Source organism: Hyalella azteca, unplaced genomic scaffold, assembly GCF_000764305.2.
Source record: "Hyalella azteca isolate HAZT.00-mixed unplaced genomic scaffold, Hazt_2.0.2 contig8774, whole genome shotgun sequence".
Classification (NCBI taxonomy): domain Eukaryota; kingdom Metazoa; phylum Arthropoda; class Malacostraca; order Amphipoda; family Hyalellidae; genus Hyalella; species Hyalella azteca.
Genome location: NW_025938859.1, coordinates 747,473 through 891,651, shown reverse-complemented (window position 1 = coordinate 891,651; position 144,179 = coordinate 747,473). Strand labels below are relative to the sequence as shown.

At 39.2% G+C, this 144,179-nt stretch overlaps 6 protein-coding genes across 14 annotated transcripts in view; 3 read left to right on the top strand and 3 right to left on the bottom strand.

Annotated features, from left to right (window-relative positions):
- The window catches only part of LOC108676680 (palmitoyltransferase ZDHHC8), a gene marked incomplete in the record, with an annotated part of 23,319 nt that extends 23,135 nt beyond the window's left edge, over positions 1-184 (top strand). Inside the window, 1 exon segment of the mRNA XM_018164799.2 lies at positions 1-184. This exon segment is cut by the window's left edge and continues 2,185 nt beyond it.
- A 4,300-nt stretch (positions 185-4,484) lies between these two features.
- LOC108676679 lies at positions 4,485-70,827 on the bottom strand. 2 transcript variants are annotated; one of them, XM_018164798.2, is made up of 10 exons: positions 70,653-70,827; positions 44,757-44,826; positions 37,357-37,462; positions 36,548-36,584; positions 35,375-35,544; positions 32,183-32,365; positions 10,659-10,829; positions 9,998-10,207; positions 9,365-9,579; positions 4,485-8,617 (listed from the first exon to the last, which is right to left on the bottom strand). In XM_018164798.2, exons 3-10 carry the CDS (start codon positions 37,459-37,461, stop codon positions 5,752-5,754), a joined length of 3,957 nt encoding a protein of 1,318 aa, XP_018020287.1. In that variant the 5' UTR covers position 37,462; positions 44,757-44,826; positions 70,653-70,827; the 3' UTR covers positions 4,485-5,751. The 2 variants fall into 2 exon arrangements, with proteins under 2 accessions (XP_018020287.1, XP_047737702.1); XM_047881746.1 differs by lacking the exon at positions 44,757-44,826.
- Positions 70,828-72,931: 2,104 nt separating this feature from the next.
- Positions 72,932-90,265, top strand: LOC108676686. The gene is made up of 4 exons (XM_018164804.2): positions 72,932-73,239; positions 83,533-83,605; positions 85,885-89,296; positions 89,769-90,265. Exons 1-4 carry the CDS (start codon positions 73,068-73,070, stop codon positions 89,982-89,984), a joined length of 3,873 nt encoding a protein of 1,290 aa, XP_018020293.1. The 5' UTR covers positions 72,932-73,067; the 3' UTR covers positions 89,985-90,265.
- Positions 90,266-91,091: 826 nt separating this feature from the next.
- LOC108676687 (cytoplasmic aconitate hydratase) lies at positions 91,092-102,893 on the bottom strand. Its single transcript, XM_018164805.2, has 20 exons — positions 102,792-102,893; positions 101,920-102,018; positions 101,656-101,720; positions 101,237-101,332; positions 100,694-100,839; positions 100,370-100,502; positions 99,901-100,042; positions 99,420-99,550; positions 98,789-98,960; positions 98,080-98,297; positions 97,563-97,722; positions 96,992-97,212; positions 96,616-96,772; positions 95,872-96,000; positions 95,451-95,557; positions 94,977-95,113; positions 94,455-94,602; positions 93,159-93,281; positions 92,655-92,840; positions 91,092-92,159 (listed from the first exon to the last, which is right to left on the bottom strand). The coding sequence occupies exons 1-20, from the start codon at positions 102,802-102,804 to the stop codon at positions 92,043-92,045; spliced, it is 2,700 nt and encodes an 899-aa protein (XP_018020294.1). The 5' UTR covers positions 102,805-102,893; the 3' UTR covers positions 91,092-92,042.
- Positions 102,894-106,760: 3,867 nt separating this feature from the next.
- LOC108676693 lies at positions 106,761-111,234 on the top strand. 4 transcript variants are annotated; one of them, XM_018164818.2, is made up of 3 exons: positions 106,761-106,786; positions 108,797-108,910; positions 109,382-111,234. In XM_018164818.2, exons 2-3 carry the CDS (start codon positions 108,838-108,840, stop codon positions 110,395-110,397), a joined length of 1,089 nt encoding a protein of 362 aa, XP_018020307.1. In that variant the 5' UTR covers positions 106,761-106,786; positions 108,797-108,837; the 3' UTR covers positions 110,398-111,234. The 4 variants fall into 4 exon arrangements, with proteins under 4 accessions (XP_018020307.1, XP_018020306.1, XP_047737714.1 ...); XM_018164817.2 differs by lacking the exon at positions 106,761-106,786 and adding an exon at positions 107,223-107,278; XM_047881758.1 differs by lacking the exon at positions 106,761-106,786 and adding an exon at positions 107,224-107,490.
- Positions 111,235-111,237: 3 nt separating this feature from the next.
- Positions 111,238-143,737, bottom strand: LOC108676692 (nuclear pore complex protein Nup155). 5 transcript variants are annotated; one of them, XM_047881756.1, is made up of 28 exons: positions 143,499-143,737; positions 131,696-131,846; positions 130,940-131,077; positions 130,536-130,632; positions 129,884-130,047; positions 129,525-129,673; positions 125,932-126,045; positions 125,453-125,598; positions 125,238-125,329; positions 124,978-125,139; positions 124,583-124,761; positions 123,631-123,759; positions 122,910-123,026; positions 122,508-122,598; positions 121,911-122,110; positions 121,620-121,741; positions 120,989-121,151; positions 119,226-119,320; positions 118,356-118,530; positions 117,774-117,970; positions 117,339-117,504; positions 116,723-116,955; positions 115,655-115,799; positions 115,162-115,335; positions 114,243-114,381; positions 112,418-112,550; positions 111,987-112,112; positions 111,238-111,786 (listed from the first exon to the last, which is right to left on the bottom strand). In XM_047881756.1, the coding sequence occupies exons 2-28, from the start codon at positions 131,844-131,846 to the stop codon at positions 111,648-111,650; spliced, it is 3,936 nt and encodes a 1,311-aa protein (XP_047737712.1). In that variant the 5' UTR covers positions 143,499-143,737; the 3' UTR covers positions 111,238-111,647. The 5 variants fall into 5 exon arrangements, with proteins under 5 accessions (XP_047737712.1, XP_018020303.1, XP_018020302.1 ...); XM_018164814.2 differs by lacking the exon at positions 143,499-143,737 and adding an exon at positions 142,964-143,455; XM_018164813.2 differs by lacking the exon at positions 143,499-143,737 and adding an exon at positions 133,090-133,269.
- Between the last annotated feature and the right edge of the window lie 442 nt (positions 143,738-144,179).

The window sequence follows — 144,179 nt, the reverse complement described above, 5'->3', positions numbered from 1 at the left end:
TCGTGCAATCATAGCGCTAAGGTATGAACAAGTTACTCATCTTCATCAGTGTCCAATAATTTATTTTTGAAATAGAAGGCGTCTGATGTAGCATCTGATACTGAAGCTGCTATCACACTGTATTAGGTGAAGCTAAGATGTAAAGGCCCTTGCAGTGTGTAATAATAATAATTCTATCTCAATATGGATCAATTTCTAAACCTGTAAGCTACCTGTAAGACGTGCGAGGCAAATGTTTTTTTGATTTCCTTATGGTCTCTCTGTCACTTTTGTGCTATTTTGGACACACATGACGATCGCTAGAACTTTGGCTGGAAAAATTCGCTTGGCACACTTTTTTAATTTGACGATGAGTTCATTCAATTTGATATTACTGATTATTGTTTTTACACAAAAGAAAATGCGAATAAGAATTCGAAATGCTTGGGCATTTATAGAGTATTTTCGCAGGAGAATCGGAATGGATGGCATCATGTTTATTTATCGATATTAGTTGCCCTGAAAACTCGCATGCAACGCGGCATTCGCTCTGGTTGATCGAAGTTTTTGTTGTTGACTCAATTAAGCTTGCTGTTGGGAAGTGGCAACATTTTGAGAACTTTAAATCGGCAGGGTTGTGAAATGTCTCAATTTAGTTTGCATTATGGTTTAAATCGAGTTGTGTAAAGAGATTATTTAACGGGATGAGGATGATGTATGAATGTACATGAACTGTGAGCTATTCGCTGTGAAGTCCTCGATAGTTCTTAGTACAAGCCTCTAGCGAGTTTTGAAATAGAAACACCCGTGTCCTCTGCATTGTATTTGTGTATTGAATCTGTCATTTAATCCTTATCTCAAGAGCTTTCATTATGGCTCAATATATTTTCCTTCCGAGTCGCAAGTGCGCTACGCTGGAATACTGCGATTCAAACAAATTGTGTTGCGATGCGCGAAAATATTTGTCTCCAAGCTCTACCATCGGAAGCAGATTTTTTTTCAAAAATTTCGTTGAGAATAGTAAAGCCCGCGTTTTCATTCTAGTTCCACGATATATAAAAAAGTTAATTAACCAGGTGAATATGCGTAATATTTTGTATTGAAATATATTTTGACCAAATTCACTTCACATGCTGAATTCACTGGATATCTGATGGTCTTAATTGAATCATTGTACGTTTTTTATGTTATAATGTGATGATAGTTTTTACTTTTTGACGATAATAAGTGAATGAAGTTCCTTCCTGCACTATTGCCCAAGGCACCAATGTATGCGTTAACGGCGGTCGAGCTTTACTTAGCATAACGAACTTTTCGTGTCTGTGTGGCTGCAGCAAATATTCATCTTCGACCCATACGGCCCTAAATACTTGGTAACGTAATTTATGCTCTTATAGTTTTCAAATGTTTACCTCTTGGATCTCAAATTGTTAATCCGGATGAGATTTCTGGCTTGATTATTTTACGCTGCAGTCTGCGATTTCTTTTGTACATTTCTCGAGATTTATTAAACCATGAAAATATTGCCGATTAAATGAAATTGTTGCATTACATCGCATGTAAAATTGTAAAAATTCAAACACTTTTTATTTATACGACGTAACCATTTTGTGGTGCTTTTACTATGTTTATTGACATTTCTGTTTGATTGCCTAATTTTCTTTGATCAAGTTTTCTTGGCTATCTCTTGATGAAATTCGACTCAGTAGAATGCCTGCTTTGTCCTTATTCTATTCCGACGGCTTCCAGTCACCTTCTTATCTAGAATTGTTATTGCGCTGAACTGCTACAAAATTCATAGAACTCGTGACAATACTAAAGTTAGTAGTTCATGATTACCCTCTAGTTCTGTGTACATTACGCAACGTGTAGTCATTATCATCCACTAAACCCGTTTAACGATAATCCCCTAACAGTTCCTACATTACGCTCAAATCTTTTAATAATTTGTACTTCATTCAAGAACATTCGAAACATTACTGGATATACCAGCAGAGTCTCCGAGGGGTCATCGTCGTTCTTAGTTCATTCTATTGGTACTCGGTGCCGCTTTGTGTTTTCTGTTGTATTATTCATCCTAAATAAGTTTTGTTTCGTAGAATTGAGGTTTGTTTAACCGAATTCTCTTTCAAGAAATGTACTACAATTTTTTCTAGAGCACGAGTTTATCAGAGTCAATATGGCCCGCCATATCAATAGGCAGTTAACCGAGACGTCCGTTTCGTTTCGGTAGTTTGAGGTGAAATTGAAAATTCATGAACAATCGAGGTTACTTGTTACAATATTATTCAATTGGACCGCAAATCTTTTGAATGAAAATTTAATGCTCCTATAACATTTTTTTTTATTTTAAATGCTCATGACGCTTTTTATTGCAGTTCTACTGACGATATTTTATTCGAGTATCGTGTGCATAGTATAAAGAGTTAAGCAAAAGGAGTGGTAAGGTGCAGCTAGACTAGTAGAGTATGAGTTAACCAGGTGGTTTTATTATACTTGCCAAGTATAACCTTCCCTTGTATCCGATATTCGGTCTTGTGCAGTTGTAGGACTATACCCACAGCTTCTGCTTATTCAAGAATTTCATGTTGATTTCGAGTTTACGTACCGCCGATCAAACGCTTCTATGCCATTCTTGTTTGTTGCTGGTGTTTTGATTTATTAATTGAGATTTCGATATTGACTAACGGGAGATTCTTAAGTGGAACAAGAATACCAAAATTTGTCTTCAGGTTTAAAAATTTTCCTGTACTTTTTCCGAGATTCCTGCAGGTAATTGATGCAATCTACGTTTTTGCGATCAAAATCGTTGCTGTAATGCTCGAAAATTAGTGACAGGGATTTAAAGGGCATAAATGTTTAAAAAATATTTTATCTAATTATTCCTTTTAGGTACTAGTTCATCTCGTGTGCATTTCACTTGTTGACGTCTCAGGCTTTTATGCCTGAATACCAAACTCTAACATGATTTGTTCCGTTGATGATAACAAATGATTTGTTCCGTTGCAATCCTTTTCTTGAATAATTTTTCGTCCTGGCTGCGTGAGGTTTGCCACATAATTGACTAACTCCCAGTTATTGGAAACTTCATTTTACTTTTGGTCTATCTGTATAATGAAAGTTTTGCTTTCATTTTGCGTCTAAATAAGTGAATAACGCTTAATTTGTTATTGCTGCTTGTTGATATTGTTGGCTTGCCATTGATCCCATAGCTTTAAGTTTAGTGACTATGACCATGTAAATTTGTACATTATAATAGAATCTTTATGCCTCACCACATGAACTCCCTCTCATAATATGTCAACTTTTTTTTATTGTTGAGTTTCTCACAGTCTATCATTATTTTAGAAGAATTATTTGCCTTCTTCAGTATGTAGATTGTGGGACCTGCTGCGCATCTGCCGACGTGTCATTGCTTTTCCTCCTTCTCTACACTCAGAGAAATGAGACGATGTTGTCCAAATAGCGATGCACTTCTTGTCCTTGTGTGGATCAAACTGATCCAGCTTTGCCCGGCAAAAGGGCGTATCAGTGCTACGGGGCAGAGCGTGGGTCACTATTCGGTCAATATAACCTTCATTTTTTTAAGTGTGTTGTGGTTCAGAGCGAAAGTTCTATTTTGAGCGCATTTCTGCGATCGTATTATTTGATATCCATGGGGGTTCATCACGAATATTTATTTGTTGTAGAATTACAGGCTTGTAAATCTGCGCTTGTTAGTAATTGCTATCCGTTGGATATGCAGGACTTAACTTTAGTTACTTACAATGGGACCTCGTCAGAGGAATCCAACCTTGTTATTGATTGTTGTTTCTGTTAACCCTGATGAGCTTTTCCCTAGTTTGTTGAATTTTGTTTTGATAGTCATTAATCTTTCGTAGTTCATGATAAATTTCAATTTTTCAATCACTTGCTTTGTTGAAAAAAAATTCATTGATGAAAATTTCCTCAAAGGTAATGAAAAGTGGCAACAAGAAAAACTTTGATCTTCTCTACTGCTAAAATTCCTTTAATTACTGCCGCCTGAATGTATTCTCGATTTGAGATAAATTTGGCCTACTATTTTCTATTTTGCGGTGTGAATTAATTATCGCTCCTGACATGCTTGAGTAAACGAATGCGTGTACATGCTGCGTGAATGTCGCGAGGAACGCGTCGCTTTGATAACTCCAGGAGTGTAGGTTCTTAGCCACCTTCCCTTTCGCCGTGTGCAAGCTTAGTTGGTAGCTTTTCTATTGTGAATAATGAGAGATATATATCGTGTATCTTCCAAAGTTTGGGACCCTTCCTCTAACCACTACATTAGTCATTTGTATAAACTTGAAATAAACTCGTGTACAGATCGTGAACTGAGAGTAAATTTCTCCCTTCGAACGCATAATAGTAGATATAATTTTGATATATAATAGATCCCCGTTATTCTATCATTAGAATCGTTGACAAATTGATAAAATTGCAACAAATGTGACACCGTTTTTTATGTTTTCTGAAGGAGTGGAAAGACATTCATAGTTAAGGAGTTTACTCCAAGATATTAAAGCATAAAGATGTTGGAGGAAAGTGCAGCACATTATGAATTTGATTGTGTACCATTAATTATGTTATTATTAGAAAAATGCTCGAGTTTATATGGTAGATGCAAGTAGATTCTAGGTTAGTAAAGGTTAACATTGGTAAAAACGTGGAACAGAAGACGTATAACTCAGCACAACCTTAGGTGATTTAATATTGATCTTTTATTCGAATGCTGAGAGCGATGAAGAGCAAAATTTATTGCCCGGGGTTCGATTCCCAAGGAAGATATCACGTACAAGTTATTGACGGGAGATAAGCATGAAATTGAGGGGAGTAACTTAATTTGTAGGGACGAAACATTAATAACTGAAGGTATCGATGCAAGTTTCAATGCCTGCTGAAACCTCGAGAATTCATATTGCCCAGTCCTAAACGGGGGAGAATTAGTGAAACTATCGTTGAGTGCAGCAACGCTGGGTTCGAGAAATGACATCCTGTCCTTGAATTTCAGGAGCATTGACATTATGTTCAGTTTGAAATCTTACATAATTTTAGTAATATCGGTCAAATCTTGAAAACTTATCAGCTACCTCATAATTTCTAGTTAATACATCATAAAACTCTGAATTTATACATCATTTATTACATACATGACATCATAATTCATTCATGAAGTACATCATTTCATCGAGAGAGACTTCGCAATGAAGCACATGCACGAAGCAATAATATTCTGGTGATTATGAGTCAAGATCACGCATATGGCAGCACAAGTTTATTTCTAATATTATTAAGTAAGGCTATTTTACAACATGGAACGAAATTTATATGTGCATGAACCCTCTGTAATGCTGGCTGTGACCCTTACTTGTATGGTGAAGCTAATGAAAGCTTAATTTAATTATGAACGCCATCGCAGAAGATGAATTAATTTGAAACTAAACATAATGACATCAAAAGTCTGTATGGCTTGAAAATTTCAATTTTCTGCTTTCTTTTCTTTCCTAAAAAATATTTAATAAAATTATCGTCACAGGAGACCCTAATCGAGCAAGTTCTCGGGGAACCGGCAAATTCTCAGTTGGGAACATTTGAGAAGCCGAAGCTGGTATCACTTATTTACAGCCACCTGCCACTAGCTTCAATATCAGCAGCATCTTCATCGGGCCTTTATGGTTATTTATTCAAAGAAAATCCGGTTTTCTGTATCAGATACATGGAAATCAGCAACTGCCATAATTTTTAGGTAGCGAAAACTTACCGGGAGCTCCAGTCCCGCACATTTATGAGTATAGGCGAGTGATCAGTTGACAAACCTGCTCTTTTACCCGCCATCTTGGCGTCTTCTTGCATTTGCAGCTTTTTCTGCATCATTTGCTGGGACCTCTCACGGAACGAAGGTGAATACAACAAAGAACCTCCTTCAGTCTTCATGTTGAAGGTAGACTGACGCCTCGAGCCGTCGAGGTTGTTCCTTGCTTTGATACCGTTAGTGGAATAAGTTCCCGAGTCATATCCACTGCTGTGTCTGCTGTTTCCAAACGTAGTTTTATTTAAGTTTGAAGTACTTGAGTTTAAATCGTTTCCAGATCCAGATGAGCCTCTCCTGAGCGTGTTCCCTCCTTCTCGGCCGAAAGTAAATACTTTAGGAGGATTTGGAGACAAAGGTGAAGGCGAGGAAGGATCTGGTCGCATCAGACGAGGTGGAGACGTTGTTCGCTTTTTGTTGTCTACGACATCCTCACCGTCTCCATGCATGAAATGGAATAATTCAGGAGCCGTGTTCAAAAGGCCCTCCATAAAACGAGATTTTCTTTCATCGGTTTGAGTGTTTACTTGAGACCGAGGGGCGAAAGGAGGTTCGGCCTCTTCCCGCTCGTAAGCCTCGCGCGACAAGAGGTTTTCAGTACTCATAGTTTCAGGTCGACGAGTTGAATTCGAACGAGCGATAGAAGCAATTAAGTTGGGGGAGCGAAGATTCGAAAGGTTAGTAACAGGCCGTACGTTCAAACTCTGACTTCTGAGGACATTTTTGTTCACAGATCCATTGTATAGTTCCCGAGATGGTTGGTGTTGATAATCTGCCGAAGTCACGTTAAGCAAGCTGCCTCCGTTGAAGTTTCGATTCACATTGTGCCCGTCGCCATGACCATAGACATAAGTCTTTGATGGTAGAGTATATGTGCTTTGATGAACTTTTCTCGGCAAAGTCGAGCTCATTCTGCTCTCATCTGCTGGCCTTCTTCGGGGCTCTAGGGTTTGTGTCCAAGAAGAGTTTCTGTCTGGCGATGTGTTTCGTTCCGAGTCATTCAGAAGGTCCATGCTGCGGTATTGTTTTGGCTGCTTGCTTTCCATCACGAAGACAGGAGTGATGGTTTTCGTTGTTTTGTAGCGACGTTCCAGAACGGGCGATCCCCTTTTTTCTTCTTTACTCGACTTCCGAGAAGCATACTTCTTCTCCTCATTCAGACGACGAGTGTACTTCTCGGGATGACGGCGACTTTCACTTGACTTGCGACCATTCGTATCGTATTCGTAGCGGTCAAATTCATACTGTTGGGTACCATAATTGTCTTGACGCTCACCATAGCCAGAATCGTATCGATCATTGGAATGATCGCGCACATTGGAAAGTCTAGAATCACTACGATGATTAAAGCTCTCATTCTTGCGGTTCATCTCAAAGTCAGAGTACTTGTTTTTTGGATGGGACTCACTGCGACTCCTGGATTGATTACTCTTGTTGTAATCATTATATTTATAATCGTTCTCAAACACCCTGCCGTTTGATGATGATCTATTCTGGTACGTAGAAAATTTGTTCGATTCCCTGTGACCGTCATCAAGTTTGTTTGAACTATCTCGGCTGTAGTTGACATTTGCATAAATCGAGTTGGGTCTCGGTTTATTTGAGGTTACCCTAATCTCGGGCTGCTGACCGAAGTAGTAGGAAGTTTGCGGACGCGGCCGACGCTTTGTACGGGGTGGCGGCACGGGGGTTTCAGTGCTAAGCGAGTCAGAGAAGCCATTGGTCGTAACTGGGTGCAAAAGTTTACTCGCCATCTTTGCCGAGAAATAGGTTGAGCCATTTTTACCGTTATCACGATAGCTCGTTTCCATAGCACTGAAGGGACGGTCATTTTCCTTTTCCCTATACTGTCGGGTCGTTTTCAGTTGGTCATCAGTGTTATCCAACGACTTCTTGCTCTTGCGACTCTTTGACTTTTCTTCCTTGTCGTTGTCGTTTTTGTGCATCCAACTGCTATCGAAAATTTTAGCGGCTCGATTAGCTTTCTTCTTAGACGAGCTCTGCAAAGTACTGAAAAGTCCAGCGAGCGGCCGGTTTTTAGTTTGTCTCGGAGGAGCAGCTGGTTCAGGCGATCGGGAACGATTGGCTTTCCACGTTTGGTCCTGGTTGTCGGTTCGAGCATCTCGCTCAACAGCCGAGGTGTGAAATGACTGGGATCTACCAACACGTTCTGTGTCTCTGTTGCATCTACTCTCTTCTGGTTTTCTTGCTGGCTTTGGTGGCGGTGCTTCATACCTATCATTAGATTCAAACGATTGGAAACGACTGCTAGACACAGCGGATTTGTGTCGGCTGTTGGACTCCCTTGGGTCATACTCACCATTAGACTGAGGCGAATCATATCGACCATTCGCAGTGGATGGTTGATAACGGCCGCTTGGCTCCATGGACTGATATCGATCGTTTGCATAAGTTGTATTGTAGGACTTTGGAGAAGTGGGCGACACTGGAGGAGTGAAAGCTGCAGAGCCAGAATTTTGTGAAAAGTTAAATGACTCTTGCCTGACTCGGCCTGCGTTGATATCGCGGCTGCTGTCAATTTCATCCAAGGTCCTTCCAGTGGACCGGAGTCGGGAACGAGCCTCGCTGATCTGATGCGGCATCGGCGGAGGAGGAGGTACAGAAAAGTTGCTAGTTTTCAGAGGCGAAGGAGCTTTTGGAGTTGAATCGTTCCGAACATTGTTCGGAGTTGAAGCCATTGGGCCCCATCGCCGCAACTGGCTTGGAGGAGGCGTGGGTGGGGGGGACGCTGGATGTGGCGACATCGTGATCAGGATGCGGTTGCCTCCTATTTCTTCTGCAGATTCGTGAGATCTGAAAAAAATGAATCAAAGTTGGCACGCTTTCAATGAATTTTAAATTTGATTTTTCAATTCAAATCTAAGGGCGCTAAAAAACTAACACATTGTCATGTACACGCTACATTAATTCTGTTTCGACTATTCTCACATTCACAACTTTCCACGAGTCATTTCATGTCAAGTGTACCAATTTTGACAGGTTACCAAACTAGTGGTTTTATTTTTTATTTTTTTCTGATCTTCGGCCAAGTTTGACCTTATTCCACGCAAAAATTATTAGCAACAAACTATTGAGACTAATATCTTTAGAAGCACCTCCTGAAGTCCTAAAAACACCTCTAATTTCAAATCAGTGGCTAGCATAAATATACTACAGCAGTGAACTGAAATTGAATATTTTGCGCGCCATCGGGGCCATTTTCACCAAATCTCCTTGGAGGGTCCTAATTAAAGAATATTTTCATATTTTGAGCTGAAATTTTGGCAAATTTTGTTTGAAATATGAAACAACCTTATTGCAAAATTTCGTTAAAATTGATGAGTGTCAGTAGGGACACATTGAATGACACTAATCAAAAATCCCAGAGTAAGAGCCCGTTGAACGAGTATTTATTGAATCTTACGTTTAGGATACATCATGATCTGGAATGAACATGTTTTTACCGTTCCTATTTACACTAGTTGACTTCTGTGAATCATCACTTCTTCTCTACGTACGCACAGAATTATTTTTAATTCTAGGTTATTGATAGTACGTTACCTGCCGGAGTCGCTGCCGAAGTGATGCTCTAACCAACGTGTCGTCTCGTCCTGACGCTGCTTCTCCTCCTTGACGTAGTCGAGGGGTTTCTTAGTGAGGGCGTCCTCACGAGGGGGCGGGCCGTGACGAAGGAGGCTTGCGCCGAGGGTTTCGAGATTGTCACCTTCACGGTCTTCTTGCACGTCTTCGCTCACGACGTGCATACCCTCGCCTAACTGTATGGCATGGAGGACATCTCAGTTAGTGCCAATAGCGACAGAGGTTTATTGAAGCTAATGGGGTCCCTCGTAACTAAATTAATTTAATAAAGGACAAATCAATAATTAATCTAATGGATAATCTGAAATTTAACAAAAAAACAGGTCAAATAATGCAATAACTTAAAACAAAGAGAGTTAAGTACACTGGACCACTTAAACATAAAAAGGCGATTTCGAATGTTGGGAATGGAATGTTTCATTAAACTTTGCAGAAATGATATACATATTACTTTAAAAAAAGTTTAAATCCAATAAGGATGACAAAGCTATAACTTATCTACGAGTATCAGGATAATAAAGCTACAAGAAAGTAAGCCATCAGTAAAAGGCTGATAATGCTACAGTATAAGAACCAATAGAGATATGGTCATGCCTTGACTCCCTGCGCGAGGGTGCCGCCTTTGGGCACGGCGTAGTACTCGAGGATGTCCTCGTCCTTGGTGTGGACGATGTGGTGCTGCGCCTTGTGGCCTTCCTCGTGCACGGAGCCGTCGCTGATGGAGGAGCTACTGTCGGGGGCAGAGCCGTGGTCGTACTGCTCCTGCTGTGTCGTGCGGTGCGTCTCCGTGATCACGTGTCCGTCCTAGCAAGAACATCGTCACGATTTACTCACGAGTTACGAGTCGTGATTGACTAGACACTTAATGAAAGATAACGGCATAACTCATAGCAAAAGAGCTTCCGTTTAATGAAGAAATTGCGATAATGACGACACGTGACTTAATTTAATGAAGTCCAGTAGTTGCTCAGTGAACGCAAGATTCTAAAAATACAGAGTTAACATAGAATATACAGCTGAACGAGTGAACGCAATTAAACATGATTATTCAGTTGTCAAGGGAGTGCAATAAAAAATTTAAAAACCGAGATGCTTCCTAACGCAAAAACATGTTTTGTTTAAGTTGAGTTTTGGACAAGTCCAATTTTTGAAGGAGTGTTGTAAAACCGATAATTTATAGCACCATGTGAATAGAAACAATCGTAAGTGAACATAATATAAAATCACGATAATAAAAATATCTAGAGACAGTTACCTTGACCCTGCTGGTCTCCCTGACGTCCTCGGTGTCGACTACCCCCCACTTTCTGCTGGTCTCGCTCACCAGACGAGGGTCTGACAGGGCGACCTCCTTACCCGCGGCCGCCTTCCGTTCACGCGCTGCTAGCGACAGCCGGCCGACGTTGCCCTTGTAGCGCTCAACCTCCTGCGCGGCATTCAGAAATTATTTAAACATCAGCGAATGAGTTATTTGAAATGCACAGCCTAAATCCTCTGATTTGTAATCATATGCTAGAATATATTTTGAAAAGAAGAATATTGTATGGCGAAATCCATAAACGAGAAATCATTACCAGAGACTATATTTGATCATTATCAATAAGTGGAACCAATTTGCATTACTTCGCATTTATTCGACTGATTCTAAATTTGATGGAAATGGCGTACTTAATACTTGGCTTAGGTTCAATTCACATGCAGGCAGCTTAATCTCAGCCACTCAAAAAAGATGTCGATATCGTTTTCTATTAAACAATGTATTTCCAGTTCAATAGCTAATCGGCTTGTCGTAATTTGGAAACATAAATTGACGGTCATCGTAGAGCTAAGAACAACCGAAGCGCTTTTAACAACTTGGCCTAGGATCTGGATGCACGAGATATAAAAGTCTGGACAACTTTAATGTAAGCGAATCTAGTTTTTATGGCCATCAGACACGCCCACAAAAAGCGCGTTCATAGGAAGCGCAGCTCATCACCGCTCACACTTTGCTGGGCAAGCGTGGCGTGGCGGCTCCATGCTAACACGACCGTGATTAAATGAGAAATGTAGTTTTGAAACACATTAAAAAAGGAAAAAATAACAATTTTCAGCGTGTGAATCGTGTAGAAATTGAGACATCAATCAATATGAAGATGAAAAATTTCTTACTGAGACAACCTTTGAAACATCATGTCATCTTATGAGTGCGTATAAATAAAAAAAACTCAATTTATCAATTGTGGTTCACAATTGAAGAATGCCGTAAATCATTATGTTGGATGTAATTAAATCGTATCAATCAACTCGATGGTAACTTAAATTTCAAGTTACACATATTTTTCATTTCATTCGTGCTTGATGCTTTGGTAATTGTTATAACTATAGATTGGACGTTTCTTCAGACAGTTGCGTAGATATAGGTTGGACATCATTGATACCTGTGATACTTGACCAATACAACAGGAGATAATTCAATAACTTACTTGCAATAAAATTTTTCCAAATAAATAATTGAAGCAGCAAATAATAATTTCTAGCCTGAATAAATAAGTAATCTCGTCTTAATAAAATGTCTCGCTTGACAAGCTACATCCCGTAAGTTACGTGTGCTTTAGCTAAACCAAGTTGATAGATTTGCGTGGATAGCAATACAGAGGCAGAGCACATGGTTCTATGATCGAGACACGTGCACGGATTATACTCGCACCTAAAAATTAAATACAGCATGTAAATTAAATACTCCTGCAATATAATAATTACTAATGTTACCAATTTACCGTTAAAACATAACCGTCAACACGCGAGCAATAAATAAAGTTGGGCTTCATTCATTGTGCCCAGGAACAGAATCGCATGCTAGGCGGAGATGCCTCTAGCGTTATAGCGTGCAACTCCTCAACCAGCATTCCTGACCTGCCCAGCCTCTGCTTGACTTACAAGGAGTAGAACGCGCCGTTAACTGCAGCAATTTAAGCTCATACGAGTAAAAAGTGGCTTCGTTTACAATGGGGTGCTGAATGAACTATACAAATTGACACACGAGTCAGCAGATCTGGAGGGCAACTGACCGACCTAAAGTTGTGAGGAACCAGCAGGTGTGACGCAAGTGCATCACAACAAACGTCAATATCGAATAATCTGGATCATGCAGTGAAGCAAACAGTAAGGTTACAATACGAACTATCCAAAAGCGAGAGGAAGAAAATTAATATCCATTCACATGTAACAGCTGGAGTTTTCACAAACTTATCTTGGAGGAATAAGAAGTAAAATTAGAAATAGCAAATATCATAGAACGAGGCAGCTAATTTGAATCGACAAATTTTCCGAAGGTGAACAAGTATGAGAAGTTGAATGAGTGACATATCATAGCAGTCATTCTTGTCTCCTACATTTACGTAAAATATTCTAAAACTCTCAATGCAAAACAGAAAACACTTAGCTATTGATGGCAAATCTAGGTTACCTATTGGAACCCCACCCTCTTCAATATCCCTCATTTTATTTAATCCGGCGCCTTCTGAAATATACTTCATTTAATTCTATTCTACACCATCTACTGAAGTTATTCTTCATTTAGTTTGCCACCGCACCCTCCCATGCAAACGATGGCTCATTAAGTAGGATTTGGTCGGTGGATAGCTCCTATAAGTGACCATGTGGTGCAACCAAATAGCTCAGCCATAAACGATCATGCAGGTAAAAACTAAAGAGAAGGCAACCCATGGCATGAATAGTCTTATGTCTTGCAGAGAGCTGCAATGATTCCTAGTTCCATCAAAGTAAAAAGAATAACGAATCGTTTTCTTTTCAGTTTAAACGATAGAATCCTTCAATTTGTCCATTATTGAATCGCAAACCATGCTGACCGCGTTATTTTGGCAAATCTCATACCGTATAAGTTTTTGTATCCTCTGAGAGCATCAGAAAAACTATGGGATAATAGCCATAATCAGCAGAATACGAAAATAAATAAAACAGAATTACCATAATTTGTCTGTTAGAGTAAATTGTTTAAAGCAACAATTACTGAAAAATGACCGGAGTGCCGGAGATGGTGCTCAATTCCTGGTTCGTTGTTTTGTGCAATATTATATCATCATACTTAATTAATACTTCGCCATAAGTTATTATGAGTAACAGCCTGAGTTTGTGAACAACAGGCAGGTATGAACGAGTGATTGTCCGTACGTCGAGACATAGAATTGATCGTCAATCGATCGTAGAAGAGATCGTTAGTATGTTGGTACGCATATGCGATCGCTGGTGCCTGGTAGGCCTGTATGTAGAAGTGATCGTCAGTGCGACTGTTGGCATGTACAAGCGATTGTCATTAGTCCTGTAATTAGAAGTGATCGCCAGTAGCTCAGTATGTATAAGCGATATTCAGTACGTCTGTTGTCAAAAGTGATCTGCGATGTATAGCCAGGCGAATCGATCAGTCGGTAAGTGCTACCCGCCTTAGGAAGAAAGATGATTTACGCACGCGTTACACGTCCGAATAAAGTGGAGGCGCTCCCACGCGCTCCATAGCGCCACTCCTACACACGCGTGGCATGCGCGTCTGCAGCTGCACCTGTGGCGACGCCCTTGTGCGTGCATCTATGGGTTCTAGAACCTCATTAATTAGAATAGATGATCAGGGCAAGTTAGGCTGCATCGATGTTGAGGAGCAACAAGTTCAGGTATTGCAGATTTGTTCAGCCTTTCATAAACAACATGTAACTAAAATAAAAAAAAGTAAATTTCAAATTATTTTTGTGCAAAAGTTTGAGCTATCGCAAAGACTATAGAACTGCTGTTGCACCTTGTTAAAAAAAATAATTATAAAACAGACGGTAATCATTCCATCATTACAAATTCCTTAAAATTCATTTTTATTGAGCAAGAAGACATAATGAGCTGAAAAAATGTGGGCTCGAATATTCATGAACGGCTTTTCGAAGCTGTTTATACACACTGCATAGCACAAACAATTATTAATATTTAAGATCAAAACATTCCGTCATTGATGCCTTGTCAACGGTATTCGCAAGCATATTGTAAGGGCCTCGGTTTTCGTAAATGGGATTCGCGAACATAATGTAAAGGTCCACGGTATTCGTATATGCATATATGGGATTTGCGAGCAAATTGTATGGTCAGGAGTATTCGTAATTATGACTCGCAAGTATATTTTGAGACGCTTTGGAAGAGTGCCACGTGCGGATAAAATTACGATCTATGCCTTTAACGAGCAGTACTGAAGCAACTTGAACTCCTTAACTTTACGCCCCAGCTTTCACTTTCGCTCGTGCTGCGTTAACCAACTACAAAGGAGGCCAGATGTGACAAAATATTATGTCGAAAAATTATTATATTCTTTCTCGCCGATGTGGGCAAACTATCCATAGCGCACTGTCTGATGTCAATCAATTCAATCAGTTCGAGCACATAACAAAAATTAGGAAAGAGTTACTCGCACCGGTTTTATTACTAAGCTGTTGGACTCTACTAAAAGAATGATATTATGATATAACTAACGGTATTGACGTTTAGCATTCAAGTTTTCTAGATATATAACAATAAATTATATTGTTGAAATGTTCAAAATGTTAAGTCGCTCAACAAAGTATTGGTGACTATTCGTCGGCTAATCATACCCTTAAATTTCACAACGTCAGAGAGCTAAGGAAGGCCAGGTTCAGACAATATTGTCCACCCATGATCGTATGATAATGTGCGATTAGACATGACAGGCGTCGACGATGGAGTTGGGAGGTCGAAGCAAGAGGCCCAACACGGCTGCTGGTTAGGCGCGCGCTCGGTCAAGGTTACGGAGAAGCAGCCAAGTCAACACAGATGGCTAAACTAAACGATGAATTTTCAATCGATCCTAATTTATTCAGGCTCGTTAATGCATTATTGGGCGATGGCAAAAGATCGTCTGATTCCTGAATGCGCCTACGAATAATAGGATAAAGACTTTATTCGACCTTCCAGAGATAGGGAGTTGGAAGCGGACAGGTGTGAGCATGGCCGAGGGCGCATAAAATTTTACGTCAGAGTTCATTCATCAATTTAGGAGCTCCGATTCTGGACCTATTCAGCTTCGATGATCGCGACTTGCCCAAGTTATCGGGAATATAATGAGCAAAAGTTGTAGAATAATGTTAATGTACCAATAGCAGGTCGTCTCATGGCGCAAAATCGACACGATATAATGCATTGGGTACAGTATATGATCAAATCTCAGCCAATTTCCGGAGACTACAACATCGTAAAACGCAAGAGGAAAGTTGAATATAAACAGGAAAACGTTACATCTATTTTTTATTCAATTTCACCCAGCGAGAGCTTTTCTTTAGATAGCGGTTGGAGCATGACGCCAGCAGGGTAGAAACTTGTCATAAAATTAAGACGACTCGGCGTACAATTTGCGTAACGTAAACAATGTTTAATTCTTGCTGATTACAAAAGCGGTATGAAAGTTTAAAAAATCACTAGGTAGATATCGTAAGGATATATATATTATGTATATACCAGAACGGGCACAAACGGCGGTGGAATTGAGTAACTTGAACAGGATCGTTACGTTGGAATCACTGCATATCGCACACGAGGTCAATTGCAGCGCATGCGTAAGAAGAGTTATAATAAAGAGTAAAGTGATAAGGAGACGCGACATGGCCACTTGTTTATGGTTTGGGGCATCCCTGAAAGAACTTGATTGTGAGTTATCCCGAACGCTAAATTTTGAACGTAGAAAGGTCACCGGTTTGCCCAATGAACTAACTAACACGAGTTAACTATTTCGCAACAACGATGGCAATATTGCATAAGGTTGCGACGAATTAGTATGTACTCATATTCATGAATATAAGAATGGAAAGCAGTGTTTAGTGATTTAGTTAACATTTTTAAGCATTGAAACCAGTAAGATGCTGGGCCCTGATTTAACGAGCACAACTAATCAGGTGCATGTCCTATTATGAAATACTGAAGGTTCGATCACGACACAATATAACAACAGTGAAATGAAATTGAGAAAAATTGTGAGCCCACGATATAAAATTCCAATTAAAATTTGAATGTTGGGTTTTAGGTTTCATTTATAAATTCACATAATCCCGACAATTTGTTGATCACACACTAAAATAGGATGCATTGACGAATGACGATACATATACGAGCATAATTCAGTATTATTGCAAAAACAAAATAATATTCTAAGGTAAGTCGACATCAAGAATGAATAATACTCGTGCTAGTAAGATGTTTCGTCTCCATATGCGGTTCGTTAAGAAAATACGAAAAAAAGATCCGAAAGCTACCAAGTGGGCTCATAAAAAACTATCGCGTTTGTATAAACATGTGAGGGCGGAGTGTTACGCAGCAGAATAATGATGAGCCGCAGTTGCGCTGTGCCTAAAAAATAGCAAGAGGGCGTTGCATCTTAGCGCAAAGTCCGTTTGTTGCACGCACCGAAGATCGAAGTAAAGTGTCGACCGCTTACTTAACTCTCGTCTTAGTCCTTAACGCTTAACTCTCGTCTTAGCCCTTAACGCTTAACTCTCGTCTTAGTCCTTAACGCTTAACTCTCGTCATAGTCCTTAACGCTTTACTCTCGTCTTAGTCCTTAACGCTTAACTCTCGTCTTAGTCCTTAACGCTTAACTCTCGTCTTATTAGCCCTCAACAGAACTTGGTGCACAAACACAAGAATTCGGAGGTGCAACTGGAGAGCGTGTGCAACTACATGTTAATATCGGAAGTGGAGCGCATATATCGACATTAAATTCGATCAAATTGATGGAATTATATAATTTTAAATTATAAGTTAAAATTCGATGCGCATCGTTAGGAAATTATGATGTTATGACCGGGTAATTACACATAAATAAAACTTAAATATTATGGCATGCTTCTACATGGGAGAAAAACAAACAATAAGACGCACGACGAAAATCATAACCCACTAGCAATAAAGACCATCAATAAATAAAAATCGTCAAATATTATTATTAACCGATTATATAGGCCACCCGTGGAAATCTTTATTATCCGATTTTTCATTAGAACCTTTGGTCTCATATATTTGAAATATATGAGCTTTGAAGCTCATATATTTGAATATAGCTTGTAATTCCCGTTCCCGGTGGGCTATGACCAATTCTGCTGAATACAAACAAAGGAAATCGAGAAAGACATTACAGAAGTCCATGGTGAATACAAACATTTCAGGAGTCCATATTGAGGAATATTTCTAATGTTTTTAGAAGCAACGACTGATATTGGTAGAGACTGGTAGTCGTTGACGTTATTTTAGTTCAAACTTTTATGTCGGTGAACATGCGATTTTATTGTTAGTATCACCATTGTAATTGCGCAAGTAGCGCCGGCCTCGCATTATTCGTACCACAGAAAACGGCAGGGACTTGGATAGCAGCCAGATGGTCGGACAAGGCAAGATGTCGCGCCGTGCACTAAGAAACGTCATGTCAAGAGAAGGTTTATAATACAAATCTCAAGGTTGACATCACGCTAAGTTGCACTTCTGGCATCTCCAAGGTTCATGAGGTAGAAAACAGGAAACGATATCAAAGACAATTGACTTGCGGTCTGTTATGTCATTGCACATTGTACGTGCGGTGAAGCGAGCCTGGTTGAAAAATTGATGAAAATACCTCTAGTTGTGCTTACCTTCTTCTTAAATAAACTATTTGGAAAAGATGTTTAGTCAAAAATTAAAATTCTTTATAAATTAATGCCCTCAAAATTGCTACAGTATACAATAATTTATCAACCAGTGTTCCTATATCTAAGAAAGGTTTTGTTAGAAGTACCCTATATAAATATGATACAGATGTCATCAGCCCCTCCCCCCCCCCAAAAAAAAAAACATGCACAACACGCATGCACCTTGTGAGTGGCCCCAACTGACCGCGTTTTAGTCAAGTACAGTCGGAACCATATATGGAAATGCGTAACACCTAATCTTAGCGACTTTTTGGGCAGTAAACATTACCGTACATTATAATAATATTTTAACTCCCACAAGTACGACTCTAGTCAAATATTAATTGTAGTTGAAGGTAAGAATTACTTTGTTGAATCACAAATAATTGCGTTGATTACAAATGCAATCAGTATTGCCGTTGCCATATTTCAGGAGGCAGAAGCAAACCGTTATGCGATATCGTTACCTTTATGCCATTCAAGAACAACTCAAACAACAGGATTAGATATAAATAAGATAGGGAAAGGTCTTCATAAGAGATGCTTAATAAATTTGTTTTCGCCTAAACGTTTGGAGCCGTAAATTATAAATAAAACTCTAAAAATGGTTTCAAGTTATGTGGGACATGGTAAAAAAACGGTGCATGGTTAACTTGGAACGATTAATAATTTTGAATTTCAGGGAAATAATTTGCTCGACGCGACGAATATAAAACGGAAGTACTGTAGATACTCAATAATTTTTAAAGTGATTTTCGTTGAGAAATTGAGATAGTTTCAACCTGAACCAACCTCAAAAATTTTACAACCAAATTTTGAAATAATTTTAATTCAATAGAACAGAATTAATTCCAAACAGAAACTAAACGTTTTATCAAGATTTGTAAATTAATAATTCACTTCTTACATGAAATTTTGTATCGTGACCTCAAAAAGACGCTCATGCAGTGACAAGGGACCGAATTACAAGAACCAACATGATGCAAAAAGATGAATGTGAAGGAAGTGCCCCAAACACCTGTCCCCTCGGGCCTGGGCACTCGAGGGAAGCGGAGGGGAAAATGAACGAGGAAACCCGAGCAAGGAAGTATCGGACGATCGCTCAACCGCGACGGCGACTAAACGATAATTGGGCGACTCTCGGGATCATCTTTTGAACATCAGAAAAGTTTGAACTTTTTCTATTGCATAAAAGTACTGCTTTTAAATCCCGCAAGAAAATAAAACCAATTAAGCAAAGTGTTATTGGCCCTAATTTATTACCTTGTTAGGTGTCGGTGAACAAATACGAATTATAGTAGAAGAATAAAGAAGAACGATAATAGTCATACATCAAACCAATACCTGGATGATAGTCATCATACAACTCTTCATTGTAAAGTAGTTCGAACATTCATGATAAACATATATGAGGAACTTTCATTGTTTAGAGACACTGGATATGCAAATATCGGATCTTGAAAATGAAAATTGTAATTCGTACTTCCGAAATAGAGCAGCTCGATAGCCCCCGGCGCGGGCTGGCTTCAGGGTCGTTACAGACGCATGGGGAGTGAAAGATTTACCGTCGCACCACGTCACTTCCGCACTTAGCGCACCAACAAATTAGCGTGTAGTGCGTCATCATAGCAAACTAGTGCGTCACGCGCCATCATAGCAAAATATCTTGTCACGCGCCTTCATAACGAACTTGCGTGCAAAGCGACATCAGAACAAATTAGCGGTGTACGCGCTATCACATCTAAGGCTCTCATTAAAAAACTAGTGTTTGCCGCGCTCTCACCTGAAAACACAGATAGCGTGTGCCATGCGCTCACATGACAATAAACTATCGTCTTTCTCGCTCTCACACCACAAAAAGATAGCGCGTGTCTTGAAAGCCTTTGAATTGCCTTTACTTTGACACAAGGCATACGTACGCTTTCAAATGGTATACTCTTGCACTGCACAATCCAGATTAAATAAATTAGGCAACTTTTTCGGTGAATAACACTTTTTTTTAATGTATCGGGCTCCTTAATTGTATTGATCATTAGATTGGTGACAAAAAAAATTCTAACGGAACCTCGTGTAAAGAATATAAATTATAAATCATACAATCATACACACAAATTTGTTCGGGCTAATTTTATAAACGAAAAAAATTATTCACTACAATATTGAAAAAATGGTTGAGTGAACTGTACTGTGAGAAAAGAGCAGAGGCAAATAATTTTATTCGTATAAACAAACATGTCAGCCTCGATATGACATTTACAATATCAATATCATAGTCAATAATGATATTATGTTATTTCAATAACTCGATTTTAGCTTCACGGCTGCACGAAGCGTTTTTAGTTGAAAATTTGATCATATTTGTTATTTTATTGCCAAGAAAACTAATAGCTTTTATGATCTGTAAATCTGCAGACAGTCCTGGGGAGTGGCGGAGTTGCGTACACGCAAGGGGCACAGCAGCTACGCAAGGGGTACAGCAGCTACGCAAGGGGTACAGCAGCTACGCAAGTGGTACAGCAGCTACGCAAGGGGTACAGCAGCTACGCAAGGGGTACAGCAGCTACGCCTGGCAAGTAAAAGTACAACCTGAAGGTCGGTCTCCAGCTCGACGTGGAGTGACCATCCAGGCCACGACCTGCGCAAGCCTGCGCGGCTGCTACTAACAAACAAAATTAATTACAAAAACTTGCTTTCAACGACGAGCATTCGGTTCGTTCACTGATGATAAATACTCAAATATGAGAGTGGTGAGGCAACAAACCAATTTTGAAATCCACAAAACAAATCGATTACTCTCTTGTAAGCTCTATGACTGCGTGCTAAAAATTCTGTTTCTTTATTCTGAGATCGCGAAAACCCCATTGGAAAATTCAGAACCCTAAAAAAATTAAATAGAAGCATTAATTCAGATTTAGCCCCGAAATCGATATTAAATATATAATATTAAATCGATATGAGAGACGAAATACAACCCCTTGACAGAATGAATTTTTTAAAAAATGCATGAATAACTCAGTATTACCTCATTACGACCAGAAGAAATGTCATCAAAAATCGTGATCACGTATTACTGATGAACTGATGGCATTATTCGGATTGCATCAAGCTTTCACCTCGCGGGCTCTGTCCGTCACTTAATTGGATTGACATCGATCATCATGAAGTCCTGAATCTTATTACATTAAATCGCTATCATTCTCCATAATTTAACATCATATTAACAACAACATAACATCATATTCTCTCCATAATTTAAGAAGATGCAACAACTTGAATGAATACACGTTTTTTACTGCGTTATTTATAATTGAGGAGAAATTCACTTGAACTCTCAACAAAATTGTGCTGGTAAAAAATTGTTTAATTCTATTTAATGCAACAAAGATTTATAAATAATTCATTGCCACCACAAACTCACTTCTAGGCATATTGTCACATTATATTCCCGGCACATGTCGCGTACGAGGCATGATACACCAAACATCTCGTGAAAATGTGACACTAATTCCAGCCGAAGTGCAAACTCACTTCTAGGCATATTGTCACATTACAATATTCGCGGCACATGTCGCGTACGAGGCATGATACACCAAACATCTCGTGGAAATTTGACACTAATTCCAGCAGAAGTGGCTTCGTGTATTTACGATCAAGTGCCAGCGGTATCAGGAATAAATACTTGATTATAGCGAAGGTCAGCCTGGCGAGCTGCGCAAACGCAATTATGGATCGCTACTTGTGCGGCGTTGCAATTTCTTTATCAAAGCTTCATCATAAACGCAAATTAATATCCTATCATTAAATAAAAATACATGTATTTGTCAAATTCAGTAGTCCCTTGTGAGGAGAACAAAATTTAGGCTGTAGGCAATCTATTGAGATTTTCAATATAAATTTATATTAAAATCATAGATTTTACTATAAGTTTCAAAACCTTCAAGGATTTCAAACAGCGTTCGAGAAAAATACAACAAACGTAAAAAAATTAAATTAAAAAATTAGATTCTGGCATGAATATACGCCAAACAAAGTAGATTCCTCTGTCTGTTGCGAGACTTGTTTGCGCTACTAATAAACAGGCAAATGTTCACAAAAATGCAAAACTAAAGCAACTGCAAGTTACTATCTTCTTTTGTAGGACATCAACAGTGTGGGTGGTGAGAGTTCTATATGGCAGGGTACAGACTACACATCACCCTTATGTCATCTCTTTCAGGCGAGAGTTAACTTATACAAGATTACCGATGATAGTGTGGGTAAACAACTTCCCAGCGCAACTAACTGGCCTTCATCAAATGACAAAATTCTGACTACACACGATTCCTACACTCGTTGGGGTATAACTTCTGTGCACAGAATCCCAAAACACCAATCTGTTGGCAACACTCCGCTTGCACAGGATCTCTTCAAACCAATGTGGTGGCCACCCATAAATGTGGCGGTTTCATAAAACTACACATCGTTGCCGGCATCAGTTCAGCCAACACAGCGCGCCAGCAAAACCTGAAACAAGGCAACACTCGATCCTTGCCGATCGAGGAGCACAATGATCAGGAGGACATATCAACAGAAAGGCAGGATTCGGTTCAACATCGACCTTATTAAGGATCGAAGTGTAGGCGACCGGCCTTGAGCTGCATTCACCTTGTAGAATTTGCGCAGTGCATTAAAGACTTGCAGCTCTTTCTCCTCTTCTTCCAAACTGCACTGCATGACTATATCTGCAGCAGGTATGCCACTGAATAACAAACATATTGGGTTAGAGAAGCCAGGTATGGCCATCGGCAAATTGTGTACCACAAATCATATAGTATACCACATATAGTGTACCACAAATCATATAGTAACTAAAGAACAATTATAATTAACTGGTCACCAAGGCAGTAAGATTCCAGTTTTTCTGGCCATCTTGAAAAATATTCAGGAAGTTTATCATTAATTAACCAGGATACTTAAACGTTTATCATATCATTCTTAACTTCACAAATACTTTCAGTTCCAGCTTTGTAAATGAAATATATAATTTATTCTACAACATGAACTGAATTTTATTAAAAAAAGTCTTTCAAAAGGTGGCATTCACGCATGGTCATTAATTCGCTACAGACGAAGAGCATTGCTCGCAGAAAACCACAAACGACTGCGCTGATGCTGGCAAAGATACCACATTATTTCGATAGTTTCGGAGGAGTGATGGGGTGATCAGCAACAGAAATGAAAATGAGATGATGAAAAACAGGAAAGTAACAGAAAAAGAATGTCCTTTCTATCAACCAACCGTTCTACCACGCATTATGAACTCACAAACATAGCAGATCAACTCCCAATAAGAGATCCTCAGTTACGTGCTAGTGTGAAACAATGTCCCTGTAACGAGAAAATGGTACGGGTTTTGACCAGCTTAGACGCGCGCCAAAATACCTTTTGTAGACGTAATACTATTCACTTTGCTCATCATTCAATCAGGAAAACTTGAGAAGCATTATTCGAAATTAAATTGAGCCACTGTTTTAGCGCGATTTCAATATAACCTCATTAGTGTTGCTTTATCGTTGTTATTATTAGCCTCAGTCGCCATCATCAGGATATATTTTCTTCAAATGGCTCTAGATTTCCATTGCACGGCCTTTGGCCTCCTCAAAGCTGCTGTTACGACCATTTTCGGTGCTGTTCTATGCCTCATTAAAGGAGGACTGACGTCAGAGAAACGGCGTACAATCGATCACCATGACGAGGTAAACGTCACACGTTTCCAGTTAAATGACGTCAGCTAGAGTCGACGCACTTCAGCCATCCATCATCAAGAAATGAAGTAGCTTTCTCGACAGCCACTTTTTAGCGTTCGCAATGGAAGATACAAGATAACTATAACTAGATAGGCAAGCAAGAAATACAATTTGATAGGGGCTAAGTCTGGCTAGGAGAAACTGTTAGTTAATTTATACAGAGACAAGATCAAGTCAATAATTAATACCGAACGTTGTGGCTGGAAATGAAACTTTTCAAATGGGTGGGTTTCTTAAAAAAAAATATTATGTGAAAAGAGAATTATTAACATAACATAACATAGTGATGTCGGCGCTGAAGAGTAGGCCTGATGTCAGTGATGTGACCTGTCGCCGATTCTTACTTTTCGTGACTTGTTCATAGATCTAAAATCGTGTCATTTGACCGGATCTTTTCAGGACTGACGATAGTTTGAAATAGCTACTAGACTTCGACCGGGTTCGATATTGTGGGATATCAAGAGTAAAATGCGTCAATTGAACCTTGAGAACAGGATAGATGCCAAACCGTTCATATTGCGGTCAATTTGCAACTGCACGATTACAGAGTAAATCAGTAACGGAACAGCACACACAATCGACTTCTCTACTATAACACAGTTCCGTCAATGTACGTGTGAAAGGTTACAATTGCCATTCGATACACAACGGATTTCATTCGTGAATAACGAACTACAAACTAAGCAGGCATTTATTTGGAATGACTGATATGAACCTACATATAAAAGATGCTCAGCTCATTTCATCCCTAGTCTTACAAGGACGCTTAAAGGGACAAAGCCCCGACGTATTTCTATGGGCACGCAGGAGGAAGCAGCGAGTGGCAGAACATTCGGTGGTCGATAAATTTAATTTGGAAACTGTGTTGAATTAATGGACTAGAATTAAAATTCACACATATATTATCTTACCTTATCCCCCTAGAAGCAATCTCTGTATTTGATTTCAGTAAAACTTTGAGCTTCGAGTGAATAAAATGAAACAAATCTAACTTATATCCACTGATTAAACAACGCCTAGACGACGCAAATATTTACTCTTAGCGGGATAATAAAAAAAAAAAACACATAATAAACCTATCATAAAAAAAATCAGCTTCACTCTCAATAAAGCGAACATCAAGCAACTAACCTCATTTGAGTAATAAAATCAAAAAACCTGCCAAGAGCACTATTTTATTTATGTTCCAAACTTACCTTTAAACGGAGATGCCGATCTTCCCATCATTTTTGCATTCTATTAAACTTTGAAGCATCTTTTAGTTCATAGCGTAGCAATCATCAGGCGGTAATTTAACGGTCAATGCAAGCGAGGTATCCTAACCTAACTGATGCGCACGCGCCAACCGAGTTTCTTGCTAGCGAGACACACTACCAACAACCTTCGTCAGCTGCAGCGCAGCAGCTACTAAGCGGCGAGTAAGCGCAGAGCGGCCGGGCAGCGCTGGCCCGATTTGGCTGGCATGCACTGGAGTTGTTTTTTGTTCATATAACAGGCTATTTTTCGTTGTTAGCGGGTATTTTAGTGGCTGTGTATATTTGAGTGCACATAATTTTTTATGAGAATTTGAGTGCACATAATTTTTTTATGAGATATTCGTGAACGCGATCAACAGGGAAGAGGTTACTGCAGGAACATGCTTGTCATTTTATCGGTATGGAGGTGAAACATTCAGCAACAGTTTATCACAAAAAAAAAAAAACATTTTTTTCCGCTCGTGTTCTTTTATGTTGAATGAAATACCCTTCTTTAATCATGAACAGGATGATTACAAAAATTCAAAACATTCAAATTTAATAAAAGCGATCAGAGTTTTTAACACAAACATAAGAACTGGAAAATTTGGTTATTGAAATACGGATTTTGCGTGCTGTTTTCAAAGAATGTATCAATGCCAGCCCCTTCCTAATAACAATCTTGATAATCGAGGTCAAACGAACAAAACATGGCACACCTGCGCTAAAGCAATAGTCAATTTAACCAGGCATCTAAGTGGTTGAGGACAATATCGTGTGTGTAAAAATATATCATATCGTGACGAAGCTTTTAAGATCCCAGGCTCGTTATAAGTTCATGTTAATTAAGAGAGCACGCAAACTCATCCCAGCCTTGTATTAATAATTGTATTCAAATTAGACGACATCAATTAAAATGCTGAAACAAGAACTTATAAATTGTTGTAATAATAAAAACAATACTTGCAGTAAAAATTAAATGAATTGTAGTCGCGAGTGAAGATTTATTTTGAACAAAACGAACAAGTAATTTATTAAGGAGATTATTTTAATATTCCTCAGCGTAATACCGTCAATGAGAAGTCAATTCAATAGGTAATGAATGAGGTTGGAGGTCAGCCTGGGAGCAAAGGTCTGCACAACCAACAATATCCTTAGAGATTACATCTACTATGAGATTCTAGTTTCATTAAATTTATATTGTTGATTTAACACAACTCGAAAAAGTAGGAGTATGAATACTCGAATGTCGGCGTATGAAATCAGTTCACAATAATTTGAAGGACAAGTGACTGATAAAAGCGTATTGAAGAAAAGATGGGGCGAGTGCTGGGTGTTCAAAGGCTGCGAGATGGGTCTCATAATTTGAGAACAAAACAGATAAGTGCCCATAATTTTAAAGGATGAGGCACCCGTGAGCTTGCACTGAAGAGCGAGCAGAGTACGGAATAGAGTAGTACGGTACAGCGTAAAACGGAGCAGCGTAGTACGGAGCAGCGTAGTACGGTACAGCGTAGTACGGAGCAGCGTGGTACGGGGCAGCGTAGTACGGTACAGCGTAGTACGGAGCAGCGTAGTACAATACAGCGTAGTACGGATCAGCGTAGTACAGTACAGCGTAGTACGGGGCAGCGTAGTACAGTACAGCGTAGTACAGTACAGCGTAGTACGGATCAGCGTAGTACAGTACAGCGTAGTACAGTACAGCATAGTACAGTACAGCGTAGTACAGTACAGCGTAGTACAGTACAGAGTAGTACAGTACAGCATAGTACAGTACAGCGTAGTACAGTACAGCGTAGTACAGCACAGCGTAGTACAGTACAGCGTAGTACTGTACAGCGTAGTGCGGAGCAGCAGGCAGCGACCGGCTGGAGCCAGGAGAGCTGCAGGCTTCATGCGGCGGATGAGTCAGAGCGCTGGAGTTGGCCGAGCTGGCGACCCACAAGGCAGGACAAGGCTGCACGTAACTCGCCGCCGCGGCCCCTGCTTCCATAACTCGTGCTACGGCGGCCTGCTGGACAACTGGGGGCACCAGTAACACGGCCACACCAGCAAAATGATTTGCTGGTGTCAGGCACTAGCGACAAGTGCCTGACACCAGCAAAACATATAGTCGCTAGTGATGGCACTAGCGAGTTACTGGTTTTCTGAATATCCAGAAATATTTTGCTTTCGCCTGCAGCATGTTTATGACACCAGACACCAGTAAAGTTTTGGTATTACATTCGGCATTTTAGTATTACTAGCAATATTTGAAGTCACCAGCAGCATGCAGATATCCTCAGCAACATGTTGATACAATTAGAAGTAATTGGTTGATAACGCAGGGCATCATATAGCAACATCAGAAACAGGTTTATACACTAGATGGATGTCGATGACACTAACAACATGTGTTAGTACATGTGACACATTGTACTAACACTATGTTGAGGTCACCAACACCATATCAATGTACTATAAGCAACATGCCAATTTTAAAGCATGACCGAAATGCCAAGCACTGAGAATGCATATCAAACAACAGGCCAAACAGCTACCAGAAATAAACCAATTGTAACATACCAGCCTCACCAACGCATTTCTCAGCTTTGTTTCAAGGCGTTAATTATGGCGGGCGTTCGCCTTCGGCACTACGAACACGAGACGCAATATCACGAGCCTGGCTGCCCAAAACCTAAATAATTCTTGGCATTTCCTTAGGATGACGTGCATAAAATTTAATGGCTTCTTTAAGAATGCAAGACCGACTCCGCTGCTCCCATTTTTTTCGTTGAATGAACGATGAGCAAGCCATGCGACGTGTCAACTGCATTCGATCCATGCGAACGGCATGACAAACACAAACTTCCTTATTCATTAATGCCACGGAATATCGTTATCATTCGTCATTGAAAAAACGATTTCAATAAGCATTATCACTCATTTGCGTAACTAAATACGTTGTAATGGTATAGACTCCAGTTCTAAAGAATATTTAGTAATCGAAATTGTTAAAAAAATATATATATATATTATTATTTTTTGTAATACTCAATTATTCAGATTTTTATTCATAGCAAATTAGTTAATTCATAATTAGTAGGTTCCTATTTATGTGTAATCGGTAATTTTATGGTGTTCTGCACCGGTGTGCGATGATTATCGTGTCACTTATAGGTTTGTGAAAGAGGAGGGATACGAGCGGGAGAAGCCAGATAGCACCGGACAAGAGACGAATGAGGCAAGCGTCATTTCACCTGAATTTCTACCAATTCCTTGGTCACTTTTCTTCTGGATGACTAGATCAACCGTAAAGGCCTAGGATCAGTTATAACGCCGTGTTCCTGAAATGATCAATCATAAGAATTGCCTTACTACGAACCAAAAATGCAACTCGTGTAAAGACAGACGGTGCTGAAGTGTCCTTTGATGACGTGAATTATTTCTTAGTAAATCTTCGTGCTGAAAAACGAATCGAATCAACTCTATGTAAGATTGCACATCTTTGAATATTAAGAGAGCTTAATGGACGTAATTGGCCGCGGTGCTGATTCCGTTGAATCCCCATCACCCGTAACGGTCCCGGCTCATCAAATGAAATCATCGCGATTGTGGGAAGAGTGGAATATTTACTTGAAAATTTGTCATTGAAAGAAAACCGCATCTATACCTATTTGTCATTGTATGATTTAACGGCTAGTATCTGATCAACTCTGGAGACGTCAAGATAACCCCTGTAAGTTAAATATAGCATTTGAGACAATTGCTGTATTATAAAGACAATTGCTGCAGGGTGTGGATCTTCCGTGTGATTGAATAGAACGATTATTGTTATTTATTATATTGAAATAATTATCTTTTATTGCAATAAATGTTTATTTACTGAGGCCTTACAATAACCTTTGGTTTCAGCGTATTTTGTTCATGATTATGACTTCATAACTTGCACCATGATCACCTGCAGCCAGGCTGGTGTCAGATTATCTCGCCAACGCAATGTATAGTAGGCTAACGATCATGGTCAGTACATGCTAGTGGTTCCCCGCTACAACGTTGCTGGTAACCCCACAATAAACCAAGTGCATTATAGGTCATGCGAAGCCAGCACAACGAAAATAACGCATTTGCTGTGTCCCCCAATAACCAGGCGTGTATAGACATTAATTACGAGTGCATGTCCAGAGGTCATCAACATTACGTATATTTAAATCAATAGCGATCGACCTTTTACCAAGTGCTTCCTAAAAACATGTTGCATGAATCTACGAAACAAGGCGGTTGTGAATATTATAATCACTAATAATAGTTAGCAAAATGTCAATTTGGTTCAGTTATTAAAGTATGACGCTGCGATTCATGCTAAATGCGACTTCCTTTTTCGAACGCGCGTGCTAGCCATGACAATGAAGCCATTACGGAGGCGGCATTGCAGTGACAGTAATGAGTCATGGTTCCATGTAGGGGGACGGGCTATCAAAAAGCAACACGAGCGATCGTTGTGATAATTGTAACCTTGACGTGACGATTCGACGTCGCGGCATGCTTATCGCCATCATGCTCGCTGCATGCAGTGGTGAGGGATGCATGGCATCGCAGTCTACGACCTGAATAATTATCTTCATTAATTACAGTAATCAATTAACAACGATATATTAGCGCAAGGAACGTAAACATTGCAGTCTATGAACTGAATGATTAACTCCATTAATTAAAGTAATATATTTCCAGGAATATAACAACAATAAAGTAATGTATTAACAACGGTGTATTAATTATGGTGCGCAATGAGCGATAAGTGACAACTACGTCCAGCAAGTTCAAAGTACAAAAAAATATAACTCAGTACTCACTGAAGTGAGTGACAGAGAGCGCATTTTCTCGTCGACGAAAACTTGAGGTCACGGACGGACAAACGGACGGACGGACGGACGGACAGACAGACAGACGGACATGGCGAGCACAATAGTGCATTTTTTCCATAAATGAAAAAATGCGCTAAAAAGGGGATTGATGTCTTGGTTTTCACGACACGATAAACTCTAATCTGTAAATGATGGCCAAGCCGCCTCGACCAGGAATGCCCTACAGTTCGCGGCTTGAAATCGAATGTGTATTGGTGATGATTGATGAATATGGTTGAACTCAATGATGAATTTGAGTTGCTCCATGATTCAACAACCTTGCTTTAACAACAGTAGAAGTTCAAACCCATGCACCCCATCCCGATACGGGGCCTCCATCTAACGATATCAAATTAAGCACTTATACACGTAATATTTTATATCGAAATAAAAAGGAATGTATAATATTTATTGCGCGACAAGACAGCGGTGTCTCGTATGCAATTCCGAAAAGGAATAGAAAGAAAAATATGTATATAGATTACAAGACAGAGAGCAGCTTTTTCTTGCACCTAAGAACAAGACAATCCCTAACAACACTAACAGGAAAAACATCTTCAAAACACCGATTGTATGGGAATGCAGTTTGGGGATGGAAGACTGCACCAAGAATCCTTGCACAACAATATACAATATGATTGCGGTACTCAGAATAAAATAGGTAAATCAGGGTTGCTTTTTATTATTGCTGATGATTTTCATATTTAATGGCTCGAGTCAAAGTTTTGCAGAATTTATTTGGGAGTCCGCAGGGGGCCATGAGTGCCTTTTGCAGGATAAAAACCGACTCGTGAGAAAAATTGCCGATTCCATGGTGAATATTATTACGTTAAATCTATCACCATATAATTTAAATGTTTGTTAGACTTATCGATCATTTTTAGTTTTCCTAAATTGATGTGTATTAACAAACTTAATATGACTTTTATTATCTTTATATGAATGTACACATTTTTTGATGGAATAATTTCTCGAAAGAACAGAAACAATGTATTGTTGTTAAAATCCATAGAGATGACTGAACTTAAGTCACCAGCAGGGAATGCGACAACGTCTCTTATCGAGCGGTAAAAATGCAAGAAGTTACCAAAAGTTAATGTGAAGAACTGAACTTGACACCGGGAGTTGAGAGGAGAGGAGGTCTCGGTGGGCGAAGATATAAACAGAGACATTTTCAAAATACATGAAAATTAGTGCCAGTTAGGCTTTAAAAATTCGATCACTTTTCATCTATAAATTACTGTGAAAAAAGTAATACGATGAAGTAATACGATTTAGCTGAAAATTAGAAAACATTTCGATAAATTTCATGATTGCAGTGGCTTTTTGGTTGAAATTTTGAAGATAAGCTTAATTTATTTGTTAGCTGATCAAAATTCGAAACAATTGTAGAACGTTGAACCGTTGTTGGTAAAAATAAGATTAGCATCGTTATCATTAAAACAGAAAAAATCGGAATCTGTTTCGACATAGCAAGACATGAATCGCGGAATTTCAAATGCTCATTTCAATTTAGAGTTATGCTGCATTTTTTCCATGACGTTTCCATAAAACCTATATGGATTTAAGGCTCCGTTTAGGTCAAGACTTTATGTGATTCTAAATTCTATGAGATTATTCAACTGTCAAGATTATTTATTATTCAAGGTTTTGCGCTTCCATTCAGGCACATGGCGGCAACTTATTCGTCACCACGGAGCTAAGTGTTTGTGAATAACATCACCTCCTAGACTTATACGTACTATAGCACTAACGTCGTTGGTGACGTATATACCTATACCTAAACGTGTACTGTAGCACTAACGTCGTTGGTGACGTATACTATAGCACTAACGTCGTTGGTGACGTATATACCTATACCTAAACGTGTACTGTAGCACTAACGTCGTTGGTGACGTATACTATACCTATACCTAAACGTATACTATAGCACTAACGTCGTTGGTGACGTACACTATACCTATACCTAAACGTATACTATAGCACTAACGTCGTTGGTGACGTATACTATACCTATACCTAAACGTATACTATAGCACTAACGTCGTTGGTGACGTATATACCTATACCTAAACGTGTACTGTAGCACTAACGTCGTTGGTGACGTATACTATAGCACTAACGTCGTTGGTGACGTATATACCTATACCTAAACGTTTACTATAGCACTAACGTCGTTGGTGACGTCGCCGTAGTGGGCGTGCTGCTCCGTCTCCCTGGAGTGCTGGTGCTCCTGCCTGCTGTTGACGTAGCGCTCCACCTTCTCTGAGGTGACCAGACTGCCTGGCACCGCCACCCACCCCTCGCCGGGGGGCAGCAACGCGACAGCGTCGGTCTGACCCTCAGGCTTCAGGTTCTGAGGGACGAAGGCAGACGAAATTTAGTTTTTGGCTGATGCCAATGTCACTAAGAAGAGAATTATTAATGAGGGTGAGAAGAAATCCAATGAGGGTGAGAAGAAACACAGTTCAGTGAAAGCAATCGTGGTACAGTTAGAGGAATATAGTCATTTTGATGGAGGGAAGGAAAAATTTTGAGTGATGGAGAGAACTTTGCAGGAGCGGATCCAATTTTAGAAAGAGAAATGCTTTCTGACGAAGGAAAAGTTATAAAACTCAGCCCCATTCCAGAGTTGAAAACTATAACTGAGGTAATACCGCAATATAACTATGACAACCTATATAAATCTTATAAAAATGAGCCCTTGAGAGACACACTATTTCTGACACATGGAGTCAATAAAAGGTATTAACTATCATAAAAACTATGACTACAAAGAGGGAATATTATAACAGTAGAAGAAGGACAATATGTAACGAAAAACAACATCGCCTGGTAATTGGTCAAGTTCAATTGCAGAAATAACTCGATAGGCTCAATGGAAACATGGAAACTTGAGGAAAGCGGCTTGCGAATATACTCAGAAGAGAAGATTATCCAGGGCTGGAAAATAAATTTCCTTGAGTAATCAGTCATTTTTCATCTCATTCAACGATTACAATAAGATGTAATATCATAAGTTACATTTTAACATTTTTTTGCAATGATAAAACCATACAAAGGTTGTCGATTTTGTGATTCTAGTATTGCTTGGCATCATTAACGCCTGCAACTTCTTGCAATGAACAATAAAAAGCAACAAGGAAGTGACATCAAGGTTGAGTTTTAACAGACGAGGCAGTTATCATGGTTTCCAGTTGGTGAAATTTTGGAAAATGCTTCGATCAGCTACAAAGACTTATTAATTGTACACCGAAATTCTCAAGAGCAAGGGATAAAGAAACATGAGCGTAAGCGAGGACACGATTCCCCCAAATGTGTTAGGGGGAGCATGAATTTAAAAACTAAAAAATTTAGACTTTTCATGTTTTTTGGCTCACTTTAAAAGTCCAAAAATTGCGCATCTAAAGAGCACAGAGCCATGTTTAATTGTGCGTTCATTTGTTCGTTAACGACAGTCGTCGAAAAGTGGATAAAAGCTATACATTAAATGACCACAAATTTCAGTTTTTTGGCTCTCCTGAAAACTTGAAATTTTCATCTTAGAAATCGATCTCCTATGATTTTCAAGCTACAGCGTTGAGAGACAAACCATTCGATTCTTAAAGACCATATCTAGCAATCATCCGGTCACTTTTTCTGATTTCTTTTTTGTTTTGATTAAATGTTGAAAAAATATAACTCAGTACTTACTGCAGTGAGTGACAGAGAGCGCATTTTCTCGTCGACGAAAACTTGAGGTCACGGACAGACGGACGGACAGACGGACAGACAGACAGACGGACGGACGGACATGGCGATCACAATAGTGCATTTTTTCCATAAATGAGAAAATGCGCTAAAAACATGAGGGCGAGAAAAAATAAATAAACCATGAATTTAAAGTTTTCTTTCTGCTTTTGGAAAAATTTACATGAACAAAAAAGTCTAAGATTTCTATTTTACATATATGTACCCAGTTTCAACATGATCCGTCCATAAATGATTTTTTTGCTATACATGCTTCCCTTAAGTTAGTTTCGTGCAGTATATATAGATGTTTTGAGACAGATAACGGATTCTCAAATTTTGTGATACGTAATTCGCCTTCCGATTAACATAGAATTTCGCCTTCGGTATTATATGCAAGTTCAACTAAATTTAGACGAAATGAATAAGGTAAAAGGAAAGATAGAAAACCCAGGGCATTTTAATACATCAAGCCTACACTTCAGCGCCGAGATCAATATGTTATGTTATGTTATTCGATGCCTATTTTGTATTTTGTGGGTCATCCTAACCTATTTGGGCTGGGCAAAAAGGTGTATCAGTGCTACGTCCGCTTTCTACTCGTGCTCCGGTTGAGAGAGGGCGTCAGTATTCGGCAAATATGATCCAATCATTTTTTTAGAATGAGTTTGAAAGTTAATAAATAGAAAAAATCACCCGCGGCTATTCGCAGTTAGTACGACCTTATTGTTTCACTAAAGTCATTTTACATCAAAGTCATTTGACAATGCATTATATTTATTTACCGTATTTATTGGTAACTTAACCAACGTTTAGATTTCTTACTTCATGGTTACCTCATATAAGCAGAGCTGGGCAGCGCTACTTTGAAATGTAGCGGCCTCTACCGCTACCGCTACATGCTCTAGGTAAATGTAGCGGGCGCTAACGCTACCGCTACCGCTACACCCCCTAGATTGTAGCGCCGCTCCCGCTACCGCTACTAACAATGTAGCGGCCGCTACATGTAGCGCACTACTGCCCACCTCTGGTAGCAACTAACATGTTGACACTAGTAACAGGCTGGGGTTGACAACATTACACCGAAATCTTTCGTACAGTTTTATTCTGTAATTTTTATTATGTATGTATCATGCTGGCTTTTAAATAATATTTAATACTATTAAGTAAAATCTAAAGGCTTTATTCCGATTAACAAAGAATTTGTATAAATTTAGCGGTAGCGCTGTAGCGGCAAAACCTCGTATTGCTACTTAAATATGTAGCGGGCGCTACCGCTACCGCTACAATTGCTTAAATTTAGCGCCGCTACCGCTACTGAAAGTAGCGGCCGCTATACATGTAGCGCGCTACTGCCCACCTCTGCATATAAGTGACCTTGACTTTCTCCATCGACGTAGTTATTTCTACCTTTTAGATTCCGACATCGTCCACTCGTGTTATTTTATCAAGTAAATGTTTCCATTTCACTTCTGACATCATCATCCCCAAGTCTTACTAAACCGATGTCAATATCTCCTCATATTCATTACGTCATCTTCGCCTTGTCTCGCTATACTTGTCTGAATGTTTGGCACACTCACATAGTCTCGTGACTTACACAACATAGAACTGCTGCCACGGGGCGACTCCTCACCTCGTCAGCGAAGGTCTCCTTGACTTGCGTGTCCTCCGTGACGTCCTCGGTGACGGTCGGGCCAGAGTCGCCCACCACTCGGCCGTCCTCCAGCAGCAGGTCGCGCTGCGTCCTGCGCTCGATGTTCTTGGTGGTGGTGGTGGCCTTGCGTCTCTTGTGGACCACCTCCTCTGCAACGCATACGGTACGAGTAGGTGTTGATGGTACGAGTAAGTGATGATGGTACTAGTAGGTGCTGATGGTACGAGTAGGTGCTGATGGTACGAGTAGGTGCTGATGGTAAGGCTAGGTGCTGATGGTACGAGTAGGTGCTGATGGTACGAGTAGGTGATGATGGTACGAGTATGTGCTGATGGTACGAGTGGTGATGATGGTACGAGTACTGATGATGGTACGAGTAAGTGATGATGGTACGAGTATGTGCTGATAGCACGAGTAGGTGATAATGGTACGAGTAGGTGCTGATGGTACGAGTAGGTGCTGATGGTACGAGTAGGTGCTGATGGTAAGGCTAGGTGCTGATTGTACGAGTAGGTGCTGATGGTACGAGTAGGTGCTGATGGTACGAGTAGGTGATGATGGTACGAGTAGGTGTTGATGGTACGAGTAGGTGATGATGGTACGAGTAGGTGATGATGGTACGAGTAGGTGTTGATGGTACGAGTAGGTGCTGATAAAAATAAGAATGCTAGCTAAATGCACGTGAATTGATGATTGGGTAAGGGCAACCTCCGTGCGAGGAACATTCAGTCATGAGCAACTGGTCAATAACAAAATTCACAGAGCAATAAATCCTGGCAGTGTAAACTTAAACAGTGCATCTCACACAATATATGCAGATGGAGTAAAATAATTGAGATCCCAACGAATTTTTACTAACTGTAACGCAGCAATAAAAATTTAATTAAACACTGATAACCAAAGAACAGTATTAATTAAATAACTGTTGGCAGTGAGAAAAACAAATTTCGCAGGCACCTCCCGAGTAACACATGCAATCAATGGAACTACCATGTGAACAATGGTAGTGATGGCTTAATAAGAGTGGTAATTACAGACCTGTGATAGGAACAGGGCAATTACAATTACAAACTTATCACTCCTTCCGCGCCACAATGTCATAAGTAACCGCATTTGACATTCCAGAGATGGACGAAGCCAACAGAAGCTCACCTTCTTTAACAGTTTCGAACACTTCCCCGTCGTCGTCCTGAGGAAGGATAATGAACATTAGCCTCCAATAAAAGGTTAGAATCGCCTTTAAAAAATACATCAACTTCCCATAGAAGAAAATGATTATTGTGATAATTATTCTAGTTATTATTATAATGTATATTATAGATCAATGCGGCCAAAATTTACCAAAAATTCTTGAACGTTAAAATCGATATTATTTCTATGCAACGATAAGTAGTAAAGAAGAGCAAGAGGTTTCAGGGTTCGTGCGCAGCAATTCAGAATTTAGGTTACCCAATACTCGTAGTTTCATATCCGGTTATTCATTGGGTGGCCGTTTAAAAGAACTTGCATACAACATTGAGTTTCATGCTGCCCAAAAATTTATGCATAAAAACTTCATTTTAGCAAAAATGGAGCATTTAATCTCGAATAAAAATAGCCTCGTGAGGATTTTTCTATTTTAATTTCACGTTAAAAAATTTATAAAATTAAATAGGGCACATAAGATTACCTCGCTTATTAAAACAGATAAGATAATTACTGGAAATGATCCCGGCTCTAGAAATTTCTCTATTCATGAATGTAGCTTCTATATTTACCTTAGAATAAGCTTGACTCATGGGGGTTGCCTCGCTCATGAATAGTGGCAATATTTTTCTACGAAATGATCTTGGCTTTCGAAATTTCCCTACTTAATTTTCCCCAGCCTTTATATTTACCGAGAAATAAGCTTGGTTAGTCTCTTTTCCACACAAATTATTGTAAAAAATAAAAAGAATGAGAATAAATAAGGAGCTACTGACGGTGAGCAGCGCGGCTGGAGGGCCCGACTGGTAGTATCGCGTGGCGATGACGCCGGACGGTGCGGGGCCCAGGGGGCCTCCTGCCCCCCTCCCAGTCACTGGCATCCTGGAGACAAACGTTGCATCTTAATTCCTATATCATAAAAGTGGTGTAATACAAGTAATACGGCACTGCAGGCTATATTATATACTTACTCAACTTAATTCTCTCTGCGCCTGAAGGCGCAATAAGGCTTGGACGTCATTCCTTCACTGGGTCCGGTTTGAAGCTGCCTGCCGTGCTATGTTCCACGAGTTTTAGCCTGCACTGTTTATCTCTTCCACCATTCGCCTCCAAGTTGTTTTTGGGCGGCCTCTCTTCCTTCTTTCTCCCTTCAGGTGCCCACCCGAGAGCCACAGCACAGTCGCTTGCACTGTCCTTCCACAACACATGTCCCACCCAGTTCCACCTCCGTCTCCTCACCACATTACTGATTTTCTCCACCTCTGTCATATCAAGAACTGACTTGTTTGAGATGAGTTGCTGCTATCGGATCTTGCAAAACTTCCATAAGCATTTGGTTTAGAAGATATCCAGCTTCTTCTCATCTCCCACGGTTAGATTCCATGTCTCGCATCCGTATAACAGAAATTAATGACCCAAGATGTAGAATAGGGAGGTTTTGGTCTTCCTGCTGATGTTGCTGGACTGCCAGATGTTTGATAGCCTTTTGAACTGCGCGCTTGCCATTGCCGCGCTTGCCATAATAAAATACGATAGCAGCGGACTATATTATATACACTAAACATATAATACAATACGGTACCAGCAGATCATATTATATACACTAAACATATTAGGCAATGCGGTACAGCAGGCTATATTATCTATCTCAAGCATATAATGCAATACAAACTTTAGTAATTAAAAGATTGTGAAAGAAGTTCAAAATATATTGAAAGATCTAATAGCGGTTCTCGTGTTCAGGGAGGAATCATGTGGATAAGGAGCTTCAAAAGTTAAACGCAATAACAAATGAAAACATATAGATATAGAGCGAGACGATGAAGAAATTTTCAGATCATTTCAAGGACTTAAAATATCCTCGGCATAGACGTAGATCATTTATTAAACAAATTATGAAACTACGCATTGGAAAGCCAGTAATTATCTTATTACTTGGCAAGAGACCAACTAAACCAATTCTTCAGTGACATTCTTAAATTGAAAAGGAAATAGTTATATAAAACAATCATATTATGGCAATTTTGCATTTTTTACTGTTTGTATATCGGAGCCACCAAAAACCAATTATAAAAATATCCAAGGCGCCAGCTGCCTGCTTTACACGAGTACTATACAACAGGATCATGCTACCGCTTTCCTGATCTTAGTACATTAAAATATACATGTGCATTAAACCATAATTTACGTTATAAAAATCTAAAGCTCATAGCGTGACGACTTCCTACGTCTGCGGCCCTACAATGGCTCAAGAGGCGTCGCTCGCTCGTCCAGGTGTCGCTGCTCAAGGCAATCCAGCAGCTCATCCCTCTAAGGAGGTAAGCAAGGGCAAAGTTGTTGTACAATGGCTACAAAACTATATTTAAACAGCTAGGAAGTAAACAGTCACCTCTCTAAAAACAATCATATGGAATGCTCAGCTTCTAGGAACGCATTAAATGTTACTTTGCCTTGAGTTCAGAGTTTGATAAGATTCGTTGGAAGGATATTACGCAAAGCAAGGCCGGCTCCTCTGAATGCGACCTCGCGCTATCGACGGTCGTAAATTTGAATGAGGAGCGTGTTATGAGAACACCCGTTAAAAGGAGATGTGAATCATTTTCAATTATGGCTTGGTAGCACACTGATTATTCCAAGAACTATACCGTTCAAGTTCAGAATAATATAGCGCAAGATCTTAAGAATATTGGCCATATCTGAACCGAAAACTTCTCAGAAGAAACATTCTAGTTAATTTGTCAGCCCAGAATTATTTTGCAGACAGTAACGCAAAGGACAGATTCGTACTTTTACGGGCAGGTGAACAAGCTCGAACAATGTTACGTACAGCGAGGGCTGTCTGAGCATTCCCATATAATCCATTGACTGGATCGTTAACCTGCCATGCAAATGTCGCGTAACGGACTTCGTGACTTGCACTGAGCAGTCTTCTACGGTGCGCCGATCGACTGCAAATCTTGGTTGGCCCTCCTCTTCTATATGTGTTCCATGGAATGTTGTTTACGCGGTGACACGGGCGATGCAAGTGTGAGGCGAGGCAATAACACGGGCGATCATGTGTGTGGAGGGCGGATAGCCTGCGATGCCGATGCAAAACGCAAGATGGGCTCATCAGATGCGAGCCCACAACAGAATAGGGCAGTGAAGAATATATCTGGTACTTCCATACTTTTCTTGTAGTAAAATGATCATAGCTATTATTGGAAGATAAGTCGAAATTGATCCTCAACCATGGTTATGTGAGAAGATGACGATGATGAATGAATTGTAAACGTAATGATAAAACCCAATACATTTTCACTGTGACTGATCCTTGAATAAATTTCCACGCATTTAAAACTTTTTGCAGAAATTTCTTCATATATTTACATGGGAGAAATACTTTCTCCGTTAAGGCGTAGAGTCTGGACTTATGAGATCGCAGCAAACGAGAGATTAAAAATTACTAGAAAACACGGCAGGGAAAGTCGAATTAAAACGCGTATGTAAGAATGGTTGGAAGTGGCAGATGGCACAATGTAAGCATGACATTTACCGTGCTTGTGGTCATGCGCACTCCAGTCAACGTCATTGCAATCAATCGAATGCAAAAGTGAGAGTCAGTTTATAAACTTCACTAGCATAAGGATTCATTGCATGTGACGTAATTCGCGCAATTTTATTTCATAACCAAGTTTTTTTATGTTACTTTTTGAAACATATTGAGGGGATACCATAACGGATTTCCGAAAAAGATCGACAGAAACATGTATTTATAATAAAATATCTTCAATTTATCAATATTTACGACGTCATTCATAACACCGAACTGAACTTTCGATAATCAAAGAATTTACAAGCATTCGAGACTACTTGACAATCTAAAATCAAATAAAAGTATAATATCCATAAAAATGGCGAAAATTTTCAATATATTCTTTACTGCATTTGTGATAAACTTTTTTTGCCATTTTTTGTTACTAAATTCCAATAAGTTACGATTGTCGGAATAATTCTGAAAACAATTGTTCACGGTCGCCACGCAGATCTTTGTGTTGTTGAGAGCTCGGAGTCTTCATGCGTTGGCTGAGAGTAGGTCTGCGTGGGACGGTGAGTATGGCGGTGGTGTGGATCATCACTTGCAGCGCGTCGAAGTTCATCATGTGGGAAAATTCTAATATTTTCATTCATAAAATGAATGATCACATTCAGTATTTACCAAGCATTTAATTAGTTGTACGAGACTGACATTTAAAGCTGTATCGTTTCACATCACTTCAGTTGGTTATATAACAAAATATCCGATTCTTGCCAACTTTTTGTGCTCATAATCATCGCAGGATTGTGCGAACATCAATACAAAAAATAACATATTCCTTTGCAGAGGTATACACGTACTGAGAAGGGTTGAAGCTGTGAAGGCTAATAGTATTCGAAGGTCTTTGTGCTTGCAGTCACGAACAGGATGCGACCGCTAGATTAGGACAAAGATAGCAACGCTGCGATGCACAGAACCTGACGCTGCGATAGGCGTGAAGGTTGTTGTGCTGGAAGGATCCTGCCGTGAAGCCTATCATAAGCACCATACCGTAAATTGATATAAAGTTGGGCTGATGGTTCAGTGAAAAGTTCTTCCCTTCTTTACGAGGTTAGGGAGAGAATGGACAAGATAATTTTTCTTTCATAGCTGATAGCAGACAACACGAAAAAAATTGAGTAGTCTTGCTTCTCAGGTCAGGAAATCAATGTTTTGAAGTCAATTTCGGAACTCTTGGTGTTGGCATGTAGTAAGGAAAGAAATAACAAAAAAAGAATGCCGAATTTCCAGCTGCCTTTTATGTTACATATACTATACGAGCTATATTCAAACGATATTGAAATGAGAACATTGAAAATTGACTATATTGATAAACGTATTATTAGCACGCAGCGTCCTCGTAATACCCAAAACGTACTGAGCGTATATCTTATATCTCAAGACTCAGTACGTAGGACCTTATACAATCGATACAAATGTTTATTATTTATTACATCGATACAAATGTTACAAACGCTTCACAACAGCTGCTAAGTGCAGATTCGTATTCGGTGTGTTTAGTTATAAGAGCCAACTCGTGAGAAGCAGATGGTATCATGAGAATGTGACTGCACATGGCAATGCCCCATGTCATGTGCCATGTGGGTGTCGCAGCGCATGGAGAGCTCCCCCGCAAGGCGCCATGTGGGTGTCGCAGCGCATGGAGTGATGTAGCGTGCATAACCGCGCTTATACTGACAAGATTCTAAAGTTCGCACCTTACGTAAAAATGTAATGAGGATCTATTTAAAAACACCAGCAGTCATCAAAAGCTGGGATCAAACATAGTAGTAACTGGTAAGAAACATCAACAATGGGGGAAGTGAAATAAACGAAGATATACGCAATTATGACAGCTGACGCTCAAGCAGTTCGTTCAGACAGAAAGCTGGGATTGAACAATGCACGAGGTCAAGGTTACCTCAGGCAGGAACTGATGAGCAAGCTCAGGGAATCGTTTAAATTCCCGACGGTTACTCACAATTGGGCAAGGTTGTCTCAACTTCCTGTGCAGTTTTAAGGAAAAAATTTACACTTTTGCTATTCATTTACACTTGATTCAAATTCTCAACCTTTGTCAACACTAGATAGTTGTAGGGTTGCACTAACGCTCATGCACCGTAGAGCTTCACTAACGCTTTAGTGTCGTAGAGCTTCACTAACGCTGTAGTGTCGTAGAGCTTCACTAACGCTTTAGTTTCGTAGAGCTTCACTAACGTTCATGTGCCGTAGAGCTGCACTAACGCTTTAGTGTCGTAGAGCTTCACTAACGCTCATGTGCCGTAGAACTTCACCAACGCTTCATTACCTGCTGAGCTTCACTAACGTTCTATTGCCGTAGAGCTTCACCAACGCTTCATTAACAGCAGAGCTTCACTAACACTTTAGTGCCGTAAAGCTTCATGCACTAACGCCTTAGTGCCGCAGAGCTTCACTAACACTTTATAGTGCCGTAGAGCTTCACTAACGCCATAGTGCCGCAGAGCTTCACTAACCGCAGAGCTTCACTAACACTTTAGTGCCGTAGAGCTTCACTAACGCTTTAGTGCCGAAGAGCTTTACTTACGCTCTATTGTTGCAAAGCTGTAAAGTGAGCACATGTGGCTATGAAACGCATTAAACATTAATAGCAAGTCAGCCGTTGTACGTCTGTACGTACGTCCGTCCGTAGAACGCTTGCATTGGGCTCAAGCTTACTATTCACGTCCCGACGAAGTGCTTGCGCATTAAATTATTGTTTTTCGCACGCACTAGCTTACTTACATTTACGTTTCGAGAACCTTATTGATGTTGCACAGTAATGCAGTATAATGATTTGTCAATTACAATCAGCAAATATGTGAACCAATACACATTTTACGATATGATATAAGTTGGTCCTTACTTTCCTAAGGCCATGAGGCCTTGGAACAGATTAAAATCTCGTCATATTTATAGTTTGATAAGCCCAGCAACAGCTGTTCACTCAGGTTAAGCTGTTCCTGTGAATGAACTTCTGTTTGGATGTTTAATTCCAGCCTGCGTCAGAGTGGCATTGTATGTTTCGTATGACAGAGTGCGTTAAGTTATCATGTTCCAAAACTTAACTACCACTCTAATTACTCGTGTACTAAAGTTGCTAATGCACAAGATTCGATATACTAATTTGGTAATTTGTACAACTAATGTAAAGGAACATGTAGTAAAATTATAGTGCAAATAGTAAATACAATCCTGCGTGAATATTGCGCAAAATAACTAGTTAGAACAAACAAATATTATTGTAATAAAATATTACTGCACGAGTTACTATGCATATAACTTGATGTATCAATTTCTCAGCTATTGTATTAATTTCTAACTCGGAACTGAATTCTCAGGCAGTTGGCCCGCTACGTGTAGTGAGATCAGATGACTATTTCTACAGCTCTAGCCGGGCGCGCTAGACGTATAGGGCACAACCCCACACAAATATATGTATATACAACCAACCTAGTTATGCGCCAGATCCCTGTTCTTTATCTCCAACATTATTTTCTATTTCTCATTCCCCTTATTAGCCACACGGTGCCATCTTTTCCACACTTTTCTTGTGGCACCACAACAACAACAGCGGACGGTACATGGCCGACCGAGCTCATGGCAGCTGGTCGAGCAGGCCGAGCTCAGGCTCCCACAGTATAAGCCGGACCATGCCCAGACGCTAATGCCCCCACAATGCCCGACTTTATCATGAGCGCATCATCGTGGCCCAGTAGCAGGTCTATAATGGTTTTTTAAATAAGGTGCTCGTGACTTTATGGTTCATTTATTTTATTTTATCCATTATTTTGAGAAAATAATAAAGAGAGTGTGAGAGGCAGCATTAAATCCGACTTCGATACGATTTTATTTTATAGGTTTCATGCGTGATTCACAAGTCGCAAATAAGGAAATTCCCTAGTTTTACGACATGAAGTATATATATCATGAAGTGAAGAGCAATGTACTGCCCCTCGGCCGGCTGATGGCCTCGAGGCATGGGTGAGAGAAAGCGAAATGTCCTGTTCAGTGAAACTCAAGGTCGTTCATATGTGGTGGCAGGGTCGTGAACCCTGGACAACCTGGTAAACATCGTTGGTTGCTGCATCCAATACACTTGTATACAAGTGTTTACGTACGTACGTAATAATTCAAGTACGTCTTGATATAGAAAAATGACTTTCATTTTACGATAGGTTTGTTGAACGGATGTTATTTGAGTAATTTTGACAATCTTGATCTTAAGCTCTTAATCGTGCTCTCAAAATTAAGAAGCTTTTTTTAGTACGTTATATATGACGTCCTAATCGCAATATTATTAATAAGAATTTTCTCAAGTTATTACGTTTTCATCTTGATTAATGTTATACAAAACCAAAAAAAAAAAACCTTCCGGCACCAAACCGAGTTAGTCATGTGTAGGTTCATCACTACAAAATATATTTACTCAATCCATCATTTAACGATCTGCAGTAAAATTCATTACGTAAAATGAAGCTAAGATCAACGATGATAAATCTGATGTGCAAATCAATCAAAAGAGCCTTTGATATATAATCAGATTTCGCCATTATAATATCGAAAATTAGTTCAGATGAGCTAGACGAGTTTCACACTCACTTTGCGGGAACAGGAGACAGTCGAGATGAAAGTCAGCACATCGGCGCGCCGTCAGTAATTATTACGAGTCCTGAAAAGAAAGAGAATAGCATCAAATATCAAAATCATGGATTGAAAATGCTACCAAAAATCCACTCATGGCTGCAGATGATAAATTAAATTGTCACATCGCATTTAAAACTCATAGATACAGTTCACCGATAGACTTAGTGGTGGAATAAAAGCATCCAATTAAATTTTTATAATATGCTGTATCATAAGCATATAATTTGAATCACAAATGTTCGTCTTTCCTATAGGCATGCTATTCAATGTGAAGGATAAATTCTACACGTATAAGAAAGAGCTGGCCAGTAGAGGGCCCAACTGAGAATTTAATGCAAATTCGAGAAAGAAAGACACAAGGTAAAGAAAAGTTTTATTTTTATGCAGTGCTCTACAATACGCGGGAAGACAAATATTCATAGCAGTTCAACATGACTACCAGGCAGACAACGGTCATCACTTAATTGAAGATTCCAGTCATGGTTTATGTTGGTGAATTCTATATTTCATGAGAGTAGAGTTGCTGTCGTTGCGACACTCGTTACTTATAATTTAATCTTGACCCAGCTGAGCTGATCAAGCCGCATACGCAAGTTCAGACCAAAAGGTTTAAGAATATTAATAAAAGAGGTGTACAAGATAATCCCTTTAAATGCCTTAACTCTGAATATTTTGCAAAATAGTCAGTGATAAAAGGGAGATTTTTGATTTAGAAATTTCAAATTTGTCTTTCAAATACTAGAAACTTAAAAATTCGACGTTGACTGCGAGGCGGAAAAAATGCATATAGATCCTTCATCTATAATAATCATACTTTAGGGGACTCATGAGCGTACGTCTCGTATTCAAAATAAGTTAGATTCTGGATGGACGATCTATATAGGAACGTTCACATTTTACCGAGGTTAAATGGATGACTTTGGTAGACGAGACCGTATGCAGCACACCCTAAATTGAATGAAATCTCGAGACGTGCGTGCAAGGCCACAAAGACAAACATCGTCATTCGTATACGCGAGGAATGTACGAATTAGCCCCACGGTCACATTATCTTTGGCACGCATAAATGTTCTCAATTGCCACTAGTGCATTCATATAGGGGCGCCTCACATGACATTGAGCACCAGGCGCTACAGCATCGCGCAGCATAACAAGTAAGAACTGGGCCCACAGACCATGGCTCGAGCATCGTAAGTAAGAACAGGGCCCGCAGACCATGGCTCGAGCATTACAAGTAAGAACTGGGCCCGCAGACCATGGCTCGAGCATAACAAGAACTGGGCCCGCAGACCATGGCTTGACCATGGCTCGAGCATAGCAGGTAAGAACAGGGCCCGCAGACCATGGCTCGAGCATAGCAGGTAAGAACAGGGCCCGCAGACCATGGCTGAAGCAGCGCTTCTTGTGCTCGCTTACAGAAAGAAAAACCGTCAAGTGCTGCATGGACCGCTGGTGCTCAATGTATTATTGATGTACGGTTATACCCACAGTAATAAAACTATATTTTACAATCATACGATTAGTTTGGGAGAAATCAGGATCACAACAAATGATGAACCCGCCAAAGAATCTTGGCTCTTCCATGAAGATATTGAGTACTCGCGAGGAGAAGTCCCATCTCAACTTAAAGGCAGTAAAAAAAAATTTCCACTCTTTAGCAGATATTTCGTTCTCGACACAGTTGTATCCGAACCTCAGATTCCATACCTCAATCAATTATTGAACTTATGTATTAAACCTCTTGAATGGGTAAACTTTTACTTATATGAGGCTTAATCTATAGAGATCATTGCATAACTGCACAGAGCCAGCAGCTCAAAGTCGTTTTGAAAATTCGTATAGGCTCCAGGCTAACTGGCACGAATGCCACAGGTCTTTAAAAGCAATTAAATTTCTGCATTTAAGCAAGCGATGCGACATAACTCTGGTCAACTCTCACACTTACGCCAGCGAAGCAATGGTTAAATCTCAAAGGAAAAACCAGCCATTATATACACTCATAATAACGTAATTAGGGAGCAAGTGGAAGCAACAGCAAATATTTCTCGGACTTGACCAAATTTGCTCTAATCACGTCGAGGAAAGTGTAAATTATTTTGTAGTGCTGCTGCAGTGAAACGCAAATTACAAACATGCAAGGTACACAAAACGTGACATGTTCGTTAAGATCTAATTTTTACACTAGCGTATTATGCAGCATTCGTGCGCAGAGAAGGTCAAATAAAGTGACTAAAGCTTCGTACCTCACACGACTTCCGTCACGCGCTATCACGTAAGAACTTTATTGCGTAATGACGCTAATAAGTCAGCACGAGTCGCGTCAACAGCAACTGTCGCTTGTTTGTGACATAACCATAACTTGAGTAATCAACGACATAATTTACCTGCGCTGCTTATATTCATGATGTATAAAGCTAATATTTTTAGTACACGATCCACAAAAATGAGAGAGTAGCATGTAAATACGGTAACTTTCTTCTCTAATTTTCTTCATTTGCCAAAATACGAATTTTTCATAGTGAAGTACTGGCCATTAAATATCTTATTCTGCGTTTGTGGCCTAAATTAATTGAATGACTTCAACTTCACATTCCTAATTTAACCACCAAAACAGGATCTTACGTTATTTCCAGCTCAATATTATCAATTGATTCTTCAAAGATCTACACAAATTTAATCAAACGTTAATTGTAGTCCCCAAATTATTGAAGTAAATAATACAGACTTTAAAAATGACATCGGAGACGTAAAGAGCTAAGCATGTAGCATCACTGCAATAAAATTAACCAAAGAGCTAAGCATGTAGCATCACTGCAATAAAAATAACCAAAGAGCTCAGTTTGTAGCATCACTGCAATAAAATTAAGGACTTGGACTAAGTTGTTCATAACTAGTCCTGTTTATTTCGAAATAATGTTAGGTCTTGTTTAGGTTTTATGTCTGTCTTTGAATTTTGACTTTTAAAGTGATTTTATTCATTTTAGTTTAGTCGAACTGATGATGGAGCTGGACTCCGAAACGTTTCAATATCGATATGGTGAATTTTCTTGGCGTTTTCTTTGCTTTTAAATTCCTTGTGAACTTGCGATTTAAGCAGACTAATGATATAAAATTAATAAAGTCATGGTAGGAAATCAGTCATGGGGGCAAAGGGAACATAAGCGCCAGTTGAGTGGAGCCCAACAAAGACGCTCACTTTAAAGGGGGTCAAGCTGCTGGCTAATGCAAACCTGGCAGCTCCTGGCCAAGTTTCCTCAGACGGTCTCGCAAGTTCCTTATTTATGGTGGCCATGATGGTGGCTGTCAGCCATAACGTGGTCAAAAGTTCCTTATTTATGGTGGCCATGATGGTGACTGCCAGCCATAACGTGGTCACAAGTTCCTTATTTATGGTGGCCACGATGGTGGCTGTCAGCCATAACGTGGTCGCAAGTTCCTTCTTTATGGTGGCCACAATGGTGACTGCAGTCAACCATAACGTGGTCGCAAGATCCTTATTTATGGTGGCCACGATGGTGACTGTCAACCATAACGTGGCGCACGCAGTGTTTGGCGCGTCCCGTAGAAATACCGAAGACAAATATTTTGTCGCATAATTTTTCAACAAAGTTCAGGAGTGGCGAAATTGCACAGTGTATAACAAATTTATCGTTACGAAAAAGAAAATAAAAATATCCGGAATACGCCGATAATAAAGTAAGGCAATCGAAACGGCTTTAACATGAGTACATATACGAGAAGCGGCGCTTCTCGTACTTGTCCATCCGCAAGTTATGAAATATTATATCAGAATTCTGATAGCACATTGTGTGATTCTGATATATCAGACTCACAAATAAACGCGTTATCGTCTGTAAAATTCAACTCACCTAGCAGCCGAGAATCGGTTTCAAATTTTTTTGTTTAAATGGACAGTTTGTGCTATGGCATCAAAACATAACTTGAGAGCACTGCTTATGGCCTGGTGCCCGTCCAAGGGTCAAATCCTTCACTCGCAGAACACGCGGAGTGAGGGTCGCCCGAGTCACGGTAGTTATAAGATTAGCGTCATGACAGCAAAGCAAGATTGTGGAGAGCCAGCAAAGCAACGTATATAATCACTGCAAGTCACACACAACACCGCAGTACGATCGGGAGGCCAGCTTCAACTTCGCCTTACTAATTTGAAACGCCAAAATTACGTAGATGTTGCATTATTTCCTACACAAAATTGGCACTATTAATTGATTATTAACAATTAATAACACTTTGAATTGATCCTCATTTAGTCGAACAATGGAGAGAAATTTGGGACGGCGTTTTGAGCGGCTCTGGAGGGCAAGATTTTGAATGCAGCTAGGAAGCAGTATGGAAAGTCAAGAGCATGATGAGGAAATTTCAATCTTTCCGAACACATAACCAATTACTCACCAGATACTCTCGTTAAGTGGAAATTCACCATTTGCGCATTGATGACGCAATTCAGGCTTAAAAAATGCATATGGACTGATCATAACAGAAGTCATCAGGTACGGATGGTCCTTAAGTGACGTCAGAAACGCAGGCGGAACTGACACTTAAAATTTCGTGGACGATGCATAATGTACGTCGTAATTTCTAAGTGGACGCTATAGTAACAAAGCGTAAACAAAGCGAGACGACCTGACGGGCCAGAGCTTGCGCAAGAGGCAAGGACGTGGCAAGCAACGGAACAAGTTTTTTGTCGTGTAATAAATACAAAGAAATGTTGTCCGAAATGTTTAAGGGTAGTGAAATTTATAATAAGCAATCATGCAAATTCCTGTCGATTGTCATCTATCTAGTCTAAGTTGGAATTAGATTAAATTATCTAGCTAATTGTCGGTGATTCAAAACGGTTATGCCTCAATTCAATTCCTCCATCTCAGAGGTAAAATACTAAACTTAGTAATTTTGCTGCACACTTATTTTTAGAAAAAACTTAATTCATCTGATTTTCATACAATAGTGAAAAATGCTGCATGAAAGACAATCTCCTATTAGAAGTTCTATTTACTTACATTATACAGTATAGTGGAATAATAATTTTAACCAAGGTCAGAATTACTGGGTTACTCAGAGTCATTTGGCTACACTCTAAATATGGTGATGCTCAGTGTCCTTGGCATTACCAAATAATGACAACGCTTGACAATAATGACAACGCTCGACAATAATGACAACGCTCGACAATTAATATTCATCACTATGAGAGGAGATTGTGATGGTCCGGCCCCGCATAGTGCTCACCATGTGGGCTAAATATTCATCACTATGAGAGGAGATTGTGGTGGTCCGGCCCCGCAGTGCCGCCCACGCCGGCCTCCTCCGCAGTGCCACGGAGGTGACCTTACCTGGGCAGCGCAAGCTTCTTTGCTGCTCCTGGTCTCGGTGAGTGTTCAGTTCATGTAATATCCTCAGATATATTACAAAATTGTACCGGTTCATTTAGTTATTTGCGGAAATGTAACATAAAAATGATATGTTATCTGGACGCTAGCCAAATAGCATGCCAATTGATTATTTACTCACTTTTATTATAAAACATTGAGCTTATCATAATACTGCTCGAGTTGTAAAGGAAAAGACCAAATCGTCGCGATAACGGCAGCAAAGCAGCACGTCGGAACGTCTTGAGTTTACAAGTGAGGTCTGGATCATTCGCGTTTTTTAAAGTTCCGCGCACGGACGGCACCTACTGCGCACGCGCAGCGTCCACAGGCCCAGTGAGGCGCGCGCGGCGCATGAAAGCTCGGCGTGTCAAGTGTAGCGGCTTGCGCAAGCTCGTTTTCTTTGTGGATTTCAGCTGACGCACAGGAACGCCGAGTTTCAGTCACGCCGGGTTGGAAATGCAGACTATTTTCGAAATTAATGCAACCCATTGTTTCGTGAGTTTTGCAATATTATGCCTCGTAAAACATCGAAGTAAATGAAATAGTTGAGCAACAGTCGAGTGTTCTTCGATCGAATTCAATTAATAGTAAATAACAAAGCACCATTGAAGTCTCGCACCAAGCAACCAGATGCTGTAGGAAAAGGACGGAGAGTTTTTCATACGAAAGGCAAGGTCATGAAGTTTTGTGTCTCGCCTAGTCAGTCGCCACAATTTATTGGACAAGCGAGTAGCGTGCGTTAGCTGTCGAGGCGTACTATTCTAATGGCCGTTCCATCATCGCTACACAACGAGCATTCCGTACTCTGTTCCGTATTCGTCCTTCAAGTCGGGTTCCTGATCGAAAATAGATTGTTAGGTGGATGAACACATTTAAGGCAAGTAGAAGTGTGAATGCAAGAGGGTCTCTGGAAGTCAGCGGACTGTTACAACACTCGAAAACATAGAGACTTAGAGAGACACAGCGCGATGTTCAATGGATATTCTGAGACAACATTTTGCAGAGCGCCTCATCTCTTTGAGAGTTTACCTTTGGCCGGCCCGGTCCCCCGATGTGGCTCCGTGTAATTTTTATGGGGTTATCTAAAATCAATTGTTTACAATGACTGTCCAAGTACCCTACCTCATCTGAGGAACAACATACGCCAAGCCATCGCCAACATACCCGTCAATCTGCTTCAGCGAGTTGAAAGGAACTTTAAAAATCTAATAACTGAATGCATTGACAATGGGGGCCGTCTTTAAAACTAAGTGATACAAAAATTCAAGTAATGTCTTTTTCAATAAAATTATGTTGTAATGATAGCTTAACTAGTTCTTTTTTTATTGAGCCTTCATTTCAGGAAGTTTCCGTGAATCACCCTGTAAGCTAAATACTTACAATTTATAAGAGCAAAGCTTGTTTGAAAATTATATAAGATCGAGAACAATACATATGAAATAAAGAAAAATATAATGATAGAGAGAACGAGTAACAGAATACTCATATGTCTAACAAATTCAACTGCATAAGAGTGGTGTTAACGATCATAGATTAATTCAACAGTGTAGCCCCAATTGAGCGTAGAGGCACAATGACAATCATACCAGTTCTATCACGTCTTTTCGGTTGATCAGAAGTAAGCTCAAACTGGAAACATGCATGCAAGAAAACACGTCGAGCAGCTCGCCGGCCTGTCGCGCAGCGGCTGCAGATGTTAGCGTGGGCAGCGCGCATAGCTGTTCCTCAACCGGTTGATCTGTATACCTATGCCTTCAACACATAAACATATTGATCTCGGCGCTGAAGTGTAGGCCTGATGTGGCCTGTCGCCGATTCTTTTCAGTTTCGTGCCTTGTTCACAGAAGATCTAAAATCATGTCATTTGACCGGATCTTTTCATGACTGACGATAGTTTGAAGTGGCTACTAGACTTCCACCGGGTTCGATATGGTGCTAGGCATTTCAAATCTGAACATATATTTTTCCATAGCTTTATCTATTCTGTTCTTGAACGCGTTCATACTTGGAACGCCAACGATGTCATCAGGGAGGCTGTTCCACATGTCGGTGATTCGAAGCGAGAAGAAATGTTGTGGCGTGGAGAAGTTGCAGCGCAGTTGAACTGATAGAATAGTTCTTGTAAGGAAAGAATCGTGGACAACATTTCAAATTTATTCCCAGTGATAGAAGAGAGTATGTTGAGTTACGACCAGTTGAGTTACGTCGTGAAATAACAGTAAGATACCTGCAGATGTTGCGGCTTGATCGATGTTGTCAGCACAAGCAACAGGTTTTAAAACCCTATAAAGTTTTCAGTTCGAAAGTTCATTATTCCGCACTCGAGGCGACCTAACTTTAATTTGGATACCATTTTGCGTAATTAATAATAAATACGTTTGGGCTCACAATCATTCTAAATTTCTAATTCGAACAATATTTCTGATACAAAATTAGAAAAATACTTGGCTGTTCAAAATTATGATACTTGCAAGGCAGTTCGACCAACGAAATTATCATACATAGAACTTGAGGACCGCACCAAGTCAAGCGCATTGTGGGCGCATACCCTAATGTGGGTAATAAAATTCTGCTAATTAGCGTTCAAATGAATACTTACACAGTGAAGAAAATTCGGTAAAAAGTGCACGGCATCAAATCTTCGCCTTACTGGGAACGTCTTAGTCATCGGGTTTTGCCTCAGGAAGCTGACAAGCAACGGCATCGCCCACCTCTTCTGCAGCTCGATTGAATTTAGACCAAAATAATTGGAGGATAACTAACGAAATAGTATTAGAGGCTGTTTATGAGAGCATGTGAATGTAATGCACACGTTATAACACAGTGATTACCAGATGCATGAGTAGAGAGGACGGTTAAATGATTCTATAATGGTGACAATTTTTGAGTTTAAAAGTATCAAAACCGTAAAGTTAATAATAATGTGTCTTGAATAAGAAGTATTGAAACTATTGCTTCAAGGCAACAATGGAATTGTTTAGTAATGAAAATAGAGACACGTAACAGATACCGGCGTGACCGTAGACAGACGAGGATTGCACAGTCGCTACCCACATTTCAGGTAAGTGCGCTAACGCATTCGACCTTCAATTACAGTCATTAGCTAATTAACGGAGATAAACTCGCTCATTTATCGTCTAGGAACGTGGTTGATGCGAGAGTAGTTATTACCAGTAATACTAGTGATTACAAACATCATTACCAAGGCATAACGATGCAGTGAACAGGCTGCGCAAGCCGTTCACGAGGCTCCCGAGATACGTAATTATTTAGAGGCTCTTCAAGGAGAGATCGTTGTACATAAACTGCAGTAATAAACTGCAGTAATGCGAAAAGCAGTAATGGGATGGAAGCTGCATATTTTTTATTAAGCAACAACAAAATATTTCGTTATTTTACCCTTTAGAGTGATAGAACGAATATTAGGTACTTGCGCAAGTTATTGAAAGAATCAACAGTTTTTTATTCAACAATGGATTTATATATGTAATGGTCATGTCAAAATAAAACCATTAATTAGTGCTATCTAGCAGTCTAGCTCGATAGATGAACAGTGTACGAACATACATACCTCTATTGACCATAAATATCAATACTATTTCAGGTACATGAAAATTCACGGCTCGGAAACCAAGCCATATCCTACAGGGACAGTTGATCTACTATAAAATAAACATGGACGCGAAAAATTTTTACGTCACCTAAACTTGCCAGACTTCATCGTCAAAATCGAAAAAAATTAAGCATGAAGCTCTAAAGGCTGGGCTTCGATTCAGCAGTCTTTGTTGTCTGCCTTGGTAGCAAGAAGTTGTGTAGGTACTCGTACATTCCTCATTGCTGCAGAACGAAGGATACCTAGTGGCATTATGGACACAGTTACTTCTGGTATGAGGTTGGGCCGTAAGTAAAACTTGCTTGGAAATTACTAATCTAAACCACATGCCAAGATTATTAAGTTTGGTTTCATGCGGCACATAAGCCTGAATCATAACTCGTGTAAAAAAAACGCCAAATTTTACTGCGGGACTTGCCCCTTTGCGGAACCTTTATTTTGCATACGTGGCAGAACGAAAATTGTAAATTCAATTGTATAGCCTAACCGAGACGAATTTAGATAGATACATTAACGTAATAGTGAATTTAGCATACATTTCAAGGTATTACCGTAGAATTCATACAACAACAATCGGGACTATAGTAATTCAAAAAGCGAATTTAAATCCGACTACCTCACCTGTCAAGATCTCACATGTGGTAATAGTGAACTACCCTGGTAATTGAGAAAAAATTATGAGAGTTCCACATATCAATTGACTAACTGCAACTCAATTAACACAGGACAATGAAGGGAGGCGAATTCTGGCAGTTTCTGCTACACTTGCAAAGTTTACTTTGAGCTAACGGTGATGGAAGCCCTCATCGAAAAAAGCTGTTGACCCTCCGCGCGCTACATCGTTGAGAAGAACTGTGAAACGCTAAGCAAATAGGCGAGGCTTGCCTTGGCAAATAAGAAGGACAGTCTGCGAATGTTAATAGGTCGATGCCTCTTCGTAAACACTCACTAACAACAGCAACAGGTTGTCTCGCGGTTACCAGCAACAGATTGTCTCGTGATGACCAGAAAGAGGTTGTCTCGTGATGACCAGCAACAGGTTGTCTCGTAATGACCAGCAACAGGTTGTCTCGTGGTGACCAGCAACAGGTTGTCTCGTGATGAAAAGAAACAGGTTGTCTCGTAATGACCGGCAACAGGTTGTCTCGTGACGACCAGCAACAGGTTGTCTCGTGATGACCAGCAACAGCTAACTTGTTCCCTTATGAAAATTATAGTAGGCTTACTAACGGTCATGCAATGGCTCTATATGGAACACCGAGTAGGCACAAATAATTATTAGAAAGCATTCGTTCCACTTGAATTCTCGTTTCAAAAGTTGAGGAATTAGGTTTTCCAGATTCATATCCGTACTTGTCAACACAACAAATTTGGTACCATTGCAACAGATATGGTCAATGCTAGTCGGATATAAAACAGAAGAGCTTGAAATTCAAATGTATTTTGAACCGAGCATTCTTCCATCTGCTGAGTGCTAACGCCATGAACACGCTCCTCATTCCATTGTGTGCGTCTTGCATTTGCTTCATTTAATTTTATTTCGCATGCATTGTTCAAAGTAATACTAACCATAACCCTGAAATAAACGTGTACACTTATAAACGCTGTGTATAATATAGTCAACTATATAATAACCATTCTCGCGCTAATAAAATAACGATAACACGCGTCTTGTATTTTTACGAACGTTATAGTCCTGAACATTCATTTGGCATTGTGAAAAGAAGCAAGCGAACACAAAGAACAGGATTAGAGTTAGACGTGGGCTGGGGGGCGGCCACGCTTGCGGACAGCGGCCACAGAGCTGCACAAACAACGTGACGCGGCACATCCACGGCGGCTGCGGGGACCGGGGTGTGAGATGGAGGCCAGCAATGCGCAACAGCACACTTTATTTCACATAACTTTGGTGTGCTACAGGTTAAAGCAGCCTATTAAGCTGAGTCTAAAAGCAATAAGAGCCTAAGTACTCGGCCACTCTTCAAGAAATATAAGCCCGCACGGCTACCTCCACACCGACATCGACTCTCAACTCAAACCTAACCTCGCCGGACCTATTCTTCCTGTCGTTGACTGCTTGAAGGTGGAGAGACTAGACAAGTTGAGAGTATAGGCAAGTGCAGTGGTAGGGCTTTCGACAACTGGAGCCGAGAGGGACAATATTTTGTGAAGTGGTACAGGTTTAAGCCAGTCAGATGCGGAATTGTTCTGGTTTACGGCGATAGTAGTATATGTTTTGTGCTTAGTCATATTATCCGTTGCCATCTTTTCTTGTGTCTATTTATTTTTCGCTTATTATTAATCTTATGTGTGACGTGCCCTCAAAGTTCATTTGAACCAGACGCCACGATAAATGCTTCATATAATAATAATAATAACAACATTATAACAATAATAATAAAAATAATAATAATGATTCAGCGTCTCTGTGGCTTTTAGCTGAGGCTGGGCGTTGGCTCCAGGTGTACATAACATAGAACTTGTTACCCCCTACTTCACTCGCTAAGTACCAACAGTGCTCGATGAGAGATGTAATTAGGAAAAATGAAACATTTCTCCATTACCCGTTGCATTTAGGTTTCCGCTTTGTTAAGTTACAAACTACAAGGAAAAAGAAAGCTATCAACTGACTTCCTTGCAGACTGTGACCGTGCATATGGCGAATTCTCTAAGAGAGAAATATGGGAGACCCTGGCTGTGGTAGGTGTGCCACGAAGACACAAGCAACACCTTTAGAAAAGCTGGCGAGCACATCGCACAATACTACCACTTCATAAATCTGGATCCTAGAATACCACCTTGTAAGTGAAGATAATATTCCATTTTCCCTTTACTTCGTGTTATGTATCAGGGTAGGCATTACCGACGAAGGAACTACTTCGAGCACGATTATGGGACGCTTACAGTGGTACTTGTTTGATGAACTTTCAACCTGATCGGGGTACTTGAGAGTCAAAAAGTATAAAGAGATATTTTTCACTCAATAACCTACAATTCACAAGAATGGAAGAGCAATCCAAAGTTATTGCAAAATTCATGATCATCCAACCCTAGTTGACCCAAAAGAACACGTCGATATATTTTTATAAAAGAGCTGCTGTCAAGACAACAATTTCATCATATGAAGAAGAGGATCACATTTCACGGCGCGAAAACATGCAAGTAAATTACTAAGGTTGAATATTTTAGGCGAGAACAAGTGACAGAATTCCACAACAAATTTTATTATTTTCATTAATAATATGAGTTACATTGCTTTTCCTCAACGAATTGTCCGGTGCTTAACCCCGCTCAGTGACAGATTAATGATTTAATCACTCTTTAATTCAACTAGGAATACAATTGATAAAATTAGCAGAAAATATCATTCAAAGCTGTAACAGTCGTGACATCTTCCCAGACATCTTGACTACCGTACTCTTTATCCACACCCGCTTTGCGTCAAGAATGTAAACATTATTGCAACATTGATATTAATGAAATACAACCAACTGGAATGTGAAGAAGATGTATTTTTACTGGTTACAAGATCAAAAAAAATAAATCTAGCAGCAGGTTTGCATGACTGGCAATTTTTCAAACCAGGTCATTTTCTTACAACTTCATTAAAACCCTGAAACAGCCGAGGCATTCTTTGTTCTCTTTTTCAACTAAAACCTTGATCTCAACTAAAGGCTCATGATTAGCTGCTATTTTCTTAGAAATGTCGAAACAAAATGGCAACTCCTGCAGTTAATTTTGAGCTTAAATGCACCATTAAAGAAATTGATACTGCAAAAAAATTGACCTGACCCAAGATACTAACAATCAAAGCTTAAGTTTGACAATCCTGTTGAAGTTTGAGCTAAGAATGAAATGTCAAGCAAACAGCTCTGTAAAAATTGGCCATTCAATGTCAATAGAAACATAATTTGGGGTCTGAAGCCTTGCACCCAAAATGGAATTTCCGTACCACGCGTTTAGTCACAACTCCTGATGACCTCTATGATTATAATATATGAGATTAAAATATATACATATATATCATATATTATAATATATGATTATAATATATACGTTTGTACAATATAAGAAATGTAATGGAGTCACCAGTACATGTAAATGTATAAGACATTATAAATAAATGACTTGCAATCAATTAAAATCGATTTCAGAAAATTAATTATTTAAATTGAATCTCAAAATTAATCAATCAAATTGAATCAATTAAAATTAAATCATTATAAATATATCTTAATTTAAAAATTATAATAGTCAATCAAGGAAATGAATGAAAAAAATTCCACATCAACAAGGAATAAAATTTAACTTATTTCTTTGTTAACCTAAGCATTGGTTTACATGGCGACAGCATTTTTATAAAGAGACAGCGTTGTTTCAAGAAGCATGGAACCACGAGAAATATTGAACAATAAAACATCCACCATCCTTCTGGACGGGCTATTTTTATAGCACAATTTCAACTCGTTGAATATGCAAATGACGGATTAATAGATGACGAACAAGCGTCTTCGCTTTAAATAATGAGCGCTGTTGTTCGTACGAGAAACATGAGAAATAATTTTGGCATCCTAAAATATCTGCAGTAAATTAAACCTTAGCTAAAGCCCAAATCTGGCACGAGAATATGATCGCGTTGCGAATGCCATCTCGACGATGGTTCCTTCGCCACATCAAACTGGAGGTCGCCGCGTGACACTCGCGCGTTCAGTCATCACGCGCGCCGCAAATGGCACGCGTGTTGAGGGCGTCGTGATGCCAAGGGTTATCGTGACGATGATGGCTGCCCTACATGACCTTCCCTCGTAACTTGTGGTGATCCACACACGCAGGATCCATGCAGGGAATTTCCGCGCTCAGAAAGCGAGAGTGAGTGAAACGGAGAGTCGCGAGTGAAGCCATTCCATAATTGGGAAGTGATCAATATTCTCTAACATAATAATTAATAAACATGCAACTTTCAAATGATGTAAGTTTTGGCCAAGTTACCGTTTCTCAGTATCTTCCCACCGTATATATGACGGATTCATGTTTAATGGAGGTCCATAATATATACTTTTAGTAAGAGAGCGTTGCATGTACAGAGAAAAATCTATGATGAATTAGTATATTATAGCGATGTCAGCGTTTATTACGCCGTTATAGACCTGTCGCTGTATCGCAACATAGCAGAATATTCACAGCTTGTTGCGGCTGCTCCAATACTGGTACTCTATATACTGTAACCACTGGGCCACCTAAGTTTAATAGTTTTTACAATAAAAACTGGATGTTAAGGAGTGCTTTTGCGATTGTATTGAACCTTATATCTTGTTATGATGAGTGACGCAAGAAAGATGACTCCAAAATTCTGGTATGACAGGACTCGGAAATTATGAAGAAATAGTACAATGAGAGAACGATAACAAATCAGGATGCTAAAAAATGAGTTAAGCCAGGGTGAAATTGCAACAGAAACAATGAAGGCTATAAGAAAACAAATCGATTAAAAGACAACCCGTCATGAATATAATCAATTAAATAAATAAATAAATAAATAAAAATTAACAATAATTGCGAGCAATATAATTGATGAAATGAATGAGATAATCCAACAATCTTATACACTGGTGCTATGTAACGGCAAACATTAATTCTATATAAAAATGTCGAAATCCGAAAATGCAGATTTCACTGAACTTTATTTAAGGTAGTAACAGATTTTACCACAAGTGTTCGTTATGAATTCAATTATATAATAGTCTATTCAGTACTTCAATGCGGATGCCAACTGTTCGTAAGAAGCTGAGGTCAAACAATCGACGAGCGAATTGAGCGCTGACCTCGCGCGGTTTGTAACGCAAGTGGAAAACCAACAGACGCACATAAAAGCGACGCTCAGCGCTTGCTTAAACTCGCAGTTAAAAGAAGCGTTTATTGCTGTCGTGCGTCTGTGGCCACCATCGCAAGCCCTGACATGGAACGAGCTCGACAAAAAAGTCTGTTGGCAATCAATTCTTAGCTAATTTGAGTAATTAATTGCGCAATTTGCAACAAGAAAAAAATAAAAAATAATAATTGTAGACGACATGAATTTCTTTGATAGTTGGCCTTAATTCCTTAATTGCTGTTATGCTACTTCCATATTCGTTCCTGAAAATTTTTAAAGTTAAAAATATTAATTGGTTAGTTGAGCTAATTCGATCTCGAATAATAAAACATTTCAGCAATGAAAAAATACACTCGTTTCGCATCAGCCACAATAAGATGATCCAAACCAAACTAACCGCTGTGCATTACAGATCACTACAATGAATAATATAGCGCACTGTGTTGAAATAAGCCATGTTGTTGACACAAGAGGAAATACAAAGAACTCGCTTCGCTCGCAACGGTAATCATCAGAGTCATCCGAGCGTTGAAATAAAAAAGTGACCATGCCAAAGAAGCGCCAGCAGCAGCAGGATGGGAGCGATATGAGCAAAACTAGTTATTCAGCCTTGGTATTTCGTGGCAGTTGAATGAGGTCCATAGAGCACGCGTGCTTCATCACGAATGTGTTGATATCATAGACACCTTTAATCCTTCCCGCCCAACGGGGTAAATGCATTCAAGTAGTACAATGCTATTCCTACCAACACAACCCAAATGGAGTTCCTGTGACACGAAACATTCGTCGGGACAAGGCTTGTTGCTTCATGTAAATTATAATAATTGGCTGTAATAACTTTCAATAGTAATTATTAATTCCAAGTTTTGATAGAATTTTTATAAACTTTTAGAAAAGATTTTATTTTAAATACATATTCCAGACACTTATTTAAAGTGAAAAGCTGCACTTGTCGTCAGTTCCTTCAAGTTTAGCTTTATTTCTAAACATACATCTGAATTTTAAATAATTTTGAGCCAACTTTATCTTGAACCAAAGACCGACCTATTACATCATTAAAATGAAAAAGCTATCGAGTATTTTTAATACACATAAATACATCGTACGCAAAAAAAGTTTGAAAATTATTTTTCAGGGAACATTTTTTCAAAATTCAGGAACAATGAATTTAATAATAATAATTATTTTAGAATTTAATTTAATTTTCAAAATTACTATTTCAGATCAGTCATGCAGAACCTAACGATTAGACTATTATATAATACGAAAATACCCAAAAGATTCAATGACCACAGATTGTTAACAGTGAACACATTCGTACAGAAGGTGCTTAAATTATAGCTTAGTCATGCTTATGAGTCACCCTGCAAAGAAAGATCCCACCGTTCCCAAAAAAATTTACGCTCTAAGCAAAAAAAGAGTAAAATTGAGGTTACAGGCTCTTTACAGCGATAACCTGAAGGATAACAAGTCATCATATAATGAGCGTTGAAGATTGCAGGGTATGAGACTTGGATTTTCATCAGAAAAGTTGAAATTTCATCAGTTGAAATTCCAGAGAATATTTGAATAAGAAATTTTTGAAGCAGTCAATAATCATAATATTTTTATCTCGAATATCATGATAAACTTGAGGAACGCGGAATAATATCTTCGCGAAAGAAGGAGAAACACGAAAAATAATGCCTGACTGACTGCATAATTCATTATAAATGAAAATGAAATGAAAATAAGGAAATATCACGACTCCAAGAAACTCAAACGCGCTTATTTCTACGCTTGTGCGTACAACTCCAGGAATTTGAGAAACTATAAAATAATTTTTCATCTTTGCCTTGTGAAAGAAAAGTAACCGAGATGCGCACAACCCTGAGAACACAACACACACAACTGTGCCCTCATCGTGCGATGAAACAATAGATAACACACAACTGTGCCCTCATCGTGCGATGAAACAATAGGCAACACACACAACTGTGGCCTCATCGTGCGATGAAACAATAGGCAACACACAAACTGTGCCCTCATCGTGCGATTGTAACAACAAGTTTCTCTAGAAACGCAGACCGAAGTGATGAGAATCGTCCTCTCTACAAACACTTCATAAAAATAGACACAAAAAATTGAGAAAAGCTCTAAACTAAAGCACATTAATTGTTATAAGCGGAGCTCTAATATTTGCACAGATTCTAGTTCACATTCAGTTATAGGGCGTCGCCTCTTCAAATAGAATCAAATTATTAACCGCTAGCCACCTAGAAAATATAAAAAAAGCAACTCATGCATGAAATTACAAGGAAATCTTTCAGAATAATATCAGGAAACATTACAAATTTGTTTTTCCACGTTCAGTCATGCGACACAAAATTTCCGCGCAAACAAAAAAACTTTTTCAAACCGGTGCACTAATTGAATTCAAATGTAAAAACTTCTGTAATTAAAGCAATTGACGATCATTTCGACGGGCGTAATAATAGCTGCTCTCTAAATACCACATGCACACGTCAGTAAAATTGTAAGACTTGAATGCATAAGACGAATCAAAGATTGATGCCCGGAAACGTAAGACGCTCGAGTCCGTCATTGCGAATGCAAAACATTCGATTAATTATGAAACATGAAACTTAAACACGAAATTTACAAATCATTTTGCCTCAAATTTGAGAAATATTGTGGTTATTGATGAGTAATTAGCCAGAAATCCACGGAAATGAGGGGTATAAACGACGAACAACATAACTTGATAATATATGGAGTAATATTAAAGTTATAAACGCCCCCTCCACATTGTTGCGCAGGCATTGCTTTGCAGGGACTCGAAATATGTCTTTGGATCAACTAAGAGCAAAGGTTAAAAATAGAAACGCTCTGCCAATAATAGTTCGCTGAAAAAGTTAAGGCTTACATCCGTTTTTACTATGCCGATACTTTGTACCTCATATGGCTAATGTGCAAAATTCTAAAATAGGTACTCCGTAAAATTTTAAGTAGAAACATCAACAAACTAGAAGTTGCGACCGCGTAGAGGTGAAATGGTCTCATCTAGAACTGACATCTAGAATATTTTCGATGCAGTAGGTGACAGGTTCCCTCCCCGATCTCGATCACGGAAAGTACGCGACCTTTCACCGCTACACGCCACCACCCGCCAACAGACGCGTTCCGTTCAAGAGATGCAAAGGAAAGTGCGGGATAGTGCCGACTCACTCGAGCATCTTTTCTGCGCTTTGGATGTGGTCTGTGTGGAAAGTTACTGCTAAATTTGTCCAGAAATCCTCTGCATTTCGCATATCATCTTCAGATCTAAATTCTCGAAGAATGTTTTCAACTAAAGTTATGTTTCATTTATGCTTAGCATGACATAGGATCGAGAAGCGTGCATGCCGAGTAAGACTAAATTTACATTTCTGAATTTACCCCTCACCAAAAGTTTGGTGAAAATTCCATGAATGAAATAGTAATCGGTGGCTCCATTACTTTACTAAATAGTAAAGTTTATAGCTCCATTAATTATAAATGATTAACCAATTCAGCAATCTAGATTTTTCCTTTGGGTAAATCAGGGGGATTTGAGACATTGGATAGCAACTGCGCGGCAGACATCAAGTTGCACGGCCAGGTTTTTTCTCTGATTTGATAGGAACACAATAGAGCGAAAGAAATGTTGGGCGCATTTCTTAGAAAGCGTTGAACCTGGATACCGATAATTAGGCGACCTGTCCTGCGCGTAATGAGCTTAGCATTGCTGGCATATGTGGCCGCCGGTGGAGGATTCTGGTGTGTACAAACCGTCCGCAAATGTTTAGGTGATAAGGAAATATTACTTGCATAACATATAACATAGTATATAATAGCAGTAATTTAGTGAAATGTTGTGTGGTGACTATCAAGAGAACTGCATTTTAGTAGAATAGCTATAGTTATAAAGCAATGCATCGAAGTTAATTAACTGTGTGAGCTGAACAGTAAGAAGAGATAAAACAACAAATTTTGGATCACGTCAAAGTTGTTACACCGTATGCTCAGGGATGTCCATTCGTTGGTTCAATTTTAATTTGATGCAAATATCCTTCTAAGTTTTGGTTCTGTCATTTCCCGGCAACTCGGAAAATTTCATTAAATTTTGTATGGCTCTGAAGCCGTAAAGGATTTATAACGGCTATATAAGTAAACCGATTAACAAAATGACACACTAATACAAAAAGTTTGACGTCATAATTACATCAAAGAAAAAATAATTGATTTGTGTGTTTTTTCAACAAAATTTTAATTTCGTTGAAAGCTCAAAGGAGAAAATTCCATAAAAGCTCGCAATTAAATACTGATAATTAATTACAGCTTGCCAATGAATTTACGGGAAATGAACCGCTAGGCAAAATTGTTATCCTGCAAATTACAATCTGTAGAGTAACAGGCATCAACGTGATTAAATTGAGCTCGATCAAATCGAGCTCCTGCATGGGGCATGAAACACGCATGACCTTTGCTCATCTGGCAGCTAGGGACCGCGCCTCTGATGACGCCATAGGCCCAAATACAGCATATCCCAAATTCATGCTTACATGGCTACGTAAAAACGTGCGTGGCACGTGCTTCTTGCGGTAAGCCAAGCTGCATCGCAGTTGCAAGGTAGTATCGCCGTTATATGGCTCGTAAAAATGCATCGCCTCGGCGGCGTGCAAGTTGGCGGCAACGGGGTGGTATCTATATAAGGTCCATGATGAGACACTCGGGCCAGATATCGTAGTATTATCAATGCATGCAAGTGATGAAAATTATAAGAGTTCCATAAAGTCATACAGGGTGAACCAGAATTAAGTAACCCTTTTAATTTGTTAATAAATAAAAAACTAAGAACGTTATGAAGTTGAAACTTGTTTTATTTAAAAGAAGAACATTTTTATGGTAATATTGTATCCTAGTTTTTAAATATAATATATTTTAAATGCCCACCAGAATTGTTTTGACAAAATAGGGCTCTTCTCTTCGTTGCTTTCATAACCTTCATTAGTAATTTCCCGGTATCCGCAAATTTTCGATAAAGAGATTTAATTGTTTTTTTTGAAGGACTGATTCTTGTTTTGAAATGGATCCTGTAATCACGTTGAACTTCTGTTATTGACATCGTCCTGATGTAGGTTTGCAGAATTTTCGTTCTTTCTTCTTTGCTGTAGCGAATCATGATGAAAATTTAAGGCTTGATAATTAAACACAAATTTTGCAAGCTATACAGGATAATGACGTAACTATGATACAATATTACCATAAAAATGTTCTTCTTTTAAATAAAACAAGTTTCAACTTCATAACGTTCTTAGTTTTTTATTTATTAACAAATTAAAAGGGTTACTTAATTCTGGTTCACCCTGTACTAGCCGCCATGGGGCAGTACTATAGTTATGAGCTTTGTCACCTCCATCCATCAATCAATATTGGGATATTGCAAATCATTAGAAAATTTTCAGTGATAGGCCGATCAAGTTTTCAACTGTCGTGTATTGAACTAATTCAACATTGAATCGTGTTCAAACGTGATCGAATTAAAGGTATGTCATTTTCAATAAATTTTCGAAAGTGTTTACCCAGCGTGCTTACATTTTTTATCACTCTCAAATACGATGACACGAATGGCATATTCGAGTTCTATTATCTTGTCGAACTCTTAGTGATTAGTCATAACAGCTTCCAGTATAAAGAGCTTCAATTCTTCAATAGGGAGTAATTGGAATTGAATAAAGCAAGTGGTCACACCGCCTCGGCAGCACCGAACCCTCCGGTCTCGTGCACCTGCCAGAAGGGCAACGTCTTGATGCCCAAAGAAGAGGTCTCGGCCGATCAGCATTCCAGTGAGCACAGCAATATATCTCGGCGGCATGTGGGCACATTTTCAAGGTTGTGATTCTCAGCCGAGCGTGCAGCCCGGCCTCGGTTGTGTGTTCAGAATCTCTAAGGCCGGCACGTTTAAACATCATGTTTGTTCATGGTGAGGAGTAACTATAAATAGTACATGACAGGGAGGTTTAAAATTAAAATGTGTAGCGAAAATATGATCTACAAGAGAATATTCAGTTTCTATCACTGACGAATGATTTTAATACTGCTTTCACGATAGGAACTACGAATAATAAACTATGGGAAAATTGGTCATAATTATGTGTGAAAAAAGAACTGAATGGCACAACGCACAGGGTAAAAAAAAAAACAAGTAAAATATTATACCCCATTGAAGCAGTAAAGCTCATAGACTGAAAGAACTCGGATCAACTTGCAGGATTTTCTATGAAAATTTACCCGCTTGGAAAAAAGTGTACAACTTTTCACCAAATAATTTGTAAAATATCCACAGTTTATAGCGAGAACATATATAAATACGCATAACCACAGACCCATATTCATATTCCCTAAAATGAGCACCGTTAATAGATAAACATTAATCACAGGATTGGACATATTATGCTTTAGAAATCACAAATTAAAATCATTTTAGGGTTGGGGGTAGTCAATCATGGCGCACGTGGGCGCCGAGCTGTCAGCCGTTGCGCCGCTGATTAGTTCAGGTGACGCAGCGCATTGCGCCCACGCCGTCCGTACAAACATGTCGTCGACACGGCCGAGGAAATAGTAAATTGCAGGAAATGAGGAAAATGAATTAATTGTCGGGATTGTTTGTGTTGTAATGGCAAGCCGCTTTATTATGATCATCGTTCCGGCAGTGACCCAATTATTGCGAAGAACGATGGTCTCTTTGATGGCAGACAAGTAAACTCAAAAGGAAATTACACGAAATGATCGTCATTTGCCCAGCAAGCAGTGAACGCAACATTAATTTTTTATAATCAGGATTAACTCCTGAAGCACTAAAAGTAGAAAACTAAAATTCCCTAAGACTGGAGACGAGGCATTTGTTCTGGAATGCCGATAAATTTATTTACGTTCTCCAATTCAGCTATAATTACTCAATAATTGAATTCATAAGACAAAGTCCAGAAAACCTGCGTCACTAGCTTGTGTGTAGGACGATTCTTTTAATGAAAGGAGAAAATTCCAACGAACTATGGTAAATCGTGAATGGCATATTCAACAATACGAACTGACTATAATCAAGCCACATCACATTTGATACAATTTCTACTCCAAATAAACTATTAAGTATATAGTAACCCACCGGAGCATTCACATGTCGTATGAGAGTGAAGGTTTCATTGGTACATTTCCGCTTATTGGCGCTTAATACTTTCAAATGATATAACTATAATATCTCTTTCACGGGCGTAATTACTTCAGCTGAGACAAATAAATAACTATCACTTAATCAAGGCCGGATCTTGCCAACACCTATCACCAAATTTCACAATGACGTTTACGCACTACGTTATGTTGCTGATAGAGTTTGGTCGTATATATACGACGCAAATAAACGTCGCTGAATAAAAAAAATAATAACCTTAATGCTTATGTTTTTAGCGCATTTTATCATCTATGGAAAAAATGTCCTATTGTGCTCGTCATGTCCGTCCGTCTGTCTGTTCGTCTGTCTGTCTGTCCGTCCGTGACTTCACGTTTTCGTCGACGAGAAAATGCGCTCTCTGTCACTCCCTGCAGTGAGTGAACTGAGTTATGTTTTTAGGCCTGGGTTGGGCAAGAGAGCTCACCGCCTTGCTTGCCATTAGCTTTCGTTCAGCGATAATTTGACAGAAAAATTCATCGAAGAAAAAACGCAGGCTATCAGCAGATGTTCTCCAGCGATGAATGGTTAGCGAGAATTGCGGGGACGTGCTTCTATTGCACGTGATAGCGAAATATCTAAAACCTCGCTACTTTTAGTATTGTTGCGTCATTGTGAACATTTTGCAGCACTATTCGCGCAGCATTGTGCAAAATTAGGACACAATGAGGGGGCGAAAGTAATGCAGAAAATGCGGACAAAGTAGCATACAATTCTCGGCTGAATGTTTGAAAAAATAAGAGACCTATTCTAAAGCAAGACATATATACTAACGAGACATATACTAACGCGAACCAAATTACTTATTCAAAATACATGAACATGTAAATAGATTTTTAATTCGGCATTTATCCCTATTTATCACTGGTAATTCTTTATCAGATATGAGTTCAATCAACCGCTTCGAAATCAGGCATCTTTTACGGAAGACGCTAATCCGTAATACATTCCCATTGCGTGAAGCGACTGCCGTGCTCGATAGAATCTTTCGGGAAAAACCCAGGCCGTATTGCCTGCCGGAATTTTTTATTTGATTTGTTTTTTTTTCGTTTATTTATACAGTAAGCTTATTGTCGTACCACCGCAATAATCCCGAGTCCCCACGCTTGTTCTGATATATTTGCTCGGTCTTCATCATGACTGTATTTTCGTCTCGACAACTCTTAAGCTGTCTCACGGTCGGCCTGGCTGTATAATTATTAACGACCGTTCTTCGGAATGGCTGTGATTGTTGTTGCATTTACTATTGACCGTACTCACAAACGGTAATTGTAGTGAGTTGTTTGAATGGTGTTATTAACGCCTCCATAGCCGCCACACGTCTCGGTGCTTCACGTTTTGCATCACTGCTGAGTTACGGCCGGCGCGGTCGTAGTGTTGATGTTGGCCATACAAATGTATCGCAAAATTTTGTACATTGCGTGTAGGCTGTTGCTAATCTTATACTGTATTCGTAGTTTTCTGAATTACTACGTTTCTCGCGGCAGTTTCGTTTTAGAACCGCCGGCACACGGCCGTGGCCTTCGCAGACGTCTTAAAAGAGCTTCAGACTGTGCTTGCGTGACAGGAGCCTCGGGCGAACCTCTTCGGCGCGAAATGTGGTTGCCTTTATATGCAGCCGCAGCGCTAAGTTTGGCCTAAACTCCTTCGTAGACGCCGCCTTCCTCGGCGACAAAATTGAAATGACCATAGCGACAAGTTCGGCGGTGTTTGATGTAAACGAACTCGATCTCACGGTCTCTAAACAAGCTCGTCGTCGTAATAACCCTCTACCTCCTACGTCACTCTCCGGGAATATAACTTTCAACTTAAATTATACGCGATTCTTGAGTGCTGCAACCTGAGGACGTTTGTACGCAAACAGAGAACATTTTAAAATTGTCGTATGTGGCGGCAACCATAGGTGCAAGTCATTTTGCGCTCACTAGATCGTATCATTTTTGGGAAGTAGGTTTGTGACAATATTGTCACAAGCCTACTCAGGTTACTTCTGTCAGGCGGTAGAGGGTAAACTCTCTACAACGCTTGATCTCAAAATTTTAAACGTCTTAACACCGCACTCGATTTGTAATGAGCTGAAATTTCCAGGCAAAATGTCTGATGAAAATTTGACTATGCATTGCCTACAGGAAAATTACCCAGTACCGTGAATGCTAGAACGCGTTCAGAATGCGGCAAGACCGCGCATGGAACGCCCAGGATATGGCGCAGGCAGCCTGGAATGCCGTGTCGTTCAGAGTATGTAGCAAAAAAAAAAAAAAACACCAGCAAACACGCCTGCAGGTGGTGCAATACTCTGACGTGATGTCACCCGACGAGCCCAACTCTCACCACAACTTCGAATCACTGTTCACAAAAACTCACAGGGCAAACGTTAACTTTCGTAAACAAATCGTCTTGAAGTCGCTTCACTGTTTCCTTTTGTTGCACGCATTGCCATGAATCGTTCAGTTGAATTGAGGTGTGAACTACGTATCAATTACTACAGCAAAATGAAGTAACACGAGATAATTTTTTTCTGATGCTGGTTTTCAATAATTTACAGCCACTTATGCTTAATCTAGGCGCTCATTGCGTTCTATATCAACTTGCACGTAATAATAAATTTTCACAACGCTTAGATAATGACTGAGCGAGGAGGTCGTTAATTAATGGACCGTCATTCGTCTTGAATGAACGCAACAAAAAGTTTAAATCGTGAGGCGGTACTTGGCGCCAGGGGCCTCTGGCATCACCTTTCTTAGAAGTCACTTACAAAAATGAGGGATTAGAAATAGAACCCAACCGTCCTTCATAACGGGTTGCAAGGATCCTACAAGGTTCTACTCCAGACCTATCCCGTATAAGGGCCGGGTAGGCGTGAGTTGGCCGAGGGTTGGTATTTACGAGGACTTAGATTTCCATGTACCAGCGGTGGAGATAACGAGTAGGTATTCGAGACGACATCATGCGGATCAAGTAATCAGAAATGTAAGGCATTGTGCCTAAAAAATTATTAGGCATAATGATGGATGGGATCTATACTGATTTAACGAATACTATCATCCTTGGAATAAATTCCCAGTTTCGGGGTCAAAATAAATTCATCGAGATGACGGACCTAATAAGAACGCGTGCAATAATTCCAAAATTTGACATAAATAAGTTCGCAGTTTAAAAATCGAACTAATCAAGACAGTTTAAATCCAACAAATTTTAGCCGCAATTTTGAATGGAGACAACACCAAAATATCAGAAAAATCATGTGAGTGGGGGACACTACTGACTTTCGTAATTCGCTGTAAGACCATGATGAACACGTATAAATAACCTTACGCAGTACGCACGAAAGCAGCAATGGTACGATAGCTAGTTTAAGCAACCATTGTAGTTGAGCAAAACATCAAGACATTGGACATGTGGACAGTTCCACCTAAATTTCGCAATTCCAGTTCAATGCACACAAGACAAAACTTATCGAACTGAACCATGTTCGTCGTAGTCACCTAGACTCTGCTCCAACCTGTGCCCAGTGTAGTCCAGCTAAGTTTGCATAAGTATAGTTAGGTTCGAGGCAGTGTTTTTGGCCATGCGTGTAGGAGTGGCTAGATGCATCAGAGTCCGAGTAAAGGGCACCGTGCATCACTTATGTGCGGAACAGGTTCCGCTGCCTCCTTCGCAGTGATTACTAATACCTTACCCTCATGCATCATCGATTTTCTATTGAATCAATTAGCCTACTCAAAATCATGGTTGCACTCATAAAAACATTTACCTGATTCCTCTTGTAGTTATGCTCAACTAAAGCAGCAAGATTCAGCAAGCAAATAAATAATCTGATTTCCTGTAATGCAGGTTGACCACTGCCCGCAGGAGACAAGACAGCAGCGCAAGCTTGGCAAAGACACACACTTCTTCCCAGCACGATGTCAGGCGCTCAACTGGAGGCACTCTGGGTCTGGAGTGGAGTCTGGACTCTGGAGACGGTGAGACCAAATTTCCGGCATACGCACGAGTTCAGCTGTCATGAACGGACTGGATGGTTTCTGCCATGGTTTCTGCATTTGCAAAACGTAATTTTATGCATGGTTGAAATTAATAAATTTATTAATTCAACCATGAGTTTATGCAACAGACTAAAAATATTTTTAAAGTTAGCACTAGAACTCTTAAATTCTTCCTTTGGAATTATTCATTATTAATTTTTAATACAATTGTATTTGTTACCTAGTATTTTCCCCTCGACTTTTTTAAGGATTTATTTTTTTTTCAGGAAACTATCTGTGCCTTTTGCACGCGAATAAATTTAATGTTATTCTATTACTCAAATAATTCCAATATTGAATAATCAACTGAGACGTATTCAATTAACAAAATTAGTTACGTCTATATTGAAATAACGCGCATGCAATGCCAGGGTATGTAACTGGGATTCTACTTCAAACGTCATACTCATCAACTGTTGAAATATTTATGATTGGCTTCCTGTGTATTGCATAATACCAAATCAACCACTCTCCCTATTGATAAGGAAGTATGTAAGTATTTTATTAACATGGGTAGATATATTTCAGAATAAGATTTCTTGAATCACGAAAGTTATCTTTCTATTCGTAGTTTAGTACTACCGTATCACTTGTTCATAGAACAGCAGACCTCTCACTAGTCAAAGCACGGGAGTAGAAAATGTTTTCAGAGCTAACTTATCATTACGATTGGAAACTAATTAAATTAAACGATACTTTTATTTTCCGCTCGGTCAGATATGAATCGTTTTCTTTGACCATAAGTTCCAAAAAAATTGTTTGACTAATGTTAATACAAAATACAAAGAGATATCGAACACAGAATTTCAAAATTTGATCGCACTTAAAACCTCATCTCCATACTCTAATCAATTGACCAAATCGTTACAATTATGTGCTGATTTGGTCTTTTAGCACAGCCTGCTTCTTTTCAAAGTGCTCATTACAAACTGACTTAAGTAATAATTATTTTACCTCGCAAACAAAATTAAATGAACCGCGATCAATTTAGGTTTATCTGACACAGCTGCGTCGAATTTTAATAATTTTTCAATTATTGCTTTAAGTTTTTGTCTACGATCCTGGCGTTCCATCTCAAGCATAAATTATATCATAAATTCATCGATGAACTAACATAAATAAATTTTTGTTATGAACTTTAATTGTGCACTTGCAGTACATTTTATAACACTTCTCGCTTTTCTGGTCAGAATCGGCAAGGAGGCCGGGCGGTTAAGGGGACCGACCGGGCTAAAATTTTCAATTTAGGCGTTTTTCGGTTTTTGTGCTCATCTGAAAGCTGCAATTCTGCTCTTTCCAATGGTACCACTGCCATCGCTGTACGCCAATATTTACGTTAATGACGTCTCTTTAAAGGGAAGCGGGTGGGAGAGTTCTTTAAGAAATTAGATNTCCCTTTGAGGAGCTGTCACAAAGTCATTTTTTGACGCACAGGGACGATACTTATATCGTTCGATGCGCAAGAAAACAACCTTTAAGATGAGATAAGAAACAGAAAAATTCAAAATTTTCAAATTTTAGCTAGGTCGGTCCCCTTAAGCACAGCAGAATTGTAGCAGTGAGTTGCGAGTTCGAGACCACAACAAGCTGTGAATGTTCTGCTATGTTAAGAATCGGCGACAGACCTACGGCCTAATAAACGCTGAAGCCGCTATTATTATTATTATTACTTAATATTCAAAATAAGATAAGGAATTAATTGTACATGTTTAACATCGGAGACATTGGCCTCCTTAGAAGTGTTGTCTTTAAAAAGTAATTTTTGAATGCATATTTTTGTCATATATTCATTCATCAGCATATTTTTCTTATATATTAATTTATCTTCACCTTCATCAATTTGAAACAAATGTTTGAACTGAATGAGTTTGAATAGTTTGCGAATTATTTATCTAATGAGATAAGTGAATGAATCAACTTTACGTTAAGATGAATCAAAGACATGTAAACACAGAATAACAGTAGTTTTGTAATTTTGAAGGGTTAATCGCAGAAGTGGCAGTGCTTAGTATGGCGTCAGTATCAAACCCAATGTTCAAACGTCTATAGTCGGACTCGTATCGTAGGTGATCGTACATTTTAGAATGTTTAGTGTACGTCCAGTACTCCAGTGGCGTATTTGGTAGTAGTGTGGTTCAATAAATATGGCTGTATGCGCTGCCAATGGTTGTACAAACAAACCTTGTAAAGATCTTGAATTTTTCGATTTCCCCGAGAATAAAGAACAGAGAGCAAGATGGATTTCTGCTCTGCAGAAACCTGATGGCTGGCAACCTTCGGTTACATCAAAGATCTGCTCAGTCCACTTTGTTACTAGTAAGGAACTGGAAATAAGAATTTATTGGTCATGAAGCAATATTTTGTATATTTATTTAAGAATTATGTTTCTTTGTTCAATAATTGACCAGGCATCATTGTTCATTGAAAGGTCATCATTTACAAAAATAATTCTAGCCTAATTCAATGTCAGCCATAGGCCTATATATCAAGGCAAGTTGGCATTTGCATTTGGCAACCAGAAGAGTAAAGAAAAAAGCACATAGGCCTTAGGTCCTACCTAACTTAAGAACTGGGCATTGGGCAACACTTAGGTACCAGTCATAATGACTGGTAAGTGTTGCCCAATCCGCAGTCAACACTCAGGCTGAGCCATTGGGTAAACCATAAACACGGTATATTCCAACATCGTGGGTAATTCCGACAACTCTCTAGTTTTTCCTTTTTATTAAGCTTTGTCTTAGTTCCAAGCATTCATTGATGGTTGAAAATTTGAAATAGTGACGTCATACCTTTGCGCACCAAACTATTGCCAAAACACTAGGTTTGGGCCGTCTGGCAGGAAAACGTTGAGATCCAAAGAGAGACAGTGCAATAAGTGCATGCCACCCAGTGAGATCATCGAAAAATGTGTCAAAGTTGATAGTTGACCTTGCTCTACCAAATAGTGATAAACTGTTTGTGTAGAAAGAATATTATGGTTTGAGACTTTTAAATACATCTGTAAATATATTAGGAATCCTTTAAGAATTAAGTATAGGGTAAACGCGGTATATTCCGACATCATGGGTAATTCCGACGCCTCTCTAGTTTTTCCTAAATTCCGACGCCTCTCTAGTTTTTCCTATATATTAAGCTTTGTTTTAGTTCCATGCGTTTGTTGATGGTTGAAATAGTGACGTCATACATTTGCGCGTCAAACTACTGCCAAAACACTAAGTCTGGGCCATCTAGCGGGAAAATGTTGAGATCCAAAGAGAGACGGTGCATGCCACCCAATGAGATCATCGAAAAATGTGTCAAAGTTGACAGTTGACCTTGCTCTACCAAATAGTGATAAACTGTTTGTGTAGAAAGAATATTATGGTTTGAGACTTTTAAATACATCTGTAAATATATTAGGAATCCTTTAAGTATACTTGTATTTGCTGATTTAAAGTGGTAAATAAATTAATAGATGATTAAGTTGAGAAATGGATTTAGACACATAAAAACTAATTCCGACACAACTTGAATTGGACACACACAGCTCGTCCAAGCTGTGTACAAAAATTAAAATTTTCTTAATTAAAAGCTTAATAACTGTTACTTAAAAGCCTAATTAAGTAGTGCTCAATATTCAATAGTGTTCTAATTCAAAGCCGTGTCGTATTCCAATACAGCTCACACAGCGATCGGAATTCGAACACGTGGATGTCGGAATTACGTATTAGTACAATTTGAAGCGCGGCCGAAATACGTCTCACCACGTGCCAAATATGACTAGTCACACACAGTGTTGGAATATAGGGATTTGGTAGGTTTGCATTCTAATGGCTTTTAAATAAATATGGCAACATTTTGTGACGTTTCATTGTTACTGGTGTGTCGTGCGGTGTTTTGAGAGTCACATAAAGCAAACAGAACTCAAGTAATGCATACAGTTTTTTTTATAGTTTTTCATTTCTTGATGCGTCCTTAATGTGTCAGAATATACCGCGTTTACCTACTTGTATTTGCTGATTTCAAGTAGTAAAAAAATTAATAGATTAAGTTAAGAGACGGTTTTAGACACATAAAAACTAATTCCGACACAGCTTGGAATTAGACACACACAGCTTGATCCAAGCTGTGTGCAAAAATTAAAATTTTCTTACTTAAAAGCTTAATAGCTCTTAATTAAAAGCCTAATTAAGTAGTGTTCAATATTCAATAGCGTTCTAATTCCAAGCTGTGTCGTATTCCAATACAGCTCACACAGTGATCGGAATTTGAACACAAGAGTGTCGGCATTACGAATTAGTAGAGTTTGAAGCGCGGCCGGAATTAGTCTCACAAAATGCCAAATTTAATCACACTGACTCACACACAGTGTTGGAATGTATGGATTTGGTAGGTTTGCATTCTAAAGGCTTTTAAATGAATATGGCAACATTTTGTGACGTTTCATTGTTGCTGGCACGCAGTGCAGTGTTTTGAGAGTGACGTAAAGCAAACAACACAAGTTGCGCATACAGTGTATTTTTTATAGCCATTATATTTGTTGCTCCGTCCTTAAAGTGTCGGAATATATAGTCAGATGGGGTAAGACAGGACCGAAAACACTAACAAGCCTGTAGCATCTATACCATGAATAACTAAAAAACCCTAAACCTATCACAAGGTGTGGTTATGCAATGGGCTTCTAAGCTACAACTCAGACATTTTGCATCTAACACAGTTTTCTGTACAGATTAAAAAAAGTGAGCTGGTTCCATCTTACCCCACTGGGGTAAGATGGGACCAGGCATGGGGTAGGACAGGACCAACTGGCAATTCTTATGTTACAAGGTTTTTTTAATAAAAATGCAAATCTGATATTCAATATTATCCATCTAGAAACACATTATTTGATTGATCAAACATATCATACTGTTTTGTGTTGCGGGAAGTCAACTCTAATATCAGTCACATTGAAGTTTTTGTCACGAGAAAACTTTGTTAAGCATAGTAATAGTGGGTTGGCTTTGGTTCATTGTAGAGCACTGCTAAATGCTTCATGTATATTCCATTAGTGTCATTGTCTGAAAAATTTATCAAATTGGTAATTAAACCAATGGATAATAACTTAAGTATCAGACATCATGTGTTTTCTTGCTAACAGCATTTGTGGTGCACTTCTTCAAACATAGCTCATGCCCTCTCACAGAGTTGTGATCCTAATTATTTTTCATGTTTCACACAATGATTTTTCCCCCAGCCAATCTTGCACATAGTTCTGCAGCTCACTAATGGGAAGAGACATCCCTATTTTCTATGTCCCTTTGATGCAATTTAAAATAGTGCACTAAATTTCTCTAATTAAAAAAGCTAACAAGTTATAATGAAGTTTGAGCAAAAGATAAAAATTTTTATCAAAATACTCCATGTACTACACAATAATATATTCATTTAAAAACTATTTTTGATAAACTGTAGGGTAATAGAGGACCATTTGTGGGGTAAGACAGGACCATTTGTGGGGTAAGACAGGACCATTTGTGGGGTAAGACAGGACCATTTGTGGGGTAAGATAGGACCACTTGTGTGGTAAAACACAATCATTTAGTGGTCCTGTCTTACCCCATGTCTGGTCCTTTTTTACCCCATTTTAGAATACATGTCATGCAGTGATGGTAGCAGGTAGGAATGCCTAGTATGTCTAAAAAGTTGCCTATTACTTGAGGTTACCTGCCTACATCCACAAACCTGGCCAAAAAATTGTTTGTCATTAGATAGAGCTTATTTCCCAAACAGGGTTAACTATTTTCTTATCCTTCTTTACATAGGTTTTCTTTAAAAATTAGCCAGAAATTCATTATTTGCAGAACAGGGTTGCCACAAACACTGTAGTGACAGGCAATGATTGCTCTAACATATTCTTTTGTCAAATTGAATTCAGTGCAATTAGAATGCACGCCATGGGCTGGTCCTTTCTCAACCCATGAAGGCTGCGATCCTGTCTTACCCCATTTGACTATACCACGTTTACCCTACTTTTTGAGCTGCCACTAAAGATTTCCTTCCATTTCTAGAGCTGTGAGTCTGTGAGATTGCCACTAGCACTAGATAAATTCTCAGTTATATTCTATCTAAGTTTTGTGGACAACTTATCAAAAATTGCATGATGGGGCTACAAAAGTGACAAGAGTGCAGAGTCAAGCATGGAATATATGATTATACATCTACTTCGTGTCTTGACTGAATTTTTTGAGCCGTGGTTTTATGGATTTGTGGGCCATGATTCCATTTATCCAGGCCATGAATTTCATATCTCGGCCATAAAAAGCCATTAACAAGCCACAAACTTGTTTACTAAGTCCTATGCACATGCAGGCATGGAATATATCTACTTGCCAAGCCTCAACTGTATTTTTGAGCCGTGGTTTTATGGATTTGCCAGCTGTGATTCCATTTCTTTGAGCCGTGATTCCATTTTTTTGTGCTGTGAATTCCATATCTTGGTCATGAAAAGCCATTTACGAGGCTCAAATTTATTTACAAAGTCCATGCATGTGCTACCCCAAATCTCCAGTTTTATGCTAAAACAGTCAAATGGAAACAATAATATTTCAATTTGTCTTTAATGTAAGCTGCACATGTGTTAATGCAGTCTGAGTGTCTGACTGCTCTGACATGACCACAACTATGTGCAATCTTCAATGAAACATTTAAGTTGTCTTGTTAACATTACAATGATTATGATCTGTAGGATATTTTGGCTGGAATGGTAAAGTAATGCAGATTTTGGAAGTTGAAAATTTTATGAAATGATATGTTTGCAAAGTGCAAACTGTGATTTTTTCAATCAATCAAAAATTTGACATTCAAGCCATGAGATTTTATACCTACTGAAATTATATGATATTAGACCAGAGACCTGCTATATTTTGGGAAAAATAGGACTTTTCCAGTCCTGTGCACATGTTACCCCCAAATCACTAAGTTTACCCCAAAAATAGACAAACAGCAACAATAACATTTGTCTTAATTTAGTGGCAACTGAACATGTGATAGTGCAGTCTGATTGCTCTGACATGACTGCAACTATGCAATCTTCAACAAAACGTTTTGGGTTGACTCATTAACATTACATTCTGCAGGATATTTTGGCTGGAGCATTGGAGTACCTACTACGGATTGTGGAAGTTGAAATTTTATGAAATCATTGAAATGACACTTTTGCAAAGTGCAAACCATGATTTTTTCAATCCAACAAAAATACGTGACATTAGAGCTGCAAGATTTCATACCCACTGAAATTATATGATATTAAGCCCTGATACTTCAGAAAAAAAGTAAGACTTCCTGACCTGTGCAGAGTGAGAGACTCTGAGTAAGCAAAGATCTTATTATGTCAGGCATAGAATATATCTACTTGGCAAGCCACAAATGAATTTTTCAAGCCGTGGTTTTATGGATTTGCCAATTGTGATTCCATTTCTTCAAGCCATGAATTCCATATCTTGGCCATGAAAAGCCATTTACAAGCTGCAAAATTATTTACAAAGCCCTGTGCACGTGTTATCCCAAATATCTAATTTTACCCTAAAACAGTCAAATAGCAACTGTAACATACTATATCTTAGATGGCAACTTGGAGCTTTGTAGCACTGCAGATTGCGGATGTCAAAAATTTTATGAAACCACATGTTTGCCAAGTGCAAACTGAGATTTTTTTGATCAAACAAAAATACATGACATTAGAGCCATGATATTTCAGAAAAAGTAGGACTTTTCCAGCCCTGGATTATGTGAAGATCTTGCCAACACATTGCTCCTTGAATGCCTTTAGGCTTTACATGTGTTTTTGGCAAGAAATCTTGAAGATTTAGGTATTTCTGGCAGCAAATCCTGGATAATACTGTACCGTAAAATGGGGTAACTTAGACCGGCGGGGTAACTTGGACCACTTTTCATTTTTTTAACAAAAACCCCCACAACTCAAAAACTATTTGACATAGAAAAATTTTGTCAATGGGCATTAAAGGCCTAATACTGAGGCTACATAACACTGTAGAAAGATTTGAAAAGTTTGCATATCTAATAGGTTAAAAAATTAAAAATGTGACCCATGAAAAAAAGCTATTATTTAAAGCCTGTCAGAGTACCCCCTCCAATTTTTTATTTTTTGGTTAAATAACTCCAGGTTTTGATGCATTGTATAAAGACTATGAGAGGCAGGAGCCAGCAATTTATGGTGAGTGAAGCTAGAGTATAGACCTGTATTATGCATGTTTCAATTCAAGTTTAATTTAGCTAGTAAAAAAATGGCATCATTTATAAAAAAAAAGTGGTCTAAGTTACCCCATTTTACGGTAGGCATTTACAGAAAAATTGATTTTTTTTCTATAATCAATAGTACTTTTTTCTAAGTATTGACGAAATAAAAAAAAGACTTATATTGGAATTGATACAAAAAGTGAACCAAGAGTTGCCAATCAAGGGGCACGTGACCATCTTTTTTTCCATTTGTAGAAATGAGTTCAAGCTAGTGCAATTACTCTAATTAAAGTCAAACAATTGATGATGATGTACAAGTCAGCTTATCTCTGCAGAACTCTGGAATTTGGAGAGCATGCACAAAAAATTGTTTTATCTATTTATAATTGCCTGTTTCATTACCAAAGCATAATGAAACAATATTTTCTGATGCACTTCATAGAAGCACTAACAAAGTGGAGTTGAATGAAAGAAATGTTGAAAAACAAGATTGCATGGTTATAAATTGAGATTCTTTAGTTTATTTTCAAACATGAGTTGACCAAATTAAGATGTCAGTTGAGGAAAGAGAGCAGTACAAAGTGCCTACCCTGCCATAAGACAAAATCTGTTGCTTCACAATTTTGTTGGTTGTATTGCTCTGCCCTCTGTTTTTGTGCACCCTTATACACTGACAAAACTTTGAGCCTAAAAATATTTTCATGGCAACACAATTGCCAAATCCTGTGCAGCGGCCACAAGATTCCTAAATTATCAAAAGCCTTTCACTCATTTTGTAGCTACAAGATTTCAGTACCATCAAACAGGATAATAGGGGTTTGGTGGGGTAAATTGGAAGTGTTGTTGTTGTTGTTTGTTGCACTGTCATGCTCGCCTGGGAGGAGGCTCTGCTAGTGGGCAGGGGGCCGGCACCGGAAGAAGGGGTAGATGGGCAAAGGCAGGGAGGGTGGCCAGGAAAGCCGCTGTCTCCACGGGGTTGTCCCACAGTGAGGAGACGCTGAGAGACGTCTCAGCAGAACAGACCTCCATCATGGCATAAAAATGTTATAGCAGCAAAACTAATTTAAACATTGCAAAACAAAAAATACTAGCATTAACTTCCATATTTTTCTTATTGATGTAGCACAATGGAAGTTGAGAAATCATACATTTACTACTTACTAGCTCTAAAAAATTCCAGAGAAAAATGTTAAAAATTATATTTTGGAAAAGTACATCTGCTAAGGTCTGTTGCTAAAAAAAATGGATCGGTACTCACTGCATTGAGTGACTCATTGCATTTTCTTGTCCGTCTATGAAGTCACAGACATACTGTTGCCATGTGTCTCCCGCGGGTGAGGCAAACACGTTGCCTACTTCTACTTGATAGGTTGGCAACAACCTACTTGGGCAGTGGATAATGATGAGACTAAACTTGATCTTTTATTATGGACAAATAGAAAAGAATTCTAATTACAGTTCAAGTAAATGGCTCTTGGTTATGAAATGAACACGTCTGGTGCATAAGTGACTGAGAATGTCAGTGTATACCTAAGCAGTACCTAAGCATGCTCCTATAGGACTAAGGAGCATAGGAGCATGAAACTAACAAGAATAGGAGCATGAAACTAACAAGAATAGGAGCATGGACAAGATGCATATGTGATCTGCCATAAAAGAAATTAAAACTTATTAATCTTATGCATCATAGCCCTAAGACTATAAGATAAAGAATTGGATTAAATATGAACAAGCTTTAAATTAACAAGCAGAAAAATGGTAATAATCAAGAACCATTATGATGATATCAAACTTGTATGGCAGCAAACAGCTTAATGAAGAATTAATGAACACCAAAATATATAGCTTGCAGAATTTATACACACTGAACACAATTAATAGAAAATAAGAAATAAAGCAAATCGCAAAGTATAAACAATTTGTAATATAACATCAATTAAGTAATAAAATGAATATATGCAATAAACAATCACTCACTTCCTCTCAAGTGGTACTTCCTCTCAAGTGGTGAGTTAGCTTAACTTCCATACTGGTGCAGTTATTAATTATTCATTGAGATTTTGCATCAGGATTATGCTTGGCTTGGAATTTACTTTACATAAATGATTTTCACTTCCTTGTCTGGACTAGAGAGAGAAAAGAAAGGAAAAGTACATAATAAGTTACATAATGCAAAAACACAGCACAGACATCAAATAAACAAGCATGATAGCCAAAGGGTTGGGCTAAAAAGCAATACAGCACCCCCTGCAACAATACAGACAGACAGATGGATGAACATGATGAGCACAATGGCACTTTTTTTCCCATAAATGAGAATATGTGCCAGAAAGATTTAATGTATTAGAAAATTTTGAAAAAAAAATTGCAGACATGTGTTGGCTTTGAAATTTTATAGATGGAATTTGTGTACCTCAATCCAAAACAAAATTACAGCCATTTTCACAAGACAGAGTATTATGAGACACCCCTAAAATTGCATTTACACCAGAACCTTGGTTAGCAAAGGCTCTGGTCAATGAAAAAATTGGTAACTAACAAATTTTTTATTTGTCTACCTAAGCAGAAAAAATCATTTAAAAAAATTGATGCATCATCAGTCATCAAAAAATTGTGCATAGAATGTCATTGATAGAATTGTGCTCTGGGCAACATAGAGTGAAAGGTGACTAACCTGAACTATGATTTATTTCTCCCTAACATGATGGTTGTCAATAAAATATTCCTTTCTGTTTAATGTACGTTTTTGTTATAGTTAATTAATTCACTTGAAATGGTGCAGAATTACAAGCCCTGTCACATATGCTTATAGAGGAAATGCTATACAGCTGCTGATATGAAGCTTGCAGTGGACAAGGTTATCAATGATATGGAAGGTTTTTTTGGAGGGGGGGGTTTTTTAAAGTGTCACAGATTACCCCATTCCCAGGGGTAGTTCAGGACGCATTTTTTTGCTTCTGGCACCTTATGAATAGCATATGGAATTTTTTTTGAGATGCCTTACATTATCGTAATCAGTTGATGAAGCAAGTTTTTAACCATGATACTAGCTAGCAACTACCATGGCCTCACCTACAGTTCTTCACAGGCTAGAGATGCTAAAGTGAATACGATGAGGGCCCGAAATGCCATTTTGCCATTTTTCCAGAGTACTTAGTTTTTAAGTCAGCTCACACAGATGTAAGAGTGCGCCAGAGCGCTACATCATACATGATGTAAATCATACATGATCTGTGATTGGTTGAAGCTTGTTGGCAGGCTGCCCCAAGCAATGTGGGTGATGTGGGCAGCCTTTTTTTACTCCTTATTAATTACCATATATGGTAACTTACTCGTGAAAGGGTTAATTAGCATGTCTCATAATAGTGTTCATCTTTTTTTGTGTTGCACTATTAGCAAATACTAATCATAGGTAGATTCTGCAACATTGGTACATTCTAAGATGGTAATTGTGCAGCATTTTGTCACACAATACTGGTATGTCAAAAGTATGAGTAACTTTTTGATCGAACAATTCAGTGACACGGTTTCTGGGAACTCTTAACAAACGTGTCACACAATAACCATACTTATCAATAGACAACAATATCTATATATATGTATAATGTAGGTACATATACACATAACTAAGTTTAAACCACTGTGCAAAAATCAATTGAATATCTCATTATTCTTTTTTGTACAACAGCATCAATAAATATATCTTCTGAAGACTGGATGTTGTATTTCCATGTAAATGCCTTGTTAAGAACTTGTCTGACAACAAAAATTCATGTCTGAGATAGCTCTGGCAACAAATTCTTTGTACTACTTTAGTACTGGTTACAATTTAGGTCTAGAAATTCTTGGCATTGTCTCACAATTTGTAATGGCTAGTGGCTCGGCTAGTGTGCAATGGCTCTGCTAGTGTGCAATGGCCCTGCTAGTGTGCAATGGCTCGGCTAGTGTGCAATGGCTCTGCTAGTGTGCAATGGCTCTGCTAGTGTGCAATGGCTCTGCTAGTGTGATTTGCATGGTACATCAATCCCAAATTTGTGAAATTTTTACCTGTCTAATTTAACTTGACTTGCAGTTATGCCTCTCAGAAGACCATTTTTAAGTTAAAAAGAAGGTTCTTGAGGTCAAAAATGGTTAACACTACTGTGAAATAGATAGTTGCCCAGGAGTTCCTGCCTTCATGATCAGATACAGATCCAGACCTAATTTTATGGTCCACTGTTAATGGAATACCTTCTTTTTTAATGTTTTATTAACAAAACACTCAATTTAATTTTTTGTTTGGCAATGTTTTTTCAACAAAATTTATCATCTAGAATTGTTCATTCTTTAGCAATTCTACTTCTCCCACTTCTATGCCATAACATTGATTAATAAACAAAATAATCCCTACAGGACTTGTGAGCCCACATCCATGGCACCCTGACTATGTGCCTTCAGTTTTTCGCTCACTGCGAACAAAGAAAAGGTAACAATTTGTTTTGAGATTCATTGATATCACTTAAATGTTATGCTTTATATGAATGTAAGTTGCTTCAAGTGAACAGAGTCTCATTTTGATGGTTTGCAATGGTGCTTCCAGCTTTTGTTGCAGGTGTTGCACATTATCTGTCTTGCATTAATGAGTCATTTTATAATTGTTATACCAATTATTTGCACGTGAGGAGTGATCAGTAATTATAAAGAAAAGTGGGTAAAACGTTCTTCAATTTATTAATTTATTCAACTTGTCTATAAATGATGGTATCTAATGATGGATATAATTCTTTCAGCAATTTGAAAATAGTAAGCTAAAAGAAAGAGTAACATTTAGTAGCATTCATTCAGTAACATTGTTTTCCCATACTAAGTAACATATAATTTTACCCCTCTGATGCTAGGCATTTCCTGACAAAAACATCATGAGGTCTGGAAGTAGTAACTTTAATGTGCCATGTTTATTTATGAAATCTATTTTGTTTTTTGTATATTATTTCGCTTTTATTCACGTTTCAAATCTCTCGTTCCTTGGGAATTAAATTGATGGTTCGTTCAGTAGCTGGCTCATGACGGTCAGTAGAGTGCGTTTAGATAAAGGTTCTCTTGGAATTTGCACCATTAATTGAGTGCATGAGGGTCAAAATAAAGTAATTGTACATTTAAAATTAGACTGGCGAAAATCAAGGCACATAAACTGAAACAAGATTTGTGTTTCATGTGACATGTAAATAAATTCAGAACTTGACATTTACCTCTATGCAAACATCACTCTGAACTCTTGAACAAAGAATTAAATCAAACGATTCTAAATTACAATTTTATATATAACTGTTTTTTTAATCTTGGCTAATTTATAAGGAAAACTTTATCCAAAGCGCGATCCAGTTGGGTGGTACGACTGCTGTACGTGCAGGTCTCCATCACTAAAGCTCTTAGCAGTATTGTTTCCAGTAGCCATACCACGCTTGTTGTTCTGTAGCAGTAGTCAGTCTCTTCTAGAGATGCCTCACGTTCCGAATGGCGAGTTATAGGTGGTCGTACTTTGGAATGGTCATGTTGGCTTCCATTTTACTGCCGCTGCTCTCTCGTTGCCGTATCGCTGTTGTTGTATCCGACCGTATTTCCGAACTTACTTGCACATCCGACAGTCGGCTTTATAATCGCTGCACGTGTAGTTGCTCCTCGTGTATTCTCGAAAGTGAGTCACATCTGTTGCGCTGCTGTTGACCACACAGATTTAGCAAAGTTGCAGTCATTCCTTGTATGTTGAAGATGGTCTAACGAAAATAGTAGTTGTATGAACTATTCGAGTTTTCTCGCGTCAGTTAATGTTGGAAGACGGGCAACGCCTCCGTCATCACAGCCGCGGCCGTCGCGACGTCCGCAGACTGCAGACCGTGTCGGGTAGCTCCCAAGAACGTCTATGGCGCAAACTTCAGCTTCTTTTATACTTTTGCCATCACCGTATTACGCACAGTGATGTCCGTCATTTGAGGTAGACGTTGAAATCCTTAACTCAAGAAGCTCTGTCTCACGTTCTCTAAACAATCCCGTCTTACACACACACGACATCGATTCGGCCCACATTTCTAACCATCCCATAACCTGTACCCCAATTTCGAACTAAATAACTTGAGTAATTTATTGATTCGCCTTCAAACATCGTTCTAGTCGCTTGATTAATTTACCTTTATTCAGAAAACAAGGTAAATTTTTTTCTTATTCCGATCAATAATGAGCTTTTAATTGCTTTAGTATGATGTCGCAGCTTAATTGCTTCTCATCTGTTCGGGCGCCACTGTCACAGCTCGTGTTTTGGCGAAACTATGCTATCAGTTCATCGGCTCAGGGTTCTTAGAAGTGGTCTGGTCTTAGACAGTCAAGGGGACTGAAAGACAGAATTGACTTTAAGTGAACTATATTTAAATTACGGAACGCGTGACAAAGCGGGGTGACTATATTAGCAAGGCTTTAGCTTCAGCCAGCAAATGTGTTGCTAGGGCGGCTGATGAGTGACTGGCTATCGGTGCTGAAGGCACGGTAGAGAACCGCAAGTGTGATGTCACTGAAGGTGGCACACACAATCAATGAACAGCTGAGGATGTCGGTCAGAACCGGACAATGATGATTATGTGTTACTTTGTGTAATGTAAATTAAGCAGATCAATCGTAAGTAAATAATGTGCAATTATGTCTAAGATAGCATTTGTTTTCGGTTGAATTTAGTTATGGATGGTTGTATCACCTAGCAACTTTTGCTTTGTTCAGGGACAAGTCGTCACGAGCTCGGCAGATCATCGAGGCAGAGCTCGGGCTTGACGAAAAAGCTGGAAGTTTCAGTTACGATGAACGTAAACAGCAAAAGAAAATGGGTACACCTTGGAGAGCTTCGGATGAGCTCTCTTTCCATGGTGACGACTCGTTCGATACGCCACGAATGCTGTCAAGTAAGAAGAAGAAAATCTCGGATGCTGCTCTGCTCAGTGAAAGTAAGCGCAAACTTAAACAATTGGAGATGAGCGAGATGGATATTTTCGATGAAGATCGGATGTCCGTACAGTCTGGGTTGTTTGACAGCCATGATGAGGACTCGCTAATTGAAGCCGTAGCTGAAGTCAAGCCGAAAAGAGGCCGAGGTCGTGGCAGGGGTCGAGGCAGGCGAGGGGTTGGTGGTCGAGGCGCATCCTCCAGAGACCAAGGTAACGAGGACGGCAAGTGTCGCAATTGCCAGAGTTATATCCAGCAAATAGCCCTCCTTCAGGAGGAACTCAATGCAAAGAAAGCAGTCGCCGCCGAGTGGGATGAGATGGTTCGCGAGAAAAGTCGTTTGTTCAAGATGAAGCTTAATATTTATAAAGGTGAACTTCAAACTACAAAAGAAAAGATAGCAGCTCTTCAGCTAAATGAAGCCTTTTTCCAGAAGAGCAAGCATCGCGTTGTAATGTACACTGGGTTGCCAAATTACTCGATTCTCATAACATTGTTCAGCCTAGTGAGCCTTGCCGTTAAAAACGATATTCACATATCTAGCATCACCCGTTTCCAGCAATTCATTTTATGCCTGATGAAACTGAGAATGAATTTGAAATTCAAGGACCTCGCCAATCGCTTTGCAATTGACTTCTGCAAAATTGAGCGGTTCTTCCCTGAGTGGATGGACGCTCTGCACCGGCAGGTGTCGCACGTGCTCGTGTGGCCGCCAGACAACGTGCAATATCGACTCTCGGTGCTTTCACAGTCCCTCAAAGATCACTACAAGATCATCAAAGACGTCGTGCGCGTCACAAAGTTTATCTCGAGCGATGGCCACTTACGCAAAAACCACAAAATCGAAATAGTCTGTGGAGCTCTCATTCACATCTCGGAGGTGGCCGTGTCAGACGTGCAGGATAAGCTCCCTGATGTGCTGGTGGAAAAAGAAAAAATTATTGAAGATTACCTTAAAGCCATCGGTAAGTACGTGCCTTCCTGCCCTTCTATTTCATCTCCAGATGAAGCTCAGAAACATGAATCTGATGTAGAGATGGTGGAAGGTGAAAGCATTGCCGACGAGCCCTTCTCTACCGATGACGCTTTATCTCAAGACCAAGACATGGAATCAATGCACAAGGAAGAAAGTAAGGCAACTAATGAGCCTGCTGTGGACCCTCAATTAGATGCTGACAAGACAATTGCGGCAAGCACTGGGAATGCAACCTCCGAAGAAGTGCCTGATATCGGTGATGATTCAAAAAGCTCCTCTCAGACAAAGTTTTCCACAGAGGGAACAACTGGATGCGAGGTCGAAAATGCCGAAAGTAAACTAGGTGAATCAAATGCACCTATTCCTATTTACCCTGATCCATCTTCAGTTGTTACTGACCCGGCTAGTACCTCGATCAACGAAACTTTGAAGGAAAATGCGTCTTCTACTGAGGCTGACAATGAAAAATCTCAAGAAACTACAGAGCCTCATGAAGAAATTGCCAAAAGCGACGCGTCTCTAATCTGTCTCGATGTATTGAACGAAACGGCCGACGATGCTGTCACTATTCCGCCAGTTGACGCTGTCACTATTCCGCCTTTTGACGCTGTCGCTAATCAGCCAGTTACTGATGAAACTGTTCCGCCAGTTGATGCCGTCATTATTCCCCCAGTTGATGCTTCGCTCCTAACAGCCTCCGAGGGCGATTCTCAACATTCAACCCCGAGTAATGCAGTCGTCGGCTCAATAGGTGCTGTAGATATAGGCTCTACTGCACAAAATTACGCTAATTCCTTAGCTGACTCGAGAGAAACTTTGGAAATTGTTCCTCCGACCGAAGATCAATTGTCTGCAAGTGGAGCTCATCTTGACACATGTGTAGGATTGGAAAAAATGGACGTAGACCTTCCTGCTGCAGTAAGTGAAGCTTCGGTTATCGCCTCGAGCGCAGCGTCGACGATGTTACCACATGGCGATCTGGTTTTCAGCAGCACTGATGTTCCCTCTGTAGCTGCCGACCTTTTATCTGAGCTCATGGGGGCCGCAAGCAGTTCTGATCATGGTAGCACCGTAACTGAAGTGCTCCTCAATGTAGCGACTGCCATGGCTGCAAGCGCTTCTTCGGACATGGACCCTGTAACGGCCGACGTGCTCTTAGGCTCGTCCGATCCCTCCAAAATGGATGCTAATGTTGTCATCGGGCAAGGTGACAGAACTGATTTATCTCTAGACAATGTCGTCGGTAATTCCAACTGCAATAACCCAGATAGCACCAATCTTGAGAAGCTTCACTTAGAATGTCAAGCTATCCACGAAGAATTGCTCGATCACATCGAAGTGTTGAGAGAACAGTTACCTCACAGCACCAAGCTCACGTCATTCGAAACGTTCGAAGAGGTCGTGAATTGTCTTGACGAGCAATTACTTTCAGTACCTAAGAGCGTTGCGTCGCGAGGGTTGCAGTGCTGGCTTACCCTTACCAAACTCAAATTGAACCTCGACGACACGGATCTCTCATACTCCTACAGTATTTCTGTGGAAAACGTGAAGAAAATCTTTGATGACTGCGTTCGGATTTTATCCAAAGAATGGAAAGACGAAGAAGAATATGACTCTTTGGTTGATGAAATATTGATGAAAGAATTCTCTTACCTTTCTAGAACATCCGACGATAGAAGCGATGCTGCGTTGAAAGTCTGCCGTTTCATCAACAGCAAGGCTAATTCTTCGCTAGACACAACTGTGACCGAGAACATACTTTACTCGACCTCATTTTCTGAGGTATGGGGTTCAGTAGGGCAGGACCGATCAGCAAGCGAACTGCAGCAGTTGCTTGCCGCTGAACTACAGCAGCTGCAACGCATAGTTCAGCAGCGACCGGTTTTAACGGAAGAGCTGCTAAGCTCCAGCCACGATACCTTCGTGGAGTACTACACGGGATTCTCTGACTATGACAGTCTGCATGACGTTTTCAACGCTCTTTTGCCAGGACCTAAGATCCACAGCTCCAAGAGTGGCGATCTGTCCCCTTACAGTCAGTTTATTTGTGTGTTGCTGCGCCTTGTGCACAACCTGCCTAAGGATGAGATACTTCTACGCCTGCCCAAAGCTCCCGAGAATGATGATAGCGTCGAGCAGCTCTTCAACAATCATGACCCTGATGTGGAGGTCATTATTTCGACGTGGCTGCCGTGGATCCATACGCAGTTCATGCAGGTCAGTGAAGGCCTAAGAATTTTTTTAGCTGAAACTAAGTAAACAAAATTCATTAAAAGTTAAATCATATCTCCGGAATTTCTTCCTCGAGTCCAGTTCGATTGGTGTAATCAATTGTAATTCTTGTTATGTACTGAAATGCAGCAATGTTTAAACTTGTCGTATTTATTTTAAGATTTTTGTTATTCATTATTTCACTGTTTATCTTATTGTTAAGCTTCATTTATGATGCTACTTGTCTTCATTCTTGTTTTTGTCGAGCTGCATCAGTCGACTGTCTTCCACGTTTATTATTAATGTAGTCATTTATACCGACGTCAAAAAGTACATTAGCGCTGTGTAAAATTATCATAAAACGTATTCGAAGGATGTTAACTGTTATAACTCACGATTTTAGTTTGGAACTAATTTATTGAGAGATAAAATATATAAAACAAGTTAGCCCTGTATATTGTATACGGTGTGTTGCTAGCTGGTGACGTGGCCTGCGGCGCGTGACGACGGCGAGGAGTTCTTGCGCGAGCTGCGGTCGCGGTATCGCTACCTGGCTAGCGTCGCGCCGCTGCTCAGGATGCAGGCGGAGGCCGTGTGCACGGCGCTCTACAACGCCGGCCACCACCTCTACTGCGTCACCTCCGATGATGAGGAGCAGGGCGACGACCGCGAGTTGGTCGAATGGCTCTTCTAAGCGGGAGTGGTGATCGCGTCTTGACAACGAGGGAAAAGGGCCTGGAAGAACGACTTGTCAAGTGGTCCTTCTAAACAGTAGTGGTAATCGCGTCTTGACAACGAGTGAAAGTTGCGCAATTGAAGGGCTTGTTAGATAGCTTTCATCAAATTATTTTCAAGGGTCGTGTTTTTTTTATCATGAATTATTATTTACTTCTCATGTATTATGAGAAATATAGTTGGGGGAAATAAAATGAAAAGGTGCCATCTACCTGCCTTATTCAAAGAAAAATCTCTCGTTTGACGCTACATTTAATTTTTATCTTTAATTATTAAGTGTAATAAATATTAGTTATTTCCAATATAGCAAATGGTAAAAAAATGTATGGAAATACTATGAGCATGCTCTTTAGAATACAGAGAATATCAGGAATGCGCATTTACGTTCAGCTCCAATATTTGCATTGTACGAAATTTGATTCAAACCTTCAATGTACCGAACTTGTGTTATGGAGGGTACCTCCAAAAAAATTGGCAAAATTTAACGGATTGGTAAACTTCAGATAATGTTATTAAAAAAATACTCGCGCCAACTTCAAAAATTGTTTGCTTCCCATTCAAAAGATATCTGCTCAACCTCAGCATAATACTAATCAATTTTGTTGAGCATTAATGTATGTATACGACAAACCAAGTAATTAGAAATACACGCTTGAAGACGTTTCTGGATCACGGATAAATCTGATTCGAGGTGGACTTCCATGCCAAATTCCCTACTCTTGAGTAAAATATATACCAAGGTTCACCAAACCGCTCTAATTCATCTTATGCGCCAAGGTAATGTCTTTAAAGCGTTTAGGAAATGTTCTCCTTTGCAGGGCATGATGAGAATTATCACGTAACCAACCCGTGCTCGACAGTTTTGGTTGATCCACTTTCTGTGAAAATGTTATGGTACGCAATCCATTCTGAAAAATTTTGACGCTTTTGTGCAACATCACACCATTCTTGGTTCAGTGACCAGCGTTAAACTATGTACCGGGACACGCAGTGTCTGCCTAACTGTGAAGTAGCTTGAAAGGAAACTAACCAGCTTAAAAAAATTATATTTGATTACATGTCAATATAAAATGCTTCAATTTTATATTAAAAATGATTCCTATATTCTAGCGTCAAAGATAGGCACATAACATAACAATATTTTAGATGAAAAGCTCAACGCGTAACACAATATTAAATGCTAAATAATGCATCGAACACACAATTTCCACGAGATACAGGAGCTGTTTTTAGATGGTCTCTTATTTTTAAACACCCATAACTCAATCGAACTATTGAACTGCGTGAAGGTGTAAGATTGTCGTGGATACATTTTGCAAAGAAGCGTTCAAATAGATGCTTAATTAATCCTTTAAGCGTGCACTCGATTTATTGAGGATACCGTACAAGGTTTGTTGGCTTGGCAATTATATAAACATTAATAGGATATTTGATGAATGACTTCTATAGATGATCAGCATCGCCATTGAATATCCCCGAATATCCTAGTGGCACATATTTATTGAACGTGTTTATCATTCAGCGGGGATTTGCCCCCATTCTCCTGGTATCCCCAAGTGCAAATATAATCTTAGTTCGTGTGAATAGTACGTAGCTTTTACACAGTTCACGAAAAAAGTGGCCGAGACCCGTGTACAAGAGCAAATTCACGCATATAGTTATTTATATGGTCGCGGTAATTAAATGGATCGTCATTGAATTCGTCTTGCGTCATACCGTTGGGTGGACATCTACTTTGCAATGGCATCTACAACGATGTTTATTTTAGTACTATAGAAAAGAATGTGCTTAGCTTCTAAACCATTAAACCCACGAATAATATTATCCCACCTTAACTTGTTAACGATGCCTAAAAATACTTGAGTACATCGTACCTATGATTCCCGTACGTAATTGTGGCGCTACAAGCAATAACATTTTGTCTCTGACGGTACCTCTAGTTACTAAACCAAGAGATACCAATAGCATTGAGGATCACGATCAATGATTCCATGAACGAAGTAATCAGTCAGAAGATTCAGGCGGCAAGCTTGCGGACCATATACTGAAGGATGCCTCCGTGTCGGAAGTACGTCACCTCGACCTCGGTGTCAAAACGCAGCAGCGCTGTGAATTCGCGCTCACTTCCGTTAACCTGCAATGAGTGAAACGAAAAATAATTAAGTTCATGTAGCATGATTAATAGATTATTTCTTACTAATAAATTAGGCCTGCTATAATCTTTTGACCAACGAACAACGGAGAAAAATAAACCTCTAATGTAAATACCAGACGAGATGCCTTCGTAGGGACGTCTTAAAAAAAAAAGTAGCACACAGGAAAGTATGTTTGTCGCAAAACTTAAAACGTTATACTTGAGCCAGCTGCAAACACATATTCAAGTTATGATGCATCTTTTTTTAAAAATTTATCAAGTAATCAATTGTAACATATACATCTGTATGATTATTAATTTCTCAGAATAAATATTTACATAAGAGACGAAATTCTGAAATTTGAACCAACAGTTATATAATTCTCAGAAAAAATTGAACGATTTTTCCCCTAATTATTAAATTAGAAAAAAAATACTTGAAATTGAAAAAAACGTTGCATCCCGAGATGAATGAACAATGAAACAATGACGCACCTTGACGGAGACGGTAATGGAGGGTGCGATGGTGTCTGGCAAGATGATATCGTAGGTCTCGGTGCCGTCGAGTCCGAGGCTGTCAGCAGAGTCGCCCTGCATGAACTGCAGCGGCAGGATGCCCATGCCCACCAAGTTGCTGCGGTGGATGCGTTCGTACGACTCGGCGATCACAGCGCGCACGCCCTGGGAGGATGAGACGTGCCACGCTCACAACAGTCGAACACTTAAATGAGCTTTCTATCTTTGGAGACATGAAATTAAACCAGCACGTATAATGCTGGGATGGAAACGTTTTTTCCTAAAGTGCATCACGGAGCCATGTACAAAAAAAACTAAATTGGAATTATCATACGAAGTCTTGGGAATAATTACTTGAACAACTTCAACTAAATGAATTTGTGCTTGATTTATTTTTTTTAATAGATGATGCATTGAAACAACTAAGATACCGATTTACTGCATTGATTCTAAGCGAGCTAGTGAGGTACAGGAGGAACTCACGAGCATGTAAGGCCCCTTGGCAGCCCAGTCACGGGATGACCCAGAGCCATACTCCTTTCCCGTCAACACGATCACTGGGATATTCTCTGCCTTATATCGCTCAGCGCAGTCAAACACGTCCAGCTGTATCACAGAAAATTGAATTGTTCACATCATTTTCAAGAAAAATTAAATAATGTAGCACTAATTGTGAAATGATATTGATAGGACAATTCTGTAGTATACAACTCCTAAAATGCTGTTGATTAGATGAGCGAGATACTACCGATGCGTTGCAAATATTCTAGCTACCATGAGTTTAAGGAATTGTGCAAGACTCAAGGCCCTGACTGAAAGCCGTGCGAAGTCTAAGAGCGAGGTTTTCGCGACCATCGTGTAAAATCCTTGATCTGTCCGAAGCTCAGCCTGTCGCTACCCTCGAGCTTGTACTCTTTGTAATATGATATCCTAGCCAGACCCTTTCTCGCGGTCACTGGTCGCTTTCAGGTGGCCGAGGAAGGCCAACGGTCGGCTATAACTAATTAGACTAGGCCGACCACTGGCCACGTATTATTCTTCGCCCCTCATTGACTTCGCCTTTACCATGCCACCTGTTGTGAACTGACAGTTCAGTAATTTACGACGTCTCTTTCCCCTCATGTATTCCACAACGCCTCCATTTGAGCAGCTAGTATGCGGGATTTTCCCTCCGCGTATCAGCAGGCTCGATCATAACTATTTTTCGGTAGAAAATATCTACAACAAAGAGGCTGATCAAGGAATGCCGAGTATACCATTCAATGGAGAATAAAAATTACAACCCTTTTTTATCTCGAAAAAAGTAAAAAATTCGCAGACTTGATGAACAATAATATTCAAAGTTTCTTGAAATTTCCTCTCATTAAAACTGTTTTAATACAAAGTTTACATATTTTTTGTTACTGATCACCGTTTATAAATAAATAGCTGAGTAAGCATGGAAAAATCCATATCGCCATCTCATTTGCGAGTGGAGTAAAGTCTATCCTAATTAGTGAAGAAACGCATAGGGAAGAGCCAAGCCTGTTAGAAGCCTCGCGACCTTCAACCAGGGCCTTAAGAGCGTAACTTGTCCGCTGTGCAAATTAGATCAATCATCAAGGGCTTGTTCATTACTGAGCAAAGTGGGATTAGCATTTTTTCCTGGCGCTGCTATAAATGTCGATATTAGTTGATTCAGCAGTAGGTAAGGAAGACGCGCGGAATAGTGTTTTTTCTTTTCAACTCGCGTCTCTTGCGTGTTTTTTTCAAATGTTTCGATGATCGCGAATGCCACACCTCCTCTCCCGACGGCTGATGCACGGCACGCGGTGCGGCGCGCCCCACCATCTTGTTCACGAGGCGGATGTTGGCGAAGGTGCCACGAGCCATGACCGCGTCGTTGCCGCGGCGCGATCCATACGAGTTGAACTCGCGCGGTGTCAGTCTAGACGAGATCAGGATAGCACAAGCTTTCATAGATAGGTTAAGAATTTTTTCTAATTGAGAATATTTTCTCCTGCATTAATCTAGAAAATTTTTTGTAACTTTCCTATTATTAGGAAAAATATTTGCAGAATATTCTGAGTACTATTGGAGAAAAAGGTGAACCCCAGAAGGCATGTAAATGAGATGTTTTCATCATTAGACACGAATGAGTATAACCAAATTGCAAAAACTAAAACATAACTGGAAACCTTGTAAAAAGATTAAGAGTAACGATATCTTAGCTTTGAAAAACTGATAGCGTTATCGCTGAATAAATGATGGCTGATCAATTCATAGCAAGTTTCTGAAGTAACGGATGTTGCTTGAGCTCACTTGCTCTTGGCGAGGTAGCGCGCGGCGGGAGAGTTGCGGGCGATGGAGCCAGCGGGCGAGATGTGGTCCGTTGTCACCGAGTCCGGCAAGTTGAGCAGCACGCGAGCACCGCGGATGCTTTCAATAGCAGGCAACTCCTAAGAACAAACTTACAATGAAGTCGATTGCAGTAATATCTCATCGAATACGAAACAATTCATAACAAAAAATATAAATCGCTAGAATATCCTTATGATAGAGGAATAGCCTCAAAATCTCCACTGATATAACCAACGAGAAATAACAATGCCTGGTTTTACAGTCACCGTTGAGTTCTTGTATTTCATAAACTAAACAAAAATCTATCAATCACGCATGTGTTGGAAATTAAAATTTGTAGAAAATAAGTACGTTATTTCCAAAGTGAAATTTATTTTAAGGATCCAATCTAAAATTACACACGACAGTGATGACGGTGTGATGCGCAATACTCACTCTTGTGATGCCCTGGAAGAAGGGCGGGTTCTTAATGTATGTGCTGAGCTCATCCCAGGGGTACAGCTCAGTGTCTGGACAAGGCAACTCGTTCCAGTCATCGCTTCCTGCACATTAACATGCAGTATTTTAATCATATCAATATTTATTTTAAAACATAGAGTAGCCTATACACATACAGTATACAGGCTAAAGTATTATAACTCAGTCTTCATTTATTGCTTCTTGTTAAATTGATTCTTGTGTCTTTACTTGTATATTGCATCGCTAGTGAAGCGTTTCGTGCACTTTAGCAGCATCCTAAATAAAAATTATATCCAAACGGATAAGTGACTCAATAAAGTGTGAATACAATTTATGAGACGAGACATTATAATGCAACAATGAACGTGAAACAGTTCGAACTTTGATTAGGCCTTACCAGTGGTGATGTTGCTATAAACTTCCTGGAACATGGCGGGTAGCACGGAGGTCTCTTCGACCTCGCGCACTTCTGAGCGCGATGGCCAAATTTCAGACAGAAAAACGGGGCGTCCTTCCTTGTTGTAGCCTGCGCGTACATTACACTTTAAAAAAACATGGTGGCAATTTGTGATATAAATTAAATTTTAATTCATAAAATATGGGCGACTGGTCGAGAGGCGAGTTGCCAAAAATTCTAATGGGTATGAACTTATAGCAAAACTGTAAAAACTGAACACAAACCTCAGCTTGAGGCCAAAACAAAGGCTCAGCTAGAGGCCAAAACAGAGGCTAATCAAGAACCTCGGTTTTAAAGTCAATAAGACAGCCACTCATCGAGACGCTCGGTCTTGAAGTCAATATGCAATATGACAGCCACTCACCGAGAGGCTCGGTCTTGAAGTCAATAAGACAGCCACTCACCGAGAGGCTCGGTCTTGAAGTCAATATGACAGCCACTCACAGAGAGGCTCGGTCTTGAAGTCAATATGACAGCCACTCACCGAGAAGCTCGGTCTTGAAGTCAAAATGACAGCCACTCACCAAGAAGCACGGTCTTGAAGTCAAAATGACAGCCACTCACCAAGAAGCACGGTCTTGAAGTCAATATGACAGCCACTCACCGAGAGGCTCGGTCTTGAAGTCAATATGACAGCCACTCACCGAGAAGCTCGGTCTTGAAGTCAATATGACAGCCACTCACCGAGAGGCTCGGTCTTGAAGTCAATATTAAGAGTGCCGGCAATGGCGTAGGCGATGACCAGTAGAGGGGAGGCGAGGTAGTTGGCGCGGGTGCTCGGGTGGATGCGGCCTTCGAAATTGCGGTTGCCAGACAGCACACCCGCGCACACAAGCTCGTTCTGTGAACGCAACAACTCAGTTTTGAGGAGGCTTATTAACAAATACTTAATAAATAAAATCCATAACATGAAAGTGAGAATTTGAAATCAGTATCAACATTTCAATAAAATAATTTGTCAATATATCATTATGTTTCTACATTTCGCTAATAAATTTTAACCAACAAATATCATCCTGAATTTAACTTATCAGTTAGAAAATTTTTGCGTGTTCCTCGCCTCTTCAATAGCTCGAAGAACTTCATCATCAAGAGGGCCTGAGTTTCCAATGCAGGTCATGCAGCCATAGCCGACGACGTCGAAGCCAAGGGCGTTGAGGCTGGGTAGGACCCCTGAGTGTTCGAGGTAGTGCGTCACGACACCACTGCCCGGCGACAGCGACGTCTTGATGTACGGCGCCACGCTCAGTCCTGCCGCCACTGCGTTACGTGCCAACATCCCTGCCGTGCAAACACCAAACAATAGTTTAATATGTAAACTATTACGGGCATAACACACTTTTAACTAAATAAAATGAAACAAGCAATACTCACGGGGATGAACTTCAACAGAGATGAAAAAAAAACTGCTGACTCTGCGAGTTTGCCACGTTTAAGTTCAGAAACAAGACACGATAAGTCAACAATCTTATGTTTAGTTGCATAAATAATTGTTAATACGAGTCTATATAAACCGGCGGCGAGCTGAAATTTGTGTAGCCAGTACTGGTTTTATTGCACTCTACCTGATTACGAAAACATTTATATAACGGTATTGTATACGGTATTACAATAGAGGATTACTTAGTTACCTGCGCCGAGCATGACGGAAGGGTTGCTGGTGTTGGTGCAGGAGGTGATGGCCGCGATGACCACGGAGCCATGGCTGAGGGTGTACTCAGTACCTCGGTATGTGAAGGGCACTTTCTTGCTCAAACTCTCAGCTGGCAGGCCAAAGCCCTTGAACCCAACCTGCATTCATTATAAAAACTCGTTATAATATTCACCCGCGCAAAAGAGCCCATTTTGAGAAAAAAACGAGCTGAAACAAGTTTAACATTCAGCTGACTACAGCTGAAAGAAAATTAACCACATTATTTTTGGACAATATTATATCATTGTGAAGCTTTGGTAGGAAGAAAATCAGGGCGTAGGATACGTGTCCTCATATGATTCAATGAAGTTATGCAAGTTACAATTTGTACCGAGGTCAACTCAAAAGTTGGAATTGAATTTTAGCGAGCTACATAAAATTTGAAGTTCACTTAGCTTAACATAAAGGGAAACAGATTTAAAATAAGACATAATATAAGAAATTGCATGACTCACCTTATTAGAGAGACACCGCTGGAAGTCTTCCTTGACGTGCTCGACGGCAACGCGGTCATGTGGTCTCTTAGGACCTGACATCGAGGGCACAACTGAAGCCAAGTCCAGTTCCACAACCTGAGTGTAGACAGGATCCTGGGACGAGTCTCCATAGTTGCGGAACATCTTGACAGCCTTCAGGTAAGCTTCGATTACTGCAATTTGCTTTTGATCACGGCCTGAAATGATCACGACATCGATTATTAGAAATGATGTCACTAGGAGTAACCTCATCTGCTGAACTAGATGAAAGTAAATAGAAAAACAATTATTAGGATAACATATTATAATTTGATCGAAGTGGTATAATAAAACTATATTAATTCAGCGCACTTTGAACTTTTTTCCACTGAGGAAGCACTTAACATGACTCCATATTACGTGTGCAGGAGCGTTATAGAATGCAAGCCGGGTGCCGCCTATTTCTTACCCTGTCAATGACGCATACCATGTTTATAAAAATGCTACGCACGTACCCACGAACATTAAAATATACATGTTAAGTTAAAGAAGATCATGAAACGCAAATAAGAGGTACAAGACAGCCCCGAACAGCAAACCAAGATCCTTACATCTTTACCATTCAACTTTACAACCTACAAAACAACTTACAAAAAGCTTCTCCTTTGATAAATAATACCTGAATTTAAAGACTACAGAGTAGAGTTACCGGTTTGTTTGAGATAGGCAGAAGCTGCAGGGTCCACAGGGAAGTAGGCGGTTGTGGCGCCGTACTCAGGACACATGTTGCTGATCGTGGCCCGGTCAGCCAGGCTCAGCTGTTCCACGCCCGCACCGAAAAACTCAACAAATTTCCCCACCACTCCAACCTCCCGCAGATGCTGCACACGAACAGACTCGTTATTGCAAAATATTGGAGTGGAGAATTCCTTTTTTGTATGAATTACATTAGAAAACTAAGATTCGTTGTTAACCGACATGTGGATGGTCAAATAATGCATTCAATTTTCAAAAATAGGTGAACTCTTACTGGACTTAATCAATACGTCGTACAGTATAAAATTCAATCTATCCAAAATTTACAGCCAAATCATTAAGCTAGAATAAGGGAAGTATAACCTGACTGGGATTCGGTGCGCACATATTCAAAGCTAATTGATTCAGACAAACTCTTCAAACCTCCCCTGTGATGGTTCAGTGAAGCCACGATTGCAGACGTATGTTAAAATTTCTCCTAACGTAGACCATTAATAAATAGAAAATTATTATGCACGAATGATCGCCATCGTCATTAGTTGTAGAAATAAGGTTATAATCAAGAACACAAAAATTCATGTCACCTTGGTGATAGTGAGCACCACATCTGTAGAGGTGGAGAGGGGCGATAGCTCGCCAGTGATCTTGTACCCGATGACCTCAGGCAGCACCAGTGATATGGCTTGACCAAGCATCACAGCCTCGGCTTCGATGCCTTGGTTGAAACACAGAGAAATTTGATTTTCTTTTTACATAAAAAACAAGGAATGAAGCCGAAAATTCTATGAAATTGGCAATTTTAAGCAGGTATTGCAAACGAAGTTCTATAATATAAAACTGTTTGAGTTTTTTTGAGATTATACTTAAATATTGATCAGAAATTCACATCCAAAAATTAATGAACAATAAATTAATTGAATTAAGTTTAACACACTAATTCAATTTATTATTCATTAAAATATTTTAATGGAATTTCCTTATCACAATTATAATCATAAATGAAATTATTCAATTTCTTCCTATAGGTACCATTTAGGAGACATTTATGGACTTAATTGAAGTTACCTCCAACCCCCCAACCCAGAACCCCAAGTCCATTGATCATGGTGGTGTGGGAGTCCGTACCCACCAGGGAGTCAGGGTATAGGGTTGCACCTCCACCACTGCTCGACCCAAACACAACCCTAGCCAGGAACTCCAGGTTAACCTACCCACACAATATCGCATTAATATGGCTATCAAATTTAAAGAATCCATAACTACCTCATGAACAAACAATTTCAAAACACTAATTCATATATAGTTTTCGAAATTAATATATATTTACATTGTCAACTAATTCCTAGAATATTAAATCAATTCATACCTAATAAGAAAAGAAAATGCACAAATTATCATTTCATAATAAATTTGTTTATAACTCGTTTCTTTGCAAGGAAGTGTTACTGAACCAGGAAATAAGTGGTTGTGGTCAGCCGTCATTAAAATATTATATGTTCATTGTTGAAGTCGAATATGATAGTTCATGACGCACCTGATGCACTATGCCAGAACCAGGAGGAACAATCAACATGTTCTTAAAAGCAGAAGCACCCCATTTAAGGAAAACAAAACGCTCTCTGTTGCGCTCGAATTCCAATTTCTGGTTACGAAGTAAGGCATCTGAACTGCAAGCAAAAGCCAGAGGGGAAATATTAGAAAGACATATATTTATATATATTGTCGAATAGATTCATGATATAACTCAAAAGCTGTTAATTTTATCAGACATAAAACAATGGTAATACTACACAGAGAAGTTTTTATCTCTGAATAGAAACAATAGACAGCACTATTGTTGCATATTATGTACAATGACCTGCGTGTGTAGTCAACTTGTACAGAATGATCAATGACCAGATCAGCAGGGCAGATTGGGTTGATCTTCGCTGGGTCGCCATTGAGGCTCTTGACAGCATCTCGCATTGCAGCAAAATCAACCACGGCAGGCACACCCGTGAAGTCCTAATTCCAACAAGAGAATTGAGATACAACTTATAAATGGAACACTCAAAGTAACTGGCATATCAGGTTAGAATAATTGGTTAATTCAGGTTAGAATAATTGGTTAATTCAGATTAGAATATTTTATTAATAGAGATATATATTAGGTATATGCACTGGTAGTAAAGAAAAAAACTTTAATATGATGATCAATTTCTTCATGTAAAGAAGGAGTACTTCATCTTCAAGTGAATAAGGAAATAATTATGCATTTTCAACAAAATTTTGTAGTTATCTTGATTTAATTACAGGCATTGCTTAATAAAAAATCTAACAAACTTGATCAAAATTTATCAACTTACATAAATATATGGTACTGTACGTAGTGATTAGTTTTCTATATGAAATTTAGACAGACCTGGAGTAGCACCCGAGCTGGCCTGAATGGGACCTCTACACCAGCACGTTGGTGTTCTTCCCATGACAAAATCCGCTCCACATCACTCTTCAGCACCTGGCAAATTAATTACGAGTGATCCAATCATTGCAATGAATAAATGCAATCTGAACTTAAATCCTCAGTTTATGGATACATTATCCATTGTCTATACATATTCTTTTTAAAGGCCTAATGAAATGAGTTACAGCAAGTCATGGTTGCAAAAAAAGTAGAAGATTTACTCACTCGGCAAAAAAAGGAAGTTTGAATTCAGAATTAACGAGTTACCTAAATTTACTTTGCATCATTGGTGTTTCAAAGTAAAAACTAAAACTGTCTAAACACTTCCAACTACAGTCTTGGAATCAAGGCTCAAAACCATTTCAGTGCATAATTACCTGGAAATTATCACAGTTTCTGACAGCAGATTCAAGCAGCACTCTGATGCAGAACGGCAGACGATCTGATGAAGAGAAGAGAGTGTAGCAGAGACTTAAACTCTCTTTTTCATGTTTTAAATCAACCCTAAATAACTATTAAACCATTGCATTATCTGCAGTGCATATAAATCAAATTTTAATAGCATTACCTACAACAGTTCAAGAAAATTATTACATCGAGGGTTAGGAAAACTTCTCTAAGAAACCTAAAAAAAGTCATACCATATTTCTGGGGATTTAGAGCAGGAATGTTGAAGTAAGTAAACTGTTCACCAGCTGCAGTAAGTGGCTGCAGCAAATCTTGGAAGGGACAGTCATGTTCTGAAAATAAAAACAAAGGACAGTAATAGTTGTCATAATTCAATGTATTCGGCTTGATGGTTTGCAAGATTCTAAAATAAATGGACCTCCAGTGTGCTCAATAAATATCATTATTACCAAAGATTAATTGTACATATTAGAAACAATGCTTAGGCAGAAATACTTTATACACAATAAAACTGCTAACCATGAATGAGAGAATCAAAAACAGTACTTGCATAATAATTCATTAAGATTGAAGAATTATATATATATACCAGATTCCAATGTCTCATAATCAAGTAAAGTATTGTGACAATCAAATCACAGATAGCTTATTTATTTCATCATAAAATAATGGTAACATTTCCTTGAAGAGGCATACATATTTTTTCAGCTATAGAAATCTCATTATACAACTTAGGATGATCTATCAAATCAAACCATTTAATACAAGAAATGAACAGGAACCAAATGCAAAAATGAGATTAAAATGCAGAGTAGAAATTTTCACTTTTGAGTGAAGACAAATAAAACTAAAAATTAAAGGATTTTCATCAGGCCATTATTTCACAAGAGAGTCTACAGTCTTTAACTTTATTTTACACTATCAGACACATATTTTTTCAAAGGTTCCTTGCTAAGCAAAGGTGAAATTGAACAGGCATTGGCAGTTCATGCTTGTGTACTGGTGGCTTCAGCATTCAGCCCAACTTCTCCATCTGAGGTTCCAGTCTAAACTGAGTATTTATGTGGCACCCATCATATTATCTCATAGCCTCACTTAGTCTTACCTGCAGGGCACATGATGAATTAAAGGCAATGCAAACTATTTAGTGATACAGAGATATTTTCTAGTGTTGATGGCACAGATTGAGTTTAAAAAGTGGATACCTGAAAATTTGGGATTAAAAAAAATTAGAGAATATCCGTGCATAAAAAAACAGAACGTAGAAATTGAAAATATATGCACATAAAAGTATTTAAAATTACCATACAATACTAATGCATGATTCCTTCCAGTTTCAAAGTATATACCATGATAAATTGGGATGATTAAAATATACTCAGATATCACTACTATAAGAAAGATTAACTGCATCAGAGTTGCACCTAGCTAATACCTGAGCAATTATATCTCAGGACAAGTGTGTTTAACACAAAAAACATCATTTTTTAACACAATGACGTGAAAAAGTGGGCATAGAGAAAGCATTATACACATTTTCTGGTATATAAACAACTAACCTATCAATTTGGTCTTGGACATTAAGGAGATCAGTTGATATAGATTGAAGAAACTAATCTGTTATGTGAATATTGTACAATAAAATAATTGTATACATGGGCAATGAGGAATAACAATACAGAAATGAGGCTGACAGGCTTAGTGAGCCAAGATCACTTGATTCACTACCGTCAAACAGGGTAAAAAGGGACGGTTTTGAGCGTTTTTTGTTAATAACTTCTTACTGTGAAACATTTCAGGAATGAGTTGGGGCTCATTTTAAAGCTCTTGGCAAGGGCTATTGAACGGCATTACAAAAATTTCATATGCTGTACGTGAGGCGCCAGACGCAAAATAAAAGCGTCACTAACACTTGCTATAAAATTAATTTTAAAACATTTGAAGCATGCAGAGTGTACTTATCCATTACTAACAGTACTCTGAAGTTCTCCTCTTTTATTGTAGATGATGTAGAGGTAGAATAAGTGATATTTTCTGTGATTTTTACTTGTTTTTCCTTTATTCATATGATATTACCGTAAACATTAATTACCATCAACCAGGGCTACTTGGGACAATTTTGAAGGTTCTTCATTCATAACTTCTCACCCATGAAACATTTCATAAACAAGTTTAGCCTCATTTCAAAGCTCTTTGCAAGGACTATCACATGGCTTCTCCAAAAAAATTCCATATGCTATTCGTAAGGGGCCAGGAGCAAAAAAAAGTGTCCCGAGTAGCCTCGTCAAATGAGGCTACTTGGGACACTTGGAATAAAACTTAATTTTAAAACATTTGAAGCATGCAGAGTGTACTCATCCGACATCATGGATTGAGGAATAATGGATTACTTTTTGTAGTTCTCTCGCCACTGAGATAGGGTCCAATGAGATTTTTCTTGCGTCTGGATACAGTTGTTTGATTATCACCTTGTTGTTGTTTCCAGATGATTTGTCAGTTGCATTGGTTGGAAATGATTTATGTTGTGTTCGTTTGGCAGACAATCAAGGAGCTTTAATGGTGTTAGCGTTAGCAGGAGTAGCTGTTGGTTGGATCATGCTGTCTGATTCTTGTTCAGATTCAGTGCCAATCTGCCGCTTGTGCCTTCTAGGATTAGGGGACCCTTCTTGTATACCCATGCTTGACCTAGTTGTTCCATTGTTTTCTAGCACCTTAGTCTTGGGTTGATGGCCAGTGATGTCTCCATCTGAAGATGCTTGGAGTCCAGATTGCAGGAGAGGGCCAGCAGGATCTTGAGTTGGAGTTTCTGGGACAATGTTCTCATTATATATATTTATATAAATTATATATACGAAGCGCTTCTCCTTTAACAGTCAACAAAGTACTAACCGATCACTTGGAGCTGTACGCTACATTGGTCAGCTGGATGCCACATCCTGCAGGCTGAGCTGAGGCAGCTCAATGGCATTTCGTTCTTTCGTTTTTCTTCCGTTCTGCTTGTGCGGAAAACGTCGCCTCACACAAAGCATCGTTGGCAGCGCCGCGGCCGCCGCCGAAGCTTCTGGAAGGTTGGCTGACTCGCCGAAGCTTCGGTAAGATTGGTAAATGGCGTCGGCAAGATCTTGAGTTGGAGCAGGATCTTGAGTTGGAGTTTCTGGGACAATGTTCTGTTGTTGTTGTTGACCCTTCCCGCCTCGCTTCATGGCGCGAGGCGGGGCCTAGACCCAGTTCTGGGGCCAGCCAAGTCGGTCGCCCCAGCGGGCCAGCAGCCCTGCAGCGTTTACAGGGTCCGACCAAAGGTCACCCACCGACAGGGATGTGGGCATTTCAGGGCAGGAGAAAAGATGAATGGTGTCGTGCGTGTTGGACAGACAGAGTTGGCAAAGTGGAGAAGGGTGTGTGGCAGGGTCTATTTTATTTAGATATGAGAGAAGTAGCGGTGATTTATTTGTGCGAAGTTGGGCAAGGTTCCTGCGTGCAGGTCTAGGTAGGTTTATTTCAGATGGGTGAATCTGTGGTGCAGGCATGTTTAAAATTTTATTGTGAGGGAGGGTTGCAAGATAGTTTTCTTGAGTGTGGTCATGGCTGTTGTTATATTTATTGGGTTGCCCTTTAGAGATTTAATTCTTCTGTCTGTTATCCTGTTATTGTGTGCGGTTTGGTGCGGTTTGGTGTTTATGAACTGCTTGTTGAATTGTGTTGCCTTCTCTTTGTCAGTATATGCTGTTGTGTTTGTGAATTGTATAGTTTTGCTTGGTTCTTGGCGTGGCGTTTTGTTTGAAAGTGATGAGATTGTCTTCCAGAGAATGTGTGTGTTGTGTTTGTTATTCCAGTTTCGATCGAGGTGCTCTTTCCATAGGTTGCCTTTATGCGTGTTTATTTCAAGGTCTATGTCTCTGTTGAGTTGTTGGATAGCTGGGTCATGTCTGTTTTGTGTCCTGATGTGGTTGCGTTCTTGTATTTTGTCTCTGATGGCTTGGGGCAGAGGTGTGTGTTTTGTTTTTATTTTTACTTTGGGTATATGGTGTTTGTCTGCTTGTAGAATGAGTCCAGTAAGTATCTTATTGGCAATGTGAACGTTGGCGGGTGCTGGAGACAATGTTCTCATCATCACTGTTAGGCATGTCAGACTCTGACTCTGCCATTATCATTATGCATTTATTACCTTCAATCACAATTCACAAGTAGCAACTTACAGTTATACAAAAAAAAATTAATAAATGCTAATATAAATAATAAATATAATGGAGCAAATAGTTAAAGAAAATATTATTATATATAATTTTTTTTAATAGTGGTACAGAGATGAAATATAGGCTAATATGAATAGAAGTAATAGAACAAGTTCACGCAGCAAATGGTATAGCATAAATAAAGTCAAAACAATATTGATGTTGTCATGTTGATAGCCTAGGCTACCTATTAAATGCTCTAGTTAAGTAGTTATATTACAAAATTCCAAACCTCAATTCAAAACTATGCAGGACACTGAGGACAGCAGGAATCCTACCTAACTAAACTGATTGGACTTGGGACACAAAATATACACTTGACACACTACACAGTATATGTAAAGATATAAATGCAAATGAAAAAATAAATAAATAAATCACATTGACAAGTTGTTTAATGATGTGGCCAGGGTTTCGTGAAAAATAATATAAATTTAATATGCAACTTTGCAAGAGATGATAATAGTGAACTAAAATGATGGGATTTTAACTACCGTACCTAAATTCAAACCTTGGCTCTGGCTGGCCCACAAACCTACTACCTCTTCTCATCTCTCATGGAGAGAAGAGGAGGGGAGAGGGGCGAGAAAGCCAGCCGGGTTCTTGACTCTGGACAGGACCCTCGCTAAATATACTCGAGGTATATATATAAAAGTATAGTCCAAGATCAAGTTAAACGTGAATTATCAATTATTATTTGCCGGTTAACTTTACGCAATCAAGGGAGATAGAGTAGACACTAGAGATGTTCACTCGATAAACGCAGCTGACTCTCTCGCCCCCTCAGCTGCTGCCTGCTGAGCTGAAACGAAGGTAGAGGCTAAGTCTAGAAAATCGGTGGATTAGCAGGTGCACTGCACACGGTCAGGTCAGAAAAGTGTTAATTAAATACTGTTGATTTCGGGTTATATATTTTAAGAAGAAATCTTTTTGTTTCAATTATTTCAAGTCGATATTTGGAATTGTTAAGACATCAAGTTCCAACTGGAATATCCGATTATTACGATTATATCACCTACAATCACTACGCATGTGTTTTCCAGTTAGGTGCATGAGCAGCGTAAGGTAAAAAAACTGAATGTCTTTTTCTTAGTATTAAAACCCTTTTTCACACACTACGGCATGCATTTTACTGTCAAAGTGAGTTATAAAAAATTTGTTCGTAGCTATGTTTTGTACAAATATGAAGTTTCAGAATTTGAACTGCGCACGACGAACTCTGTCCGATCTCGTATCTACGTCGTAAGATGGTAACGTTTAGGGCAGTGATATTCCGCTAGAGGGCCCCATCTTCCAATCAAAAATAAGACCAGATTCTCAGTTGCCTTTGTCACAGTTTAAGGGAAGGTTGACCGCTAAGGTATGGATTATGAGCAACAAAAAAGGTCACGGCGACGTCCGAATTTTAGAGATGACGAATTGTTAGCGCTAATAACTGCTGTCGCAGAGAGACGTTCCGTTATTTTGGGGAAGCTAGACAGTCAAGTTACCGGTCAGTTGAAATACAATGCATGGCAGGCAGTGACAACTCAAGTAAACTTGGTGTCATTTGTGACGAGAAGTTTAACGGAGGTTCGTAAAAAATTTAGCGACTTCAGGGCAATCGTTAAGAAGAAAGCTTCCAGAGGAAATCTATTGCTTGAGAGATTTCAGAGTAAGTTTGCATTACTTTAGTTAGAACTATCCAAATTGTTGTAATTGATGAAAATAGTCATCAATTTGCCTATTTTATTAAAAACGCTTCGGATATGACAGAATATATACAAATTTTAACCAAACCTCATATCTCATTTGTTTGACAGAATCTGCGTTATCAAGCATTGATGATCACTCCGTTTGAGGAGTGAAATAATCATTCAAATGAATAATTACTTGGGCCATTGATTAACATGCCATGGGCCGATTTCTTCAGTGCCGACACTTCTATTCTATTCTAGATGCGTTTCTTATAACCGCATCAAGTAATCTTGATTAGAACAGTTAATAGATAGTCCAATTATGTTATAATTTGTAAATAACTAAACGTAAAATCAGTTACTTCTTTACCAGTATCTGCAGTATGGTAATCATGGGTAATGACTCATCGTCACTTTGCGCTGAAGCAGCAGCGCGAATTTATAGTCATCGATCAAGTTAAGCTCATTCCATTGCTACACGCGAAGAAAATTTGATGCACCAAACTCTTCGAAACCGTAGAGTAAGAACTACGCGAGCGAAGACTAGTGAGAATTTTTTCTAGCCAAGCAGCATAGGTGTTGAAAAAATGGCTTCGGCATAGCCAGTAGAAATGAATTTCAACTCTTCTTCAAAGAAGTTAGCTTTCTCGCAACAGAAGATACTTTTCCAACTCTAAATAAGTAAACAAAAAACTAATCAAGAAGTTACTGGTATATCAATTTATAATTATCGCAGTCTAAATTATTGAAGGTAGAAAATTTTTGTTGGGTTATTCTAATCGAATTATGTGCAGCAAGTAACAGATGGAGGTATGCTTTAATATGAGAGTACGTGTTTGCTAACTCAGTCCTTGAATACAAGGAACCCTAATGCACGCTCAAGAGTCAAGATTATTTAATTTAAAGGAGATACGGGTTAAGTTTTTATTTATCACCGTTTGTTAAATAACAATCCATGCTATTTAGCGCCACGTTAAATATCGAGCCAACATTTTCGGAACAATCAAATTTTCCCTGTTGTAGAATAAACTAGTAACATAATGTAGAATATGGTTCTTTATACAAGAATTTTCTATGAATATGTTTGCGCTCATCGCATAGTTGAGTTGCCTGCTATAATTTAAATACTTCCTATAGTTCGGTGACTTAATGTTTAGGCGAATATAGGGTAAGACTTTACAGAATTCTGTCCCATTTTTCAGATGGGACGGAAACGATTGCATTCAAGCCTTGTGAACAGGCAATGCTCCCCTTGATACATCCTCTCGCCACGGAAGAAAGTGATGTTTTCCAGGACATCGAGGACACTGCATTAGGTGCGTAATAATTCGACATAGCGTCCGGGTGCACAACAGTTTAAGATTACATAAAAGAGAAAAGATAAAAGAGATGCGTATTTAATAACCATATTTTGGTATCAAAGTTTTCAGTGATTTTCCGAGTCTCTTACCTGTATAAGAAGGAACCATGTACGTCCTCGTAAAAGGTACACAGTTCAATACTTACTTGCTGTAAAATGTTGCATCTGCAAGCTCACATTTTTTGTCTACCATATAGTTTTCCTAGTAGTGTGGTGTTCGTGGCTTGAAGGCAAACAGTAACTTAGTACGATAAGACTACCGTTGCTGGATCATGAATGGTAAAATAACGGACTTAAAACTACGAAGTCGTTCACAATAAAATCATAAGTACTAGTATCGCACTGTTTCTCTTTGCTTCTTATAGTAGGAAGACAGTTTCACTATTAGAATGCAATTTATGATGAAAGCCGAATATTTCGTCCACAGGGCTGCCAGCGGAAGCTCACGGCGATGCAACTTTTCGTGGTAATCGAGATGACTTGCACATGGCCTACTTGGATATGCAATATGAGGACCCCTTCGGTTCTATAAAACAATCTCCCGGGTCACAAGACAAAGCCACAGAGCCAAAAGTTGAGCTGGAAGTTACCCCTGATGTAGATACAGAACAAGGTTCTTCAGTCCCTTCACAAAAGCCTAACGGTATAAATTCTTGTACAAATTATAAAGATAATACAGAAAACAGTGTATTCATACATTCCAAAGCACAGTCACAAAGTAATCCATATCAGCCTACGGAGGCGCAATCTAAAACTTCTTTCCAACCTTCAGAGGTGCCGTCTCGAAGCAGCTCATATCAGCCTGCAGAATTGTTAACACGGAATTCTTATTTACCGCCAGAAGCACAAACTCGAAACTCATACATGCCCTCAGAAGCGCAAGCTGTTAGAATAACTCCAATAATTTCTTCTCAAGAACCAACTTGTGTGACAGACAAGCCTCTCTTGAATCCAGTCATGAATCACGTCTATGAATCAATGGAAAATCCAATGAGAACAAATGCAGAGATGAATAAACACAGAGAATCTCAAATCAGATACAACGATAATGCTCAACAACTCATTAGAGAAAGTCAAGTCGGAGCTCCTCCTGATCCGACAACTCTCGGGCCACCTATCAGCGAGAGAACTGACAGTGTGACACTTATGTTCAACGACGGAAGCGAACGCACAATAAAAACTGGCGAAAATAATAGACAGACAAAGAAGAGAAAATATGGATCATCGTCAACCCACGATGAAGAGCACATGATGACCAACATGCTTGATACACAAAAGGAGATCCGGGATCTTTTGAAGTGTCTCGTGGAAGCTTCGCAACAGTCAAGTCAGGCACAACAGGCAACAGCGGCTGCCTTAAGAGAAGCCTCCGATGCTCAGCTGCGTAGCGCGCTGGCGCTGGAGAAGATAGCCTTGCAAATCCAGTCTTCTGTGCCACGGTAATATTAATAAAAAGAATTATATTTATTTCGACGGACAGATTACTCACACTTATCAACACCGGTGTAGATTTAAAATAATTTTATATTTTGTAAAATTAATTTCCTGACTAAGCGGCAAGCATTTTTAGAGTCGAGAAATTTTTTAAGGAAAAGTGAAAACGTCGCTCGCTACGAGCAGGAATAGTATGCTTAGTGTGCATAGTTATGCCTAGCATTTTATATTTGTCTCGATTCTTGTTGTCATTCATCTTGTTCATAAATGAACAATTTCACGTAGAATTGTTATAGCACCAGCCCGCCATTTAGTAGTTGCCTAATATACAACGTGCATTAGGTATTACCCGCTTGGTGTCCGGGTATTACCCGGTGCAGTAGACGTATACATATACATGCGATGCGGCTACATCATGCCATCATTAATTGTAACATTGTTAACGTATTTTTAAAGGTAACTTAAAACTATTTCATACAATTATGTTGAAAATGTTGGTCAACAGAGAATGAACAGAACGTTAACGTTATTCTTTCCAAGGTGTGAGAATATTCACGCCGACCTGGCCCAAGCTTCCAAAGTTCAGAAGTTATGAGAAGCTTTCATTTCCTCCTTTGATTATTGCTCAGTTCCAAGTTATTAAATAGCTACATGACTAAAGGTGTTGATAATTTAACAGATGTTATGCCTACACCAATTCGTTCAGCTCAATGCTGAAATACGATACGTTGCAAGGGTTGCAATTAAAGTATTATTGCGCATATCCCAACAAAAACCAGCATGACATAAACACTGTTAATGCAACAAAAAAAATCGCGATTTTCGTCGAAGCAGGTTTAAAAATCAATAATTCTTTTCATCATGTTTATTTAAAATAATGTTTGAAGTTAGTCTTCGATTCTTAGTAAGAACAGATGAAACTATATTCAATCATAATGACAGAGTCCAAACACATAGAGCATATAAAATGCTTATGCATTACTTAAAATCGGGTATAAAGTCGTTCCATGAACAACTTGCGTTCTTAACGATTTTCCACGATATTTTACTCGGGTTGACGTACTTCGGTCCGGCTTATCAATCTAAATGGAAGTTGAATTCGATAAGAGTGAAACGAAGCCAGTTCGTCAACTAAACGTACACGTACTTAACGGAAATGGAATCGACAATATTAAAAACTTCTTATCTTGCACTTCGTGAGTGAGGATACTCGCCAAGTCAATCAAAATCGAGCACTGGTGTGGGATGGGTTGAGCTTGTCAAGCAAAAGAGCGCTCAAGTTGCACTTGGCATGTCCGCAAATGAGCAGCAAGAAGACCAGCAGAAGGTTCGGCTGAGGCATCGAGATCAGTGAGGTACGAGGCCAAGCGGTCAAGACTTAGCTCCTTCAACAGACGTCTGCTCAACAAGGTGGTAAAAAATAATGAATACCACCAAAATTTCATCCGATCCGAAATTTTAACTTCAATGTGGGAAATCAGCCAATTTGAAAGTCAAAGGTTTCATAGGATTAAGATTGAAAAATTAACACAAGTCAATTATCATCATATGGTGATAATTGACTCAAAACAAAATAAGCGAGAAAAAGAAAAGAGTACCTGTCGTGAGGTGTGAGGGAGGCTGGAGGACACTCGAGTAGATGGTTGAAAAGGTAAGCCATAACGCGCAGCAAGTGGTGTGGCTCCCTCTCTGTCTCCCAGACGCTCTCGCCGCTGCGGTACAATCTGCAAAGCCGAAAGTAACAGCATACATTGATATCTAATCCATTCTCTGGGCAACTACTGAGAGTTGAAACGACATATGATCGTACGAAGAAGGTGAAATAACGCGCTGGAGGTATGTTGTGATCTGTAGGGCGATAATTAAAACAGCGTGGTAGGTGTTCAGTAGTCTGCTGATGGTGACAACTCACGCGTGGTAGGTGTTCAGTAGTCTGCTGATGGTGACAACTCACGTGTGGTAGGTGTTCAGTATGGTGACAACTCACGTGTGGTAGGTGGTCAGTAGTCTGCTGACGGTGACAACTCACGTGTGGTAGGTGGTCAGTAGTCTGCTGATGGTGACGCCGCAAGACAGTAGAGCAGAAACAAGCCAGCCAACACAGCCCTCGCTGGCAGCCTTCAGACGCACGGACTGCACCTCGCATAGCCTGATGATGTGCTCTGCAATATAGGATTAGTAAGAGTATTGTAAGGTGCATTGGAACGATACAGTACGCTGCATATCAAACACAGATATGAAGTGCAAGTTGTGATAACAGGGTTCGTACCGGTATATAGAAAAAAAAATCCATGACTTTTCCGTGACTCTCCATGACCATCAATATAATTTTCCAAGACTCGTCGTATACGACAGGTTTAGCATGACTGAAAGGCAAACTGTGCATATTCTATCATCTCCTAGAGTTGATAAATGGCAAACGTGTAAATGCATAGAGCAGGCAGACAAAGAAGAATAAAAATGACGCAAATCTGAAAATCAAGCCCACACTTGTATTATTATGAATTCAATAGCGTCAAATGACAACAAATATTGAGTAATGCACACAAGATTATACATGATAATGTCAATACAGTCCAGAACACTCTTCAACACCACTACCCTAACATTCAACTGATAGCTATTTCATCAATTTTTTCTTTAATGTTCAGTTCAAAAGTGTCTAGCTCCTGTTTCTTTGTTTTCAAAGATCGCCTCATGGATGGCGTTGAACTTTGCGATAATTTTAAAATCCCTCTTTCTCTCCATTGCTTCTGCATATTCATCTGCTGCTTGCTCAAGCGCCTTGATGCCCTCCTCCGTACGTTATTTCTTCTTCTTCAGTTCATGTAGCTCATTCAACAAAGCCTTCCTCTTCTGGGTTTTCTGGGTCTTCGCATTCTGCTTTTTCTCTTCTGCCAAATAGGTACCCTGTATTGAAGGCTGTTTTGGTACTGGGAGCTGCAAGCAGCATCTTCTTGGTGATGGTCATCTTGTCTAGGCTACCAACATGTGCAACATGAACAACCACAGTACGCAGGGCAACCACCGTTCACTCTTTCATGTTGTGTGTCATGATTTCCTAGTTGAACGAAAAGCCTCTTTCAACCGTGGCTTGGCCATGAGACAGGAGGATGAGCATCTGCACTATATTCCAGAGCTTCTTGCAGGTGCTCTTTGACAGAATGGCATGCCAAAAAGTGTCCAGTCGATCAGATACCACCAGGCTCACTTGATTGGTTCTCCAATCAGAACGCAGGAAACAAGAGACTGCACAAACAGTAAACACACGTAACACAGAAAAAAACTTCCTTTTTCTTCTTGTATTTGCAAATTAAATGACTGTCCATAAAATGAAATGGAATCCAATGACTTTCCAGGCCTGGAAATGAAAAATCAAATTGCATGACTTTCCAGGTTTTCCATGACCGGTACGAACCCTGTGTGTACAAACCAATACGATTTTGCAACATTCTTAAAATAAACAGGGGCGCAAAAGTGGCTCGACTAAAAGAATCTTGCAATTGGAATGAAGTGCGGTTTCAATGCTAATTTGTTTCAGAGAGCTAATTTATGGAGTTTTTAGCGGGATGAAGTTGAGACTCGTGCAAGGGAAGTGTGAACTTTAATTAAAAGAAACGTAAAAATTTTTTCCGAATAAAGTAATAAATTAACCAAAAAAAGTAAAAACTTTTTCCAGAGAAAGTGAGAAATTAACCAAAGAATAGTAAGACTCCGCCTACGAAGACGTTAGAATGGTCAATTGGTCGATGGAAAATAACGTCTCACCCAGGGGAAAATAAGGAGGTCCATTAGGTAGAACGCACCTAATGGATGAATAAGGAGGATCAACTGAAGACTTAGTAAGAACTTACCCAATGGGAAGTAGCTGGGGCTGCTGCTGTACAGATGAGCAAGGGCTTTGAGAGAGGCAGCAAGGCGGTCCAGACGTTCAGAGACAGGCGCGCCCTGACTCTGCTGCAGCTCCTCGTCTATGATGTGCGACCACAGCGACTGCAGGGTCGACATAAACAGAAATATATATACGAGATGATCGAGAATGATTTATATAGCTACTTATCGATAGTGATATTTACTGTAAAAAATAATATAAATTCTCCAAATTCTGCTTCCAACCGAAACTCCACTAGACAAAAACACGAGATTAAACACTCGACTGAAATTATTGCCATTTTAGCAGGTTATTCGCTAATATAACTTTTTAAACATAGTGAGAAAGCAGAAATGTAAGAAAATCAACGCAATGACTGATCTGAATTTTCAATAGTGGCCATTTTACGGCTACACAAATTATAAAAAGCTAGCTTGGTTAATTCGGCATTGCCCGCGTTTGATAATCTCTGCACTTTTATAATCCGGTTTTATCTATCCAGTTAATAATAATGAAACCATTGTATGCCGATCAAAGAAAGAACAGTTCCAACCCACATTTAAGATAGAAAGTAGTCCCATTTGACTCTAGTTTCAAGAAAATAAGGAAAATATCTTGTGCCCTTTAAATTGAATTCTACATGCTTTTTAGTTCAATCCATTCTTCCCAGACTTTTGATACCTTACTTTTCATTTACTAATAATACTTTTTCAGATCTTGGAAATATCCCGACCTGAAAAAAGTCCTACTTAACAACCCCTTTATATTTTTGGTGCCATGATTAATACACAAATTTTGACATACATACATACATACAAAAGAAAAATTTACTTTGCTTGTTCTAGCATTTTAATAACAGATACAAAACCTAATTTCATATTAGCCGTCAGGTTGACACTGACCTGCACGAGTTGCGGTTCACTGTGTCCAGCGCAGGCAACGATTGCTAGTTTACATCGCCATAAGCCATAGGGCTCAGCGAACTGCTCATACAGCGTGGTGATGTCCAGCAGAGAACTGTCCAGACGTTGCATGGTCGTCTCGTCCGCACCTGCAGCTCGCACGCCCTCCAGTACCTGTTGTTACCAAACCAGCGGTCAGTTCTGGGCATATTGGGAACCAGTGATCAGTTCTGGACATACGGTATTGGGAACCAGTGATCAGTTCTGGACATTGAGAACCAGGGATCAGTTCTGGGCATATTAAAATGGTACTGAGATAGATGTTTATGTAAGGTGAGCAAGAAATCAAAAACTGCCAATTATCGTGATGACCTTAATTGTTGATCGTGATGAACATGGGTGCCTGTGCATATGAAATTATTTTCGTACTTCTTTAAGCTTTGCGCGATACAGGCTTTTCTCTTCCTGGTAAAACCGTTATTTTTTCACTCACCATGAGTTGCACACGCGCCACTTCTTTTTTCTCCTCGAGGTGCAACAAGAAGTCTGTGAAGGCAGTCGCGGTGTTCATTTCACAAGCGCTCAAACACATCAGAGCGCGCGAAAGCTGCTCCACACGTTCTCTCAGGCATGTCGACCTGCCAAGTAATAATTAAGTGAATAAATAATAATCAATGCAGCAGTGCACCATGTAAATTACATCGCAATGAACTCATTACTAGGCGCTTGTTACAGAATTTCCTGACTATTTCTTCGGTAGGATTGGGTATCAGATGAAGATATAGTCTATCCGCCTATTTCACAACTCTCTAACCTAAAACGTGACATAAAACTAAACTAAAACTTTTATTTAGATAATTTACTTCATTTGATAAGTGCATTTATTTTCAGCCAAATATCCCTAATCAAAAATTCACTAGGAAAACTTCGTAAACAATTGTAGAACAAGGTACGTCAGTCAACACAGCAAATTTTTTTTATAGTCACCCGAGTATTTGCCTCGCAATAATGATGTCTGCTTCCACAAAAACCGACACATCCTATCTAACAATAACTAGCAGGTTAGCCCAACGCTGACCTAATAGATAATCGTTGCAATTCGAGAATTCCGTTATTACAAATCACGAATCAAGAACCCTATAACCTCGCATTCACTTGAAACTAAATTACTGTAATTAAAGAAGGACCTGTTCAGACCCACATTTATCACGGAACTCCCATTGAAGTCGTGCTTAGAATTATAAAGTTAATTTGGACGGTCCATTTATGAGTACGCTTCATAGTTAGCAAATTAAAATAAACATTTTAATTTTAAATCAAACTAACCTCTACACTTAGCTAAGTCACATGATTTCACTATTAAAAATGAAATTTTAAGGTGATATGTATCACGCTACGATAAGCACAGTATTGAAGATACGAGCCTGAATAGCTCTCTATAATCATTTCCGTTTTGCAGGCTAGGAACAATCACATACGAATTAATATACAATTTATATACCTACCTATATCCTCAACTTGAATAATTATGTACGTATCTAGAAAGTAATGAACCACAAACCCAGGTTGGTCAGCGAGCAGAGCGAGGGTACGGGCAGCGTTATAATATTCCTTGTTGCGTTCATAGAGACGCCAGAGCAGGTCAAGGCGGGGGGTCGGGGGCGCCTTGAGGAACCCTTCAAGCGCAGGACACTGCAGCGCCAGCACCTGGTCTGTGCGTCCAGAGTCCAGCAGCCACTGGATTAGTGACACCTGTGCCAGCTCATCCCCGCTGCGGCACACCATCTCCATCATCTGAGCCAGGATAATGGATTAGATGTCTCCATTGTTGTGATAGTGTAAATTGATCCAGCAAATGTGATGTGTGAGAATATGGATCGTAATTACTTAAATTTCCGTTGGAAGGTAATGGTCACAAAAATGCATTGTATTTTTTGATTTAATATACAATACTAGTATTAGAATAATAAATTTGTTCAACAATTTTGCTTATAGAATAAAATGGAAAACATTCAGTACCGTAACGGCAAATAATTAGAAGTAGTAACTTTAATCTCAGCTGCCAGAACAAATGATGCAAGGAAGTCGGATCATTTTATACACAACGGTACAAGGAGACATAATTATAATGATCAGCATAACGGGAATTGAATCAAGAATATGAAAAAAATTCCCGCCTGTTGAGCTTGAGATGAGGCTTCATGAGGGGGAGCACATGGGGGGGCAGGGGGTCCAGGCCGGCGGGGGACAGAGGCAGGAGAGGAGAGTTCTTGGCCGCCGCTGCCGCTGCTGCTGCCCATCAGCTGAGCCAAGTGCTCCATGATCACGCGGTAGCACTCCATTCTGTACACCATCAGATTGTACACCAATATTTAGGCTCAGTGACAGTAATTATTTTACGAATGCCGCAATAAAGATGTATGACACGACAATATTTAATTATCTGCCTATAATAATCACTTTATTTTTAAATAGAATTGAAAAAAGTTGAAATAATAAAAGAAGCACACGGAACGTTCAAGTTTAGCCAAAAGAGGTCCTACTACGAGAAAAGTGTCATCATCATAATATGCAAAAGAATGTTTCAATACACAAGATAATAGTGTAAGAACCTGGTGGTAAAAGCAGCATGTCCCTTAGTGTCATGAGAAGGCCGACCCGCCTTGTAGAAGAGCAGCGCACGTCCCTCCTCGTCGCGCTGCGCCGCCACACTGAGAGCGAGGTCCACGAGGCCCGTGTAGCATCCACCGCCCGCCAGTTGCGCGGCGACACCCGCCACGTTCACGCAACCTCCCACGCCCTTGCACAGCTGAAATATTTCGTTTCACCGTTTTAGGAACTAAGATCATTAGTTGCACTACTCGCAAATCAATCAAAATTAATCGGAAGGCAAAGAATTTGCCATGAAGTCCCCGCACTTCAAACTAAAACGTCTAATTATTCACTGATTATGGTATGTCGAATTTTTCGTCATTTGATTCACGTGCAATTTTTTTAGTGAATATGACAATAACATCGACAAAATAATTTGAAACTGCAAAGCTGATAAAATTTTGTTTTTGAAACCATCATTCTTTCAAACCAAAATACTTATTCGGATGGTTAGAACGGTTCACATCAACCAGACTGGCACAGCACTCACAGCAACAGCCTGGGCATAACACTCACAGCAACAGCCTGGGCATAACACTCACAGTAACAGCCTGGGCGAAGGCAGCGTCACGATCAGCAGGGGAGGCCGCTGTCCGCGCGCTCAGGATGAGCTGACTGGCGGCGCTGAGTTGCGCGTCTTCAGCGCGGTAGAGCGACGGGCAGCTCGAGCGGAGCTGACGTGAAATGGTCGACACGGAGGCCTCATCTCCATGGTATCTGGGCAGCGAGCGGTCACGGTCAGAGTTAAAACTGATCCATCATAGCGGCAAACAAGATTATTATTTATAGACTTCCCTCTTATTACCTGACCAGCTAATGAGATCGAAACATCACAGTCGTGACTTCAGAATAAGCTTTTTCTCACGAATTGTATTCAAGGTAGAGGCCAATGAATTGAAGTTTCAACGAAAAAATCTATGGTTTGTCAGAGCTCCAGTTAATTGGCAGACAATATTCAACCATCATGCACTCGCGCCGATTTCATGCCTTGAAATTGAAACTAGAGTTCTATACATGTCAAATCCAAATATACATCATCTTTCAGTACAGTCCATTTACATTTAAACACAAGCTAATGTAATATAAAGATTGACTACAAACAATGAAAACCCTATGCCAGATAATCTAATGGAAGGAAAGGGGTTCTTATGAGATCGAGAACCAATGGTTAACATTGGTTCTCTTCATTGGTTCTCCCCATTGGCATAACAACTCAGCAACTTGTCATCATCATTTGACTTCAAGTAAACATATTCTAATAGACTGTGGGCGTCAAAGAACAACAAATCTTTACTAGTATAGATACCAACAGATCAGAACATCCGTGACCAACGTTATCATTTTGATGGATGATTTGACCTGTCCAGAAGAGCCACAACCTGGTTATTTTGATAGTTAATTTCATCGCTCACCTGTCCAGAAGAGCCATAACTAGAGCCCGGCACACACTGGAGCCTGACAGCGCCAGGTCACGCAGCGTAAGACCTCGTAGCTGCTCCTGTTCAGCCTGTCGTACAAAGTTTTGTATTTGAGAGACCCAGAAAGGAAGTCCAAGGTCTTAATTGATTTACGTTAGAGGTCAACACTTCACCATTGTCTCGCCAATCCTCTACTGTCAGGATGTTCAATTTTTTGTAGCTGCCACAAAAAACGTAAATAGATGAACTCGAGTCATAGAGAAGCAAATTAAATAGAGGATTTTACTCTTTAACACGTTGACTACGATTGCTTCATCTTGTACAATTCTTTCATTTTTTGTACTTTTTTTTTAAGCAGGGTTGCCAGCCAGACGGTCATTTTTACAACACTTCTCTTTAACTTCACTTCTTGTTTGTTTGTCTGTCTGTCTGTCTGTCTGCTACAAATCTTGTAATCAAAATTTAATACACTTCTACTTATCCTATCGATCTGAAATTTTGCACACTCGTGTAAAGTTGGAGACAATGCATAAATCAAATGTCAAAATAAATTATTTAAAAAAATAAAAATTTTTTTTCAATATTAAAAAATTGAAAAAGTAATTTTGTCAGCTACAAATCTTATAACTGATATTTGCCACACTTTTACCTTTCTAATTGATCTGAAATTTTGCACACTTGTGTGAAGTCAGAGGCAATGCATGAATCAATTAATAGAATAAATAATTTTGAAAAAAATTTATATATTAAAAAATTGAAAAATTAAATTTTTTAATATTCGAAAATTAAACGAAAAATTCATTGTACATCTCTAAGATTGAAGACACTGGATTCTTTGGAAGTGTTGTCTTTAAAAAGTAATTTTTAAACGTATATTATTTCCGGACAAATTCCATGATTTAGTTTTCTCAATTTCTTTGGCAGGCTAAAATTTATGATAGGGGTACTTCCTAATTAAATTTTAAATACTGCAAAAAGAAAATAAATGGAATTTTTATAGCGAAACCTACAAATAAACTAGTATACATTGAATTATCGGCCTTTTTTGTTCACGGATTTGGCCGATTTTAGGCAACCTGAATTATGTACCACTACGTCCTGGAGCAATACATTTCGTGGTACGCATATGTACCAATACGTAGTCAACGTGTTAAGAGAAGCAAAGTAAGTAGAGGATTTTACTTTATAAGAGAAGCAAAGTATATAGATGATTTTACTGTTTAAAAGAAGCCCAGTAAATAGAAGATTTTACTCTACAAGAGAAGCAAAGTAAAGAGAGGATTTCACTCTATAAGAGAAGCAAAGTAAACAGAGGATTTTTCACTATAAGAGAAGCTAAGTAAATAGAGGATTTTACTTAGCACTTGCCTCGTGTGTACGTCAGCATAAATTAGATAAAATACTGATATCTTGACACTATAGAATTGTTCACGGAAGCACCATTAGTTTATTTGTAATCTACATATCCTGATTTTCATTATTCAAAAGACTCACATAAATTTTTTACTAAAAATTGCCAAATTCAATGTTAGTTCACATCATGATTAGAGAAACCAGGATGTAAATCTTTACAGTTTTTATTTATACGAAGATGGTGCTGTTCCAAGCATTGTTCTTCCTAAAGTAAATACCTATACGTAAAGCTATTAGGGACTACCAGCAGTCCGAGACTGGCTAAGAACTAACAACCTGAGCAAATGCAAGGATATAACATTTTTACCTGCGAGCAAATCTTAGATGCACTGCAAATGACTTACAGTGGGCAGCTGTGAGATGATGGCTGGCAGCTGATTATTGGTGAGAAGTGCCCAGAGGCGAAGCAGCTGCAGCAGGTGTCGTAACAGCTGCAACACGGCAGCTATGCTGCGCGCCTCGTCGCCACTGCTGCAGCGAGCCACCAAACCACCGTTCGTGTGGCTTCTGCGGTTCGTACCGAACCGAGTTAGTATTAGTTATTACTATGTATATGGCTAACGAGTGATGATCGTTCAAAACCCAAATAGAGGTATGCGGTAAACATAAGACAGAAAACTGATTAATATTAATTCCTAGTTGAAATAATCTCATCACAACGAGCAGTGGCCGTCATGTCCGGAAAACCTCAATTACACTAACTGAACCATCTGGAGGCATGAAATGTTAGAGATATAGTTGTATCATTAGTCTATTCAAATCGCAAAGTCATCAAAAATTACAAAGAAAATATTACTCTTGCTTTCTTAGGCTTCTGAATAATGGTGAACGGCAGTTCCATTTTTGCCAATCATCCCTTAACAGGATAGGGAGCTTGTTTGGCAGCAATCACATAAGAAAGCTTTTATTCGTTTGGTATCATTCATTTGGATGCTCATATCGTCTTGTGACAATATGAATTGAGTTCACACTTACCCAGAGGTGGGAGGAGGAGGCTGGGACGGTGTGCCGTCAGGAGGATTGCCAATAAAGCGAGCCAGCAACTCAACATGACGAGCCAAGTAGACACACTCTTCTGATGACAGCGAACTCTCGCTCTGACAAACACAGGTTCGCTTATATTAAATCAATAAATGAAACAAACCAATGCATGAAGGAAGTTATCTTCAATGAAGGTTGCAAAGTATAAATTTGTATCCTAAATTCCAATTAATCATTGATTTTTACACATAAATATAAGGTCTCTTATGCGGTAGAGTGTCTCACAAGTTGCGTGGACGGGTCGGTAGGGAGGAGGGGTGCCGCCCAGACAGGCCGCAGGATGCGGGCCAGGTGCAAGTATAGGGACGTGTGTAGAGCAGAGGAGTCCTCGGTCGACTGTTGTGTCGCGACCGCACGACTGTCTGATGCTGAACCCTGCTGCTGCTGAACTCCTGCTGGCGTCGACATCTGCGTCGGATGGAAAGCTGCAAAAATAAGAAAATTAGTTCGTTATGTCTGCGCTCTGGCTACTTGACTAATTATGATGCCAACAGAGGAAGGAGCAATAAATAGTTAGTTTTTGTTGGAGTAATCCAATAACACGGGTAAAACTGTAAAGCCAATACAATGTGGGTGCTCGTGATGCTGAGACATACGCATCAGACGATCGTCCATACGCAAACAAAAAGAAAATTAATATATGAGGTCTCATTTTTAAATATAATTATCGGGTAATGACGGCCTTTAATTAGTAATAGTATGCTTTCTAGCGCTTCAGAAATCGTGATCTGTTTCTGGCGGCCTACAAGGGGTAGTGATCTAGTAAATAAATCAGTAAAATTGTTAGTGATGGCAGCAGTGATGCGTGGTAGTACAACTAACAGTAGCTCTGGTGCAGCTGAGAAGAGGCCGCGAGAGCAGCAGGAGCAGCTGAGCCGTAGCGGAACAAGCACTGAGTTGCTGCCTGAGCCACCTGAAATGAAGAGATTTTTACACGCTTCCTGCCAGTCCAGTTGGAACGATATTATTCTGTTGATAAATTCTGGAATAGATTTTTATATAAACTAAAATGAAGATGAACCAATAGATTATTCAGAGTGAGTTTGTGTGTCGCACAGCAATAAACCACAAGATAGCAGACATCACTAATATAAAAAAAGTTAGAAGTCGTGTAGTCGTGTAGATAGGAAACTATAGAAGACAAAATGAATCAATCGAGTACACAAACCCATATTACTCATTCTGCATCACTGCTGACAACAGAGATAAATAAAGCAAATTTACCTGGGTTGCAGCAGGGCTGGGATCAGTAGCCAACAGGAGCGCTACGCTGCAGGCCTGAGTGGAGCCCAGGGCCGAGAAGAACTCTTTCACCAAGACGCTGTCAGCTCCTCGTCCGTCCTGAGGAACAAAATGCAGGTTAAAGGTTTGCGGCACCTCAAACCTTCAAGGAAGTACAAATAATTTGAAGCAGGCATTCTAAATTAGAAGAGACTACCTTACATTTAATACAAAGGTATATATATTCTAGTGGCGTTATCGCAGGATGTTAACAATAGAGTCTAGAGTGGAAAAGCATAAATATTTAGAAAATCACCGTCACATGCTACTTGGATTTTATGTTTAATTGAAAGTAAACTACGCATTTGATTCAAGTGAAAAGCTAGCATTTAATCACGTTATGAAAAAGCAAATTGGTTTTACGAAAGAAATACGTCAGCCCGCGATAATACACGATTTTGTATTAATGAGAAATACTAGTTTCTATCACAGAATTATCATCTGTGCTATAGTTTCTGCCGTACGACCAACAGTGGAAGGAATTTGGTGACCCATTACACCCCATGATGAAAAATTTGGTGAAGCATATGGCTATACCATGACAGAGATTTGGCGACCGCTCACCGCTGTGCAAGATTAGCCACAAAGCGAAAAATTTGGAATTGATGCAGCTAAGTTAAGGCAGAGTGCACGCCAATGATGAATGCAATGAGTATCGTATGACCTGGAGCAGATGGCGCAGCTGGTCGACAGGTCGCAGGCAGGTGAGGAGGTGAGCACCAGCAGCAGAGAGCACCACCAGCTCCCGTGGTGGTTGGTGCAGCTGCGTCACTACCAGCGGCGACCGAGGCTCCTACACAGAACAAAACAGAGGGTATCACACTTATTACGAGACATTTCTTGAGGAATAAATCATGTACATGTAACCAATGAAACGTGATTTATTAACTATAAGCTAAAACTAATTACCTTACTAACTAACTTTCGTCACAAATGTGATGAAATTTGTCTGTAAAATTTTCTCTATGTAATTTCTTTGAAAAAAATTCGTATTGTGCGTGAGGGTCTTACTCACACCAGACGTGACACACCAGCACTCAAACCAGACGTGATACAGCAGCACTCACAGCAGACGTGGTACACCAGCACTCACTGGAGACGTGGCACACCAGCACTCACTGGATCAGACGTGGCACACCAGCACTCACTGCAGACGTGGTACACCAGCACTCACTGCAGACGTGGCACACCAGCACTCACTGCAGACGTGGTACACCAGTACTCACTGCAGACGTGGCACACCAGCACTCACTGCACACGTGGTACACCAGCAATCACTGCGGACGTGGCACACCAGCAATCACCGCAGACGTGGCACACCAGCACTCACTGCAGACGTGGCACACCAGCACTCACTGCAGACGTGGCACACCAGCACTCACTGCACACGTGGTACACCAGCAATCACTGCGGACGTGGCACACCAGCAATCACCGCACACGTGGCACACCAGCACTCACCGAAGATGTGGCACACCAGCAATTATCGCAGACGTGACACACCGACACTCACTGCAGACGTGGCACACCAGCAATCACTGCGGACGTGGCACACCAGTACTCACCGCAGACGTGGCACACCAGCACTCACCGAAGACGTGGCACACCAGCACTCACCGAAGACGTGGCACACCAGCGTGACGTGGGAGTGACGTCAGCAATGGCCCAGATGACGCCATCGACAGCGAGGACGGCAGCGCTCTCAGCGAGCGTGGCGTGTTGCGGGAATTGTTCAGGGGAGACGCTCCACAACACGTCGCTGTCGGGCGCCTCACTCGCGCACAGCACGGAGCATCCTGAGGCGTGTAATTTCGATTTGCACAATACAGGTAGAGGCATGTAACTTGCAATTACTTTTTCAAAGAAGCATAATAAAAGTAATGTTGACGTTAATGAGTAATGTTAACGTTAATGAGTAATGTAAACGTACATTGTTGAGGTATAAAAACATATTCTTATCACATTTATTAATCTGCAGTAAAAGTTACACTTGGCGGGGTTAAAGTACTGACCATTGCTGTATAGCGCTTTGTGTACGCGGGTGGGGCGGTGGGTGAGGGAGTTGGCAGAGAAGCCTGGAGGCAGACGGACGTGCACCAACTGCAGGTGGTGGGGCCGCGCACTGGCGGGAGAGGCGGCCGCAGTTGCTGTGAAGTAAAGCCGGACGCCACAGCCTGAAGAGACAAGAAGCGTTGTGAATATCAACATGAAAGACATTTTATAGTTGATGGACGCACGAGGAATATTAACAATGCTAACCATTGAGACTCACTCGTGAAGGCCAGCAGGTGCAGCCAGCTTGCTTCAGAAGCCGTCAGGGCGCAGATGCTGACGATGCTTTTGAAGTTCGCCTTATCGACGGTCCTGGAAGACGGGATACTTTAGTGAAATACATTTGACCAAGATGAAAACCGAGATCAAAACAAGTCAATTCTAAACATTTGTAAATGTTCACAACTTGATAATTTCTCTGTGCAGTGAGCCCACCTGGCAGCAGCAGAGGCAGCAGTCATGATCGTGGCATGTGTTAATGTAGCAACACGTGTACACGCGCCGCCCTCGATGTCATACAGGCTAATGCTGCCGCGTTCGCTCAACGTGAAGAGACAGCAACGACTTTCGTCTACGTCAATCTGTTGATGTACACTTCATTATTAATCTACTGGCGTCGTTACGATCATTGTACCTCGGTCTCTACGTGGTGTAAAGTTTGAGAGGAAATTATCAAAACTGTTACATTTATAGTGCATTTGAAGCCCTATGATGACGTCACTGTATGGCACTTGCTTCACTGCCTTAAAACATAGACTATATGAATAAAAGATAATTTACAATAACTAAATTAAAAATAACTAAATACTTTGAATTATGACTCCTAATTAATTTTTATCGGATTTCAAACAATAAAATAATTAACAACTGCAGCTGCAGGCGCATAGTTACAAATTCTGACCAAGACCACACACCTGAATGAGGCAGTCCTGCTCAGAGAGTGTCAGGAAGGAGGGCAGGAGGGAGGCCAGTGCAGAGCGGGAGTGGTTCACTTTCTGACACTTGCGGCTAAACCAACCTTCCTCTGCCTGTGAATATAGCAACACGTTAACCTATACAGAAATTCATGTACATCAGGCTATGAGAATACAATATCAGCAAGCTGTAAGGATAAAGGATGAATATAATACCCTACTATAAAAAGTAGCATTTGCATTCAAAAATAAATGCTCGAATATAGAACACGAGTTTTGCTATTGGTGAGATATGAAGCTGCACATTTGGCACGTCCGACTATTCACAAGTTAACAGGATGAATTTTTGTTAAGTTTATATGATCTAAAGTAACAATTGACTAACATGGGCACGTAATTTCAAAATGAATTATACTGTACCTTAAAATGTGGTAACTTTGACCGGCGGGGTAACTTTGACCACTTTTCGTTTTTTTAACAAAAACCCCCAAAACTCAAAAACGATTTGACATAGCAAATTTTTGTCAATGGCCATCAAAGGCCTAATACTGAGGCTACATAACACAATAGAAAGATTTAAAAAGTTTGCATATCTAATAGGTTAAAAAATTAATAATGTGACCCACGAAAAAGAGCTATTATTTAAAGCCTGTCAGAGTACCCCCTCCAGTTTTTTTATTTTTCGGTAAAATAACTCCAGGTTTTGATGCATTGTAGTAGAACTCTTCTAGTTACATATGCAAAAGACAAATTTTAGGAAAGTGTCATAGTTTGCAAATGGGGGGCGCCGCCCCCTAATGGGGTAACTTTGACCACCTGATGGCAGCCGTGACGGGGTAAACATTGACTGGCTTGGAAATTAAGTTAAAATTACCATAGGTACCTATATAACATATTCTATGTTTGATACACCTATTGTTTTTTTCTTTATGTTTCAGACTCTACAGAGTCTTATATATGGTAATTTTAACTTAATTTCCAAACCGGTCAATGTTACCCCGTCACGGCTGCCAGTAGGTGGTCACATTTCGCCCATTGGGGGGCGGCACCCCCATTTGCAAACTATGACACTTTCCTAAAATCTGTCTTTTGCATATGTAACTAGAAGAGTTCTACTACAATGCACCACAACCTGGAGTTATTTGGAGTTATTTTACCAAAAAATAAAATTGATTTTACCACCCGGTCAAAGAAATCCCAAAGAGCTGGGGTAACAAAGACCTTCACTTTTTTTGAAATTACATCAAAACTATGAGAGGCAGGAGCCAGCAATTTATGGTGAGTAAAGCCAGAGTATAGACCTGTATTTTGCATGTTTCAATTCAAGTTTAACTTATCTAGTAAAAAAATGGCATCATTTTGAAAAAAAAGTGGTCAAAGTTACCCCATTTTACGGTAATAGCAATGAAATTTATTATAGCAAGAAATTCATGGACAACAGATACGAAATAGATTATTTTTGGACAGAAAAGCAACAAAAGACGTAAGATTGACAGAAGATATGTAAAGAAAATCTTCAAGATCTAAAATTAGGGAGCATGACTAATGCACTCCATGGCAACTGTATAACCCCTTTATTTACTGACGGTCTCTCCAGTTACCAGTCAAATATGGCAATGATGATGTTTGATGTATCCGTAAAAAAAAAGGTTAGAGTGAATGCATACCTGATAGAGGAGCTCCCAAAGGGCACCGTCCCTGCCGCCCATGAAGAGACGGCCGGTGCTGGTGGCCGTGACGGTCGCGAGCACAACGCCATCGTTGGCTACTGAGAAGAGCGGTTCTGGCAGCAGCGTCAGGCATGACGTGCTGTCGTCTGCGATGGAGCAGTGACAGTAAATCACCAAGGAAACATTCAGAATGCAATAACTGTATAACAGAATACAATGATTTAAACTAAAAAATTTCATGATTATACCAAAATATACTAAAAACTAAACAGAAACACTAGTATTTAAATTTTTAATTTATTTTTTAGAGTATTTATACATGAATCGCTAATTGGTATTGAAAGAAGCACACTAACCCTCCAATGCTTGAGAGAATGTGACGCCAAGCAGCAGAAGTTCAGAGGGCGTGGTGAGCACCAAAAGGTGTTCAATGTAAGGCTTGAACACACCAGGTTTGGGCTTGATAAGGGCAACAGCCAGAATGGTGTCTTGCAGGCCATCAAAATAAGCCAAGTCGCTCCTGCAATTATATTCACACTCATCACAAAAAATTTAGCTGAATGAATTTCTTGTTAGGACATCAATTTCAACATAATAATCTTTACCATGATTGATATGCACATTTTCCTGTTGTATTAGCATAGAAATGAACAAAGTACAGTAATGCTGCTCCATCCTCAAGTACATATTATGCAGCCAATACGTTCTGCCAATTGTCATGCAGAGCACAAGACAGCAAAATTAATTCCCAGGATATTTCTCAAGCATTGCCTGACACAACGGTACACCTAGCACATTGAAGTTTTCCTGATGGAAAATATACCATTTTCTGAAAATATTTCATTGTTTGAACTTTATAGCAATCAACTGAAAGTCACCTCAATAAACATTTCATCAAAGAAACTATAAAACTATGTCAAGGTTCATCAAATGTATGGACGTTTTAAGGTACTAGTATAAGAATGCTAGGCTGCAATGTGCTCTGAGCATGACAGAATATAAGCTTACCCATCTTTGTACATCCAGACATAGATGGCACTGTCGATGGTCAGCCATGCCCTACCAATCTCAGGGAAGAGCCCCATCATACAATTGCATTGCATGTCTGAACTACAAGGTCAAGGAGGAAATACCAGAGCAGAAGTTTATCATGAAAATTGTAATTACTGTAAAAGTACATAAATATCTGGGTTGGATTGACACTATACAGATTTATTTATACATATAGTACATAATGACAAGTTCAGAAATTTAGGCTATGAAAGCCACATAAGAATTCAACATGATAATTAACATATGTACCTGTCTACTTCAAGCCAATATAAATTGGAATGGCCAAAATTGCCCAAGAGGTAAAACAAAAAAAAAAAAAAAAAAAAAAAATTGCAGATAATGCATGAGTAAAGGGACCAATGAAAGTGGTGTGGAAACAATTAGGCTAGTGGAACTATTCTCATAGTGTGGAGGTGACGCAAGGCAGCATTGGAGCTGCTAGACCCAGAGCCACATGGATAATCACTTTCACTAAGACCACTGACTGTAACCTAGAGTATAGACCTGTATTTTGCATGTTTCAATTCAAGTTTAACTTATCTAGTAAAAAAATGGCATCATTTTGAAAAAAAAGTGGTCAAAGTTACCCCATTTTACGGTAATAGCAATGAAATTTATTATAGCAAGAAATTCATGGACAACAGATACGAAATAGATTATTTTTGGACAGAAAAGCAACAAAAGACGTAAGATTGACAGAAGATATGTAAAGAAAATCTTCAAGATCTAAAATTAGGGAGCATGACTAATGCACTCCATGGCAACTGTATAACCCCTTTATTTACTGACGGTCTCTCCAGTTACCAGTCAAATATGGCAATGATGATGTTTGATGTATCCGTAAAAAAAAAGGTTAGAGTGAATGCATACCTGATAGAGGAGCTCCCAAAGGGCACCGTCCCTGCCGCCCATGAAGAGACGGCCGGTGCTGGTGGCCGTGACGGTCGCGAGCACAACGCCATCGTTGGCTACTGAGAAGAGCGGTTCTGGCAGCAGCGTCAGGCATGACGTGCTGTCGTCTGCGATGGAGCAGTGACAGTAAATCACCAAGGAAACATTCAGAATGCAATAACTGTATAACAGAATACAATGATTTAAACTAAAAAATTTCATGATTATACCAAAATATACTAAAAACTAAACAGAAACACTAGTATTTAAATTTTTAATTTATTTTTTAGAGTATTTATACATGAATCGCTAATTGGTATTGAAAGAAGCACACTAACCCTCCAATGCTTGAGAGAATGTGACGCCAAGCAGCAGAAGTTCAGAGGGCGTGGTGAGCACCAAAAGGTGTTCAATGTAAGGCTTGAACACACCAGGTTTGGGCTTGATAAGGGCAACAGCCAGAATGGTGTCTTGCAGGCCATCAAAATAAGCCAAGTCGCTCCTGCAATTATATTCACACTCATCACAAAAAATTTAGCTGAATGAATTTCTTGTTAGGACATCAATTTCAACATAATAATCTTTACCATGATTGATATGCACATTTTCCTGTTGTATTAGCATAGAAATGAACAAAGTACAGTAATGCTGCTCCATCCTCAAGTACATATTATGCAGCCAATACGTTCTGCCAATTGTCATGCAGAGCACAAGACAGCAAAATTAATTCCCAGGATATTTCTCAAGCATTGCCTGACACAACGGTACACCTAGCACATTGAAGTTTTCCTGATGGAAAATATACCATTTTCTGAAAATATTTCATTGTTTGAACTTTATAGCAATCAACTGAAAGTCACCTCAATAAACATTTCATCAAAGAAACTATAAAACTATGTCAAGGTTCATCAAATGTATGGACGTTTTAAGGTACTAGTATAAGAATGCTAGGCTGCAATGTGCTCTGAGCATGACAGAATATAAGCTTACCCATCTTTGTACATCCAGACATAGATGGCACTGTCGATGGTCAGCCATGCCCTACCAATCTCAGGGAAGAGCCCCATCATACAATTGCATTGCATGTCTGAACTACAAGGTCAAGGAGGAAATACCAGAGCAGAAGTTTATCATGAAAATTGTAATTACTGTAAAAGTACATAAATATCTGGGTTGGATTGACACTATACAGATTTATTTATACATATAGTACATAATGACAAGTTCAGAAATTTAGGCTATGAAAGCCACATAAGAATTCAACATGATAATTAACATATGTACCTGTCTACTTCAAGCCAATATAAATTGGAATGGCCAAAATTGCCCAAGAGGTAAAAAAAAAAAAAAAAAAAAAAAAAAATTGCAAGTGATAATGCATGAGTAAAGGATACGTTGAAAGTGGTGCAGTAGCTCTTTTGGCAGTGGAACTTTTCTCATAGTGTGGAGGTGACGCAAGGCAGCATTGGAGCTGCTAGACCCAGAGCCACATGGATAATCACTTTCACTAAGACCACTGACTGTAACCCCACCTGTAATAAAGGAAACTGATGTATAGTTATACGTTTTGTGGGAACTAATTTTGAGGCACTTGGCCATGAAGTGAGAGTGCAAGTGGGAGTCACTGGCAATGAAGAATTCTCAAAATTTATATTAGTTATTAAGGTCTTTATGCTAATGTATTTGAATTGCTCATTAAAACAAAAAGTTACTCTCCTTTTTGATATTTTTACGGGTTAGACATATTTTCATTTTTCCTCAAATTAACAAAAACATTAAATACATTTCATGTGCTAATAAAAAAGATCATGGATACCGAGAAAAGGAGCTCAATAAAAAAGGCATTTGGATGGTTTCAAGGTGGGAGAGTCCATCAATTAAACTGCTGATTCAAACTAAACACCAACAGAAAAATTTCCCAGAAAATAATCTGTTCAAAATGAAAATAAAAATCATCGAAATTCTCAAACTTAAAGCTGTTGCCACAAATAGAACTCCATTTCTGTTTTTAGTCATGTTGAAATATTATTGAATATAATGCTTCAGACAATCATGATAGCACAATTTTTATACAAATGTAAGGAACATAAAAGTAATTTATTTTGGATCATATACCATATTAGTATAAAGCTAGAATTAAATGATTAAACCTTTAGGCATGATCTGCAATTTGTCTGTGAGTGCAGGAAAACACGAGTCATAGGCAATGTGCTTCTCCAGCATGCGTCCAGCAGTGTCCAGGTCTGCAGCCTCCTCCTGCTGGCCAGCCATGATGCTGCTGTTCAGTGTGTTCTCCAACATCTGAAAATAACAATTGCAGTTCAATGCATGCCAAGGAAAAGCTACAATCAATAGGTTATTTCCAAAATTAGATAGTAAAACTGTAACATTATAAAGGTTTTAAAGAATTTTTATGTGCTGGATATGTTCTTAGAACTGTCTTTTTCTTGAACCGATTCTAGAAAACCACAGAACAAAGAATGCAATGCCTTTTCATCTGACTACTATTCCCATTTGGAGTCAAAAAATTTTTTTTGCATGATTTGTGTAATTTACTCTTCAAATAATCCCATGCTTCCAATAGATTACAATTTTTGATCAATATGGACAATGACAAATATTCAACATCAAATTGTCACTGTCCAGCAGGCATCTTATATTGAAAAAAATTTCTATTACTAGTTGATTCAAAGTTGAAATACATATGACCAACACTCAAAGCATATTTAAACCAAACTTATATCAACATCAATGTAACATCAACATCAACAATAGCATGCTAACAAATTTTGTCTTGGACACACAGTACTAGTCATTTTGTACTGGTAAGCTAAAATACAATTGCCTAATACGACAATAATTTTTTTAAGCATGTTATCTAAATTCTATATATACAAGTCCCTGAATATCTAATATGAGTCAAAATTTGAAACAATTGTGCATCTGTGTTTCATACAGTGTAACCAGGTCAATCCAATTTGTCGACTATAATTCGCTTACAGGGTGTATTTACAAACCATAATGATTTCAAGTCTAATAGATATACAATTTTATCAATTATTCAACTCCAGTTTGAGGAGCTGATTGTTCCATATTCCAAGGGCATATTTCATACGGGTGGTATAACCCCACGAGTGAGTTGTGCCGCTGCTGCTGCACATAACGTGTTACATGCTTACTCAAGATGCACATGCATTTTTTTCAAATCTTTGACAAATTGAAACATAAGATGACAATGGGCAGTTTGAATGGTAAACTCTTGATCAACTTACTGCATGACATTTAAATGACCAAAATAAAAATTTCTCACAAGTTTTTTATAGATTTTATATGAAAAGTCAAGTATTATTGTCTTTCATGTGGTATGTATTTATTTCTTTATTTTTAGACAAGAAAAAATTTCTTCACATTGATTCTGAGGGTATAACAAAAAGTGTGATTTAAATGGGAAGCTAACAACTTAGCACACAAATTCATCAATTAAAAATTATTTTCTGTACCCACTAGATTGGAAATAAGGTAAATGGCTCAAAACATTACTAACCTTGCCAGGTTTCATAGCATGGCACAAGAGTCATTGTAATAGTATCTCAATGGTCACCAAATTGGCAAGTATCCACATGCCCATTGTTAGTTAGTAGGCTTTCCAGTTGTTAGTAAGTTATCCAGTAGCTTGGTACGGTAACTCAACTATTCAGATACCAGATAATAAAACCTTAAGGGAGAATGGCTTGGTGAAAAATAGAAAATGTTTGACTTTTTAGTTTTGTTCTGAATCTATAGCTTCAAATCTGGCGCATCTAATGGTGTAATTGGCATGTATATGCGTGCATCACTTTGTACACTATGTTGATTTTAGTACATGACAATTGGTTGATTTTAGTACATGAACTGTTTAGTTTTTTGGCTTCTTGAAAATAAAATTTTTTATTTTTTATCCACTTTAAAACTTTTTAATTATAACTACTACAGTATTCAAGCTACAGCAATGAACAACATACCATTCAATTTGTAAAGGCCATACCTAGAGATCCTAGGTGCCATTTTCAGCGCATTTTCTCATTTATGGAAAAAAGGTGCTATTGTGCTTGTCATGTCCATCCATCTGTCCATCCGTCCGTGACCACGTTTTCATTGACGGGAAAATGCGCTGTCACTCACTGCAGTGAGTAGCGAGTTATATTTTTTGGATTTGTGCATGGTGTGACTCAAGTTGTATATAGAGGGGAGTGGGGCATGGCAGGGAAACATGTATAAAAATGAAAAAAAAAACTCACAAAAGAAAAACGATGAGGAAAATAAAAAATTGGGGCTATAGAGCCCCTAGATAATTTTGTTACAAATCAAATGCAATTTGTCTTGATATTGTAGCATGTGACTTGCGAAAGTTATAAATTTTCAAAGTACTCCTCCTTTCTGCTGTTTTCCATTAATTTCATGTCTTCTTTCATTTTTTTAAGTCATATGAGCAAATTATCTTTAATTTTACTTTTTACTTGTTTGTGAAATTTCAGAAAGATTGGTTTTTGAATGTAGAAGTTTTTATGGGACCAAGCCAGTCTCCTTGAAGGGACCATCTTTGATCAACAGCAAATTATTAAATAAACATTTTGAATGGATTCCAAAGAATATATGAAATCTGACTACTACTGGGTGTGGGTTACTAGTAACTAGGTAAGTAAGTTATTGTAAGTAGTAACCATGATTGTAACAAATTTTGTTTGGTAACACAGCTGTTATTACTGGAATAATTTTTGTGATACAAAGCCTTTGTTTCAATTAAATTTACATTCCACCCAGACCCAGTCAGCCATCAGGCCTGTGTGAGTGGTGCTGAGTGAGTGAGTTTGCACATCTATTCTTGCTTTGCCTCATTTTAGCAACTGCATTTTCCTGATGATTCATTAATACCGGTACTTATTAATCATTTAATGATAATAGACATTGAGAATCATTGATTTTATTCAAGAGAGAAGCTAGAAGCAGAACAGAAGATTGAAGGAATCATTATAAATTCATTCATTCATTTGAATCATATATTGAAACAAAATAGTAAGGTTTGTCAGTTTGTGGTCTATAAATTTATTACTTGCAATACTTGGTGGCCATACTCGTGATACTGCAGTAGTACCATTATGAATTGATGAATTATGATTGGAAATTGGCTATCTCTTACAGCCTTACAGGCATCAAACTTTTCTGTCAATGCTAGCAGAGCTGGGCAGCATTACTTTGAAATGTAGCAGCGCTACCGCTACATGCTCTAAATGTAGCGGGCCCTACCGCTCCTGCTACACCCACTGGATTGCAGCGGGCGCTACCGCTACCATAAAATGTAGCGCCGCTACATTAGCTGCTACAATAGCCAAAATTATTGGAAATCTCTAAATATTTATTGTTCTGCTATTGGGATTTACTCATAAACATTTAATGCTAATAAAACATTTTCAAAACATATCAATGCAACTTTATTGCAATAGGCCTAACCAAAATAGTACAGGTTAGATGCAGTAAATAAAAGTTAGTTATTTCCATGTTTTACCTTCCCTACATGGATGTCTACTTTATTACCAATCTCAAAAATTTTCCACATATACATATAAAAATCGGTCTTTTATTTGAATATACATGTGGATAATTTTTGAGATTGGTAAGATTAACACATTGACTCCAAAGTGGTACATATGCATACCACAATATGTATTTGTCCAGGACGTAGTGGAACATATATCATTAGTCTGCTTATATCGCAAGTTCACAAGGAATTCCTGTTTATTTCGATATAATGTTAGGTCTTGTTTAGGTTTTATGTCTATCTTTGAATTTTGACTTTTAAAGTGATTTTATTCATTTTTAGTTTAGTCGAACTGATGATGGTAGTGGAACATAATTCAGGTCGCCTGAAATCAGTGTGGAATTCTGTATAGGTAATATATTCTCATGTCAATATAAAAAAAACGTATCGAAAAATCAACCCTACCAGGCTACCACCGTGTTACACCACTTTCCACTGCAATGAAAATTGATAAACTGAGCACATTGGAAACTGCCGCACTTCCGAAATCGCACATGGTTCGACATCCAATCCTGTGTTGGCAACGCCTCAATCAAGTTAACTAGTCGTCTATCTGTAGGGAAGTAGACAAATTTTTGCAATGAATAGGTTCTAAAATAAAAAAAAACATCCAAGTTTGTAAAAAATTCTCATGATTGGACCAGACCAACAAAGTTTTCAATTTCACACAAAATTATGAGATAAACTTCACTTTTTCACTGCGTACATTCACATCATACTTCCTATGTTTACGTAATTACAGGACGCCGTCACACATGCTTTTGTTTGGTTGTGTCTTGTTTGATTTCACAATAAATAGATTTGATTCACATTCCATTCTGAGATTTAAATGATTGAAAGTTTTTTTGAATTATAAAAACCCATTTATACGTTCCAGATTTGAATTATTTTCATTATTTGCCCTATTATGTTGAATTTATCTTGATAAATTCACTTCAAATTCTGACTGATTTCGTCTGCCATCACGCGTTTTCGAACGTTTTGTGTCTTTTAGAAAATTTTTGTTGTTTAACATGGGAAACTATTTCATTATATAAAACATAGAGCACGTACCTTATAGTGCATTAATAATACAATTTAATTTAATAAAAATCAATGTTTAATTTAAAAAATATAATCAAGTTTTTAATTCAATATTTTTCTAATAGAATTTTATTCTATAGCATGTACCATCTAGTGTACCGTAAAATGGGGTAACTTAGACCACTTTTTTTTATAAATGATGCCATTTTTTTACTAGCTAAATGAAACTTGAATTGAAACGTGCAAAATACAGGTCTATACTCTAGCTTCACTCACCATAAATTGCTGGCTCCTGCCTCTCATAGTCTTTATGTAATATCAAAAAAAGTGATGGTCTTTGTTACCCCAGCTCTTGGGGTAACTTAGACCAGGTGGTAAAATCAATTATATTTTTTGGTAAAATAACTCCAAATAACTCCAAGTTTTGGTGCATTGTAGTAGAACTCTTCTAGTTACATATGCAAATGACAAACTTGAAGAAAGTGTCATAGTTTGCAAATGGGGGGTGCCGCCCCATAATGAGGGAAATGTGACTACCTAATGGCAGCCCTGATGGAATAATATTGACTGGCTTGGAAATTAAGTTAAAATTACCATATATAAGACTCTGTAGAGTCTGAAACATAAAGAAAAAACATAAATAGGCTGTCAAACATAAAATATGTTATATATGGTAATTTTATATTAACTTCCAAGCCGGTCTATGTTACCACGTCAGGGCTGACATTAGGTGGTCTAAGTTACCCCATTTGGGGGCAGCACCCCCCATTTGCAAACTATGACACTTTCCTAAAATTTGTCATTTGCATATGTAACTAGAAGAGTTCTACTGCAATGCATCAAAACCTGGAGTTATTTAACCAAAAAATAAAAAAAATTGGAGGGGGTACTCTGACAGGCTTTAAATAATAGCTTTTTTTCGTGGGTCACATTTTTAGTTTTCGTTCGTTTGATCAGAAGTTTTCATTCATTTGATCAGAAGTTTTCATTCGTTTGATCAGAAGTTTTCGTTCGTTTGATCAGAAGTTTTCTTTCGTTTGATCAGAAACAGAAAAAGTTTTCGTTCGTTTGATCAGAAACAACATAATTATTCATTCTCTTGCATTAGGTATATGGACGATTAGTTAATTCGTATACAACCGTATACAAATTAGGTATACGATTCATCATCCCGCTAGATTATGCACCAGGAGCGGGAAAGAAGCTAGGTACCTATTCAATTCAGTAGCACGTTAGCTCACGTGTTATGTAGTTTGGCTTGCCTGAACTCTGAATTGCGTGTTTAGTGTGCATGATGGAAAACTCTGCCTAATGATTACTTAATGAAGTTTAGTTTATTGCGGTCAACTTAAGAGACAAATTTTCAACTAATACTTTTTATTAGTCTAATTTTAATTGTTGAGTGAAAGGTGCAGGCATACAACTTCCAAGTGATTACGTACTTTATAGAAACTGAGCAAGTTAGTGTACATATTTGAAGCCTTTAAAAAGTTTATTTTTTGCCTCAAATAACGATGTTGGGTAGAAAAAGTGGTCTTGGTGGATCGAAATAATATATGAACCTTCGAAATTAGAATTCCATCCTGCCTGAAATTGGCCAAATCCATGAACAAAAAAGGCCAATAACTCAATATATACTAGTTTATTTGTAGGTCCTGCTATAAAAATTGCATTTATTTTCTTTTTGCAGTATTTAAAATTTAATTAGGAAGTACCCCTACCATAAATTTTAGCCGGCCAATGCAATTGAGAAAAACTAAATCATGGAATTTGTCCAGAAAAAATGACTGTCTGGCAACCCTGTTAAAAAAGGTACAAAAAATGAAATAATAGTACAAGTTTAAGCAAACAGAGTCAAAGTGTTAAAGAAGACATCTAAGTAGGGAAGGTGCAACATAAAAATAACTGTGTAAAAATAACTATAAGCAAACTGAAGGCTGATGTCCGCGATGTGGTCGTGAACATGTGGTGGCAGCTGGCACGGAACAAGAAGGGGCGCAGTCGTAGGCCACAAATTTTACTCTTAAATAAGCCCTGGAGCCAATGCTTAGCAACACCATGCATTAACTTTATTCAGCCTCAGATAGAAGCCGCTGACTACGCTTGAACTACGTAATCCAGACCAGCGACACACTGCCAAAAGATAATTAATAGTGCCGTTGGTCTTCAGCCACTGCTTAGCATGCTTGCTCACAAGCAGGCAGTTCCCCATCTGGCTGTACCTACTCCAACCTTACCTCTTCTGGCCTAACCTATTCACGCTGTCTCGGCTCACAGAGTTCTTGCAGCCAATGACTGGCTCTACCAGTACACTTGGACTGCCTTTCTAACTTCTTGCAGCCAATGAGGTTAGATTAGGTCCGCTCAGATTGGTTTTGGGTGGAGAAAGGCTGCAGCTCGTATAGGTTAGGCTTCAATAGGTTAGGCCAGATGAGGTTTGGCCAGATGCAGTATTGCCATGTTTACCTTTGGAAAGCTTATTTTGTGGCTGGGGACATCCAGCCCTATGGTTTTGACTTTTGAGCGTTTGACAAGTTGACTTCATAGGCCGTTATGTGCTCTAGGTGACACTAGGTCTAGCATTCTTACCTATGGAAAGGAATATGAACTAAGTTTGAAGTATGGCAAAGCTGGGCCACTGGCCTCCAGCATGTGCCCCAACAAGAACAAGTGGTAACTGGTAACAACTTAACAAGTAATAACTAACATGTTGACACTAGTAACAGGCTGAGGTTGACAACATTACACCAAAATCTTTTGTACAATTTTATTCTGTAATTTATATTATTTATCATGCTGGTTTTTAAATAATATGTAATACTATCAAGTAAAATCTAAAGGCTCTACCTATGTATGTAGCGGTAGCGTCAAAACCTTGTACCGCTACTTAAATATGTAGTGGGCACTATCGTTAACACTACAATTGCTTAAAAGTAGTGCCGCTACCGCTACTGAAAATGTAGCGGATTTTGATTTGGGGCGTGGTGACTCTGAAGAGAAGAACAACATTTCAGAGTCAGGCCTTTGCAACGGCCATCAGCCACGCATCACATTCTTCACATATTCATAAACCCCCTAGAGCGCCGCTAATTAATTTGCCGATCAGAAACTTTCCTTTGCCTCAGGATAAGAAATCCCTTCGTTCATTTTTAGGGTTGCTTAATTTTTACCGTTGCTTCATACCAAATGTATCAAATGTCATAGCCCCGTTGACTAACATGTTGCGTAAACAGTTTCCAGATAAGCTTGTATGGACGGAGGATAGGCTGAACAATTTTAGACTTGCTGTAAAATTAGTTTCAGACGATGCTGCATTAACGATACCAAAACCAGGCTATCCCTTTGAGTTGCAAACAGATGCATGTGACAGTGGTATAGGTGCCGTCTTGTACCAGAACATTCAGGGTAATCCGAAGCCAATTTCGTTTATAAGTCGCAAGCTGAACAGTGCCGAGCTTAATTATTCTGTGGTAGAAAAGGAATGTCTAGCCATTCGTTGGGCCATTGCCAAGTTTTCTGATTATTTGTATGGTAGTAAGTTTGTAGTAGAGACGGATCATGCACCTTTACAGTGGCTGCAACAGAATAAGAATAGGAATTCACGACTTATGCGTTGGGCACTCGAGCTGCAACAATATACCTTTAGTATTAAATATGTTAACGGTAAAGACAATTACCTTGCTGACATGTTGTCACGATACCCCGTTGGGTAATTTCCAAGGAGTGGAAGTGTTTAGTTAATAGTTTGTTTACCGTAGTTTGTAAGAATTCTTGTCTGTTGATAGGTTAATGAGTTGTGTAGCTTTAGACCTATGTACTGTCGATAGTATTTCATTTGTAGTTTGCTCAGTTTCTTTCACGATATCAGTAGGAAATTTCCATCTTGAGGGGGAGTTTTGTAATGAAGTGTTGCTGCAAATTTCCCACTACTGTATGTCAGACTATGAAGTTTAAGTAGGACCGACTCTGACGTCGGTGTTAGGTTCAGTATAGCCGTCAGATACTATGCCGATCCCGACTTGCGTCCTGGTTCCTCTCTTATAGGATTTTGACTCAGACGCCAGGGTAAGTTACTGCTTTGGTGGTGAAATCTAGCTTGAAATACTTGATGGAATATCGTGATTTTTGTATATATAACGACTTGTCATGCGTAGATATTTACTTTGCTTTCTGCTGTAGGATCGTGCGTTTTCTCAGATCTCAATGCTCCAGCTCTCTCCTCGCATTTTGCTCTCATCGCACTTTAACTTCCTCCGCATTTAACTTGTTAGTTCGTTCATATGCCGCACCTCTGTAAATCATTAGTGTTATTTGTTTATATTTATTTGCCGTTTATCTTTAATAAACTTAAACGTTTGTTCGAGTAACTATCCGCTCAGTCCAAGCTCTTGCTGATAAAACCAATAGGGAAGTTGAATTTAATTTCCGGTCATTGGTGGACGTGACAATTAGACCATCCGAACTTTTGAGGTGACGCGATAAATTAGCTATTATTCAAGATTAGTTCGTCACAGTAGGTAATTTTACATTTACATTAGTTATGTGGGCCGTGGCCTCTAACGCCCTGAGTGACCATCTGTGTTGTATTGAATTAGGGTAAACGCGGTATATTCCGTCACATTAAGGACGCATCGAGAAATGAAAAACTATAAAAAAAATAACCGTATGCATTACTCAAGTTCTGTTTGCTTTATGTGACTCTCAAAACACCGCACTATGTGTCAGCAACAACGAAACGTCACAAAATATTGCCATATTTATTTAAAAGCCTTTAGAATGCAAACCTACCAAATCCCTATATTCCGTCACTATGTGTGCCTGTGTGGCTATATTTGGCATGTGGTGACTCTGGTGAGGCGTATTCCGTCCGCGCTTCAAATTCTACTGATACGTAATGCCGTCTTCCACGTGTTTGAATTCCATTTGCTGTGTGAGCTGTATTGGAATACAACACGGCTTTGAATTAGAACACTAATGAATATTGAACACTACTTAATTATGCTTTTAATTAACAACTATTAAGCTTTTAATTAAGCAAATTTTAATTTTTGTACACAGCTTGGAACGATCTGTGTGTGTCACTGTGTGTCCAATTCAAGTTGTGACAAAATTAATTTTCATATGTCTAAATCCATTTCTCAACTTAATCATCTATTAATTTATTCACCTCTTGAAATCAGCAAATAGCCTACAAGTATACTTAAAGGATTCCTAATATATTCACAGACGTATTTAAAAGTCTCAAACCATAATATTCTTCCTATACAAACAGTTATTTAATATTTGGTAGAGGCCTAGAGCTAGGTCAACTGTCAAATTTGACACATTTTTTTTTTTTGACACAGCGTGCATTGTCTCTCTTTGGATCTCAATATTTTCCCACTAGATGGCCAAGACCTAGTGTTTTGGCAGTAATTTGACTCGCAAATGTATGACGTCTCATCACCATTTCAAATTTTCAACCATCAACGAACGCATGGAACTAAAACAAAGCTTAATACTTAGTCTAAATACTATAAAGGAAAAACTAGAGAGGTGACAGAATTGTCTCCAGAAATCAGTCGCTACATGCCTAGGTAGTGCGCTACTGCCCACTCACTGACGCAGTGCCCAGTCGCTAGTATGGAATATATCTACTTGGCGAGCCGCGACTGAATTTTTCGAGCTCAAGCCGTGATTCTATTTCACCGAGCCGTGAATTCCATATCTCGGCCATGAAAAGTCATTTACGAGGTGCGAATGCAAATTTATTTACAAAGTTTATGCACGTGTTACCCCAAATCTCTAATTTTACCCTTAAACAGTCAAACGGCAACGATAAAATTTGTCTCTACTGTAAGTTCAGCACGTGTTAATATACAGTCTGACCGCTTCATAGTGGCAAACCAGAGCTTTTTTAGAATCAGTTCATTTTTAATTTCCTAATTTACTCAAGATTTAAACCAATTTCTCAAGTATGATAATGCTGGTATCCAGGATACTTTACTGGTCTACTTATAGGACTCAAAAATGAACTTGAGGGAGAGTCTAAAAAACTCTCATTTAAACCAATTTCTTAAGTATGATAATGCTGGTATCCAGGATACTTTACTGGTCTACTTATAGGACTCAAAAATGAACTTGAGGGAGAGTCTAAAAAACTCTCTGCTTTGCCACTATGCATGATACTTTACTGGTCTACTTATAGGACTCAAAAATGAACTTGAGGGAGAGTCTAAAAAACTCTCTGCTTTGCCACTATGGACCGCTTTGACATGACTGCAAGTCTGCAACTATGCGCGATCTTCAACAAACGTTTTGTTTATTTGTTTACATTACGATGTTTATGTTTTATCTGCAAGATATTTTTGGCGGAAACGGTAAAGCAATGCGGATTGCGGTAGTTGAAAATTTTATGAAATGACATGTTTGCGAAGTGCAAACCGCGATTTTTTAATCAAACAAAAATTTATGACATTCGAGCCGCGAGATTTCATACCTACTGAAATTATATGATATTAGAGCCGCGATATTTCAGACAAAAATAGGACTTTTCCAGACTAGCCCAGTCGCATACCTAGTGCCTAGCCTAGTGGCAAAGCAGAGAATTTTATGGCTCTCCCTCAAGTTCATTTTTGAGTCCTAGAAGTAGACCATTAAAGTATCCTGGATACCTCATACCAGCATCATCATACATAAGAAATTGGTTTAAATCTTTGGTAAATGAGAAAATTAAAAATGAACTGATTCTAGAAACTCTGGTTTGTCACTATGCCCCACCTCTGAATACTGGACTTAATTAATTACAGAATCATTAGTTTTGATTATTTTAGTGTCTAACCTTGCCGGTGGCGAAGAGTGATATTACTATTTTTCGTAGTAGGTATATAAATGGTATATTTTCCTCGACAGTAGCACAAGATTTTACTGAGGAAGAGTTACCGAGTTAGAGTACTGTGTCTGTGCCCTGTGGTAGGTACTAGGTAGGTATCCGTCTATCTATTCCGTCTTGAATGACTAATAGAATGAGTGAATATTATAAAAAATATACGAATGAAATACTGCGGGATGAAATTTTTTCAATTCATAACAAGTAGTAAATCAGCACCACTTCGTTTCAAATTTGCACACAATGGAATTAATTCATCGGCTAGTAAAAATCTAACTATTCAATCGAACCGCGCAGCGTATTCCAATAGAAAACGGTTCCATTAAAGTTCACGAGGATAATGTGAACTTAGTAACTGATGCAGAACAATAACACTGTAAAACTAGAGACGGTTGACAGTGATAAAACAATATTATATTTCTTACAAATAACACTTAAACAACGAAACCGTGTCCGTTGAACGAGGTATTAGCTAAAATTTACATACATTTGCATTACATGACTTCTTTTCCGGGTATCCACGCTGAGTGGACTTAAAGCCGCATCCATTGTCCCGTTTTCTGTTTAAATAGTCGTGAGAACGACAGGTACATCCAACAACGGAGCAGTAGCGCCCCTTCTGCAAGCAAAAACTTCAAAAAGAGACAAGCGCAGCAGATTGAACACGTAGGCGAATGCTAGACCCAATAAATATGACGGCCGATCCCACCATGCATCTCGCGATTCGGTGCTCGAGCCCGAACATGAATGCCCCTCCCATAAAAACTCTCCTAACATATATACGAGTGTTTTTCGAACGCCCCTAACGCTACGTATTAGTTACATGAACTTGTTCATATCCAACATCAATCCATAGTACTCGTAAATTACTTGAAGTGTTACACACTCATCATATCATAATCCATGTTTGAGGCCAAAGTTCGCACATCTGACACTCAAAAACCTTGTTAAATTGCGCTCTCTTTAACATCTGTTTTCATGCTAAAGTAATAAATAAACTCAATACCATACACGGGTAACTCTACATTGTATTTCAGATAGGTTCTGAACATTGAGTGCGCTTTAGTGCGGAAACTTGAGTTTTTTGTTTCGGAAGCTGCGTCTTGAGCAATAAGATTCGGTTGTTGGGAGGTGATGCTTAAAAATGTGTAAAAAACACAAACGCAAG

Bases quoted from the DNA above. Each gene is read 5' to 3' on its own strand.
- LOC108676679 (XM_018164798.2), bottom strand. From the start codon at position 37,461: ATGCCAGTGACTGGGAGGGGGGCAGGAGGCCCCCTGGGCCCCGCACCG. The intron at 35,545-36,547 runs GTGAGCTTCTGT...TATGCGTTGCAG, and splicing joins GTTCGAAACTGTTAAAGAAG to AGGAGGTGGTCCACAAGAGA. The intron at 9,580-9,997 runs GCATGACCATAT...CATGCCATACAG, and splicing joins CCCTCGCGCAGGGAGTCAAG to TTAGGCGAGGGTATGCACGT.
- LOC108676686 (XM_018164804.2), top strand. From the start codon at position 73,068: ATGGCTGTATGCGCTGCCAATGGTTGTACAAACAAACCTTGTAAAGAT. The intron at 83,606-85,884 runs GTAACAATTTGT...TGCTTTGTTCAG, and splicing joins TCACTGCGAACAAAGAAAAG to GGACAAGTCGTCACGAGCTC. The intron at 89,297-89,768 runs GTCAGTGAAGGC...GTGTGTTGCTAG, and splicing joins TCCATACGCAGTTCATGCAG to CTGGTGACGTGGCCTGCGGC.
- LOC108676687 (XM_018164805.2), bottom strand. The intron at 100,840-101,236 runs GTCTGTCTAAAT...TGTTGGAATTAG, and splicing joins CAGCTCGGGTGCTACTCCAG to GACTTCACGGGTGTGCCTGC. The intron at 96,773-96,991 runs GCGAGGAACACG...TTGCGTTCACAG, and splicing joins TTCTTCGAGCTATTGAAGAG to AACGAGCTTGTGTGCGCGGG.
- LOC108676693 (XM_018164816.2), top strand. From the start codon at position 107,281: ATGGATTATGAGCAACAAAAAAGGTCACGGCGACGTCCGAATTTTAGA. The intron at 107,573-108,796 runs GTAAGTTTGCAT...CCCATTTTTCAG, and splicing joins ATTGCTTGAGAGATTTCAGA to ATGGGACGGAAACGATTGCA. The intron at 108,911-109,381 runs GTGCGTAATAAT...TTTCGTCCACAG, and splicing joins CATCGAGGACACTGCATTAG to GGCTGCCAGCGGAAGCTCAC.
- LOC108676692 (XM_018164813.2), bottom strand. The intron at 123,760-124,582 runs GTGAGTGCTGGT...TGTTCTGTGTAG, and splicing joins GCTGGTGTGCCACGTCTTCG to GAGCCTCGGTCGCCGCTGGT. The intron at 115,800-116,722 runs GTTTGTGGTTCA...ATTACTTGGCAG, and splicing joins CTGCTCGCTGACCAACCTGG to GTCGACATGCCTGAGAGAAC.